The sequence below is a fragment of the Chroicocephalus ridibundus genome, chromosome 4 (assembly GCF_963924245.1).
Source record: "Chroicocephalus ridibundus chromosome 4, bChrRid1.1, whole genome shotgun sequence".
Classification (NCBI taxonomy): domain Eukaryota; kingdom Metazoa; phylum Chordata; class Aves; order Charadriiformes; family Laridae; genus Chroicocephalus; species Chroicocephalus ridibundus.
In genome coordinates, this window is record NC_086287.1 from 55594568 (window position 1) to 55713833 (window position 119266).

General features: G+C 39.4%; 1 protein-coding gene across 8 annotated transcripts; it reads right to left on the minus strand.

Moving 5' to 3' along the window:
• Positions 1-45523: 45523 nt before the first annotated feature.
• DICER1 (dicer 1, ribonuclease III) lies at positions 45524-113506 on the minus strand. 8 transcript variants are annotated; one of them, XM_063332710.1, is made up of 29 exons: positions 113294-113506; positions 94608-94673; positions 93570-93670; positions 85778-85970; positions 84646-84808; positions 84103-84233; positions 83861-83995; positions 82878-83038; positions 81440-81608; positions 78831-79303; positions 74769-74901; positions 73496-73738; positions 73250-73404; positions 71713-71845; positions 71128-71203; positions 69849-69988; positions 67265-67444; positions 66201-66414; positions 65677-65830; positions 63286-63468; positions 62866-62971; positions 62590-62765; positions 61512-62295; positions 60159-60314; positions 55642-56524; positions 53366-53634; positions 50879-51041; positions 50715-50790; positions 45524-50419 (listed from the first exon to the last, which is right to left on the minus strand). In XM_063332710.1, the coding sequence occupies exons 4-29, from the start codon at positions 85919-85921 to the stop codon at positions 50254-50256; spliced, it is 5766 nt and encodes a 1921-aa protein (XP_063188780.1). In that variant the 5' UTR covers positions 85922-85970; positions 93570-93670; positions 94608-94673; positions 113294-113506; the 3' UTR covers positions 45524-50253. The 8 variants fall into 8 exon arrangements, 7 of the variants coding, with proteins under 7 accessions (XP_063188780.1, XP_063188782.1, XP_063188783.1 ...); XM_063332712.1 differs by lacking the exon at positions 113294-113506 and adding an exon at positions 113200-113251; XM_063332713.1 differs by lacking the exon at positions 113294-113506 and adding an exon at positions 113076-113210 and having other exon boundaries at positions 85778-85967.
• Positions 113507-119266: the final 5760 nt, after the last annotated feature.

Here is a 119266-nt window from a genome sequence, read left to right on the forward strand (position 1 = left end):
CCTAACAGCCTGTTTGCAAGAAACCAACCATTCAGGAATAGGAACACATCCTTTGCACGTTCTTCAAAAATTCATTTAACGTGATTCATTGCTTTATTCTTTGCTTGAAGCATGCTTCACTTACATAAATAATATTTTACCTTTCACTTATAAATTCAAACACAAAAGCAGTTGCAGTTCTCCAAATGCTCATATACATAAAATATTACAACATTATCGCTTTCCAAAGGTCAGCTTCTCTTCTTTCCTTTAATTGGGATTCAAGATTTCCAACAATAAGTCATTACAGCAGATGTATAGCTCTTTTATGTTTACTAATTCACATCTCTGCTTTTCCACTTTGCAAAGAGGAAAAAGGAAATGGTTTTAAGTGGGATAAGTACACTTTTTTCTAAACAAAATAAGAAGAGGAAGTTCCAAATATGGAGGAAACAGAAGTAACTGGTGATCTGATTCAGTAAGAATTTATACACAAGGTCTATTATTTTTTGAAAAGTTTATCAGTCATTCCCCATAAAAGCCACATTGGAGTGAAATGGTATCAGCATCTTATGTGTCGTGTCTTAATGTGCCTGGATATGCAAGTCAGAGTTCCTTATTAATAAAGCTCCAGCTGTGAAATGGATCTTCTCACACCTCAAATGACAATATAATATCAATATCTTGACCTTTAAGTCATTCTTTTATGTTCTTGCAGGAGTAGATCTCATTTTGTGACTGATTAAAATGAAGGGTAGGATTTCGTTATGAAAATATAACCTAATTTGCCAGATAATACCTGAACGGAAATAATTCTTGTTTGGAGTGGAAAAGGTCTGTTAAATCAACCAACTTGTCTGAGAGGACAAAGATAAACACAGCGAGTGGTGTTATTTCCTGTAACATGATTTTTCTGCATCTAAATGTAAAAATCTCACCTAATGGGAACTGTGTCCTTTGGGTCCCACAAGAAGAACCTTTCCAAGGAGGCAAGGAGAAAGTTTATAAATGTGTTACTGCGAAAAAGGTCCGTTGTAAAAAAAATAAAATTTGAAAATAGGGAAAAGAGCAAGTGGTCCATGCACAAGGTGATGTCTTATCATTAAGAATTTTTCTTGATGCAGTTCCTTTTTTTCTGATTTCATGTGGATGTGTTCCTGGTATTCCCTCTAACCTGGCTGTGCTACAAAGGAAGGGAACATTTTTGGTTTGGTTACGTACCTGGACCTCAGGGTGTGGGCTGGATCCCTGCTGGTGTTGGAAACTGTCTGTGTGTCCGTGAGCAGATGACTCCATTCCTCCCATGTCTCACTTAGCCATTTGCTGGATACTTGTCTTTCCTGCTACATCTCTGCGCTTCCTTGCATGTGGCACCATCCTGGGGTGATGCTGCTGCCACACGCAGGGACAACAGTGTCTAGAAAGTGGCACCTGGACCTTGTCAGCAGTTGAAGGCACAGCAGCCCTTCAGGGTCCGGCCTCGCAGTCACTGTTGTCCCAAAACTCATGGGATCGTTTGCCCGGTGTGCAGGCCAATAACACACAGAGTTGAGGTATTAGTTCTTCATTAGCAGTTCTGCACAGAAATGGGTGCTAGGGGGTATTTCCACAAAGCTAGCACACACAGCATTGAAACAGTCATTAATTTAGACATTGTAAATTAACATAATTGACATATTCGTTGCTTATCAACTTTCTACTGGTGCTCATAATTCCTTATCTTGAAGCTGACTGGTATAAAATGTCCTCATCTTCAATTAAAGGTAGCGTCTCTTAATTTTACTGTGCAGGCTCAGTGGGTGAGGGTCTTCAAGTGGAGGTGCATATCCTAACTTCTAGAGGAGCGGTTTTCATATTATAATTAGTGACGTTCACCTACAGATGACATTTCATGAGGTATAGCCAAGTTTCTTGGGCAATCTGCCTACTAAAGTTTTTGGTACCTGGTTTTAGATCCATTGGTTCTTTCTGTCCCATGGTCTTTTTAAGAATCATTTACCCAAATGGTTTACTGAGTTACAACTACAGAATTTTAGACATCATCACCAGTACCCTCAAAAACCAAAGCTCCTGCTGATTAGGTGGTTGGGTGCGGTTTCCTAACTTGGATGCCAGCTCTTTGCTTGGGAATGGCTCATCGCCTTCTCAGGCTGGAGCAACGCGACAGCATTTCAGCCCCTGGCTGCCCCTTCCAGCCCCGTATTTTGAGGTTTCCAGCCCTGCTGAGCAGAGGACTCGGCTGCCTGTGAATCCGTATCAAAATCATGGCAGTTTACAGCCCAGCGTAAACCAGCCCCGGCTTCAATTTACATTCCTGCACCAGCCAAAAATGGTGCCAGTTCTGATGCAAGTCAGAGCCCTGAGTCGCCTCCTCATTAATTCCTAGATACAGGTTTTAGGTGCTTTAGTCCATCCTCGTAATTCAGTTCCCCTGGATTCCCAGTCACTTTAACATCTCCTCTTTGAAGTCCTTCCAGTTTATCTAGGTCCTTTTTGGTAATAGGGTGCCCAGCAGTGGATGTAATTTTGTTTCCCTATATATTTTCTAAATCCTAGCTCTTAAAGCATTAGGGGTTTATGTGTGCATATATATTCTATTATGTATTACCGTATATCATATTATATATAATGCGAAGAATTTGCCTTCATATCAGTGATACCAATTTTATTGGGAGAGAAATATTAGCAGGATTTGATTTTGAATCACCAGCTGTTTTTTCTTTAAGGATATTTCTTTCTTATTGGTGTCCTAGTGAACGACTAAAATGTAAACTAAGTTGAGACTTAAAACACTGGGATGATTCATACAAGCATAAATTTATATTGGTCCAAATCTTTCCGAAGTCTCTCCAGAATGGTTTGAGTTTACTGGACAGATTTCAGGCTGCTATCACAAAAGTCCAAAACCGGACTGAACCGGACTGAACCATCTCAAGGCTCAGATATCAACCATCTCAAAGCTGCCAGTGCCATTTCTCCCGTCAAAATCCACTCGCTGCCAAGCTTGGGCAGAGGGCAAACAACAATAATGGTCACAGTACAAGCTACGTTTTCAAATATCTGTGCAAACACTTTTACTCCAAGTCGGAGGCAAACATCAGTGATATTAATAATAGACTTCCAATCTATTTCAGTGGGAATTGTCCCTTATATACACAGAAGTGTATATAACAGTAGATATCCACCTAACTATGATAACCAACAGGAGTTCACCCAGCAGAGGTTTGCGCCCCAGTAAGAAAGCTGTGTCAAGATGTATAATCTAGGTGGAAAGGCTTAAGCAGAGCTATTTCAGAGACTTAAAACAACTCAGGAAAGTTATACATGAGATATGAACCTCCAGTTCAATTCTGAAGTTTACCACAGCCTCCTTGGTGATACTGGGCAATCTGCTCAGTCTGTCCCCAGATTCTCCACCATAATGAAAGTTTTCCTCGCTTCTTCCAAAGGGGAGAGGCATAGGACCTGTCATGGGCCCAGCCCTTGCCCACTGTGACTTTCTTGATTATGGTAATGATAGTAATTGACTTCAGTGTCTTTGTTTCTGGAATTACTTGTTAGAGGGTTTTTTTGTCTGCTTGTGTAGACAGAAAACCTTCCGGGAGCTGCACTGCCTTTTACCAAGTGAGATGACAGCAAAGCTGACACTTGCAGCCCACAGCCAGCTGGAAGGAGAGGGCTCTGCGCCTCCTGAGGTGGGCAAAAACCAGGGGGCAAAACCCTGGCTATTTTGGCTATAGATCTCCCCTGTCCTGTACCTTGTGAAAGAGCCCACCTGAAGGCTGGGAGGCAGAAGCTTTCGCTGATTTTGCACTGGTGTAAATGACAGCAGACAGTAACAGAAAATCACTCTCTGTACCAGGCTGAAAAACAGACAAAACTCCACTCTTCCATTAAACAACCATGACTGTACATGGGGATTCATATAACCTCCCCAGCCTGATAAAGTGCTGCATGGGGTAAGTACGGTTGTTTAGGCTGAAAATCTTTGTCTCTACCAGAGATAACAGACACTGCTAGTAACCTCACGGAGATCAATCGGTGCTGAGCTAGTTATGTTTTTTGAATGTTTTTTGAGGATTTAAGTAACTGCATTAAAAAACGCCTCTTTCCTTTGTAAGCTACGCAGTCACATACTATTGCAACCCACTCTGAAACTATTAAGCTAAAGGCAAGAAATAGGAAAACATGAGGACTTTTGAATAGTGAGAATTTGCACAGGGAATCAAAGAGGTTTCAAGTTCACTTACTGCAGATGTTTCTATAATTGAGACACACTAGAAAAATGCATTAATGCACAAATCAGTCTTGCCTACAGTTATCTGAACCATAAAAAAATGTCCATAGTCAGGATATAATTCCCTATTAAATCCTATAGGATAGTTAAAACCAGAATAACATAGGTTCTTTTTTCCTATTAAACTCTTTAGGACTTTTTCAGTAGGGGAGTCCACAGGGAGCACAAACAAACCTCAAATCTGTTGACCAATTCACCCCATAACTCGCTTTCATACACTCGCCCACAGATATTAAGGACCTGAATTTTAATGAGGCCAGCTGGTGACCTGAAAGATTTTTTCAGGTCCCGATCTCACTCCCATTTAAACCGCTAAGACTTTCTTTGGAACTGGCTCCAGCTCCCTTTACTGCATGTGCCCCGTCAGCCATCCAACCCACATTCCTGCATGCAAGGGCAGGAATTGCACCTACACGTGTGCTGCCGATGCAAAACGCACAACCGTTTCACAGGTAAAGGCGGCGCGAGGAGTTCTGGCTTTTGACTTCTCAAAACCGCAACGCCTGAAGCATGGAGACTATTCAAAGGAAAGAAAACGCTCAGGGCAAACCTGATGCAACCTGGAAATTATAATTGAGTCCTCATATTTTCAAATGTGACATATTCCCCACTTTTATGGTCCCATATATGTAGAGAGAGAACTGGCATGTTCTTCTCCGGAATAAACTGTTAGCTCCCTATCCAAACTCAGCGGGGAGCAGCTGTACCCTGCTGTAACATCCTACAGGGAAGATGCTTTCGCTGGAAGTCTAAAACCCCCGGGAGTCACTCCCACCTGCACATCTATTCGTGCCCCGAGAACCCCCCGGGCACACAGCCTCCTCCTGATAAACTACATTTTAACAAGGATCTCCTAACCCCAAATCCAGAGATTAATTCAGATTATCAGGTGCTGGCTCCCAAACATACCTGCTTGCCCTGCATTGCTCCTCCAAAAGAACAGCAAACTCTATTTTATTTTTATTTTTTTTTCCCCATCGAGACCATGATTGCCGTGATGGATCAAAATAATTACACAAACAAGAAGGAAATTGCATCTCTCCGTAATCTTTATCTCAGCCCAGCGGGAGGCGGATGGCTAAGTATGAATAACAAATTATCTTGCAGTGGATTCCACTAATCAGCCCCAGGGCTGGGCTGGTTTAGCGTGAAGCAATTCTTAGCTTTTTGCAGCGCTAGTTTAGGACTTGGGCAGAGGACCCTACCCCCTAATTAAGAACCTGAAACAAATCGAAAGCAGCTGTGAATAATTAGACAATTTAAGTGCTGTTAAGAAGGAATAGTTTTTGTAGCCATCGTAATAAATCTTATGCTGTCTGAGCCCATACGTTTTACGTGAACTTTTTTCTGCTGGTGGGTTAGTGCATTACTCATAAAAGAAACAGTATCCCTTTTGTTTTGATTGGGCCTGTTTAATAACAAAAGAGCATATCACTATAAGTGGAAGTGTGATGACAAAGAGAATAGCCTTTACTTTCCTTAATTTTCAATAGTTGCGGTTCAGATCCTATGTCAGATTCCTGGCATGTGAGTTTGGTGGAAAAAAAAAAGAATTCTTGATTTGCACTGTAAATAATACCTGAGCCCAAGCTACTTAACATTTTTTAGATTTCTTTGGAAAAATATATGTCAGGAAAATACTTCAGAATTTAACAACCAACCCTTTAGCCCTATGTAGCAGATAAGTTCTTGAAGTATTGACTAAGACTTCAGGAAATCTATTTTTCTCTGAAATTTTCCACCTTTTTTTTAATCTTCCCACTTGTCTGGAACTCAGTTAAAGCGTTTCACAGAAAGTAATTTACAGAAGGAAAGCTTTCATCAGGCACTGCAAAACTATTCAGGGCCTGATTCAGCAACCCATAGCAGGCTTTATTAGAAATTAGTTCTGTGAACACCTAAGTATATATTTAATTTGTATGTTACGTGCGGCTTTTCTGTGGGCAATGCATCTGCCCACACACTTAATGGTAACGCCATTCTTAAGTCCTTGTAGGATCCAGCCTTTTCTTGGATAATGGCATTTCTTGCAAACAGGGTATGGAACGAACCTGATAATTTAGAAGCGTGCTTTGGCTGTATTGCTATCTTAAAATAACCTTCATTCCTCTGTCATTTTGATGGGTTTATATCACATAATTCCAATCTGGACACGGATTCTGAACACCCAGTTTTTAGAGGATTCATGAGATGCTGGGGTTTTTTTCTTCCATTTCCAGAGAAAAGAAAACAGAGCTGGCCGTGGCAGCCCGTGTGTTCGCAGGATTTGCAACCCAGCCAGCAGAAACGCAGCCGTGAGGAAGTACCTGAGGCAAAGTACCTGGTTCTGCACTCCAAGGGTCTAGATGCAAGTATGGAAAAAGGAAACAAAGCGTTGTGCAAAGCCTCAGAAAACGAACCTTACGAAAGTGGTCTCAGTGGGGGTAAGGGCTGCGATCTATCTTTTCTCTAGCTCATTCAGTGGCAGGCAGTCCAGCCCTTGTCGCACACCTTTCTGCTGTAAGTCTGGTGACAGCTCGCACTGTTCCACACCTGCCTGCAGACGAGATCTGTGGCAGTCGCTCCTGTACTGGAAGCTCTCCCCATCCTTGACGATATCTAGCTGAGGCTCTGAGGGCCATTTCTTCAAGTCTGAATTACCCTTTGTACGGCTTATCCCCAAGGTATCTGCTGTGTCTGACCTCATCAGGACGCTGCTGTGTGGTGACTCCTCTTCTTTCCGACTGTTCTTCTGGCCTTACATTGGCATTCAGTTATTCTGCACATGGAATCAGCGGGCCCTCTGGGTATGAGGAGCTGAGCTTTAAATTTCAGATATTATATCACCTAGGAGCTTGAAGACTACATATAGTAATTAAGAGTCAGCTTTGTACTAAAATATATTCCATTATTTGTGGAAAAGCCAGGATGTCACAGAAGCAAGGCGACAGTTCTTTGCTAGGCTCTCTGTGCAGAACCATGGCAAACATTTCCATCACTGACGTTATTTACAACATTCAAATTCCTTTAGAAAAAAGAGAAATAATGTTTTAGGTCCCAATAATACTTTAAAAAATAGTAGCAATTTACGCTATCCCAACTTTTCCAGCCTTCATTTTTCATTCACCTGCTTGCAAGTGCATGTATGAATTTCCTTTTTTGAGAACAAAGGTTGAATGTGTCTTCCCCAGAACAGAAGTGCACTGACAGCAATGAGGGACTTAAGAGATAGCTCCCCCATCGAGCAGGAGCAGAGCAAATGTCAGCAGAGACACACCTACCTATTCATACGTACTACTTCTCTTTCCTCTCTATCAGACTGGTGTCCTCTTTGGAGAACTAGTGTCTAATGAAGATCCCCAAAGGTTTTCTAATTTTGGCCTAGAATACAGCTAGAGGTTACAGTGGCCAAAAGAACAGTTTGACGTTTCAACGGTACATCTTTTGGCAACCACTTTAGGCACAAGTCATCAGTCACATCCACACTTGGGGCTCTCTGTTAACCCTGGAGATGACTTTTTGGTGGGTCAAGGCAAGTCCTCAAGGCCCAATGGGCCAATATAGAGGGAAGCAGATGCAAATCAAAACCAACTCCTTTGGTTCTTGTTGGCCTTGATGGAACTGCAGTAGGGGAAGGAGCAACTTTGGCCACCGTAGGAAACATCTGAGCATCTTTCCACCCCCAGCCACCTCTGGCCCTCAGCTTCTCATTCCATAAAATGGGGCTAATAGTTCCTTACCCTGTACGCAGCTGCAAGGCTTAATCAGCAAAGGTTTATATGGTGCTTTAGGAGCCTTGACTGCAAGTTGCCACAGACTTGCTAACTACATTATTTCAAAATAAAATAAACACATTTTATACAATCGAAAGGAAAAAAAAAATTAAATTCACCACCCCTTCTTCCCCTCCAAACCAGCTTCTCAGGACTTCTCCAGCCATGCATTACACCGTGCTCCATACTCAAGGTTTCACAAATAGACATAGCTGGTTGGCCAATAGTTTTTTGGGGTTTTTTGTATATTTTTTTTTTTTACCCTGGTGTTTATAATTCCAATTGGTGTAAAATTTCCTGATGGTTAACACATCCCGTTACAGACACTTTTGAATGAATGACTCATTCCCAAATAATTGACTAGCTTTGTAATTTGGGAAGTAAAAATCACATTTATGAGTCCCTTGGGGGAGGGCCTATAATGTTGTGCATAAAAAGTAGATAAATCATAAAACCTGGTTTTTTTTTTCTTTTGTAAAAACTTCCATTAGCCTTTGTGTGCACATTAAAGCAATGCCCTCTAAATGTGTGCAGCTGCTTTAAATCACTGGTGCACTTTAAAATCAAGTCTTTTTATATCTTGATGTTAAAATTACATGTTGGTTACTGTAATTCTGTCTTGTTTTTTGTGGGACATCCTTGGATCAGATCTGCTTCTGGAAAGACCTCTCCCTTCGCTCTAAGTTTTCTAATCCCTGTAAGCAGAAGAAGCCTAAGCATTTTGCAGTCAGTGTAAATGGTATTTATCAGGTAAACAAGAGAGACAAGCAAAAAGGACCAGTCAGTGCCGGTGCAATTAGGACCCCATCCTCACTTAGCAAACACATGCATTTTAGATTGAGGTTTCAAATAAATGTGCAATGTGATTCTAATGGGATTTGACAAGGGTATTTGATGGCTGCAAGGCAAATCTATTATTATCTACAAAATATCTAGTTACGAATCTAACCCCGCTCCCCAAAGGTGGTACTGAAAATGGGTAATATTTAAATTCCTGAATGAAATGCCCATGCCACTTGCCTTGCCTTTGCAGGCTAAAAGGCCCGTATACCTTTGTGCTAGCAAGGCCTTTTCCCACATTTTCAGAGTACTGTAAATTAGTTTAGTATGCTTGAAAGAACCTGTAATTGTAACTGCTCTTGTTGACACATCAGCTTGATGCCACACAGAGCACGACTGGGACCATATCCCTTGGTTTTGCAGCTACAGTGCATTTCAAGTGCTTGACAGGTCCAGCGCTAAGATGTTCTGAATTAGATTTGAATTACAACCGCTAAATGCCCTTGTCAAAGCTTGTTATGCCTGAAACTAGCCATATACATTTAACTGACTATTCCTATGGAAGGTATACTGCTTAAACAAAGACATACTCCAAAGTTTCATACAGAATTGTCAAAATATAATTGAGTTAAAAAAACAACTAAAGCATAAGAAGAGCAATCTTTACTGCCTTTTTCCCCCCCTTTTCCTTCTTTGAAATAAATCCAAAGGACAATTTAGTGGAATCTTAGTCTGAAATAAAAAGAGCATATGCAGTTCCCACAGAGACATTGAAATCTATACGAATACCAGATTCATCCATACATTGATCCTAGTGTCAGGAAAGGCCATAGCAAAACTTTAGAATCTTGCCCTGTGAAAAAGGTTCCATATCACATTGCTGGCATTGGCGAGCATCTAGTGCTGCAGGAATACAATGAACTGAAGCTAATACATACATGAGAATCAGGATCAAGCCTCGAATTCTAGAAGACCCCAAATTTGTGCTTCATCAAATAAGGGAAGCATAATATTTATACATATACATGTGTGTACGCATGCATATACCTCTGTGCCCATACGCAATAGATAATGTATCTATGCAATGTTTATACAGTTTAGCCACACATAATAGAAACTTCCTTCTAACTCGCAGATGCATTCATGATCACGTACTGGTTGTACAAGGCCATAATCATACAGTCTTAGGCTAGAAAATAGCAACCAAAGAGCACAAAACAGATTTAGGCAGCATTTGACTCTCAGTCTGTGCCATGGAGATCTCAGTAACTCACTGGGCTGCTCCTGGATAAAGCCTGGGCTGCTGAGACCAGCTGTGCGGTGGCTGGGGTGAGCTGCTGAGGCTGCCCTGGCTGGAAAAGAAAGTGAGGGTGGTAGGCACTGTTATGTGCAAAGAAGCTGGCCCAAAGCTGAAAGCTGAGAGAAAAGAGTGAGGCTGTCCTGCAGACTAGCTAGCTATCTCAAACCCTCTTTGAAGAAGCAAGACAGGTTTGCTTAACCTAAACCCACAAAAGCTCAGGCAGCAAGGAAGAGGAGGAGCAGGCTATCGCATCCGTTCAGGACCAGACAAACATGGGCACACTTGTGTACGTGACATAGCATCATGGGCTTCTCTTCCTCCCAAATTCTCCTGCCTGAATGAAATAAAACATCTTGGGCAAAGAGCAGCTGCTTCACCACAGATTTTCTTGTTGAATTTGAAAGTTAACATCACCCTGGAAGTTTTCAAGACTGGAGGGCAGGTGTACACTCTGTTGAGCTCCCGGGTTTGCGTTCCCTGGCCGAACTAACTGGAGACATAGACCTTGGTGCCCTCGTTTACTGCCTTTCCCTCTCTTACAATGGGAACTGTGAGCACAGGAGATTTTAGAGGGGGGTTGTTGGCATTCCCAACAGGGAGCCAGCACATGGCAGAGGCACGTGTTCAGAAGGATCCCATGTCCTTCTACCTATGGTAGATGTGGATGTAGACTCAACATCAGTCCTTTGTTTCCAAAATAAGGATAAAAGTCGTTCCTCTGCGTGCCTTGGCTTGTAGACTGTAGTTTCTTTGGGGAAGAGGCTATCCCTCCCTGGGAAGTGCACAAACCACCCAGTACAATGACATGCCATTTCTTCCGGGGCCTCTAGAAGGTACTGTAAGACAAACAGAGAATAGTCCTGCCTTGCAGATGGACAAGGGCTAGAGAAAGACCAGGGCAGATGCAGCGGGGCTGTGTTCCCATCTCCAGTGGTGTGGCTGTGCGAGCAGATTGGGAGCGCACAACTAACATTTCTCCCATCTGAAGCTGCCCTGCCCTAGGCATTACCTCAAAAGATGAATTCTCCAACAGTAACAACAACAACAAGATTTCTAACCCCATTCCAAGAGCAAAATGTGGCCTGAACTGGTCAAAACCTGCTGACAGCCTTAAGCACCATGAGAAACCTGTTTCATGATGGCAGTTGGTTATTTTAAAACTGAGCTGAAAGATTAATGGTGAGATTTTCAAAAAATGTAGGCTCCCAATGACAGGAACTGACAATTTGCTCATGCAATTTCCCATCGCTGCATGTGCAATAGAGAGAAACGGGTGGGCAAAATGACACACGGCCATTCTGTGCCTATACTTTTTCTGGAAACCTTAGCCCTAAAAAGGCAATAAGCAACTAAGCAGAGTGTTTAAATGAAAGGCAGAAAGACTTACGCTGAGATACACATTGATATTCTTTGTTAATTTTTTTATTCAATTAAGAGGCACATGCTGATTATTTTTAGCAGTGTCCCCCTGATACAATTCAGATGTAAATCACATTTCTGTAGTCAGCTGCTGCTGTTTAAGCAGAAATATTTTGACACTATAATTACAGGGTTGAAACTATGCTTTACATTAGTGTATAAAACACTCATTAAATTAAAATTCTTCCATGAAATCATGAAAATAAACAGTCTGTCTGAACTAGCATCAACAAATTCACAGGATGCTTCTGCGTTTTCTCAGGGCTGGCCTTCAAGTGACTGTATTACAAGGCCCTTATTTAACCGTGAAGTGTTAAAGGTTCACATTCTTTTGAAGGTCCCATTCTGCTTATTTTTAAAATTATTGCTTTAATTGTTTTTACAACTTGTAAGATTTTAAAGCTATTAAGCCTCAAAGTTGTGGGAAAAATTAAAATGGTGATTATTATAACTTGCATAAGTCTGTGAGACGGCAGTGGCACTGCTTTTTTTTTTTTTCCCAAGGGTGGATTAAATAAAAGGGGTCCATGGCACCATATGTGGCATGTCACATTGGTCTATTATGGCTGAGAAGCAGGATACACGATGTATACACAGTGCCTTGTGGGATGGAAAAGAAACCAAAAGCTCAGGGTGGTAATGGTGTTAGGGGATCCTTCTTGCCTTCTCCTTTGCTCCCCACCATCTTCCTGCCTTTTGTCCCCCTCCCATCCATCACGGACCTGACAGTCCTGCAGATGATGGATCCACTGTCTGTGCCCCGGAGCAGGCAGAAGTTTTTGGCAGAAAGTGCCAGAACAAGAGCATCCCAGCGAGGTCCATCCACATTGCAAGAGAAGGAAAGAGGACACATGTCTTAACCCTGCCCTGCCAACACAGGGATTCATTTATCAGGTCTCTTCTCGCTTAGTCCCCTCCCCAAGGATAAGAAGTTTCTCCTCATCAAATTTTTAGGTGTTCCAAACTGAGGTCACTCTCCATAAAAAGAGTCAGTGTCCTCTGGCTTGACAGTCTCATTAGAGGGACCCACTGATGGGCAATGGCATCATCCCTGGTTCCTCCACCACCCACCAAAGGCTTGAAGAAAGCTTGCTAGGTGGGACCATGGTTGAGACCCCTGAGCCTCAGCCTTCACTCCCTGGGCACAGTCACAAAACTGCGTATGTTGGCACGCTAATCCCTATAAGCCCTGATTTGGGTTTTGCTTGTTTTCTCTTCATCTGTACAGTATCACTGATCTTTTCAATGCATTGAGCGAGCTGCGGCTGTGCTGGGCTTGGGAGTGTTGGGAGTGAACGGCACGGGATCTTCAAGATGCAGATGATGTAATCACAGTGGTCTGAAACATTTTTTTTGCTGCATCTATATTCCATTGAAATCCACAATTATGGTTGACTTTTCTTTGATTGAAGATATTCCAGAAAGATGGACTGCAATGGTAATTGCACCGTTTTATCTTAAGATACGAATCTGAGACTGATCCCTCTGGTCTTATGAAATTACAGTCAACATGTTATTTTCTCCATTTGTGCACGAAACGTATATACAACGGTGGTCGCTGCAATGTATATTTAGTCTTAACTTGTCAGAACCATCAGCTAAAAAATATTCAAACCCTTCAACCATTTTATTAACCAGGATTATGCACAAGAAAGTCTGTTTCAGAGTGTAAGTTTTAGTACACATTGTAATTTAATAGTAAAAAAAAAAAAATTTTAATGCTATAGTTGTCTTCTTTCGGCAGCCACATGGATGATTTTTTGTCCAGCATTACTGGTATTATGGTTATCCCTCCTCTCCCACAGAATGACATTTTTCCACATTGGGTAGCAATAGCCTCCTTTTCAGAGCCTAGGCACTATAGTCCAGTGAATTCAATTAAAGTTTTCCTTGAGGTTAAAAGGAAGAAAAGTATTTTTTCACTGGGAAACATTAATTTTTCATTCTAGCTTCATATTATCATGAAACCTGTGGGGGATGTTCAGTGTGGTTTTGAGATACCCCGCTAATAACTGAGTATAAGTTACCTTTTTATTTTTGTTCCAGATAATTCCACAAATTATTTTTAGTTCTTAAATTAGATAATTGGAAAATAAAATTTTTTACTTAATATGTTTATTCAGATGAATTGTTGTAACTCTTGATCACTAGATTTTCAGGTCCTACAAAGAATCTCATGAGAATTCTTTCAGATTTTTAAGTACCTTATACAGAAAGTTTCATTGTTCAACTAGGAAAGAAAGGCCAGAATAGAGAACCATTTTTTGGCTAATAAAGGCTCCTTCAGAAGAAGGAGAAAGACTTTTTAAAAATGTAAATGTCTTTTCTCTTGAAAATATTTTTGTTTTCCAGTGCAAAAGATATATCTAGTGAGCAATTAGAAATATCCAACATTAAATTTATTGAGCACATTACATGCTACTGCCTCTGGGTTACCACAAGATAAGAGTGCACGTTAACACCTACGTAGTTATAGTTTACTTTCCACTGATATTCTCTGGTATCTGCTCAGCACTCATTTTTCCTGAAAATATCACTTTTAGCAGAGTTGTTCTCTACAGTATTCACAGAAGACAAACACAGCTGAAGTGAACTCAGGACTTGGCTTAATAAAAATATTTTTCTAGAAATTATTTGCTGGGACTATCTCTTATTAAAGGCATTACATATACAAAATGTAATTTAGTGACAAGTAAGTGGTGACACATTAGCGTAAGGGTGAGCGTAAGCTCTGAGGACAGAGCGACTTAGTGATGTACCTAGTGATGGCAACATAAACAGACATTAGTAAACACTTGCAATGACCAATGCCCAAATAAATCAGATTACTCTGCAGTATATCTGTTTATACAAATACCTATTTTGGTGAATTTAAGGCATTCAGATGTGAACCTTACCTTTCAGAGCTGCATGACCTCCCATCCTCGGCAGAGGATTTAACTGCTTAGTCCTACCTCTTTTGGCAGAGGTTCTGGAATATTTTTGAGTAATGGAAGTGGAGGCCATAAACAAGACTGCACAATCCTAATTTTCCACCAGCCTTCCTGTTTTCCTCCTGTGCCCGGAGCAGTTCTGGGGATACTCAGGAAACACAGAGCTACTCATGGTTGAAGGAGACCAGTCACTGACCACCAGAGCTAAAAACCCAGAAACTCGTGTTTCAAGAAAGGCACTTTGGCACCCATCCTGCATTCAGTTTCAGCTACCTCCAAGTACCTTCCCCTTCCTCAGGAACAACTCCATTTCTCCTATTCTATGGTAGGCTGGTCCATTTGTGACCCCTTACTTAACCAGTGATGATGGAGACATATAAATTCCTCAGGTCCAAGATCAACAGCTGACACCACCGTGACTACAGACTTCATCCTCCTTCCCATACTTGCCTCACCTACGGAAGTCTAGGAACTTGCAGCTTCCCTACACCAGGAAGCACCAACATGGTCCAAACCTTTAGGAAATGTTAGAGCTTCCCCTCCCTTCTGCACATTGTTCCCCCTTTCCTTATATTCTCCAGGAACACATTTTCTCTCCCCTACCTTCTCAAACGCAAGAGTTGAAAGAGCAAAATGCGGACTAATTCCCTCTCCTTGTTAACATCCTAAATGACAACTGCTGCTGTGGAGTGGCTCAGGCATCTGGGTCATCACCATCAGCTGGCTCTGCTGCCAGCCAATTCAAGAGACACACAGCTGAAGTAGGCAGGATGAGGAGTTATGACCAATGAGCTGCTCATCCTGTCAGTAAAGCAGCTTTCCATAGAGAATGGAGTTTTACTTTTTTAAAGTTGAGGAAGCTGCAGCCTAAGTCCTCCAGTGGTACAGCCTCCATCCCTGGCTGGAAGGGATTTGTAAGAGGCAGAAATGGAGGTGGCCAAGCAGACAGCCAGTCTTTGGAAAATGTGAACATATCATACCACCACCACCACAGTGACAGAGACTGCTAACGGACAACGAGATCACTGGCTGTCAGTTTTACAAATGGTAGCAGATTTCAATTTAACACTCACGTTTTTCCTGAAAACCATGGGCACTTCTTCAGAGACTCAGGAAATATTTGGGAGTTAAAGAGGGTGACCAGCCCCCTTTCTGTGCCCAGGACCCCTCTTGGACTCGCTCCAGGGTGGCTTGAAGGCCAAATTCCCATGTAAAACCTCTGCCTGAGCAAAGTGCAAGGATCTCCTGCAACACTCAGCGGAGAGCAAAGCTTCAGTCAGAGACGCAGTGTTTTACTGCTTCTCCTCTCACTTGATTACTGACTGTGAGACAGAAATAATCAACTTGAATGTTGGCTAACGTGCTATTAAGTGCCGCTGTGTGCCCAAGGCGTTCAGGCAGTGCTGGGCTAGGCTGGGTAACAGGGAAGGTGCTAGACGGTCACCCTGTCCCAAATGTGGGGCATGAAGCGTCTTGGGCAGCACCTGCAAAGGGGCATCTGGCTGCTCTTCTGCCAGCAAGCATTTGGCAACAGGGTGATAACGGCCATCACCATCTCAACTGACTGTCTGATGATGAGGATGGAGCATTCATCCTCAGACTGACTAAGAAAAAATTAGGTGAAAACATTATTTGGCCTTGCTGGCAGCTAGAGCCCCTTCTCTCCTCCACCTCCCTCCCTCCCTCTCTCACACGTCCCCAGGCACACTTGCAGCCTCTGATCGCTTTATTGCTTCCAGGGGGAGAACGTCACGTCGTCTTTGCACAGATCTCTGTGCCTTCCCTTGCATCTCTCTTTCTTCCCATCCCCAACTCCTGAATATGTTAGTAGTACTAAATAAGCAGCACTTCAAACAGTTTTGAAGCTTCCTCTGGCAAAACCATAAAATCTGTACTGGTAAAATATATATATATTTCTGTCCCAGATTCCCAATCTGTTTCTTTTAAATCCAATAAAATTTATATCATGGGGCTTAAGGGCAGAGGGCTTCATACAATTGAAACTGATTCAGTAAATGCAAAACATAAAAATAAAGTATTGGTATTTGATATTCCTATATTTCAATATTGCTTTGATATTCCACTATGAAACTTAAACTGGGTTGGGGTTTTATGCATTCTTTTTCCCCCCTCTTTGATTTCCCCACTTTTTCTTTTGAATTTCGTCTCTTTAATCACTGGACCATGGATCAGAAATATTTGCAACTTGTTTGTGGAAGGCCAGAGTCTAAAGCAGCAGCTTGCTTAGAGAGTTATTTCACCATCTGTTCTCTCTTTTTCCATTAGATGGCTGGTTTTACATAGAGATTCATTTTATCGAGCTCTCATTTGCTCTGTAGTGCATCATCTTGTTTCATTCGCACACTCACACAAACGCTCACCTATTTCTCTCTTCGCACACCGTACGTATTTGTACAACGACACATTGAGAGCACACATACCTCAGAAGGCAATGTTCTCTACTGACTTTCACTAATACCACGTGTAACTCGTTGGAGTCAGGGTAGGGTTTTTCTAAAATTGTATAATAGATCCAAAGATCTGATGGCTGAAAGGGGCTGTTGTGATCACCTCGTCTGACTTTTGATATAACAAAGGCCATAAAATAACAAAGGCCAAGAAGCAATTCTTGAACCAAAACCATACCTTCTGGTTGAGCTGGAGAAAATTAACAGAGACCTCCAGTTTGGGCAACCCACTACAGCCTTGGAGAATTTGTTACAGCAGTCATGATGTACATCCTCTTTTTGTGAGGAAAACATCACTGTGGCGATAAGTGGTATCCCTCAGGGGTCTGTACTGGGACCAGTACTGTTCAATATCTTTGTCAATGACATAGACAGTGGGATCAAATGCATCCTCAGCGAGTTTGCTGGGGGATGAAGGGATGGAAAGCAGCTCTGCCGAGAAAGACTTGGGGGTATTGGTGGATGAAAAGCTGGACATGAGCTGACAATGTGTGCTCACAGATCAGAAGGCCAACCATATCCTGGGCTGCATCAAAAGAAGCATGGTTTTAAACTAAAAGAGGGAAGATTTAGACTAGATAGAAGGAAGACATTTTTTACACTGAGGGTGATGATGGCCCAGGTTGCCCAGAGAGGTGGGAGATGCCCCATCCCTGGAAACATTCCAGGCCAGGTTGGACGGGGCTCTGAGCAACCTGATCTAGTTGAAGATGTCCCTGCTCATTGCAGGAGTTTTGGACTAGACAGACTTTAAAAGCCCCTTCCAACCCAAACTATTCTATGATTCTATAACTCTAAGATTTGTACTATTCAATGCCAAAAGAGAAAAAATACCAGGAAAATTCTTCATCACTTTTTTTTTCCCCGTTTTCTGACTAATTCTTACTTCAGGATAATCCCCTCACATCCCTGCTCTATTTAATGTTGCGAACTATCCTTGGTGTTACTAAGAACAGCACCTGGACTATGGTTGTCCTCTTCTATGAAGGAGAAAGGATGTGTGTTGCCTTCCTTATCCTACTTGGTGGCTGTCAGAATTGTCAGGGTTTTATCTGATATACAGTTAATCTCAGAAATTCATTTTTCTTATATACACAGACAATGTACAATAGAGGTTTGAAAGGGACAGAATTCATCTGGAGAATCACGAATTCTGAGCCATCCTTTTAACAGACAAATAGCTGACATCTGATTATTGGGAAGATGCTCTGGATAATTCAGCCTGTTCTGTGGTCCCACTGTCATTTTTAAGACATATCATGCCTGTTTCTTAGCACAAATTGCTTAACACATCCACTCATTTTAAGACAGAAAAAAATCAGCTTGACAAGCATTCATTATGCTGAAATCACATATTAAAGAGAGTAACATTTGCAAAAGTACCACAACTATTAAGGGAGAAGAAGAACTTATATGAGGTATAACCTTACTGTGCAGTGGGTAACAGAAGCATTAATAGGAAAAACCTAAGTGGAAACAGTTGACAAAATAAATTAAAGTGCAGCTCTCCCCTGAAAAGTGACTAAAAATGGCATCCTAGGGTCCCATGTTTATTATGTGTTACCGACTCCAGATCAGATTTGCTCAGTATACAAATAAGGGGTGAAATTCAAGCTGGGCTGAATTCAACTGGAGCTTTGCAGATGACTTCAATGGGGCCAGGATTTCATTTTAAGAGGGTGGTTTTTTCCATTTTTGACCAGCCTGTGGAGACTTGACTTGGAGGATCGCAAGGCTCGTTGAAATGTAAAACAGAAAAATGCTAAAAAATTTCAAAATTGCTTCCATTTTGCAGAGTTGAAAATAGGCCAGTTCTTCACTTGTGTGTTTTACAGCTGAAGATTTTGCATACAATGTTTTTAATCAGTGTTCTTATCAAGGATATCACTGACATGTTTATTAGTATTTTTTTTCTGCCAAAAACACAGAATTTGGAAATATGAAAAATCTAAATGATCATGCTGGCATTGATCTTGATAATGCTTGTCAATAAAAATGTCAACAGAAAAAAAGAAGCCGAACCATGACATGTGAAAAAGTGCAGTTTTCTCTAATGAGCTCTTAACGTCTTGAGGAAAAAGGCAACTTTTCAAAGAGAGGAGGAGAGAAAGGAGGAGAGTCCTCCAAATGGGGACTCGCTTTCCCCAGGGCTTTCTGTACCTGGACCAGTTTTATGGGTGCCACCCTGAAGCCCATGAAAGCTGGTGGGTGCCTCTGCTCCGTGTTTTCATCAGAGAATCCAGCTGGGAAGGGTAACCCACGGAGCTTCCCTCCTCCCTTGTGCTGATGGGGCTGGGGAAGGAAGTTTGTTTTGCCGTTTCCCGTGTTGTACTCTTGCTGCGGTTAAAAAGAGACTCCAGACTCCAGAGCTGTCAATCTGGCACTTTTCACTAGCACTTAAAAGCAATTTCAAAATCTATTAAAAAAATTAGATCCCAAACCTGCTGTATGTGAACAGACAACAGCAAGAGCCGTATGAAGGGCTTTGATTGTAGGCAAGGCCGGCTGCGGAGAGTCGGTGCTGTGCGGATATTACATTTTATTTTTGATAGCGCAGGACCTCTCCGTGCTTCTGCCATGTCTAAGCTGTCTGTTTCCATCAGGGAAAGGTCTTATGAGCACAAAACACATGGGCAGCCTTTCGGCCCTGTTTCAAATTTCTGCAACACAATAAATCCGTTTGTTTTTATTTCTCCTTTCTGTAAACATTTCTCCATCTAACATAGTAACTGCTGTTTATACAGCGCAGTAAAAACACAGGTCAGAGCACAATAAGATTATAGTCTTACTTCAATATGTCCAATCCATAATAAAATAAAACCTTACAAAATATCCAGAGGAACAGTTTGGGGTTCTCTTCATATTAATGTATGTCGTATGGGAGGGTTGTATTGGGGCATAATATTTTCCACAGCTGTCAGGACTTATTTAAAAGGCAATATCCTTTTTCTGGGATTTTATTTAGGTTCTGTTTATACCATGTGTAGGATTGTTAATCCCATGATGTATGACTCAGTGGTGTATGATTACTTGAAGGTAATATGTACAAAATGAGCTAAATATTTTGGGATACATCCTTGGGATCTGACATGCTGGGCTCACAACAGAGGAGGGCGGGGGGTGCGATAAGGAGGGAAGAGAAAGGTGGTTAACTGCAAACGGCTTTTGTGTCCTGTGCTTGGCCCAAAGGGAACTTGCATCCATCCTGCTCTAGTGCCTTCCCCGTTCCCTGTGGCCCCCATGATCCCTTCTGCAGGGAGGCACGGGTCGGAGGCTCCGATGCATTGGTCTTGAATCCTTTTTGACAGCTCTCCGCTTTATGCCTCCCTGTGCTGGGGCATTTATCCCCCTGTCCTGGCTCTGCTCTGTTCACTGTGGCACATCTGAAGAGGCAGAAATCCCCCAAAGACCAGCTACATCAGCTTTCATGGGTGATTGCATCACGAAGGACAGAAGTGGGCTGATACGATGCTCTGATGTGAAATAAGAAACATATAGTATGTCTTCAGGTTTAAACGACGTGAAACACGGGTTCATTTCACAGACAGCACGAATGTACTGAGATGTGCTTTCTATCAGCTGTGAGTCCTTTGACATGGAAAACAGAGGCATAACTAAAACCACCAAGCTAAATTTGTCCCAAGTGTAGCTTCATTGGCCTTATATCAGGAATGTCTTTGGCCCAGTGACTCTACAGGTATTTATTTTTGCCATTTAGACGGGTTCTTTCCAAGTGAATGGAAATGAAAGGAAGCCATTAAAAGGACATAAAATAGCCGTAGTATTAGGTTGTTAATTTTCTCTTAGTTATTCAATACGTTTGGTAACCAGCTCGTTTGGTTCGAGAATTTGCAGAGCACAACTTCTGTGCTCCCAAACTCTGGGTGCTCCTGGAAATATGTAGAGATAAAACTTGTTAAGGTGCCAGCAGGCCAAGGTTTTGTAAGTATTTAAATGCATGAAGAAGCAGACAGACTCCTAAGGGGGTGTTTTTAAAGTGCCCATACGCCTGACTCCCCCCAGTCATGGGAGTGCGAGTGAGGAGGGAAGAACTCAAGCGCCTGAGTAAGGTGCCAGGCCAGGAAGATTTAACAGCTGAGATCTGGCTAAGTATTTTGCCATTTTTATCCCTAATATAGCCAGCTTTTGAAGGGTATAAAGCAGGGCAAGTCTTTCTTGAAGCACAGGACCTGAAAAGGACTTCTCAGTTGCTGGGTGCATCAGCAGGAGGAGTTAATGTGAAACCCTGAAATCTCTGAGACCTTGGCTCATCCCGGGCCTGCAGTTACCTTGAGTGATGGTTTTGAGCCCCAGACACACCTCGGTTCTTACACAGGTTGCAATCGCATGAAACCACTAGGAACGACACGCGCTGCTGTACGATGTTCAAGGTCTGCTACGAACAAGCACGTGGTGAGAGATGCCCCACCAACACAAGGCTGCCCCGGGGGCAGGCAGGCAGCTGCAGACCTGGCCTACTTTGCCACAGCAAATTAGGAGGAGAGGAGAAGGCCCCCATGGCAGGGAGGACTTAAAATACATGAAATTTAGGCATCCACCCAGAAAGATACCTTGCATGGGGCTGGAGGGTTTGTTGCACAGAGCAAGGGAGGGGGAGCGGGACAGAGCGCAGAGGAGAACTCGTGAACCTTGTGAAATACAGGAGAGTCACCTTCGTGGGAAGGCATGGGACCAGGATGCTCAGCTGCATTACCTCAGCATGAAGAAGTTGGGAAGAATATGGTCCGTTTCAGAGAAAAGAGATGGTATTGAAGCACCTTCATCATTTGAAGCCAGATTCCGAGATATTTACGTATCCCTAGATAGAGATATGAAACCTGACTAGAGGGGAAGACTGGAGGACATTCAACGTAGCACAGCTGCAGTAGGCTGTATTTGTACGCTCCCCAGATGAAAGCTTATGTTCAAACTTTGCTCTGATCTACATCAGTTAACTCTGTTCAAGCCCAAAGCAGCCATACGGGCAGCCTTGGCACTGTAGTTGGGTGCAGGAACTGTATGAAGTGGGGAGATGAATAAGAGAGTGGGTAGGGTGGTGAAAGCATTTGCTAGGCTGAACTTCAGTGGTACAGTCAGCCATTTTACCGTGACATTACTGCATAGACTGACAGGCAGTTCTTCACCACCAACGCAAGCCTTGGTTACAGTTGAGCATTGACCACTCTGATGGAAAACAGTTCTTAATGAGGTGAATTGGATAACTGCAATTTTCCCGAAAACTGTCAGTGTGAAACATACTCAGCAGGGAAAAGGCTCTTAGGGTGGTAGAGCTTTTCTCACGTAGGATGTTTAACACCGCAGGATGCTACATGGGATGTTGCTGAAGAGTCTGTAGGTGAGAACCCAACCAGCGTTGCACTGGCCACTGGCAACCCAGGGGGCATCCACTGTCTGCTGACACAGGCTCTCTTCTCACTTTACTCCCAGATGCTAGCTTGCACTAAAAGAAATAAACAAAACGTGAAACTGTGTGCAACATTACTTTCCCCGTGTCAAAGTATTTGCTGGAAAACCACAGGGAGGCAATGTGATTCCAGAGAGGGGGCAACAGGCGGTGGGCTGCATCTTCCCCATGCAAGAACAGCAGTGCAGCCCTGCAAAATCAGGACAGTTATTTAAAAACAACCTGTATGATTAATTTACTTAAAAACGCAGGGCAACTGCTGCCTGTTCTCCTGCTCTTCGATCCTGAATAGTCAGCTTGCTTCCGTTTTTTAAGCTTTCTGTGTCACCATGACATCTAAAAGTTTACATTTCTTCATTCAGAGGAGAAGGATTATTGTTTGTTTAGGTTTGCTTTTTATTTTTTTTTCCTACTGACAAAGTGGGGCATTATGCAATACACTGGATATCATGATACTGGGTAGTTTTTGGCATAGTGTCTCCATTAATGTACAGCCACAGTTAGAAAAAAATAGAGAAATCTTATGTACACCTCATAATCTGACAGACCTATCCCATTTATCATTTCTATGGGCCAAATCCTGAAGATATTTATTAGCTACGGGTGAGATCCTTGTTTATTTTTCAGTGCAGATAAAAGACCTTGTCACAGAGCAGGACCTTCTGCTGGATGCTGTACAAGCCTTCCTTTTAATTTAGGGGAAAGAACATTTACACAGTGTTCTCCAGGCAAACACCAGCTCACTCTGCACAGAGCAGGCTGAAGGCAATGGGTTCATGTTAGTACAATGTTGTATCTATGATAATCTACTTTTCTAATAATTAATAGAGCTGCACTAACCATAACTTCTGGTCAAGACAGGCTGTAGCAGAGAAAGCTTGTATTTGTTCAGAGCAAGGTTAAATTATTTCAGAAAATGGGCAGACCAGGCTCACGCGTAGACAATCTCTATAAGTGGCGTGCAGAAGCTGTTAGTTTAAGTAGGCAAAGGATGCAGGATTTTGTGCTGCAATTTAATATTCTTTACACATAAAAGAGGCTGAAGACCTTCTGAAGCCATAAAAGTCGCTGGTGAAATCCATAGAAATCAATAGATTTGTCTAGTCTTTCTGTAAGCACTATTTGATGATGAAGGGAAGGCCAGAGTAGTATCTAGAGTTTCTAACTCTTGTGGGTTTTACCTTGAGGCCTTACAGCTCTTTGGAAGTTCCACCACCACCCAGAACCCATGGTTTTTACAAAAAAAAAAAAAAACACTTCTCCATGTCACATATTCCCCTTCCCACTTTTCTCTGGAGCTGATTGACCTCTGAAGAGGCACTTGCCTAGAGAGCTGGTAGGTAGAGGCTGACACTATGACCACATTTGAGGCCCAGTCAGAAGACATAGTTTTCGATTTTCTGCATTGTGCATCACAAAAAAGAAAATTAAACTCCCATGTTTGCATTTTTGAGGCAAAGAGGTTCCATAGCAAGCCCGGCATGCAAGGGCAGGAGCTTTCCTCTAATTCTCATTATTTGTGACAAGCTCTGGTTGCATGTAAATAACTCCTATACATCATAACGCTATTATCCAGTAGTGTCTTTTTCTTGCCTTTCTATATCATTGTCAAGTTTATTTACATGGCCCCTTGCTCTTCAGTTAACACCCTTCCAGACATACTATTTTCCTGCTCTATAATTATCAAGCCATTGTAAAGCTAAATTGGCAGACACTATATTGTAATTCTGGCACTTTTAGCCTAATTGGGGATAACCACATCAAGAGAAGACAGTCAGTGACAAATGAGCATTTTTTTTCCCTGAAAGATAATAGGTAGCTGCTTCAATCACTTTTTTGACAGCTCAACATTTCGGTATCTTTTTGAATGTATATTTCTACAAGGAGAAAGCTATTACCAATATACCACACAAGCGTCTCCTGTCCATAAATCTATTTTTTTGTTATGGGAGAGCTTTACAAGTCAAGACAGTGTGGGCAGCTTTCTGCATTAATTTCAGTAGGCACGTCCAGCAGGACCTGCAGCCTCTCCACCTGGTGAAGCAGGACCAAGCTCTGCTAGACCACCTGTGGGGTGCTAAAGGGGTCACAAAAGGGCTTAATGGACAAACCAGAAAAAACCCAGACTTCCTCTGGGCTCAGGAGAAACGTACGATAGAAGCAATGTAAAAGTCCAGGGCTGCTGTCCCTGGGATGAAAGGGTTTTTTTTACACTTTGAAAAAATATTTCATCTCATTCATGACATATGGGCCTTGGAAGTCATACAAGCCTTGTGAGATATTAAATATGTAATGCCTTGTGGTGACAAATGTACATTGCCGAGTGAAGGGTAACAGGGGCCATGTCCCCTGCTAGATCTGCCCAGGCACACGTGTGGTGTCCCAGGGGAGAGGCTGTCACCACACAGCCTGCCCACACCACGCCGCCCCGCCGGGCATTTGGCCTTCCTGCTCTGAGTCTTTCTTATTAATACCCTTAGCCAAAGACAAAAGCTTTGGTGAGAAGCAGCTTATTTTGTACAATTTTGGTGGTGTTGATGTGAGCACAGCACTCATTGCTGGGAGGTGCCAGTGCAAACATCTACCCTGACCTACCTAGCAGTCAAGACACCACAGGTTCCCATGGGCTGTCAGAAGAGACTTCAGATCCTCCAGAAACTGCCCGTGACACCACAAGGGTCACTGGCACACGAGGGACCTCCTGCCCCTCACAAGTCTCCCTCCTCACCTCAGGCCAGCTTCAAAACCCCTTTGGTCTGTGGGAAGATACTCCAGGAACCCAAAGCACTCTCCATGAGCCACCCATTTCGTGTTGGCATCTGGGGCAGCAGAAGAATAAAAGGACTCAAATGTTTCATAGGCTTTTAATCCAAGCATTTCAATCTACACATGTGTACCTCTCTTAAATGTGTTGCTTACTCCGCCTCCAAATTTCTGCATAATCCATCCATCCATTACACCCTATACCAAATGTTTTGCCTTGTCATCTCCTTGTAAATAGAGGGTGTCAAATACATGGCCAGCTCATTGGACACAGCTAGGGAAATAGTTTAATCTTCCCGATGGAGTAATTAAAGAAATCATCCCAACTAGCCGGTCAACTCTAGCCACACACCTAATCAGCCCGGCTGGAAGCAGGAGGCTTGCGGTACACATGCACTGGAAGGGAAAAGACATGCAGGACGTGTGGTCATACATGGAGAATTCATGTTTTTGGCAGCTGTGTTCCCAAGGATCCAACTGTGGGACTCAGTCTGAGAAAAGTGGCCCTAAGTACTGGAAAGACATTAAAAAGCCTGTGATGGGCTCTCCTGGTAACTGCTTCAGGAAAGGCAAATCCTTGAGTTCAGCTGAGACTGTGTACATTTTGCCCCCCATTGATAAAATTGCTGACGTGTTTTGGGCAGTAACCCTCCAGCTGCAGTCACGAGCAAGGAGCCTTGCCCACACAAAAGAGAAGGAAGTTATCCATGAAAGCAAGAACTACTTTTTTGCAAGTATTTGTCTAGCACTGTTCAAAAAGTACCATACTGCATCGTATCCTACCTCATGCCTGTTACAAGCTCTGAGCAGAAAGGATCTAATAACCAAGAGACTGGAAATTCCTCTTTTCCTCATTTTCTTGAAGAAGTTTCTCTTTGCCCTACTTAGTTTTGTGCTGCAAGTTAAAAAAAACTGTTCCCCAAAACAAAATAGTCTGTTGTGACAATACCCTAACTCAATAACGAGTCTGGAATTTAATTAAAATCTCTTATTTCAGTCTTTCTATGTGCAAGCTAGCAACCTTTGAACTTTTCATGAACTAACTAGCTTTTTTTGAGGAGCCTGCCAGTTTAGTAGAGGAAAGAATGGAGATCAGTAAACCTCACAACTGCAACAGCATCACAGTTCTTGCCGCTGACTTCAATTCTTTAAGGGGAGACAAGAAAAGGAACTTGACCAACAGTGAGAGACAACATTAATTTTTGCTGTGTCCCTTGATGGCAATGCAAGAATTGTTTCTTTTCTTGCTTTTTTTTTTTTTTAGTCCTTAATGGACTTCCCTATTTTTCTTCGTCATCCCAATAGGGAATAATATTTTTCTTTCCTTTCTGTTTTATTTCCATTTGCCTCACAAAAGGACCCCTTCTTAGAAGAGGAAACCACAACAAAACTGTTTGTCCTAATGTGCTTCGAGCAGGGTTCCACCTTTATAGATGAGACTTAGCTGTTTTGTGCCTTAATTAAGCCAAAGTGCAAAGTCCCACCATACCTAGCAGAAACCTTTGGCTTGGAAGCGTGACCAGACCCATCAAGGGAAACAAGGAATTCAGTGGAATGCAGTAGTCAGTGCACTAATTAGTGTCCAACAGCTGCATCAGAAGTTTGAAAACGGTAATATTGAGCTTGCAGCTGAAAGGACATGAGATGTTCTTTCCTTCATGCTCAGCCACGTGTACCTGTCCCTCGCTGTGTTCACAGCAGGACTGGAAGGGGGTGAGGTCAACTGGATGAGGGAGTTGATCTGGCTGACAATGAACCCTAAGGGAAAGGGCAGGAAAATCCAATACAAGCAGTATGTCTCTGGGATGAGGAGGAGGGGGAGGCTGGTTGTAAAACTACACCCAGGTATATGGAAAATAACATTTAAAACATCTGATCTACGATTATTTAATACTGTGCATCAGCAGCAGAATATCCTGTTAGCAGAGAATAAATTCACTCCAGAGTTCTCCTGTCTCAGCTTACTAGAAAATTTGTGTTTTCAAGTTCCCAAACTCAAACACAAACATGTTTCTTCGAAGAGTGAAGTCTGCTTGGAATTCATAATACGTGTTCTTGTATTCTGGGTTCTGATATTTATTTTAACTTTCTGGAGCACCAGAAGAAAAAGGTTCATTTATCAAACGGTTTGGTGCATTTCAGCGGGAGAAAGCTGCTTCCACAGGGGTGTCTGTCTGCTGCTGTTCGGAGGAGAAGGGCAGCAGGTCTCAAAACCCAGGGAGTTTTGTGTTTATGCTAGAGGTCTCAATTGGGTCAGTGTACCTCGTTTGCCGAAACAGGCTGCCATGAGATTTCCAAGCTGACGTTACTAAAATGCCGTAGCAGAAAGAAAAATTACCTGTCTTGTGAACTGAAACGAGGCTTTTGATAACTGCAGAGCTAGAATACATCCTATTCATCAGTGACATTCAGATGGGCCACTGCGTAAAACACATGTCAGCCTCACTGATCAGACGTCTGCCAGAGAAAGGCAAGCAAACCTCATAGGAGAAGACATTCTTCAATCAGCAGAGCTCACAACACTCCCCGTGGAAGCCGCTCCATTACAAACAGCTCTGTTTCCTCTGCTGAAGGTGCGGTGGAAACATCTCATTTCTATTTAGCTGATCAGACAACCATTTCTTTGCAAACTGGAGTGTGGTATAAAACAGTCAGAATGAGGTCTTTAAGATGTTATACGTTTTCTTGGACAGTTTTTAATTTTAGACCTCTGAGTCTTGTTACTGTCCAGCCAGAGCTTGCTAGCACTTTGGGAGTGCCAGTTTCCTTAGTGTTTGAAGTGACAGCTACATGAACTGTGACATTTTAAAAGCATGATGTCTGCTAGGCATGTCTCAAAAGTTGCATGTGTTTGTTAAGCCCATAAATCTGCATGTTCGCTTGTTGCATTACAGTTTTAAATTCAGATTCCAGCTTTCGCTTCTTTTTTGCCAAAAAATTTGTATATGTCAGTGTTTAATATTTCACTGAAAATTTATTGTAACTGGAAGAACTCATGTAGTGTAACACTCTCAGACAGAAGGGGTGTCTACACTGCAACCCGGAGGTGTGACTGCAACTGGAGCAGACAGCAGAGAGAGCTTTCATCTGGCCTGCTGGGTACTGATAACAGTGCAGCCATGGCAGCAGAGGGCTGACTAACCCATCAAGAGCTGTGCACCTCGCCGTGGTCTCCATGCGCTCTGAGGCTGCTAGTTTCAAGCTAGACTGAAGGGCTTTCGTGAGCTGTAGTCCCCTTGGGTTTCTGACATGGATAGACAAATGGACAAGGAGACCAGATTAAGAAAGAATACTTTTCGAAGAAAATATGTTAATGGCGATTATGGCTGTCAGATGAATGAGTCTGGAGTTTCAAGAAAAGGTCAGAAACCAAGAGCTTTTACCCTCTTTTACCCAGACCTAGGGTCTTCAAGGATAAGGGCAAGTTTCTCTTGCAGGTTAGTAAATGGCTGAAATAAAAGGTATTTAAAATCCATGAGAAAGCGAACAGAAGAAATGTGCCCCAAGAACTGTGAGAACCAAAACAGATGCAACCTCTTGGCCAAGAATTTTCCAAGGCATAGACTGGCATAATACAGAAAACATATACAGACAATATCACAGTATAACACCTGGTTCTTTCCCTGAGCATCCACAAGCCAGTATCAGAGAGACAGGGCTGTAGGCACGATACGCTTCTGGTCTGACCCAATATGGACATAGTTTCATTCCTGTGAAAAAGCTAGAAGAACCATTTTTCACTTCCCCAGTGGAGAGAAAATACCCACAAGGGGTTGTCTCAAGGAGTTGTTCCTGGAGCCGTGCTCCTTAAGCAGGCTCAAAAACTATTCAGGAAAGAGAACTGCATCTCATTGCAGTTTGTCCTCTGAAAGTATCAGCTTTGGGATTCACAGTGGTCTAAAGAGCAAATATTATCTTAGAGTAAGGAGAACACAACCACAGTGCTCGCTGCCCTGCTGTGTAAATGCACGGTGCCACCACATCATGAATCCCTGATGCTGTTTTGGCTGCCTGGTCTCTAGCAGGATGCAGCAGAACTGCAAAAGGGAAAGGGAACAAGCATATTGGAGAAAAGTCCATCAAGAGCAGTAAAAGACAAGGATGTATTGAACTTTCATACATGGAAGCAGTCAGTGGAAAAGGTACTTTGATTGAAAAGAAATGGCTATGTGCGTTGGGAGTGGAGAGGATAAGGAGGTACGGAAGAGGTGTGTAAAATCACAGATGCTACAGAGAAAGTAGATAGATAGCAAAAGCTTAGATCTGTTGCAAGGACAAAGAGAAAAAGAAGTCAAACCTATTGCTTGGGGGGCAGGGTGCAAAAAAGAGATCAATATTTCCAAACCCCAGTCTCTCTTGCTGAACCCATCTGGGAAGAGGCGCTTCAGCTCTTCTTTGGAAGAGGGGAGTAAGGGAGCACCCAGAGGCTCTGAGATGTCCAGGATCTGCTGGGAGGCAGAAGGTATGAGATGCCCCTGGGGCCATAACAACTTGTGTGAATGACTGTTCACTCTTGGCCAACCCATGGGAGCTGAGGAGGTGAGCCAAACAGGCTCAGAGCAACCAAAGGAGGCACCTTCTCACCCAAGGTGTAATTACAACATTGGATGTCACTGCCACAGCATGCAGTGGAGGCTGAAATATGCAGATGGTTCAAGGAGGAGTTAAAAATGTCAGTGGCTATTAAGGCCTGTGGTGGGGACACAGCCTCATGCTCCAGGAGTCCACAAGCCATAAAGTGCCACAATCAGATGGTCTACCAGGAAGGATAACTCTACGCTTACTCCATTGCTTACATTCTTTCCTCAGACACCTATAGACCACTGCAAAGGTATATCTTGGGCTGGGTGGCCTTTCAGTCTGACTGGTTCTAACAGTTTTATGTCACACCCTTATGTAGTTCACTCCCTAAACAGACTGGCTTCCTCCGTATGTATTTTTTTCATTTCTAAAGAACAACTTGCCAGTGAGATGAAGTGACAATGAATCACTCAAATAATGGCGATCTACAAGAGTGACAGATCTGGGATCAAATAAGATATATTTTTTAAATCAGTTGAACAAGCAATTATTTCCCAAAGCACAGTAGGAACCAGGGTGAGCCCAGCTCCATTAGCTCTAGAGCACAACATCTGCAATACTGAATATTTAATAGGAAACATGTTTGCCAGAGCGGATCAGACCAGTGCTCTACTGTCTTCATCAGTAGCTATTCCCAGAGGCTTCACAGGAAGGCGCAAGACATCCCATAATAGACCACTAGGAAATATTTTATCCATAAGAAATCCATCTCCTTAACTCATTTTGGTTAATGATGTCCTCCTTCCTTTGAAGGCTGATACCTTTTCCACTTTGGACCTCTTATTATGCATATAAATTCCTAACCCTGCAGAGCGGTTGGCCTCAGTAATACTTCCTGGCAGAAAGTTCCACAGGTTAATTATGTGTTAATTATTTCCCAAGTTCCCTTTAAAAAACCTGCATCCAAGTCAAAGAAAATCCTCACCTCCCTTTGGTTTCAGTGGACTCAGGGGCTCTGAGACCTTGGCAGTTGGGGGTGGCATTGACAAGGTGGTAAGGAATCCAGCTATGCGTGTAGTTTGCGTTAAATGGAGCATACTCCAGCTGCCCCCATTTCTGATAGAGATCTGAGAGCTGCGGAGATTTAAGGCTCCCTGCAGTGATCCATCATGACTTGAGACGCAAGCAGAGCTGTGTTCTGGGATGTGCAGCTCCCTGTGGAGCGTTTTTCCACACCAACAAAGCAGCCATTGTGTGTGCACGTATGTGTGTCCGTGTGTGTGCTCGCGTAGGGGATGGGGAAGGAGGTGAGCGGGAGCGAGCCACAGCACGCAGACTGATATCTTCCAGAAGTATTAAGTAAACTTCTTCTATCTCACCACCGAAGTGAATTGCTAAACGCTTGCGGTCTCTGACACGAACACACTGAGATGGCGCTTTGATCCATGCCTCTGCGCGGGCTCAGTTTCACACCACACTTCATCTGACCCAGCCGCAGGCTGCTCCCAGCAGCCGTGGCCCGGCTCTCCCTCTCCCGCCCATCCTCATCCATTTCCAACACTTTCTTTGTGCCGGGACCACGCGGCCGCACGCAGACACATTGGCTCGTCGAGTAACCCGAGCACCACGTCAGGAGCTGCTCCTGGTGACGTTCCCATGGTTGGTGTGACAGGAGACACCGCTTGGAAGCACATGGGCAGTGGTCTCCAGCGGCTGACAACCAAGGGAAGCAGAGACTGGTGTCAGCCCATCCTTCCCCAGCCGTCAGCAGCCCTGCCTTCTCCCTCGTGTTGATGCTCCTGAAGTTATGCAGTAGGTCAGAGGAGGGACCTGATCCAACTGAAAGCTAACCACGAAACAGAAAATCATGCACAGATATGCTGCGATGGGGATAGTTCCTTTGCCCAGTTCAGTGTCAGCCTGCAAACACCGCTGCTGGTGCTGGGGAAGAGGCAGGAGCACAGCACTAGGAGGGCAGGAAGGCTGGATGTCAAGCTACACAGGGACTTGCAGGGACTAAAAAAACATCATTTTTTTCACCTTTTAGTCCTCACCTTTGTGACTCTAAACATGCTCCCAACGCAGCCAGCCGTGGGTTTGCCCAGCAGGCTGCGCACAGATGCCAGCAAGGCTGAGCGGTCCCCAGCACACACTGCCTTCATCCCGCCTGTGCTCCCCGGAGCAGGGGTAGGATGCCAAGGGGAAGGTGAGATCCAGCAGGAGACCAGGTAATGGGAGCCTTTTAATGAAGGTGGAAACAAACAGCACAGGTGGGTTCAGGGACATGAAATCAGAAGAGGACAAGGTGATGTAGAAGCAGATTGGTCTTCCAGGGCACACAAGCTTTGTCACAAGAGCTCTGAAATGTCATGTGTTGGCTGCGTCCCTCCCCCTGGGGACGGGAGCTGCTAGGACATGGTGGGATGTGACAGTTTATAGACTGGAGCCTCTCACCCAGGTCTGAGAGAGCAGACAGACGCAATGTTCCTGCTAGACAGGATGGACATTTTTTTGCAGACCAGACCACCAAAGCTATTAGCCATGCTTAATGTCACCAGTGTTTCAGTCTTATCTTAATGGATAGGAGGGCCCTATTTTTAGAATCAGTCAAGAATCTAAGATCAGCTCAAACGACAGTTTCCTCCAGCATTCAGATTATGTTGCTCTGACTCTGAGGAAAGAGAATAAACCCAGAGATTACGATTTCAAAATGGGAACAAATGAACAGGGATATTTTAGGATATAATTTTCACAGGCCATGGAGTGCTTGATGGATGTGACTGAACATGCGCTAGCATCAGAACTTCTGGCTCCTGACCCAGTAGCCATTTCCTTCTGTATTTCCAGATGCAGGAACTTTTTTTCCATAGTTTTAGTGCTTGATTAAGGAGGGCAGCACAAGGACAAAGACAGCTGGCTGTGCACCTACTAGAGCTCTCCTAGGGAAAGAAGCAAGGACAAATTTACCCGTTCCAGCCCCAAGGACAAAGGGACAAATGTGAAAACCTGGCCTTCATTCTTTCCCTCTGCAAATGTTGGGGGTTTTTAGCAAGCTAAAAATTATGGCACCTAAATACTTGGGGGAGAAGAGTCATTAAGAACATTATAAGCACTTCTGCTACACCTTGGCATTAGTAGTGACTGCATTGTTTTCTTTAGAAGCTTCTGAGTGGCGGAAAAGTGGATATAAAAAAGAAGAAATAGTCAGAAATTGTACAATATTCAAGCAGACTGTAATAATGTTAAATACCATTTTAAAGCCCCTAAACTACTTTAAAAACAACAGAAAAGGGGCTGATTTACAACCTGCTTCACAGCTGAAGGGTGGAGTCCAGTAGGAGTATTTGCCTTTGGATATGCTGGTAAAATAACAAACCTATATTAATCCAGCCTTGAACGTAACTGCCAACATTTTGAATGTATCTGTCTGTTAACAGTATAGCGAAGCAGTCAAAACAGACTTTGTTTTAAAAAGGAATAAAAAGATGAAGGCACCACTAAGACAGAAGTCAGTTATTCATTATAATGCTTTTTGCAGCAGTGCTCTGCGTCAGAAGCTGTGGAGCTGGTTGTTTTCTTTGCTTTGTTGTCAGATGGCTTGACGTGCGAGTCATATATGAGCAAGTCATAGACACACACATATATAGCGTGTGTATAGAGAGAGACATATATAGACACTAAAGATTGAATTAGTAAACTTTTTTACCTGGGGAAGAAGGCTGAGGTATAGATACAAGTTCCAATGCACAAAAAAAATCATATTTTGGTCTCGGTTCACGGGCACACTGGTAGAATAAGGTCACCCACCAGGTACCTTCTTTTGACCAGCACACCCCAAAGTCATTAGCTAATGAGTGTTGAGCAGGAAAGCAACTGCTTTCAAAGTCATGCAACTGAATAAGCATGTTTGGATTGATATACTACATGGTGGGGCACAGCCATCACTGGCCAGCAAAAGGGGGAAGAGTTACCTAATACCAGCAGCTCCCGTGTTACACTGCCCCGTAGGAAGACCTGAACTGGAAAAGCAATGCGGCCGTGAGCGACAGGACGGCTCAGCGACGTCTCTTGGTGAAACTCAGCTGATCGGATCACGGTGCTAACAGGCTTGCTCCAAATTGCTAACAGCTTGGCGATTATTCACACCACACAGACTATTACAGGGACTGAGCTGAGATGTCTCTTATGGAAACCATTACGGAGCAAACCGTTGGGCCCTATCTTCTCTGTGTAAATGAACAGAGCCCAACTGAGCCAACAGAGGTTCCCCCTTTTTACAAGAGCAAAGAATGTGGCCCCCCGGCTTTGAACCCTCCAAACGTGCCAAAACTGTCACCTTCGAGGGCCGAGTGATCAAGGTTTGCTCTTTGCATCCAAAACGATTATTTCGGCAAGTCCTTGAACACAGGTAAAGTAAAATAAAGTAATTGAAACATTCCAACCCACACTTAAAAGAAAATTAAATAATAAAAAAGACAGACTAACAGCAAGAGAAAGGATTGTGCTTGATTCTTGGTGCCAAAGTCTTCCTCAGTGAGAAGTTTAACTTCTGCCTTTTTGGCAAGTAGCTGCAGACAGCGCAGCAGAGACTTAGGCCTGCACCAACACTGATTTCTGGCAGCTCACTCAAGCGATGGGGTAGGAGGAAAACACCTTTCTGTGGTACACTGGGATCTTGTAGAGCCACCTTCCTTATTGCCCCCACCATTGCTAGTCATTTGTGAGTAAATAACAGCATCCAAAGATGTCAGTAATAGCTTTTCACTGTGCAGGTTACCCTACAAACGCGAGTGAAGAAACCTTCCCTGCACGACAGAACTTAAACACATAAAAGCAGAAGTCTAAGGGCATAAGCACATGCGACTATAAAATAAAAACATGTTTTATAACAAACAGCTGACCTACACACCTGTTCCAAAAAGGAGTTGTTGGACATCCCTCATTGTCCATGGCAGAATAGGTACATTTTGGGTTGAAGACGATCACCGTGCTTGTGCTCTGCTTGGTAGTACAGACGGGCAGCCCCTGGCCTCAGCACCATTCTCCAGTTAGCTTTCTGCTGGTACATCCGTGTTAAATTCAGGATGACACTGACTCCCCAGCTAGCTAGCTCAGTCAGCTCCAAAATGACAGCTCTCATTTTAATGAGCTTATAATTATGTGGTAACTCATCCGTGACTTGGGCTCCTGGGTGTTCTCCTCATGTAAAGCAAAAAACGTGCTGGTGAGCTCCTGAGAAGACTGAAGCCAATGGGACTCTCACCATCAGCATCGAGGGATCAGGATTTCAATCCATGCTCTACCTCAGTCGATGTCCCTGGCTGGGCAAATCGCTTAATGAACCATTAAACAATTTATTGCTTTGGGGAGAGTTACTTATTTCCCTCTGTGTTTGTTTTCCCCTCTGACAGGGATAACATACGGAGCTTTATAAATCATAATTAGCAAGCTTTGAAGGCACTTTGAGATCTTGAGATAACAGCGCACTTACAGGTGCACAGTGTATTTATTCTTAACACTTCAGGCCAGTGGTTCCTGACCTGGGGGCTGCTAAGCCATAGCTTACAGAGATGGGTTGCACGTCTGATGGAAGTACAAATGTCAAATTAGTGCTCACGAGTAGAAACCGTGACACGAACCCAGAAGTGGTATTGGGAGCGAGGTCACGAACCTGGTAGTGAAACCAGAAGACAGATCCATCAGCTTTGCAAGTTCCAGAACGGCTTAAAAAAAAGCGCACTTTGTACTGATAAATGTGTTTCTACTCAAGGCTAAAATGCAAAGTCTCACAGACCTGCTTTTCTGTTGAGCTCTCCCTCAAGAACAACAACAAAAAGTTCCACCTATGCCAGTGATCTACTCAATTAGATTTTACTTCAATATGTGTTAAGAGATTGGAACAAGATTTTAAACAAATGTTTACCCCGAAAAAAAGCCTTAACAGATGCAAACCTATATTCGCCATGGGTATACATAATCTGAATAATAACAATAGTAATAATAATGAAAAACCTCTGGGACATACTGTGAACGTCAGATTGGCCACAAACTTTACTGCATGGAAAACCTCCCGGCAGGTGGTTGTAATCCTGCTAGAAAGGATCAGGGCCGGATCAGCAGTGCCTCAGGGAGTTAGGTGCCCATCTCTTATTGGATTTGCACGCACAGAACCGTTGCTTCTTGAGTTACTTCATTAAAAAGTTGAAATTTTGGGTCACGATGCCATGTCTAATCGAAGCGCTTGGCTTGCAGTCAGTTTATTTTCTGGGTTTATCAATGGCAAATGACCACTGCCCTTGATTTTTACAAAGCTTACTGGTTTCTTCCTGGGCATTGCACCCTCTCTTCATCCTGAAAAGGAGGTTTAATTTTTTCAGGATCATTATGTATGGAAAATGTTTTTCATAGGGCAGCAAAAAAAATTAAAATAAACCCCCTCACCACCCCCCAAGGGTTTTAATTTGTCAAAAATAATTTATGCCCGCGTAAGATCCATTCCTTAAAATAAATACTGAAACCTCGGAGAAAACCCTTGCGCAGGGTTTGCAAAGGAAAGAAAAAAAGCGCGGCGTAAAGGGGAGCGGTGGTTTCGCTGCAGCCCCAGCCCCAGCCCCGCCGGTCTCCTCGGCGAGCAGCGCAGCAGACCGGGGTTTTTACTGGCCTCTGTTGTGTCTGTTGAACTGTTGCTCCGTCTTTAGCGAAATCTCAAGCAACAGAAATCCTCTATTAAAACCACCTGCGCGGCTTTGTCAGCCGAGCTCCGTGCTGTCAAATAACTTAGCTTCTTAAGCCAATACAAGTCATTAAGAAGAAGGTGAATTAGAGATTTAGACGTCGCCGATAGTAACTATCTCTGATCAATTGATATCTTCCTCTGATAAAGCGGCGCTCCTCGGCCGACCCCCTCCCCTGCCTCATCCGCGCAGGCCCCGACCACTGGATCTAATTACGGGTGAGGAACACCAGGCCCTCGTCAGCGCTGAAAGGCCATCAGTAGGCCTATCCATTAATAACTCTCCTGTGCGCTGTACATTGTAATTGTCAGACTGCAATTTACAGTAATCCTCCAATGCAAAAACTTAAATAGCTGCAGCTGATTTGAAATTCATACAACCAGTTGAAAGAGAGAAAAACAAGATGCACGGGTTAAAAGGCCAAATTGTGCAAGTGTGTGCGCTGAGTGACAGACATTTTAGTACTAGCCTGGGACCATATTTTAAAAGGTCACTGAAAACTTTTGGCTTGGGCCCTCTGACAAACAATGAACTTTCCATATATTTATTTGCCATCTCTTTGTTTTTACAGCAAGCAGAATAAATGAGTTAAATGACGTTGTGCGGGTCTGCACATTGTCAGCACAGGTTATAAGTCATTATTAAACTCCATCAAATCAGACCAAACCCGGTCTAGGCAATGAGACTAAAAGTTATTTGCATTCCTTCTGTCATAAAAAATCATATCCCCTTACCCAAGACTTTCGTTTCTTTATTAAATGCAGCCACAAGAGTATTTCAGGTCTGGCAATGTGAGCTCAGGAAAACCTACTCTGTATAACTCAGTGTAACAGCTTAGAACCGATTCCACTAAAATGTCCCAGTTGAGTGTATCTGGGCACTCAATCAAGACACACATATTACTTTTAAATAAGATTAGCCTTTATATTTTGCTGCTTAAGTTAAAACTTTTCATGTCATTCTCTCATTTTATGTAAACTCCAACATAATTCTGTTTTAGAGAATACTTGAAACAAATTAAAACCCTCAACTCGAACGTGTCTAGCAAAACTTGCCTAATGGCATAGCAAGCTGTTTGGTGACACTAAAACACTTTTAAATAAGATGAATTTTCCCTGCGTTGCCCTGGCTTTGTAATTACTGCTGCTGAACAGCATACGCCTTTGGTTACAATGGCAAAAGCAGCGGCTTGCGCTCTGAAACTTATTTGACAAATAACTTACAAGTGACCTGCAACATCTGGTTAAAAAATCGTCCTTCGGTATCTGCCTCCAGTCGAGTTCGGCATTAATTATGAAATGCAAACATATCATCTGGGGCCAAAGGCAGCTTTTACACATACACAAGGCCCGGCGCAGGGAGGGGGCCAGGCTGCCAACGCCTCCCTTACGCCACTCCAGTGGAAACCAAATCTTTAAGTAAAATCCATCCCAGCTACCAGCTTGTAACGCCGCGCCTGTGAGATCCAGCTACACTCAACCGTGGGCCTGATCCCGGTGGTGCTGAGCTCCTGGGCACTCAGTGAGGCATGAGCCATGATGGGATGGGGCTTGGAGAGGCTGGAGGTGATGCTCAGCCCCTCCGGCCACCCTGGACGCCAGCTGGAGCAGTGGGAGCGCAGCAACTCTGAACCCCAGCCCTGAGCGTCACTCCTCTGGAAGGTGCCACCAACGACTACGGAGGTGCCTAAGTCACGGCAAACCCCACAGAGCTGCAAACACCTATGTGAAGAGCAAAGGGCACCACACCCCAAAGAACACCAGCAATAAGCTTTAATAAAACTAACGACAGCCCAGTTTACACTCACAAAATCCTACCGTGATGGAGAAGATGTGTTCTTCAGTCGCTGACTTTTAAAACCTCTACCCAGCCCTACCTCTAGGTAGTTTACTGCTGCGCTGTTCGGTGTAACGTCAGCTCAGGCTGGGATTCAGCTCGTAGTACAAAAGCAGATGGAAGAGTGAAATAGAGCACTTCTCCTTTCTTCACAGAAAGGAAACGATTTTTTTCAAGGTCTTATAAGTCTTTTTTATGTGGAAGTCAGTAAAAAGTAAAAATAAGAAATTCTGACCCTATGTAATCCTGAAATTACATTATTTTAGATCTGATTTAAAAACTATCTGGCAAGGTTTGATTCAAGTAACATGTGCAGTACAGATATCCCTTCATATCAATAAATATTAATAGCATAACTATTGAATATAAACTTTTAGAGAACAATTTCACTATTGCAATCAAAACAAACTGCTTCTAGCTGATATGGAAGCGCATGTAAAATACAGTTGGACAATACCGAAACTATTAATTTCTGCAGCTTTAAAAGATATTTGCTTGTAAGAGATCAAAGACAGATCTAAAAGCTTACTTTTGCGGTACTCTTTTCTTACTCTTACTTACTCTTTTCTCTGTGCTGCTTTTTTCATTTACCTTCTCATACGTGAACTTAATCAGCAACCAAGCTCAGCCATCAAGTGATAACGTTTCTGCAGCTAATTGTGGCATACTGGAGTCTAGAGAGGAATATTATTAAACTGTCCTATAATTCACATTTCGTGTGAAAAATTGGGACTTGAAAAACACCTGCCCAAACAATTCATAAACACACTGCACAGCAAATACCTATGGTAATTCACTGGATTTACAACCGTCGTATTATATTAAACATACAGTATCGAAATTTATCACCCATTACACAGATTCCTGTTTTAATAATATCTTGTACTTGTACAATAGCACCTTCCCTCCCCAAGGGTCCCGAAGCACTTTAAAAAAACGTACATACAGGAATTGCTTCATTCGCTGTGGAAATGCAGCTGCCTCCAGGGTGGAGCGGGGGTGAGGACGGGGGGTAATTGTGCACTGGGGTTATAAACACCGACAGTCGAGGGAGATGGTTGGGGACGGGGGAGGGGGAGAAAATTATACCAAAGTCCCAGGGGCACAATCTAAAAGGCATAACCCCAGTTGGAGGTGAGGGGGGTGTGGAGGCAGCCATGAGCTGACGTGAGCTGATTCGGGGTGTCCTTGTGGTAACTGTCACCAGTGACCAGTCCCAACCACAGGGCCAAGCTGCAGCCTTTGGCTCCAGCCTCAGGTCAGGGGATGAGCCCCAACCACGGGATGAGCCACCCCACGGCCCATCGAGCCAAAGGCTGGGAGGCTCCATCTCCAGTATCGTCATGCTGTATTGATCAGATTCCCCAAAGATAACCCCAGCTGCGGCTCCAGAAAACCATGAGACAATGGGAGCCCACTGACCAGAGACCTCTGTGGTGGGCAACTGGGTGAATTTGTCCAAAACCAGTGCAACATTAGAGAAAAATCAGGCAGATGCGTGGATTTATGGCTAGGCCATTGACCCAGTTAGAACTTGGCCGTCAGAGACTGCTGTTACCTACACCACCAAAAAATGTTTGCGTTTCTCAGTTGACTGCAATTGCAGCTTCATCTACTTCTTCATACTTGCCATAATTGCCAAAGTAGTCTCCTGTGGCTCCACGTCAGCCCCAAATGTCTCCAGCCTGGTCTCACTCAGGACCTTCTCAGAACCTTTTTGATCACAGTGAGAAATCAACTTCTGAACATCAGGCTAGATTTGGAAGTGTTCAAGGCCAGACTGGATGGGGCTTTGAGCAGCCTGGTCTAGTGGGAAGTGTCCCTGCCCATGTCAGGGGGGTTGGAACTGGATGATCTTTAAGGTCCCTTCCAACCCAAACCATTCTATGATTCAGCTTGACAAGAATATCAGTCAAAAGCTTAAAACTGTCCATTGGAAATCACCACCGATGGGCTTACTCCTGCCTATCAGACTTCAACCAGACAACTGAAACCCTAAGCTATGGTTGCTTCTTTATAGTTTGAGACGTGTTATCTTGGTGAAGGCTCAGGGCAGAGATGCCTTTTCAAAAAAAACAGAAGACTATGCCAATGTAGGGGATGAGAAAACGAGAGCGATCACAACAAAGTGAAAAACAGCAGGGGATTTTAAGCCGAGTGAAGCCAGAAGGCCACAGCCACAGTCTTATCTCGAACAGCAAAACCAGTTTCCCACCTATCAAACTCAACCCTACCGTGCCTGCTACCGAAGCTGTCCTTTAGTCTTGGCACAGGGGACGGACCACGTCTCTTCTCACCACAAGCCTGCTTTGGATACAAGGCAGAGCTTTCACTATTTCCGTTAAGACATGGAGTCCTCACAGCGGTGAAAGGCAAAGCATCACAAGCTCTAAACTGTTGCAGGAGAAGCCAAGATGGCCCCTGGACCACAGGGTCTCGTTTCGGACATCAGAGGACTAAGTTCAGGGATACTCGAGGCTTGAAGTTTATTGGAAGTGGCAAAAACTGGTAAGTGACTTCTGCAGTACCTGGGGGACAAGCTCAACCTCTGCTTCTTGTAAGGCTCTACTTCAGCTGGCCACTTCTTCTCAGTATCTCGCACATGTCCCACTGTCACTTTAAAAGCTGATGCTGGAATAAGCGAGCTTTGGCTCTGCTCGTTTCCACCATTGCCCAGCCCTCCTCTGCTGTGCTCACCCCTTTCTGGGGAGTTGATTTAAGAGCTGAGGTCACAGAATGACAGAATCACAGAATGGTTGGGGTTGGAAGGGACCTTTGGAGATCATCTAGTCCAACTCCCCTGCCAGAGCAGGGTCACTCGGAGCTGGCTGGACAGGAACGCACCCAGGCGGGTTTTGAATATCTCCAAAGAAGGAGACTCCAGACCCTCTCTGGGCAGCCTGTTCCAGTGCTCTGGCACCCTGAAAAATTGTTACCCTCAGAAGAGTTGCCCAGGCCTGTTCCCTTTCCTCTCTATATCTGAGGTGTCTCTGAATCTTGGCATTTCTTTCAAATTATTTCCAGCCTACAGCTTTCACTCCGGTGTTTCTGCAGGTCCCCCATCACTCCTTGCCTCAGTCACTGCAGTTTCTGGGACTTTCTGACACACATCAACACACCATATCCTCTACAAAAGGCAGCTGCTATATGTCTAGCATAGATTATATGCTCAATTTTAGTATAGTTCTTGCAGCCTATGTGCCATAGGCTCTGTTGTGATTTATTTAGCTGCTGCATTAAGTAACCCTTCACCTTAGCTAAGCTGCCAATAAGCCAACATAATTTCCCAAGAAATCTTCCACCGGGGTTTCTGTACAGTTATTTCACATTAATTAGTGGCTTGCAACCAAACATTAAGGCAAATAAGGAGCACCCCTGAAATGCACAAAGATGTGTGCTTGATTCAGCTCTGCAAGGTGGGTCAGGAAGGTCTGAACTTGCTTGTACCTGGGGGGGACACTGGTACTTTTTGGGCATTCAGCCCTCCACGGCAGGCAGCACGCGGTGCTCAGTGAAGGAACCCTTCGAGCTGGTGGATTCCACAGAAAAGGCAACTTTTTAAAGCCCAGCAAAGGCATTTGGTCCAGGAAAAAACAGTTACTATGTCTTCCACAGATCCCTTCCCATCTCCACCACCAGCAACTTCAACCCTGTTGTTGAGGCAGAATCCTGGGAATTTTTGCCCTTATTTTACGCAACTTTTTTTGCTGGCAGGGCCTGGCCCAGCAGCCCAGGTGCCAGCCAGGGAGCCCGGCTGCCTGTGCCATGCTTGTTTGTGTAATGACATCTCTGCTGCCTGGAGCACATGCACTATGTAAAGCTGGGAGGAAGGTGATGAGTGTTGCTGGCAGGGACATAATGCCCCGCTATTTCAGCCTGAATCACCCTGAAAGCAATAATTTCTGAACTTAAAATTGGCGCTGCAAAATACTATGAATTGCTACGGATGTGTGAGCATAGGGCAGACCTCGGCTATCAAGATACTGGGGCATGACTGAGTGCAGGGAGGGTTTTGTTCTGACAGCAGGGTCTTGCCTAAATTCGGGTGACTGGAGAGTGGATACACGAAAGAAAAATGGCTGGCACAGAGGGCTGTGGTATAGGAACATGGACGCAGATGTCTGTGCTTAATGATTTCTGTGTTCAGAAGCTTTTGCTAACGCTGGTAGGTGTGAAATAGGCAGCTCCTGCCATAACGCTGCTCCTATGCCTTACTCGGGTTCTCGTTTATAAAACAAAGTCAAAAAGCTTACCCTAAAATTGATGCCACAGTGCCACTCAAGTACTTCTGTGAAAAACACTGTCTTAAAGAAATATAGAGTTGGGGACTGGCCCGGTGATGCCGCAGTCCCCTCCCGCAGCTCAGTGCTTCGGGGTCAGGTGAGTGAAGTCTGCAAACTTGGAACAGCCACAACAGTTCATCCTCACTCCCCTGCTTCAGGCCAAGTGGCAGCAAAGAAAAGCGGCTCATCCTCACCTCAGCAAGAGATGAGTGACCCCAGAGTAACCAGTGACTTCATGGCCACGCTACAGCTGGAGGAAATCTCTTGTCCTTGCCTCATCCCTGTCCCAGAATGAACATTTCCAGCTTCAAGCCAGAGTGTGGGATCCATCTCATCAGCTGAGTACCAGCCCTGCCTGGGGAGGAAGGGACTTACCTCTCTCTCCTTCAACCTACCTCAAGTTGAAAGGGTGATCCAAGGGCAGGAAAACTGACCGGTGCCCTGTGGCTTCACTGACCGCAGAAGAAATGGGTGGAAGTTAGCCCAGATGTCTGCAGAACGCATGCCTGAAATCAGCTGAAGCACCCTAGATGTTAACAAAAGTTCTGAGGGTGATGGCCCTCATTCCTCCCCTCTAAATCTTGCAAGAAAATGGAGAAAGCAGTTGGATATTCACCGCAATAGTTGGGCCACCTCAAAAGTAGGTAGCCAGCGAACATGCCACCCTTTTTACTTAAAAGCCTAAAAAATAGAAGCAAGAGAGAAGAGGCTGCCTTTACATATTGCTGAATTTCTCAACTTCTACTCGATGTCTGGAATTTACACTTATTACATCTGAAGGACCTTTGTGTTAAGTTCAAATGCACACAAATTACAGAGCCCAAGTGGATGTCTTCCCAGTGACTTCAGCGGCAGCTGGGCAGGAACCCAAAACTACAGGAAATTTTCAAGTTAACAGAAGAAAATTACTTCAATTTAAGAGTTAGCATGAGGCTTCCCATAAAATATATATCTAAAAAGTAATGTTAAAAAAAAAAAAAGAAAAGAGTGTAAGCCAGGTAAGCGGAGGTGGTTAAGCTGCAGAGTAAATGATACTGTTTTCATAACATATGGAAGGTCCTTGGTTATTTTACTCACCAAAATGCAAGTACTGTTCATGCTCTACAATAAGGAAGGACATGATCACAGCTATGAGGAAAATAAAAACCCACTTGCATGTCAGTAATGCCCGTGTCCACTGACATGGAGATTTCCTCCAAGGGCCAGACCCCGCACCTGGACTCCGGCAGCGCTAAGGGAAGCCCAGCCAAGCACCAAATCTGCTCCTCTGCGTTTCTGGGCGTGGAGTTACGATTAGCTTTCTTACGGCCTCTTTTCAGGGCGAGCATATTCAAAAACTTATTCACCTCGGTTTTCACTCAAATTCCTTTTTCTGTATGGTTTTACTTAAGAGTAACATCTAACCAAGTGTGCGCCTTAGCTGTATTAACACAATTGTGAAACACATTTATTCTTACAATAAAGAGATGAGAAACCAGTACCTGTAAACTCTTCTTCAGATAGGCATCGAGGCAATCTCTTTTCAGCTCCTACAGAGCGGCCACCAAGGTTTGTCAGGAGGACAAGCGGTAACTCTCCTGAAAACTTGCGTCTTGATGTCACAGCTTCATTAAAATTAATTATTCCTCTTTTTAAGTCAAACCTGATGTTCCTTCAGGGGGCAGGAAAAACCCAGTCGTTGCTGCATTCTGAGCAGCTTAAAGTTCAAAAAATAAAAGGGTCTTTATTTTATGTTATGCAGTTCCAACACAACTGCTAATAAGCTGTACTTAAAATCTACAGTAAGTAGGTGATGCTCCCATACTGGCAAAAAAATGCTGTCACCCGCCTTTGAAGCAGAACCTTTATTGATTTTACCCTTGGACTTCCTGGAGAACTGCGGATACTTCACGTGACTACCCAACTACCCAGCAAGGGATGGACCACCTCCTTTGAGACTCAAGTTTGGATGGGCACTCCTCATCTCATCTCTCCACCATGAGCAGGAAGATGACAGCATCTTCAACTATTTTTTTGTTTTAATTATTTTCAGGCCTATTTTCCAGTTGAAAATTTGAGGGAAGGGAATTTTCCAATTTGACCCACATGGTAGAACTTGGGTGGTGGGGGCTGCGTTGTCATCCCCTACTGCAGCTTAATAGCCTGTACATCGGAGTTTAAAGGACCTACCTACCAGTGCCATCAGCGTCAGGGTGGAACCTAGGGGGGGAAGAAAAGAGCTGGAAAGCCACAGAAGATCCACAAGGTTCTTCAGGATTCTCGGCTGAGAATTGCTGGGTTCATTACAGCTGAGACAAGGAATAAACTGACACCGCTGAAAGACTCGGGTGATTCGTTCCTCCTCCACATCCCAGAAAAAGGCACCACTGTGCCCATCGGCTGTTCAGCGGGCTTTTCTCTATAACCCAGGACAAAATGTGGAGTAGAAATTGCCCATTGCAGATGCCAAGAAACCCACTGCTGCTTTGGGAAAGGAATTTTCAAAAAGGAAGGCTCCTCATCTTTGACTGGCAGGTCTGTCTGGTCTCTGTAAAACATAGACATGACACTGGTGTGCCCGTCACAACACTCTACAAAGCTTTCAATATTCAGGATAAGTCAAACCCTAACAGAAAACAAATGGAAAAAAATAATTAGTTTTTAATGTTGAGACTATCAGTTAATATTAACATATTCTTCTTAAAACATGTGCCAAATTGTGCGAACTGTGCTACTGAACCCTTGAGCTCAGGGGCCTCCCAGCTCCAAGCGAAATTCTGCAGGTATAATGGTCAACACAGAGATCAAATTGTAGCACGTACACCATCATTTTTAACCTGAGTGTCCCCTAAGAGTCTTCACATAGCTATGGAGACAGTTCATTCATCAGAGGAAGGAGACAAGCAGACTTGTCTTTAAACGAGGTCAAGAAATAAGGTTTTCCCAACTTTTTCTTTTTATTTAGATGGAGACTGCAAAGTAATTTTTTTGGTAAACTCTAGAAGATTTACGGGAAGATTAAGAGGAACTAAAAACAAAAGGAAAAAGACAATACAAGGTGAACAGACCATAACTTTATTGGAGATATACTCAGCTACAATTATTACAAAAAACTATTAAAGGTAATTGTGATCCATAAGGTGCAGATTGCAAACTTCTGCAGCATGATTACAGTATGAATGAATTACATTTTATGTCCCTTGAAGACAGCTGCAGCATGTGATGGTAAATATTTTATTGTCCATCAAATTATATTTGTTATTCATTCTACTTGATTTTAACCATCTTTTCAGTCAAACTATTTACAATAAAAATGCCTGCAATTTCCAATTCTTGTTCACAAACATTTTTCTCTCCAACTTGCTGCTGCAGTAAATTCTGAGTGCATCTACAAAGCGATTAAAGTAGTCTGTGGTTGCCATTCAAATAAAAGAGGGAAAAAACCCAAGGACTTTATTGGATAAAATTTATTTTTAAGAAATGCAGTTAGCTTTGACAGAAGTTAATTTTAACTGCTAGTGGAGTATACTACAATGACCTCTAGATATTTGCGAACGTAATTCAGATTGAGTTACAGCTGATATTTAGATTACATTTCATGGTCATGAACGGTAGTGTTTTAAGTTTTAAACCTCATAAGGAAAGTAAAGAAACTAACTTCTTGAAAATCAGAGCAAGCGGAAAAGGATCAACGTCAGCAATTAAGTACCAAAAAAATCAAAATCCTTCTCGCTTCTTTAATGTAATAAATACAGAGATTGCCATATGAGAATGCTTTTGTAGGGACCCCCACCCAAAACACCCAACCCCCAGAATACTGTCAGGCAGAGGCAAGTGTGTTTTCACAGCAGACCACGATGCCATTTGTCATTTTCGGATCCCATGTGCTGCTGTGACTGGGACACAGAGATTTCACTTTCTATACAGATAAATGCATGTAGCATAGTTACATCATATGCAGCAACATAAAACCCACATTTTCCAGTTCATGGTTCTGTATTTCCTTACAAGGAGGAAACCCCAAACTCTTCAACATACATATAAGCACAAGATCTTCAGGTATGTAAAAAACAATGCAGTTCCATTCATGAAAATGATCCTACATCAATTTGCATTAGGCTGAGGATCTGGCACCTCACCCTGGGCCGCCACTATATTCCTCCCCAGCAGGGAAATCGGTTCTCGTCCAAGTTCTGTTCTCTGCAGTCACAACATACTATTGTATAATGAGACTTAAAAATAGTAGGCTTTTTTTTTTTTTTTTTAATCTGTATGGGCTTTAGCAGCATCCAGGCTGAACAAACACTTCAGAAGTCGCTACCGGGCACTCAATATTCAGACTGAGCAGAGATTTAGCTGAGGCTGACCAAATTACTATGGGCTGTCTTCTTGCAAAAACTACATTATCGGCATAATACGTCGGTTTGTTCAGAGATAATTACTGGAGTGTCAGAGGTCATTCTAATTTTAATTACTTCACATAACAGTAAAATGATGTAGTAGAAAAACAATAGCTTTAAAATACAATCAAGAGTTGTTACACATCTTCGTTGTATTTTTCCACATACAGTAAAAATGCCACAGACGTTACAAATGACCTATTTAAGTTGTGCAAGTAAATGACACATTGCAGGCATTATAATTATCTTTTTCAAATTCAGTAAATCAGAACAGCAGCAAGGCCAAACCACATTTTTCCTCTCTGATAAGCATTTTTTTTCCTTGAAATGAGGTAAAGCATGGTACCAAGTGCAATGCTTATTTGTGCTACATGAACAGAACAGCGCAAAAAAAAAAGCCATAAAAATAAAAACGCAGCATAGTTAGGAGGACTGTTTAAAGTACAGTATAACAGGACTTAGATAAAAAAAAAAACACAAACAAACAAGGTTCATGCCAACTAACCCCCACACTATTGATGATGAGCCTGTGTGGTTGCTTTTGAAGATGGGTTGCAACAGTCCGCTTACACTTGTGCTTATAGCATGTCAAGTGATTTCTATCCCAACCTTCAAATGATCAGATTTAGGTCTTTAATAGCATACACTGTCCAATATCAAAATCATATCAACTGCAGGGTAAAACACACAGATGTATAACATGGAAACTAATATGAATTTTCTATGTCAAAGGATAAAAAAAAAAACCACCTATTTCAATGAGGTCACACTGGAAAAAAATTACGGCATTTAAAACGCATTTAAAAACGCATCAGCAGCAGAAACTACTTTATAGTCAGCCACTACACATTTCAGATTTCCAATTCATAGGCTTTATCTAGTAACAAAGTGATCATTAAACTATTCTGAAACACAGAGCAAGTTCAGTTCATTTTCTTCACATCAAAACACTCTGTAGCACTTTTACTGCTAACAATTACTTGAAACCCCTGAGAATCTATAACCTTGTAACAATCAGTGAGAAGTTTTAGGCGTCCAAAGACTAACTTAAATTTTTGTTTTTCGTAATGCAGTTAAAACTACTTAAGACTTTCTAGATGGTCTGATTTTATCTGCTGATTGATGTCTGGCCAGAAACAGAATTGTTAACATTAGTAATCATGAATTTTCACTAAGAAACTTCACTCCTACCACAAAGAGCTATAACTTAAATCAGTGATGTTTTTATTATTTTTTTTAAACAGCTAACTCAAACCAATTTACCTTTGAAAATTTAGAAAGCATGTTTTTACTGTTCCATCTCATATACATTTGTTTTATACGCATCAAGACTTGCAGGTCTTATACTTCCCCGTCATATTTTCGTGACTGAAGTACCAAGCAAATGCTAGAGTTTTTTATAAGCTAGTATTTTAATTCTCGGTCTGACTACTCTAAGAATGCTGCTTTCAAATACAAGAATGGTCCGTTTTGCAGAATGAAAAATGACTGAGATAGAAAATACACGAACTTTTGAAAACTGTATTTCAGAAAAGCTTAATGTCTACCTCTTGTCACTAAGGCATTCATTTTTTTTTTCTGTTAAGAAAGCAAGAGCTGACAGTTTTTGTTTTGTTTTAGTGTGCATCTGTGAGGAAAGGAAAGGGTTTAAAAGCAGGAAATACAGTATTTATTTGTAATTTAATACATAAGACACAGCATCAAGTTCAAACTATTGTGCTGGAAAACGTTAAAACACCTTGCTCTGCTTTCTCAAACTTCAAGCATAATTAACAGGGCAAAATTGCAGCAAACCTCTACTGATATTGGTGGGAATACGAGACCCACAGCTTTTTTTAAAAGGTAAATTAAGAGGTATTATAGTTACAGTGCAAAAAATTAAAATTTCAAGCATAATATATAAACATAGCACCAAAACAGAAAAAAAACCAATGCATGCAAAAAAAAAAAAGAAGGAAAAGAAAAGAAAAAAAAGAACTGAGGTATTTAAGTGAAGAGTGCCTACAAAAATCTAATTAAAGAAGTATAGGCAAAGCCTAAAAAATAAAAGTATGATTTCCCCCCACCCCCAAGTAGACCAAAACACCAATGAGCTAGTTTCTCTAAATTAAGGACCTAAATCACAGATGTATCAAAAGTACGGCAGTTATATCTCAAACATCAACTTTCATGTTATTTAACAGCACAGCTTTGGTAGGTGAAATATGCATGCAACTCTGAAAAGTACAGTAAGAAATTTACGTGGAAATATCTCTAAGTGTAAAGGTGCTCTGTTTGTTAAATACGTAACCAATTGACTATAAAATCTGCAGCATATTTTAGGTGTGATATGTCTAAGGTTATTTTGTTAGAGTGACAGTTCGCACTGTGCAATTATTCATTACTGTTTCCAGTATTGGAACTATCTAGCTTGCAGGTTTGTGTAAAATTGGAATTTTAGCCAAAGACCATAATTTGTTTATGGTATAAAAAAAACTGTAGACTAACCACCTCCTCAGAATTGTTAAAAATAACCTAATTACATATATATGAATACAATTTCTATTATAATCCTGTAATAAGTCACAGCTATAGTAATGAGTTGTACTGTAAATATAGAGCTGTATCATTGTAAAATGCATAACAAAATGAAGGGAATGTAAAACAGTTTGTTCCAAAAAAGATCAGAAATTAAAGACTATTAATGAGGGTTTATTTATTTTTAAGGCAAGAACCTTTTTTATGCAAGACTGTGTGGCATAAGGAAAATTGAAGTTTCATTCTACCAGTATGCCAGCCATTTCAATTAAAATCTGTCCCTACCAATAAGTGCAATAATGATTGGGAATGCCATCTTAATGTAAAAAGATGACATGGAGAGAAACAAAAAAGAAAAAGAAAAATTAAAAAAAAAAAGGAGAATACTGGCACACTTATTCTTTCTTATACCCAATCATCCAGTACAGTTTATCAACTGCTTTATGACTGGCACTAGTGCACAGATTGAAGAATTTCAAGATTACTATATATAAATCTAGCAACTGCATTAGGCGTAAGCTCCCTGGCCCTCTAACACTAAGCAAAGCTGTACTGACAATAAAAGTAAACCAAAAAGACCTGACAACAATTATTCTGAACACTTGCTAAATGTCATCATTAAAGCACTCTTGTGATTAAACAAAGCAGAAGTGAGGAAAGAAGACAAGATTGTGTTTGCGCAAAAAACTATAACTACAATTAGTTCCAAAATTTTATACATGTTAAATGTTTTGTTATCTATTCTGTTATCAAACAAACTTTAAATTCTGTCTTCCAATTTGTTCCTCTCAACATCAACATTTTTAAAAATTTGCTTTATTTGTATGCATTTATTTTCCCCCGTTTTATTTATTTTTAAGAGGAGTCTCAGCTGTTTGGGACCTGAGGTTGATTTGCTTTGAGGCTTCGTAGTGCTCTTCTTGCAGCTGCAGATTTGGCAATCCTGTAGCTTCTGCCAACACCTTTAAACTTTCCCTTTCCTACAACTTCCACTGTTACTCTGACCTTTCCATCGTAAGTTCTTTCTGCAGGACTGCAAAAATATACACAACGATTACTTACTGCCTAGGCAAGTTAATGTGAAATAAGAGACCTACGTTCTCTTTTCTACAGAAGTTCAAGCAGTACAGTTAAACAGAAATCATTACTTTTCTCAGAAAGTTATGCAAGGGAAAAAAAGTAAATCAGTAACCACAATGATCATGCTTAGCTGCTCAGTGCAAAAGAAATTAAAAATAATTTGTGACATTTAAAAATCCTCAGTAGTTTATGAAGCACAGCTTAAAACCATTTTATGTCAGTGTGTACCAAAGGAAGCGTATTCTTACCTAAATTTGGCTGTCTCTGGCTCCATCTCCAGCAGCTCTCGCACTGGGGAACGGGGCACATTAGCAGAAAATTTTTCTATTAAAAAATAAAAAAATAAAAAATTAGCTTTGTTCTCTTCGTAGATGATGGCACTTATTATTTTTTTTCCGAAAACTGACAATACCTATTAATGGCCTCATCATTGGATAGTACACTTGCCAAACCATTTCCAAAGACATTCCACTATCCATATAAATGGCACCAGCAAGGGACTCAAATATATCCCCCATGGCCTTTGGTACTTCAATGTCTTCCTCTTTTTCTTCATCTTCTTCAGATCTTCTGAGCTGTTTGCAATTAAAAAAAGCCGAGGGGGGTGGGGGGAGGGAGAGAAAAGGGGAGGAGAAAAGAGAGAAACAATTGTTTCTTTTAAAACAAAACAAAGATCTTCTGAAACGTAAACTCTCTTACATCCTATCCTGAGCTGCTTCCTTAAAGTATCTTATTGACAACTTTCCACAGTGAATTTTTTCTTTTATTCCCCAATGAAACCAAGTTGCTGGATATATCATTTTTCAAATGTGAAAAAAAAAAATCCCAAACACCATTGCATACAGAGACCTTATATGCTTTGTGAATTCCTCCTGTAATAATTCTGTAGGATTTCACCATGGGTCTGTTTTTTTCCAATAAGAAACAGACTTGGCTCTATCAGTTCATACTAGAAAGCTACTCGTAACAAAGGAAGAGTTCATATATGAAACATCTAGAAGGAGACTGTAAAAATCTGTTAATCCAACCTCTGGATTAAAATCGGCTGTACCTTTCCTTACCTCATTTACCCCAGAAGACAAGCATGAACAAATCTTACTAATTAATAACCGATAAACAGCAACATCAGACAGCTAACAGGCACACTTGGGTATTTTTTAAATGTAGCAGGCAGCGTTTTCTTCTATGCTACTAATTCAAGACAATAGTCTATTCTCATTATTAAAATTAAACTTTCAGTATATGTCTCAAAGGTCTTGAGTTAATCTAGTCCTTTACTAAAACCACCTCAAATACATACAATATACATTCATCTAAATCCAAACAAAGTAACCTGAAAATAAAGTTTCTGACCATTATTCTCCCCTGCCTAAAGCGAGGTAAGTTTCCATCGGTCTTTTCCCCCAGCAGCTTCCCTCTCATTCTGTTTGGCCCTTACTTGGGGTTTTATACCCGAATCAGTCCTCTTAAAAGTCACCATAATACTTCATGAACTAATCCCACCCAATATTTCTACCTAAAATAAATCAAACAAGAAGTCAGACCTGATGTGTACACACTCCAAACGGGAATTCTGATGTAAAAAAAAAAATTTGACTGTTTTGAATAGCATATTTCACACCAAGTGCAAACTGAAGCACTTTTGAGTTATACTAAAATAACAGAAGGAGAGAGAAACCAAGAACTCTAAGGCAAGGGACAACAGATGTTTCAGGAGTGAGATTTGAAAAAAAGAAAAGCAGATGACGTGGAGACACACATGGAAACCAGTCTGGCTGGCATGAACTGCAGAAACAAAGACTCTTGCATTAACTCTGATGAAATAAGAGTTTCAGTAATTCAGTGCCAGACCAAGATAGGGAGCAGGCGTAGGGAGAGCGAAACAAGGATTTTATTTGAAACAGCTATCACACAATTCGGTTGCAACTTTATGGAAGCTTCTAGGCAAACTTTATGCACACTAGCAAAAACTGAACAAAGCTAAAAATCACTACTATGAGCTCTTAAAATAAGTTTTTAACATTTTCACTCATATTGTGAAGAAAACAAGATAGAGTTTGATCCTCTGATCTAAAATAATTTATATTATCTAAATTTCAGTGACAAATTTCTTAAGTCAATGTTTTTTTTGAACCTTCCCCTAAACCACACACATTTCATTCTGCAATGGAGTGCAAGGGCTGTAAACACATATATGTAACTGAACTATTTTGATTCCCAAGCTTTTCAATTGTTTATCAGAAAAAAAGAGATTGCTAAAGACAAAAATAACACGTTCAGTTACTGCTGGAGTATTCTCAGACAGAATATTTTCTAAGAGATCGGTTACAGTTTTTCAGAAGACAAACTATTAGGGGTATCTATTGGATAACACTTTTAAAGGAAAGATAATGAGAAAGTCTGTCTCTTCCAGGACCCTGATTAGAATTTGACTCACAAGGCCCTTGCTCACGTACATTTTCTGAGCAGTTTATCTAAATGAGTTAGTTGTAGCCCGTTCTCCAGCAATAGATGTTCATTATTGTTAGCTTTCCCACATAGCACAGATGTGATCTGTGTTTGCAGGACTTCAGTTAAGCTATTTTTCAAGTAGCTTATTTGAAAGATGCATATAATATTTCCCTGGCGAGCAGATATAAAGCCTTTAGGAGCATGTCAAACACACTCGAGTACAGTGCAATGACACCTGCTCCAGCAGAAAACATCAGAAGAAAACCAGTGGAAATCTCTGTCAGTATGCTACATTAAATAATCCCAGCATTGTGCCAAGGTAGTACTGATCATGATGTTGCATGGATATCCTATCCCGCATCAGTGTCATGTGAATTGCATCACGCTAAGACATCCAGTGACATGCTTCAGATCAGAAACCGAACACATTTCTTCTACTTCCACTAACCTCAGAATCCATTCCTTGCATTTCATTCTTTTCCATTTGAAACTGCACAAAGTCATCAATAACATGAAACAGTTCAGGAGAGACAGCTTTGAAGTACTTATGGTAGTCATACTTTACAGCTAATGATGCAAAAATGGTATTATTGACTAGAGCAGATCGTAGGTCAGTAAGAACTCCTGGAGAGTGTTGCCGTGGGTCTTCATAAAGGTGCTTGGTTATGAGGTAGTCCAAAATTGCATCTCCCAGGAATTCTAAGCGCTGGTAACAATCTTAAAGCATTGGAAATAAAAGAACGTACAACACCACAATTAAGTTTAACACACACATTCTTTCCAGGCCTTTCTGGATAAGAGGTTTGGTACCCTGCCATGTAAATTCCACAAACTAACCAATGCTCAGAGAAGACAATCTGTTTTTTAAAAACAGGTGTTTTTGCATTTTAACAGATTGTTATTAAATTATTTTAAAAAATCAGGAAAAATCAGAAGTTATATCTAATAATAAAGCCACTTTTGAACCAGATGTTAATTTGTCAGGCTAGCAAAACTCCTGTGTTTGTAGTCAATTAATGCTTTTTCTCAACATCTTCGCATTGTACTGAGAAATATCAAAAAAAGTAAAATCATGAGATTCCACGAGCAGGGTGATCTGAAAACAGTAACCTCCAAAATTAAACCTCCAAAAAATTAATAAAGAAATCAATGTATTAAAACCAGGGCAAACATATAATCTGAGATTTTTTTAATCTCATTTGCCACACATTTAGATTTCTGAAAAAGCATTGAACAAAGATTCCCATTCAGAATGGGTATTCTGAACTGGAAACTAAAATTGCCAAGCCTTTGCTGTTTGGAAAACTGACAGGGGATGCGGGAATGGAGAACTATGGAGGTCTGTTTTTAGAATATAAACAAAAGCAAAAAACCCTCTTGAAAGCTATTAGGGAGAGGTGGGTAGAGAAGGAAGGAAGACAAAATTACTACAAAAGTAACAGAGAGTGAAATGGCTAGAACTAAGTTGCTTTTATAGCAGCGACACCTCAGATGCTGCCAGATCTCAACTGCCAGCTACTCCTTAAGAGAAAAAGTTACAGGTAACAGCAATTCACAGTTGTCTTACTTGGCAAATAGAAACAGAATCAAAAAGTTTCTGCTACCAACAACGTAATTTCATCTAGACACTATGCCCTGAGGTTTCCATTTGTTAGTATAGAGATAGAAATGAATCATCTACCTTCTATATGTTTTGTCAAATATTTGTAAAAAGTAAATATCTATGTGGGTAGTGTTACCCAGAATGAAAAACCAAGGAGCGTTTCAGTATTTTGTCAGAACTGTTTCTCAATGTACTAATATTTCAAAATGACTTATTTCTTTAATTAAAGCAAAGCTTTCTTACTCCTTGGAATAAGGAACCAATTCACTATGGGGAAAAATTCAGACTGCTGACTGCACAGGAATTTGCCATTCACTTTAAATAGGGTTGGAATTTTACCATGGTTTGTTTCTAATCGCATATTATCATAGGAAAATATTTAAGTTTTAGAATGAACAAATACTAAAATAATTAGTATAAGCAAAAATAATTCAAGAAGATTACAGAAATACAAATTTGTACTGCTGTAAAATCTTTATGTAAAACAGAAACATTAAGCAGTTAACCTGAAATTAATATTTAGTCTGATTTAGTCAACTGCTTCAAACTTTGACTTTAAATATTTACTCAATAAAATGCCTAGACTTAAATTAAGCCTTCCAATTCACAACTTCAAATGGAAGTCTCTGTATTTTGCTATCCTATAGACTATTCAGCTAATAAAAGTTGTATAGTCTACTTCTAATCTTCAGAAGTACAGTCAAAGAGTAACATTCTTGAGATTGAGACAAATTTGCTAAATTTAGTTGCAAAACACGATCACTACTTCTAAAACTACACTGTAATTTTCCAGAGTTCTACAAGAACTTATTTCAGCTAAATAAGGATCTAACGTCAGTCATATACAACTAGTGATACAGCATCACAAGATGAAAAACGCTGCTCTTGCCCAAAACCTGGTTAGGCTTCAGTAAATCTTGTATCTGTATCAAGTCAAAATATGAATAATCAAATCACCGAGATACAGCTTCAACAAGTATCTCCCTCTAAATAAGGCGCAAGATATTACGTTCTAAGATTTTGTATTCAGAGACTATTGACTTCCTAAAGTAACGTGATGTCTAAAAAAAAAGACTACTATGCTTCTCTTGCATTTACAATACACCTTTAAGACAACTTACCAGTAATGGTATTATAATGGTACGAGGCATGAGTAAATGCCTGAAGAAGATAAGCCTTGTTCTTAAAACTGTAGTTTATTTTCTTCTCAAAGTTTTCAAAACCAGAAATAAGGTGATTTAGGGTTTTCTCAGCATCTGGGTGATCAAACATACACCTCGGTGGAATCTTCAAACAGCCATACTCCAGGTCTTTATACAGAGAAGGCTCTGAATTAGCTACAGAAGCAGAAACAGAGTTTGGTGAAAGATTTTTCTGCTCACTGTTACAATTCTCTGTGGTAGCACACAAAGTGCCTTCCCAATCAGTCTTTTTAATTACAGGGAGCACCTTCAGCCCCAATGAACACAGGAAAAGCTGAGCAGCTCTTTCACCACAGCTTGTCAGATAGCAGCCCAAGAGGGCTTCCACACAGTCTGCAATGCTTTTGTCAGCAATACACTGCTCCGTATGCAAGTCATATGAGATAGACTGTTTTCCTGCATCAACGCCACAGTTTTCTTCTGACGGATTCCAGAAGCCCACTACAAAATCATCCTCTTCCACAGCCTTGCTAGGATCCAGATAGCACATAGCATCCCACGAGCTATAGTCAAAATCATCAAAATCCGATGAAAACTGCACGTTACCCAGGGATGACTTTTTGGGTGCTTTCCATTCATAGTTTGAATCAGTGGTTGAAAAGTGTGAAAGAGAAATTTTCTTCACAAAAGCCCCTGATCCCATTAACATATTATCAATGAATTTGATATGCTCCTGATCGTACTCCAGAAAATCATCTTCAAAGTCTGTTTCTTCCTTGGGTAACCTCCACATTAGGTCTTCATCCTCTTCATCATCATCATAATCATCCAGTTTACCATTAGCCAACAAGTTCTCCTTTGTCTATAAAAAAAAAACCACAAAAAATATGATAGTGAAGCGGGAAAGGAGAAACTTTTATTCCAGAACTGTCAGAAGAGTGAAATTTGTGTCTGCTAGTAATAACACTGATTTTTAATTGATGTTCCTAATTACATTGTCTGATCAGATGCACAATACAACCTCAGTTAACACTAGCATTCTAAGACTAGAATAATTGTTTTGGAATACAAAACCTTTATTACTAACCTATAATATCATACATTCTACATATAACACATGCTATGTTTCTTAGGAACTCATGCTTATACTTGAATGTGATGCACATACAATTAATTTTAAAACCACTAAACATTATATACTTGCACACCAAAATAAACAAAAGAAAGAATTCTAAAGTAACAAATTTAGAGAAGTACAAGAAACACTTTTGTATGTATCCTTTTCTCTAGCTGCTAAGTAAGGCTATTACAAATGTTTAATCAATGTAATTTTGAAGATTCTTTCTACACCCTTCTATGGCAAATAGTAAGGCATTTGCAGGGTTTACTCTAGTTACAATCACGATAGTCTCAGTTTTGGGACACACAAATGGAAAATACATTCAATGAAACAACTGTAAGAACTTCTTTACCCTAGTCCTTCAATAGTCATCACTTTAAGGAGCAAAATACATTTGTCTGTGCTCTCAAACACAGCTGCAAATTAAATCAGTCTACTTGGCAAACTAGAAGAAAATAAGTTTAGCGAATCAGCGTAGGTGATTGGAAAAGCATAAAAAAATGGCACGCTTCTGTAATATAAGTTCTTGTTGGTTGGTTGCTTTTAAACTGAATAATAACAAATACATTAAGTCATGAAGTAGGATAACAACTCAATGCAAAGGCAACTAGTATTAATCCTATCCTTTAAAAAAGTACATATTTGTTTAAAGTTTTTGGTTTTTCAGGCTATACTTATAGCTTTAACTAATTAAAAGAGAAGTTGAAGTTGTCACCAATTTTCTAATACTTACATACATACTTTCTAATACTTACATACATACCCACAACAGTAAAACTAATGATGTCTCATGTCTTTTCCCTGCTCACATTGAGCAAATTGGTACAGACTGATGTAAATTACAAACTGAACACAGATATGCCCAAACTATACAATGCTGTACAATTTGCCATGGCCCCAATCCAGGAAAGCACTTAAACATATTAGCTAAATGCACAAGTAGTCTTCCTAAGATCAAAAAGACTATTCACAGGCTCAACCCAGCATCACTGATGTCGGTGGGAATTCTGCCACTGAATTTGATAGGAGCAAGATCAGATTCAAAGTGCTTTTCTGGATCGGGTCCTGAAAGCCAACACCATTTTGAATCAAGTGAAACAGCCTATATCTGCCCTCAATCTACGTATGTCATATTGTAGGTCTTGGTCACTTAAATCTTGCAAATCTGTGAACCAGATGCTACCACTGGGGACCTCTCCCTTTGGGCCCAAGGCACCACTCTCTAGGGGTGCGGATGGGTGACAGCTGTAAGGTGCACCGGGCAGCACCTGAAACCATCTAAGGATCAAACAGATCACTACGTTCCTCATCAGGATGGAGTGGGCTTAGTTGGGTTTAGTGATGAGCAGGAAAAAAAAAAAAGAAGCGGCTACAGAAATTAATAGTTTAGACATTTTGCCAAAAGAATTTCTGCTGCTGTAATTACCCATCTCACATATACACAGCAGGGATTTCTCTATCTTTAATTGATCAGAAAGAGCAAAATTTGAGTTGAAACAGGTTTTTTTTTTGGATACTAGTAGCAATATAGTGCTCAAAATAAGACAAGTTTAGCCAGTCTCAACTAGAGCTAGCACTGATTTTTTCTTGTTACACACCACCTGTGGTATCTGTCACTGAAATAAAGATACATTCTCTGAATGAGACATGTCTATATGGATGATTCAAAACAGATTTCAAAACTGTTTTCAGAAAGATTTAACAAATGACAGATTTCATTTTTACTACAATTTCATTCACAAGTTTCTTAAAATTAATTTTAATAAGGACAGCTACGTGAACTACTTTTACATTGTTTGCACATCGTTTCGTGTATAAAAAATAATAATAAAATTCTAAGTTATGAGAAAGAAAAGTAGGTAAAGGAGCCAGGAAGCAATTTTGGTAGTTGATTTTTTTCATTGTTAGACAGCATTTCAAGAATAAATCAACAATGAACCCAGAAGAAAGAACCTTTTCTTAAAGAATAACTGATTGATTTTGAATGTTATGGCCATTTACAAGCTTAAGATAAATACATGTAAGTGCTTTTTTTTTTTTATGCTTTTTGGAAATCAGCTATTTGATCAAATGAACAAAAGACCACCTTTCCCCTTAATAAAGCTTGATAACACACACACAAAAATCAACATTTGACTAGGATGTTTTAGAAATAACTTGTCGTAATGATAGGAGATTTCTAGCCCTAGTCATAGACCATCAGCCCATGGATGGAGAATGAAATTTATACAAGAAAGCAAAACGTCCACTTGGCACAAAGCCCACTTCTTGCATCACTGCCTGCATTTTGGTCTGAAATTGTGTGTTTTACTCACAAATAACCAGTGACTAACAAAGTGGAAGAGGCCACTGAAGAGTTATGGAGAACTGAAAGCTTTTTAAAAGCAATGATTAGCTCCTGTCCCAAATGTGCTATTTTATTTTTAGAAAGGTATAGCAGTAAGTGTCTTTGAAATGAAGTCTTGGCACAATACAGAACCACAATAATCAGGTTGTTTTATTCTGCAATAAACAATTTATTTGCACAGCACATTTACCTAACAGTCCTCTCATGTGCCCTCTGGTGGTTCTATAATCCCGAGTGTGGCCTTCAGAATTGTGAAGAAGAAAAAAAATCCTTCCACCCTCTTCCCCCAACCTCCAAACAAGTCTCAAACATTTAAAGGTTACGTTACTGACTGCTGTGATCAGTGATATTTCTTATACATGTGGTTCTACTCTCGACATATGAGTTTAGTCAGAAAATAATTCGAAATATTCCTCATTAAGATTTGTCATTCTGAAGCTTTTGGTGATAGACAGGGAGGGCGTCTAAGCCAGCACGTTATTTTGGATGAGAAGTAGCTCTCAGTCATGCCCATGATGTAGCTAACAGCAGCGAACATTGAACATTTTCTCAAGCCAGTTCTAATCTTCACTCTGCCTCAGCACTATGAAAAACACCAATAACTCCTTTTCATGTATTCTACAGAGGTGGACTTATTATTTATTAAAAAGCAGACCATCTTCTGCCTATACATATTACAGCAAAACCAGTAATGATAATTCCATTTAAAATTTCCAAGAGAAATTTCAGAAAAAACTCCTGAGAGCATGCTAACTACCAGTAAAAATGCTTTTCTTCTCTGCTTTTCCATTAATGTATACGCTCATTACTGGATGATATTCAGTAAATTTCCTTACTTCAGGTTCTGTTCAGGATCAGTTTTCCTCTCATTTTCCATAAGTTATAATGAAGTTTTAGAAAGGAAACAAAGACACAGATTTACTTTTTTTTTGCTGAAAACATACCACTCTGGGAGGTGGGAGGAGATAGGGGTGAGAGAATACAGACACATGAATAATTATTCCTCAGTACATGTAAATAAAGTCTTACCATTTCATCTTTCTCCCACTTATCAGTGTTACTCTTGTCCTGGTTTACTACGTAACCAGGAGGAAGCCAATTGACCGGGGGATCAAAAATCGACACCACCATTCGACTAGGCAGTCCTTTCTTTTTTCCAAGGCGATACAAGTTACAGTTGCTGACCTTCAAGAAAAACACTCTGATAAACCTCTGGACATACATTTACACAAAAAATAGGTTAAAATGCAAAAGGAACAAAACAATTTTACATGTCAAGCCAGATCTTGTACCATTATGTATTCTCTCTAGTTCTCAAAAGGGAGTTCAGCTTTCTTAGTACAGTACAACCAACTCACAGCAAGGTACAGATTTATTTTTTTAAGGCCAAGCATATTGTGACAATTTCAGTTAAAGAAATCAGATAGACTAAATTCTCTTTGCAAAATAAAATTATTGCTACTTTTAAAATAATAGCAAATACAACCTGTACAAGTGTCATTAATTACCAGTATTAGTAATCAACATTCAGATTAGATTTGGAATGACAAATGCTATTATGGGTACATTGACCTAAAGCTTGGCAGTAGAATGTGTTAAGACAGTTCCGTATAACAAATCTTATAAAGTCATAATCCAGATGTTACTTTGATAGCCTGTAAAATTCTTTTAAATATTTCAAAGGGAAGGGAAAAAAGCACTCTCACATATACAAACATAATTCCTTTTCCTTTTTAACTATCAACTTCTGACTTTCATTTCTAATTTTACATACACTTTCCATGTTTCAAGAATTAAAATTTGAACCTGATATATATAACCTGAATATTCAATCACTTCCTTTATTTTAACTGTGCAATTCATTTAGCCCTCATTATATTCCAAGATTAAACTACTCAATCAATTCTCAGAGTGATGCATTTTATTAGAGGTAGACAATCAAATCCTTAGCATTTAATTGAAGTTACCACATTGTGTGTGGGGAAAAAAAAACCAAATCAAACCAAACTTTCACATGATTGATTATTCCAGAATTTAAAAGCAGCAGCAGCAGAACTGAAGACTCTGCTCAACACTGTTTACGTTTACTTTAAAATACTTTCAAAATAATTTTCATTTCTGTTCAGTCCTGTCCTTTCGTAGGCTAGTAATCAGCTGGTTTAGATTTCAAAATGAACTGCAGATAACAGTTTCAATCAATCACAGTTACGGCAGCATTAATCCTGTATTTTTATTCCTAATATGCATGCTACCCAATGTATAATCAGTAAAGCTGCTGAATTAAATCAACCTGTTGCCATTCAATCCTCTAGTGAAATTTTTACATATATGGCTTGTTACAGCATGGCTTTTACATAATATCATTGGATTGTTACTACTTACTTTTTTGCTTCTCATATACGACAGCCGTCCCTCATGAGCATCAGGGTAAGTGCAAAACAAGTATGTAGTGATGGCATGCTTTAAAAATGAATCACCAAGCATTTCTAGCCGCTCCAGGTTAAATCCATCACTAGCATTTGAAAGCGTCAAAGCTTGAAGAATGAGACCAGGATTAGGACCGAGAGTTTTTGAGGAGTACCCACTGGAAGGGTTCTTTTCAGAATCTGCTCTGTCTTTTGAAAGATTAATAGCTTTTGAAGTACTGGTGGTCACTGCCATTTTGGGGCATCCATCTGAGGTAGATCTGTTAGCATTTCCATCAAGGTATTTATTACTCAGTAGAGTACATTCATTGCTGGGCTTGGGCTGGTTCTCACTGCTGTATAAATTCTGAATGGGATATGAGGTAGTTGGTTGTACAGGTATTTCCTGCCTGCAGTAATTCAGCTGATTTCCTTGGCAAAAGTCTCTGTTAACTAAATCACAATTGCCATTGGCAAGGTTTTTATTATAAGAAACGCCATTAATTGCTGCAAGTTCTGCCGAGACATCAATTTGGAGTTTACTGGGTGACTCATTGAGCAATGTTCTGTAACTCACAGACATTTGGTCATGGTTTTCTGCAGAAGAGGTTCTGTTAGCACCTTGATGTGCAGCATTTTCAGGGACTACAATTGTGCTGTGCTTACAGTAATTTTCATTCTCTACTAAAGAGGAGTTAGGAACAGAGATGAAGGACTTGCTGTCAATAGACTTTTTCCATCCGAAGTCCAAGTTAGGGTATCTGTAAAGATACATGCTGATTTTGTTAACAAAAAAATATTATCATAAGACAAGAAAACTATATGAACATACAGGCTTAAAAAAAGCTACGTTTTTCTAAAAAGAACAGTGACCGCAGCATCTAACTTCACCATTCACAATCAAGTCTTTTTAAACTATGCTTCACTGAAAATTGACATGAGTTAAACAAACGGCATCAGTTTTAAATTCATGCAGTAATGGTTAAGTTTTCACCTTGTTTTCCAATGAAGTTAGACATCATACTGAAAAATACATGCTAAAAAAAAATACATGCCTGAAATCTGCAGGAAGTGATTTAACCCCTACACCAGCATCAGTGGCTGTTTGAGCTCTTAGTTCCTCTGCTGTCAAAAGGCAGTGCAGGCGATAAAGTATGCTGGGCAGGCAAACTGCTTTCCTCCACAATGATGCTGGAATAGGATGTATAGCACAGAGCTCTGGAACCAGTATCTGGGGAGAGGAGGGGGGAAGGAAAGAATTTTACCTGTCAAGGTAGTCATCAGGTCACTGTTAAGAGAGAGGCAACTTGAATGAGATACTTCTATTTTACCTGCTTATTCTGCAAACTTTCCCACTTTGCTTTCCTCTTCTCAGCACTGCTTAGTGGAAGTGCTTTCCCCTTCTGATTCAAATGGCGAGGAGTCAAAAGATTAAGTCTAAAAACCATGTGAAAATACTTTAATGTAAATACATAATTAATGAATAGAACTTACTAGCCTAAACTTCCTAAAGTGATGACTTATTCTTAGTATTCAACCTTAATGCATTGTGAAGTGACAGCACAGTCACCTCTGAAAAAAAAGAAAAAAAAAAAGGACTCAAGTTACAGTTGTTGCAACATAAGTACCAATCAAGAAAAACAATCTAATTATTTTGGAAACTACCAGCCCTCATCTTCATCACATTAAAAAAAGAAAAGGCACTTTATTGTCAAACTACAAACATCAGACACAAATATGACTGTTGTTACCTTGAAGATGTGTGGTCCACATCCAGCAGTGGCTGGTTGAGATTGGTCAGGTCAAGATTATACTTTGTTTTATAATATTCAGCAAAAGTTTCATATTCAGGGGAAGGGAATTTACTGAGTGGAGTAAGATCAGTGTATACATCAGCTACATAGAATCGGTGAGGCTGATCAAAATTTCGATACCTAAAAAAAAAAAGAGAAGTATTTTGGCATATATTATAGCCTTAGGGTAAAGCTTATGCTAAGTTTTTTATGTTCTAATGTGGTCATGTGATAAACTGTTAAATAGCTCGCTTGAGGTTTTTGTTTGGTGTGTTTTTTGTTGTAGAAACCATTTGTTTAGCTAACTGAAATGCTAAATGAGAAGTGTGCTATGAGATAATAAGAATGAAGTCAATCTATAATCTACAGAAACATTTAAATTGAATGCAGAATTTATGTCTTCAACATCTAATACAAAAACAAGCTCTGGACAACTATCTCCAAGAGTAATGCTGGAAATGATAATTTCTTAATTCCAAACACCTAACAAGCTTTATAATTTGGCTTTTTAACGCCTTGTCTCCTATGTGCAATGATCAGTACAAATGGAGTTCTCCTGCATACAAAGATTGTACTACTTCACATCTAAACAGGCATTTAATCAAGTCATCCTCCAGAATTAAAATACAAAACCCCAAATACCTAGTACGGTAAATTCACAAGCCTTCCAAGGACAATGCAGTTCTTGTAATACAGGCAGAATGCCAGAAAAATGAAGCCAGAATGCTGCAACACCTTTATTGTGGCTAGTGATGCTCATTAGGTGCTATGGTGATAAACATGCACAGGAAAATAATGATAATACAAAAATAATGAAATCAACATTCAATATTTAGATTTGCATATTAGCTTATTTTGTACTTTGATCTGCATATCTCATTTTAAGCTCCTGTCAAATATCTAAATAGACATCTCTAAATAAAATTAACACAGTATTAATGAGTCTTTTTAGCTTTCTTCCAAAGAGAAAAAAAAAAAAAAAAAATGAAGAAAACCATACTCCCAGGCTCTGTGAACTTCTTCATTGAAGAACATGTTGGTTAAAGGAGCTTTCAATAAATCCTTTTTTCTTTTCTTATTCACAATCATGCCTATTCTGAAGAATTCAATCAGAACTGTACCAACACACAGTCACTGTATTATGCTTCCCCTGAGGAGCTTACAGCCAAGCAGGATAAAGAAGAACAAGCACATATTTCCACCATTTTTATGTTGACTGAAAACCAGAAGTACTTCAAATTCTGAGATTTCTTAATGTATGAAACAAGGTCAAAGAATTTTTGGCTTCTCCCAAGCCTGAACATTATCAGATGGTAAGTAATAATTCTCATAAAAGAGAGGTACTCAGCCACCTAATCCAGCCCCACCCTCAAATAAATGAAAAAAATGAGAGGGAAGGGGGGAGAATAATACTGGTTTAGTCATTGAAGTCCAGGAGCTGTGCTAATTCACACCACCTATGAGCTACTTCTATGGCGTTAACTCCGATCTCATGTAGTAATGTTCATACACAGTGATGGTCCACCACCACTTTTTTTTTTTTTTTTTTTTTTTTTTAAACACACTAGCATTTTTACCACAGTAGTTATCAGCACAGGCAGGAAGACATTTAAAGAAAAAAAAAAAAGCCTAGCATAGATGAGGTTTATCTTACATATATATTCTGCAATTATCATTGTTTACTGTATAGCAGGTACAAGCACAAGCCAGTCAATTTGCTTTATTCACATCATCCCAAATATGATATAGGGGAAAAATTAAGTCTCCACAAAACCTACCAATTCTGGAAAACCTCTGAATATCCAGTTCATACAATGATGTAAATTTCTCCTCTAAATACCACTAAATAGAAAGATTCTTTTAACTGTTTTTTGTTGGGTTTTTTTTGTTGTTGGTTTGTTGGTTTTTTTTAACTTGTTAATCTTTTCCATCTACCATTAGCGTACCTTCCTTTAGCAGGAATAATTCCTTTGATGTGAATAAGCAGTAATTAGGGAACAAGACACCCACTCAATGTTCCAAATTAAAATTGGTTTCAGTAGGCCAGATCTTGATGAAGTTGCAACATTTTATCAAAATACTACATAAGTTTTGTGGTGAACTCTACTACTCCTAATAAAAAGGTAATGAGACTTGGCAGGCCTAAGCACTTAACTCCTATGATATAAGATTAACCATTGACTAAAAAATATCTTTAAATTATTTGAGACGCTGAGACCACTGGATACCTTCAGACTAACAGCATACATTTCCTATAAGCAGTTCTGTTGCAGATACTAACATCCCCTCATTACAAGTATTTGTATAAATACAATAGGTACCTACTTAAGGTATGCCTATAGCACTCACCGTGGAATGATAACCGCATCCTGGTAATCTTCTAACTTGAAAATAAACGGCATTTCTTTTGTATACTGTGTACTGGGAATGCCTGTACGCGCCTCAGATTTCTCAATGTCTTCCATAAACTTAAAGTCAATGTCCAAAGTGCTGGAGTCATCAACTTAAAAAGGAAAATGCATAACTCAGTTATTCAGGAGAGAGTTTTCCAGGCTGAACTTTTCTGGGAAGTTATAAATTACAAAGTTTTTTTATTATTCTATACACACATTTGATTATTTCCACAAAGTTTAAAAGCAGACATAAATACGATTTTAGACCCTTCTAGAAACCTAATACAAATCAACTCACACCACCAAGTTAAAACTAATTTGGAATTGTGAAGAAGTGATAAAAATGTAATGCCAAATTTTCATACTACCACATATGGTATTATTTCTACAGCTAACACCAGAAATTAACATAAACATTAACAAACATGTTGCCAAAGGAATTCAAAGTGAATATTTAAAAAACAAGAACTCTATTCTTACCAACATTAAGAGGTAGAACACAATAGGCTGAATCAGCTTCTGTGGGTTTGAACTCTAGTGCAGGTTTCTCAAGACGAAGAATATGTGAAAAAATGTACTGGTGGAGTCGCGTTATCAGCTCAAGCATTTGCAGAGACAGAGTAAAACCAGACTTCTTAAGCTCAATAGATATTGTAACTTCTCCAGAGCGAGTATACACAGGAAAGTGAGGAATCTAAATAACAAAAAAGAAAAAACAAAAGAAATCAAGAGAGAAAATTCAGACTAGAATTCCTCTACAGAGTACTGGTTGTTTAGTTCAGATGCTGAGGTAGCGCTTGCCTGACCCCACAGCAAACTGGATCAGAATTTTGACCTTTGACGACCTTCAATTATAGGTGAGATTTTGAAGGCATAAAGAATGTTGGTTTGTGGTTGTTGTTTTTTTAATAGTTATTCTGGTGTTTTACAGTTCTTTTTATATAAGATCAAGTAAAAATGGAAGTCTTTTCCATTATGGAGGAAGAAATGTGAAACCCAGCAATATTCCTGAAATGTTTTCTTCTGCAGACAATAGAAAACATAATTTGATGAAAAGTCTTCCTCAGCTGAGTCTCATCCACAGAAAAAGTCTTTCTATTAAAAAAATATTCCTATGCAAGAGGTACCAATTTCAATTAAGATGGCCTACTTTTTCTGCTGCTGCAGACTAGGAATGCTGAGATGACTTGTCACTACAGCTTTCACATAGATAAGGTAGTGCTGCAGGCCATCTCTGGAGCTGATACACCACTCCTATCATACCTCATACAATAAAGGAGAAACATTTTCCATTTGCCACTGCAAAACAATAAAAAGCAAAGTTGTATACAGTTTATCAAAAATAGAACAGATTGTTCCACCACTAAAGAAAGAAAATGAAGTGGTGGCTGGGCTGGAAGAATATTATTGCTTATTTTCTGTAGGTTACCTGATACAAGCAGCATTTACAATCATTTCCAACTCTTCAGTCTAAGGGTAGGGAATAAGTGGAAAATGACAGGTTGTAAGGCATGTAGAATAAGGAAAGGAGCTAGATTCATTACCTGAGGTATAGGTTTGGCTGTCAATATGCCAAAACATCTTGTTGTATCCTCGGGAGGATATAGCTTTCGTCTCCTGAAGTTGAGCTCATCAGGCAGAGGAGTCGTTAATACCATTCCTATTACATACAAGTAACAGGGCTGATCAGGTTTGGGATAACTATCCCTCAAACACTCTGGAATCTAAAAATAAAAGATATAAAACATGAACATGATAAAAATCAGCAAAATTCACCTAAAGACTATTCTTTGAAGAAGCCTTTACATGTTTACTTAGAAAGTATCGCTAAAAATTAAGAATAAAAAAAATAATAATCTGAACTTAAGAAATTTTTTCTTTCTTAAGCAAAACCATTTGGTCAGCAGCCTGGCCTGGTCACCGGGAGATCTGTCCAAACACTTGCACCAAGGGAGCACGATACTCCCAGATCTTCCTATTGTCCAAGAGGCAACTTCCATTACATCCTTAAAACTTCCTCCATAACCACCTTGTGTTAGAAATGCAAGTCTAACTGTAAAACACAGACAACCCTTCACCACTAAATACAACTTCAGTTTTGATGCCAATTTCCATATTTAGTCAGTAACTCTGGAGCACACTTTACAGCCAAGGTTTTTGGACCTTAACACTAGAAACATTAAAAAAAAAAAGGAAAGAGAAAGATAAACGGGCACCCACAGAAAAAAAAACACATCCCAGTAATTCAATTTTCATATAAGCTTGGCCAAACTTACGGCTTAACACAGATTCTTTTCCCCAGCAGAACTGCTTAAGTATCAAAAATGGGGGTTTTTTTTATACATTTGGGACAAACACGCAAACAAAATTTGATACACCGCCCCTCTACCCAGGCACTACACTATATGAGTTTTCTAATAACAATTTTATCTTGCAGATGTGAATACTCACAAGAGCCACAAGCACTTTTAACTGCTGCTCATATTTGCCATAGACCTTAAGAAACTGATTTATGTTTGTTAGGAGTTCATTACTTTGTAGGTCTCAAAAATGATCCCCCTGTTTATCTAAAACTAAACTGCAATACATGTAGTCCTGGATTTTAGAAGTTATACAGTAGAAAAAAAAAACTATGGCCTTGGCTTAATGGAAAATTACTCATAAGTTTAATAACTCTATTAAGCCCAAGAGAATCTTGCAGACCTTAAACATTTGCCAAAGCTTCTTTTCCAGATGTGAAAAGTTGGGACAAAAGCAAGGGAAAGTATTCTTGGATTCTGTATTAAAAAAAATAACCAAGAAAGAATGATGCATCACTTGACAAATCAACTCCTCTGAATGAGAGATATCATAATTGTGCATTTTATGAGTCACTCCTATTCCAAAAATCACTAGTGAGGTAAGAGAACCGAGAAAGGCACTTATAACAAGAACATTGTGCAAAGATTCAAGCTGTTTGTGAAGTACTGCAAGAAGGTTTTCTCATCTGTCGTTCCCTCTGTAATATACCCTGTGATGCCACAGTATCCTTTCCTAAGCTTTCCTAATAACCAATTATTTAAACTACTAATAAAACTGGGGCATGTGGAAGATGCCAAGAATGGAATTACTTAAGGGCCATCACCATAACTGAGGCTGCACGTGAATGTACAACACAGCACCGTAGCCTACTACTGTGAGTGTACGTGCTGACTTTCCTACGTGAGACCAAAGGCTACCGGTTTCTTCATGAAACGCAAAGATTATCAGAAGCTACTACACAATCTATTCTGGATGAGTTACCTGTCCTATTCAAAGGACCTTAGATAGAACCTGAAACAACTGCAGGGGTCTGGAGAAGGGTGTTGCAAAACACTCTGACAAAACTTCTTTTCCCCATTTTCTCTTTCCTTTAAAGTATCAGACACTCCTCCAACAAAAAAATATCTAAGAAGTCCAATTCTACAAACTGATGTGGCTGAAACCTGTTGTAACAGATCTACGGACAAGTTACTTAATCATGCAGAGCTACGGTAACTATCTTACATGACCCCTTTAGCAAGTACAGTATTTAGAACTATTTTAAAAGCAAAATCTATTAAAAAGTATACTTATTTGATATTTTAAATCTAAAATTAAGAAATTCTGTGTTCGACCAGCAAAATCACCAAACTAAACCAAGCATCTTTAAAAACAAATAAATAAATAAATTCTGTGTTTAGCACCTGGCAGGTAACTTTGACCCCCTGGGCATCTCCTTCAGTCTTCAAGGAATCGTCTAGAAAGCCAGTCATTCTTCCTCTGCTCTAGTATATTTACCAGAGAACTTAAAAGTTTTTACAGATTCCCAGTGCAGGACAATTTTTCCTCCCAGTTATTTCTATACTAGGCAACTACAGCCAACAAGCTTCATAGAAAGCGTACATTCTTTGAACTACAGGCATGCTTCCAAAGCATATGGTTGCATAAGCTCATTCAGGTAATAGTGCAAGTTTCCATACTGTTAGAACTGCAAAATATTTCCATTATAAATGAAAGATTTGTTGTAAGAGATTCTTATCAGAAAAGATTAAGAGTTGTCAGTTTTGTCTTTTTATCAGTACATAAAGCATTTGACCGGAGATGTGTACAGCAGTCAGCGATACTAACAGCTTTAGGATAGCACTGTCTTCGTTTTGTAGAGCCCGGCCTTCCTGGAACATTGGTTTCTTCTTCATCATGTAAATCAAGCTCCTCCTCATATTTAACCGTTTCTTTACCAACTGGCATCAAATGATCATCCAGTTCACCTGAATATTATGAAAGAGTACAAAGGAACAGCATTAGGAACAATCAAATCTCGGTTCCTTCACATACTACGCAGCAGATGTGACTGACTGCTCATGAAAACACGTCACCTAAGTTTTTAAAATATACTTACTACTGCATAGCTCCAAAAGTGTAACTTTGGGGAAAGTGTGACAAGATCTGAATTTCTGGCAAGAATACTTATAGTAAACATCTCTAAAATTTTCATTTAAAAAAAATCAAATTTATAATGAAAATATCAAAGAAAAAGAAACCTTTTTGCCCATAAATACCAATCAGTGACTGAAACACTAATTTAAAAAAATCACTCCCATGGAGTTATGCCAAGAAAGAGGGAACAGTTGTATTTCTGTATCCTTCTAAGAAGGGAATTATTACTCAACAGTAAGTGTGCACCCTCAACACTGAGTTGAGCCATCATGGTGTTATTCTTGGATATATTTATTGGTATGAATTCAGCGATCAAAAGGTTTAACTCGGACCAAAAAAAAAAAATACAAATCCCAGACCTACAAATCTGTTTGCTTAAAAGATACATAAATACTCCTGTACTTCATCAAAGCACCCATAACATGGAATTCGTTTTAAAACATTCCCCAATAAAGAATATGCTCCATTCTACTTACTAGAGACAACAGAGCTGAAATAATCCTGCAATGTCCTATTTTTGGAACATGACTTATGATACAGTAGAGAATAAAATAAATTTAGGGCTGTGCATTTTATATTTTAATTTGTTAAAATTCACTTCAAAAAACAAGTTATTTCTTGGCTGCAGGATGTAATCCCCGACCTATAATAAAAACCTTGTAGAGAACAAGACTCTTTTCCCCTTTATTAAGTATATTCGATGTTAGAATCCATGTGTCTTGTATTAATATTGCATTTGCTATTTAAGACAAAATATGTTAAATAACAAGATTCCCCTGGAAAATTTAGCTTACAAGATGTACGCTAAGTTAGTAAGTTTGTGATCATATCACAAAACAAAGCAAGAGAAAGGAAGTTATTGTAATGGCTGTAGCAGAAATGCATGTGTATGCATAACATCTGTACCACATTCAATTTGTCCATTTTAAAACATTCTTTACCAAAGAGGTGTTGCTTTCCCAGTTCTTACCAATTTTGTGCAGTTTTTCACAGCAAATAAGAGCTACAACTCTCTCAGCCAGTCTTGCACAACTCATTGGAGGACCCTATAAACATTTAAATACTTCATATAAACTTGAGTTGATTAGCACATTACTTATTATACATGTTACAAACAGTTAGTTTAATTTAACACAAACAGTAGGTAAGCAAAACTCAGCAAAATACTACATTGACGACATTGTGAAGATATTCAGACTTATGTTGTTTTTCCACAGAAGCTAAAATTACGAGTTTTTGAACTCAACTAACTATTGATCAAAACCAATAAAGGACTTTTTCCTACAACTGATATAAGTGTGTGAAAAACCAAGGCACTGGAAAGAACATCTAAATATTTTTGCCTTTGGAATGAACAGTAACTGCTGGAAAACAGATTAGAACAGATATAAATAGGGATCTAAATACAGTTACAGAGCAGAATACAGGAGAAGAAAAATCATGTAATTTTCGTTACAACAATGAAAGAAACTAATTCTAGAAGAGGCACACACACACACACATCTATGCCAACATGTTCACTTATTTCTATGCTTTTCCTTCCCCAAATACCTACAACAATTGAAGCTCGAAGAGGTGAGTTGATTGGCAGGTAGAGAGTAGAGTAAAACGTATGATCAGGTAGTTCTCGGGTTTTACACTTGGGAGCTAGGTGTGTAAATGGATCACTTGGTAATCTAGCGCAGTACCTAAGTTGACAAAACATTTTACAAATCATCAAAACCTGCAAATTGAAACCTAAAGACATTTCAATGGAATCTTGCCTTACTGGTGTAAACGCTACAGAAGAGGGTTTCAGGCCATACTGAGCACTGCAAGGGTACACTGCTAACTGATGTTCAACTAACTGCTGAGCAGGAGACCTCCAAGTCCTTCACTACAAACCTGGTCTCTAGAAAGGTGGTTCCAAGGTTGCAATGATGCACAGAACTATTCAACCCCCCAGGTACCAGAGTTTGCATTTGTCTTTGTTTAATCTCTTAAATTTAGTGTTGTCCTATTCCTCCTATTTGTCATGGTTCCCCTCTGAATGGGCCGCCTTACCTCCACTGCACTCATTTCCCCCTCTCCCACCTTGGTGTCAAATGCAAACGTGCTGATGTTAAATGGTACTGGACTTCTTAATGGCTCATGAGGAATGCCATGTGTAAGCAGCTGCCTTTGAATCATCGACCATTACACCCCTTGAATCTGACTGGTTTGCCAGGTTTTGTTTACCAGGCAGTCTACTGAAATGCTCTGCATCTCATGAATTTGGCTGCTAAGGTAATACGGCAATCGCACTGAAATCTTTGCTGAAGTAAATGACATTCACTGCTTTTCTCCTGTTTCATAGAGGCAAGTAAGCATTTCATCACACAGGAGACAAGGTTGGTCAGGCAAAAAACTGCCCTCGATATAACTCCTGCTGACTGCTGCCCACCACTTTTTCCTTTACATGCCTGCAAACAGCTTCCGTGAGGATTTGGCACATAGTATTCCATATGACTAAGGTAAAATTGACCAGTCTGTAGCTCCCTTGATCTTCTTCCTTGCCTTTTTTCAAGTGTCCTGTCACTGAGGACCTCCTCTAATTGCCATGGCCTTAGAAAGATGATATTGGCTTGGAAGCGTATCATCCTGCCTTGTGGACTTGTATTATGTTCGGCTTGCTCATTATGTTTTTGGTTTTTTTTCTTTAAACATGACAATAAATGGCTATTACAAATGTGAATATTAGACCTAGAAGATTTTACTAGTTTTCAGAAGACACTTTTTTCTTTTAAAGCTAGCTTGCCAAGAGCAAAAAAAAAAAAGAAAAATTTAATCCTTTTATCCATTTTGAAAAGGACTGTTTTCAGGGCAGCTTATAATGAAATAGGAATCAGTATCACTAAATTTATTACCTGAGCTAGAACCTCTGTAGGATAAAAAGACAAAAACCAAACTATCCCCTTCATACTGCTGTGACCACTTTCTTTAGGAGGGGAAGATCCTAAAAGAGTCCTAAGAGGAAATGCATACAATGCCCCAGCCTATGCTTCCATGTTGCGAGGCAGACTAAGAAACTTTTTATTTAAAGACAAGAAGTAAAAACCGAATATGCCTCTTACCTATTTATGTGTCCAATAGCAGTGTTAATAGTAACTCTTGGACTGTTCTCATCTGGCCTCAACACATAGGGTGGAAATACATCATCATCATCAACAACAGGTTCAGTTTCAGTATCATTGGTATCGACAGATTTTGAGCATTTGTTTCTCAGGATCTTAACATTTCAAGAACAGAGCACAATGAGAGATTTTTCCTTTAAAATACTACAATAAAATTTTAAAACAGGCACATTCCATTCCTCATACCTTCTCAATTGCTTTGTACGTCTTAAGATCTTCTTCAAAACTTTTGATTTTGTCTGTATCTGCTAACATGATGTAATTGGAAATTGGTGCTCTAGCTCTTCCTTTTGACTGCACGTAGGAACGGTATTCTGTGGGCAAATCAAAACGCACCACCAAGTTGCATTTTGGTATGTCAACACCCTCTTCTACAATACTAGTAGCAATAAGTAGGTTGGTCTCATGTGCACGAAATTTTCTAAGAACCTGCAAAAGTAATGAAGACAAATTTGAGAGATTAGTCTGAGACCTGATTCCATCACCAGATTCATCAAAAGCCAATAAAAACAAGGAAAGCAGATCAGACATTCCAAAAACTTGCCTAAATATGCAGATATAAAGTTATTACAAAGTCTTTTTACAAACACAGGAAGACTATTTATCAGAACAGGCAGCTTTCTAGGAATCAGATGTGGTCTGTGGAATTACACATGTCTAAGAAGCTACTACAGCCACTAGGAATGGAGAGGATCCCACATATTTCTTTACAATTTTTCAGCTACAGTATTAAAAAACGCTGCCTTCAGGACAGCATCTTTTCCAACTATTTCTGAGGTTGAAACAACCAAGGGGCAAGCGAAGGGAAGCATGTTCTAGAGCTGGTACTTTTGGTATTTATACTATTTACTCAAAAGGGAAGGTTTGGGGGCAAGGGAGGAAGTCAGTCAGAAGAACAACCCAGCTGGGAGGTGAGGGGGAAGAATAAAAGCATTTGCTTTCAAAATATTTCGCATGCTTTAAGTGAGGTCAAAATCACAGGGTTTTATATTTATAACATTTAATGATTTACCAAATTCACATCTAGCAAAGATAAATATTAAAACAGGCTTAACCATTTAAAGTGTCAGGAACCTGGATTTTCTTTACAGTATTACAGTACTACTACTAATGCAATGCAGAAAAATTAGATGGTTGATGATCTGACTAGATACAAACATGGATTTTTATGTGAAGTTTTAATTTCTGTTTGTAAAATGTGACATAGCAATATCTCTAAACACGGTGGGGGGGGTGTTGGTTTTGTTTTGTTGGTTTTGATTTTGTTTTTTTTAATGAAGAACATCTGTATCTCCAATAAGTATGCATATTTGTTAAACCAAAGGTATTCCCTGAACTTCTGATTGTACATAGACTCTGCCTGTTGGCTCATTTTGTTTTTAAAGACACACATACACAGAAAAGAAACCAAAAGAGTTCTGAAAGTACTGCTAGTTTAAGTTATTTTTCTTGAAGTTACCTCTTCCTGTTTTCTGAATTCTACTTCCATCTGCTTGTTACGAGGCTGGTTCTTGCCAATGCCATGTCCAGTTATAAAATTGCTGCTGATGTAAGCGAGTTCTGGATCCTGCTTGCCAGCTTCTTTTATCAACCTAAAAATATTACATGCGCCTTTAGCAGTCACACGACTCAGAAAATGGAAGACAATCTTTTGTTTGCAAGACTTACATTAAAAGAAGAAATAGAAGCATGACAAGTAAGCCATGCTAACACATAAACTGACCTTAGTTTTCTCTAAAAACACGAGTGCTAGTGAAAACCTCTGTAAGGATAATAAAAGACTGACTGCATACATACAGCATGAGCGTGCATGCATCACATGCATTTCAGATGTAGCACGGTAAAACCAGATATTTTTTAACCAATCTATTACTCTAAGGCTCCCTGTTGTTAAGATCCTACTCACAACCGGTTTAGTTAATCTCATTTTCTGTAAATGATGACTGATTTCAGCAGAGAGACCTCTAACTGCTCCCTCAAAGTATGTTTCCCCAATATAAGGTATTAATTTTTAGGTTAAAACATAGATTGTTATTCTCCTTAATATTAAAATACATACTCTTTCAGGTATACTAATGACAAAATGTTGACCTTCTTTTCTAAAGAGCGATACTCAGCTTACCCAGTGAGATGTTTACTACTTTTGAAATTGATCCAAGTGTATCTACAATTGGAGAATTTAATCCAATTCTTGAACAGGAACACTGAACAGGGAGGTGAGGATCATCCATGCTCTCAATTTATTCCCCTATGTCCACAGAAAAGGCTGGTCTCTGCACTGTTTTGATTTCACGGACAAGGTAGAAGATTGCTCGTATAAACAATGCACTGAATCTAGAACTAGGCGTTTATGGATTTAAAAGCATAATTACACTGTGCAATCAAAATAATTATGCTGTAGCATCCTTAGTTGATCTGCTTTCAGCACAGACAGAACCTGGGATTTCTCAACTATAACAGGTTTTCGGGCAGCAAAGCCAATAAAAATCAAGGGATGATATACAAAAAAGTCACACCCCTTGCACACTTACTACAGCCATCCCAGTACCACTTTGCTCATAGCACATCCATCATGGCCGTTACCAGGTGGCTCCTCATATCCAAAAGATAGCCTGCCTCTGTGTACCTCCAACAGTAATTCCAACCTTTCCCAATTACATCTCTAGTAGTTCTGCCTCACATATAAGACGACAGGGGCTCTGCCAGTCCCCAGCTACATGCCGACGCCCTGACCAGCAATCTGCTGCCAAACCAGATGGAAAATGGCAAAACTCTCCCTGGCCTTTCTACCCTTGGAAAACTATTGAAGTCTCTCCCCTTTACCCGGTTTCTGTTTTAAACAAGATTTATGGAAACATAAACCACCTTGAAGACATCCTTCCTTTGCAATCTGTTAAAACTGAAATGGACAGGGAATATAGACAAAAGAATGGAAAAGTGGCAAATAGCTTGCTATCCTTACGGAAACAGTCTAGAAAGATCCTCCCGTACTAAAAATGCATGCGATTTGTTAGTTCAAGGCTAAACAGGTTCACATTTCTGGATGCAGTCTAGGCTCTTTAGACAGACATGCTAAGAAAGCATGGGTTAATAACTGGACAAACTCCCAAATTATTTTTTTTTTTTACATTTCTTTTTCCACATAGCATTTCTGTCAAGTCATACAGCTTCAGTTTGAATACCTACTACGCATCTCCAACATTCTTACTGTATCTCATTTATTATAGAAGTTGACAATCAAAGCCATCTGAATAAACATTTCACTGTGCACATCTTCCACAAGTTCTTGAGAAATACTCAAGACTTCATCCTTGCAATTAAAAAGCATTATAAGTGGTAGATAACAGGTGTTGTTTTTCAAACAGATACAAACACTTCTGCTTTCAGACCCCTCTCTAAGGGAGTTGAGAGGCACCGTAATGGAAGTGGAAGGAAACTGGGCTTTAGAAAACATTTTCTCTTCTGCAAAGTAGCTTATAAGCACCAGAACTCAACTGTATACACCAAATAAAACAGTAACTGAGCCACTTCATCTGTTGTGTGTAATAATAATCAAAGAATAAGTTGAGGTTTGTTTTCTTTTTGTTTTTTTTTTTCTTTTTTTTTTGTTGTTGTTTTTTTCTAATTTGTACTATTTACAGTATGTACAGTGGCTGCTGCTAAAGATCTCTAAAGAAAGAGATTAGCTCTAATCACCGCCTCCGAGAAAATGCCTTTTCTTCCCATTTCTTCTAGAAAGTACAACACATGCCATGAATTTTGCCCTTCCCCAGTCATCGTGGACTTCATAAAATGGGATTCTAGTCTATAAATACCACCATAATAAATATATCTTAAGAAACATTATACTTCTGCTTAAAGTTAGTTCTGTATAACGATCCATAATGGATTACTGTAAGCTTAAGTGGTTTTGATATAGTAATTCAAACACTCATTAATTCCTTATGCAGGAGACATTTTTTCCACCTGTATATACAGCATAAATATAGGTCTAATCAGCAGAGGCCCTTCAACCAAGTCCACTCAGTTGAAGTGAGGTTCTCCACTGAAGGCTTTCGGTCTTAATTTCAGGAGCCCAGGTCTGCTGATCATCCAGGTATTTTGAGATCAGGTGTGTTACATGAGGTAAAGGAGCACATTGAGAGTCTGCTAGCTAGCTTTCAGAAGCAGATAAAAAGTTACATATAGTTTTATTTTCTGCTGCCAATAACCTGTATCAAGGTGCCTAAAGCTTAAAGATGGCAGAATTTCGTCACCTATTTGATCTAGACATCATATTCTGTCAGGCTCAACAGCAGTTAGGATATAGAATAGTGCATAAAATCAGCCTACAGGAATGCACAGTGGAAAGAGTATAATTCACATTCATAACTTAGAGAAGAAAAAAAAAAAATCACAATTCTGTTCACTCCCTGTAGGATAATGAAATACTCATTTCAGCTCAGCAAAAATTTATCAGAATCTGTTAGTGTTATTTCTTCAGGAGTTATTAACAGAACATGTTCATTTCACTGAATGGCTTAGTTTGTCTCATAGTGTGTATTTATGTAAACGTATTTAAAATTGCAGAAAAGGCAAAGAAAAAAGAAGTTCACAAAAAACACACAGGCAAGTCTGCAGATCAAAGAATATATTATGCACTCAAACTATTGACTCCAGCAAAAAGGTAACAACAGAAGGGACAGATTCAGAGGTAACCAGAATGCAATAAACAAATTGCACAGGACATTTAGCACGCTATCAAAAAAACCTACCAAAAACCCCCAAAATCATTACCAGTGAATAAATCAGATGCCATTCACAGTTTGCAGCAAATAGTATCCAACAATTAAGTGTTATGTATAACTAACATGGATCACATTCAGGAACAAGAACCGATAAGGAACTAGAGTACTGCAAAGTATATCTTGGCAAATATTCCAGGGCTCGTGTTTTTCTTGGTGGAGACTGTAAGAAAGTGCTTAGTGTTTAACTGAACAGGCGTTTTATAAACACCAACTCTTAAAGTAGTACTGGTAAACCTTAAGAGATTTTTGTGCAAAGGCAAATTTGATTTTCTGTAGACTTGGGTCATATAATAATGTGATTTAGTAATGTAATGGTAAAATTTCCAGAAGTATTGCACTCAGTAGGTTAGAGAAGTTTCCAGCATCCATTGCAAATAAAAATTTAAAGACTGATTAAGACAAATCAGTATATGGCTATCTTACAGGTTAAGTACAGTATTTCACATTTTGCCTTCTCAATAAATCAAATTACAAACTCAGGTCTCAAACAAGCCTTTGAGTATAATTCCCAGACACATGCTCTCCCAATCCACCCCACAGCCTGAATTATAATTTTTTTTTGTTACTCTTTATGCAGATCCAGTATGATCTCCAACTTTAAAATAGAATTCTGAAAAATACAAGACAATCCCCTATATATTCACAATATTAACATCCACATGCTGGCAGCTGAGTTTGCCTTTTTTCTTTTTTTTTTTTTTAAAGGAAGTTTTTTTTAAAATAAAAAGCTTTACCTATTTAGAACAACTGCTGTGTATCTTCTTTCCACAAAAATAATTCCACATAAAATATTAGTAAAGGGAGATGGGAAATTAGTCTCTGGCTTCTCTTTCTCCTCAATTTCTTCATCCTCATCATCATCTTCAGAATCACTCCAAGATACGTAATTATCCTGATTCCTATTGTTATACCATTCAACACTTTCAAACTGCTGCCGTTCATATGGTTTATATTTGCGCAAGATTTCAAGCAGCTTTATTACTTTTGGGGTAACAAATTTCAGGTCAAGTGAGGCAGGCGAGAAGTGCTCTTCACAGAGTGCATGTATTTTCCTTAGGAAAGTGTCTGTAAACAATAAAAATTTCCTGTGCAGCTCCTCTTGTTCGTGTTTGATATACTTCTGTAGCTCTCTCACCATCATCCCAGCTACCTTATCTGCACACCAGGGTCCCAGAACAACCAACACAGCTCGACAGTCTGACAATATCTACAACAAATGAATTCAAATATCAGTTCAAAGAGTACATTCATGAACTATTCATTTAAGACTGGGATCTTGTTTCTCATATAGCACAATCTTTGTAAGGATTATGACAACTGTTCAATTATAAAAATATTTAGAAGTCTGCTTTTGTTACTTAGATGACCTTGGGAACTTTGGTGTTTCTAGTGGAGCAAGTTCCTCCCTCTCCCCTAAATTATTACAACTAAACTTTGAAATTTGTACATTTCTGAATCTCAAAAAAACACCCCAAGTTTAAAGAATATTTTTACCATTTTGTAGAATTATAATTTGAAATTTACTTTAAGATAATTATGCTAAAAAGGAGAATATTTCTTGAGGAAGCTAGATGAACAAAGCAGAAATTATTACCCTTTATATTTAACATAGATATAATAAAAATAAATGCTTTACTAGGCATTTTTACTTTATTTGTTACTGATACTTGCCAGGGTTTCAAAAGCATCTAACCAGAAAGTTGCACAGTGGCCTCAGGGTAATCTTAGCAAGTCTAGTCTCTCCAAGGAAAAAAATTAGAGGTTTGTATGTGCAGGTGGAATAGGAAAAACAGAGAGAACTATACCGTACTCAGCGTACAGCACAGGCACTTGAGTACCATCAACACCTTATCTGATGGCAAGTTGTTTCCTCCTGAAGAGTCAAGTGGTCAAAAAATAAAGTAGGAATCCAGGAATAGGGTACATTGGTCATACTATTAAAAAGGCTCATGATTTGGATGTACTATTACAACATAAGAACTACGACAGAACTATAACAACAGCAAGGATGACACAGGTTTCAGATGCTGCTTTAATTTTTCTTCTTTCTTCCCTTCTGAGAGGTAGTAAAGAAGAGGTTATCATCTTCTTTACACTATCCTCCCTGAAGTTTGTTAGCTGTAAGTCTTAATTAAGGGCAAAATTTATCTAAGCCAATTGTAACTGCACACTGAGCCTTGATGCTCTCCAGTGCCAAGATAAAAGGCACCTCAGGCTGAAAACTGGTTTCTTTTTCTTAATATGGGTGCCTCCATCTTCTTGGAGCGCTACTGGATCAGAAAAAAAAGCACTGAGGGTGACGTGCATTAGAAGCATAGCACTTAATTCACTCTTCTGGACTAAGCAAATCCTGGGGATTGCCCCCAGCTGCCATCATTCCTTAAATATTTTAGCATATTACATTTCAAGTTTAGCACAGAAGTAACCAGGACTTCCTTTTCCCATGCAACTGTAATAGGCTGCCTTATGTATCATCCTTCCCTTTGGCCCAAATGATCTTTTTCTGGACAGCATCAGAGTACTGAATTTCTAAGAATGTTAAAGAAAAGTGGAATACTTTGGGCTGAAGAAATACATTCTCCAGCTTCCTCATGGACTATTCTAGAGAGATGTGACTCATTACTGACTTCTTGTTAAACAGACTTACACACCTGAACAGCTGCACCTGAGGAGGCAATTCCAAACCAAAGCCCAAGAGGGAAAAAAAGCTGCCTGGACCCCAGACCCCACGTGTGACAGGTCCCTGCTCAATGCACCATGCCTTCTGGACTCTGCCATCTTGCATAACAGCATAGGGGCAAACACATAGAAAGGTAGGGGCAAGCTTGAGACTCAAATTCCATTCCAGCAAGGTGTGAGTGGCACCAGTCCAATATTGTTCAAAGATAAACTGTAGATCTCCGGCTGGCATTTTTGCCTGAATTCTTGCTTTATCATCTTTTATATATAGCTGGGGACAGTTTTTCCAGATAATTCCCGCAGCATTACTTCCTCTTCTGTACTGAATTATTTAAAAGTCATGGGAGATCACGAGGATGTCAAATTCTTGGTTTCAGAAACAAGGAGCCACAACATCAGGGTGCAGAATTATTTTACTGCCTTAAGCAAATTTGAGTACAAGATTCTCTAACCATATGACGTTCTGATCAGTGGTTGGCATTCGAGCCCTGCTCATTTGAGAAAAGACTTGCACTGTTAGTGAATACAAAAATCAGAAGTATTTTTGCTCAGATACTCTAAGCTGGTTGGGTTAGAAAGTTTCAGTAAAGTAACATATATGACAAAGAAGAAAAGTAGTAAGACTTCTATTCCCCAGGTTTTTCCCATAGCTTAATGTCCTTACCTGCTTAGAAATTAACGTAGAATCTCTTTCTTTTGAATGTACAGATATGTTGCAGTCATTTAGAAAAGTAAGTGCCTCATCCAATTCCTTCAATAATCTTCCATACAACCCACTTTTGTCAGTATATGGTCCACAGTCTACAACAATCTCACACGGCTGAGAAGTATATCTTAATTGAGGGCAAAGATCAAGTTAAACACAGCTTCTGAAAGTCAGAGCTATTTCAGCCTGTTAAGGTTATACAGCAAATAACAGCAGCAACATGAAGTGTATTCAAGTACACCATGAATTAATAATCTAAGATACTTTGCTTTCTAATACACTCCCTAAAAAGGAAGTTAATATCACTATCTTCATGTGCAATATTAGAAAATTTAAGGCAAAGCAAATTGAATTTACTTGACCACCATCTTCATTTTGTGTTTCCAAAGTGTACTCTTTTGATAGGCCAAACAAATACAATCCACACAATGTAAATCTAGGTCTATATATACACTTACACAAGTAAAGTAACTATTGTTCTTGAATGGCAGAGCTATGAGCGAAAAATTCTTAAAAGCAAATGCTTCACGCACATTCAGAAAAATGCACTTAAACATACCCAACAAAACACCTGTTCTAGAACATGAAATAACTATCTTTGACTTGGTTTGAAACTCAGTTCATACAACACAGTACAGACGGTGCAAGAAAACATGCTACATATGAATCATTTCACATTAATTCTCCTCTAAAACAAATCACCACATTATCACCACCTTTATTTTAACCAACTTTTACAGGATTCTACACTATATAAGAAGAGAGGAACACACACACTTGCACTGCTATTTAAATAGTTTTTACTACTTCCTCTCATTTCCCTCTGTCTTTCATAAGCCTCTAAATCCAGGCTACTCATTTGAGGCAAAAACACCCCAAAAACCACCATGCAACTTCTCTGTCATTAAGAGCATCTTGTACTGTGCATGTTGCAACATTTTTCTAAATTAAATAGCAACATTATGGCATACACTGAACATGAACCAGTTACTCTCCAAACATAAAGACAGTGCATTGTACAACTTCAGAAATGTGTTGCTGAATGTGAATTTTCTAGATTGGTGGTGCGTTAGTTTGTTCGTGATTTTTTTGTTTGTCTGGGGTTTTTTAGTTGCTTTGTTGTTTGTGGTTTTTTGTTTTGTTTTTAACAACTACAGAAAATGCTTGAACATCAAGGCAAATCAGCCTTTGTACTTAACTTTAAGGAAAGATGTATTTCAACACTGGTTATGCAAAAACAATTTAACATTCCCTCCCCACTCCAAATAGAAGTAGTGACATCACTTACACACAAACTTTCCTAAAATTTAAAAGAGGAAATATTTCTACTGGTTTATTCCTCTACCCAAAATGAAAACGCAGACATCAATTTAATAACCATAATTGTACAACATACCTGTCTAAAACCACCAAATCAGTTGCGGTTTCAGCATTGCTCTTTAAAATTTTCTCCAGTTTCTGGATCTTCTCCTCTAACTCAGCAGGATCACATTTCCCATTTAAAATGGAAGCTGTCAATCCCAAGATTCGAGGACACGATGGATAATCCTCACAGATCTGTGAAGTGAAAGAGAATGAAATACCTTAGGACAGTTATCCTGCAGATCTACCATCGAGCTAGCAGACTGGAAACTTAGATGCTTAGTTGGAAACTAGTGTTTCAATAGCAGGTGTTGTAAAAGGAACCAAACACAGAATGAATATTTTCTATTCTATTGACTGGAAGTTACACTAGAAATTGAATAACATTTACCAGTAATCATCTTTAAAAGTAAATATTTACAATGTGAGGAAAATACAAATAAACAAACAGTTAGCATGCACAGAATATCTTTGTCACAGTTACAACACACATATCATAACACTTCCACACCACGAAAAAATTAAAGACACATGCTCTGGTTATGAAGAAAGATTTGGAAAGACATCTATTGTACAGGTTTCTTATATTGCATAAGACAAATACCACACGGAGCCAAGAATATCCGGAAAGAGCCCTACAAATATCTTTAGAAATCAGTATTTTAAAAATAATAAAAACTGATCAGTACACCCCATTCCCAAACTCAAATATCTTCTCAATGAATTTACAAAATTCACCTAATTCCATAAGTTTAGCTTCTTTTCTCTGTTAATGCCAGAGTTTTCTTTAATCCCCACTGTAAAATACAGCAAATACAATACTTTTCTATCTCATAATATCACCAAAGTCTTAATTCATTACAGCAATTTCACAGTCCCAGAATATTCTACAATATGGTTCCACTGATATTTTTCCTTGGTAGCAAAAGCTGCCTTAAATGGCTCCCACTTTTCCAGCCCTCCCACCCCACTCCCCCTCCTCAACCAAGTATTTCCATTCATGCAATGGAAACCCACCTTCATAATTTCACAGTATGGGTGATCCTGGATTGCAAGATGGCACTCATCAAACACCAGAAGATTAATATTTGACAGGGATAAATACTCATTTCTTAAAACAGTCAAAGCAACGTGACATGTCATAACCAGAACCTAGATTGAAAGAAAAAAGTATCAGTATAAGAAAAGTGCAAATTTCTGATCAAGCTTAACTTACTGTAGGCTCTGCTTATATTTATAGTTTATACTTAATACATTACCTGATGCTTTGAGAATTCCTGACTCCACTTCTCTTTTGTCCATGATTCAGTCATCTCTAAACTTGAATACTCTCCCACTTTAAGATCTGAATGTGTCCTGACAGCTGACACTTGTTGAGCAACTTGATTTGCTTAAGAAAAAGATATTTAAAAAAAAATCTCAATCACATAAAGGCCTTTTCATACATTAAGTTTCGAGATGTGTGTCATATTACCTAGCACCATGTTTCATAACATAGCTTAGACTAATGTTAAACCAGGTGCACACAGCAACTGCCTCCATTTAAAACCACAGCAAGAAAACAAATTGGTAACTAAATTGCACTTCAGATTCATTATCTTATTTTTAAACCAGGAAACAGAAGACATTATAGAGATAAACAGGTTGTATTACAAGGATTATAAGCAAAAGATGAAAGGTATCACATTCTTTAATCAATTAAGAATCCTTACTGTGCTGTGCTTTCACACAACCTCTATTAGGGAATATTCCATGGAAATATTAGCAGCGTATTTAGGAACTTAGCATACTTTTCCCCTTACCTGAGTTGACCAAGAACACAGTTCTTTTTCCATTTTTGTTGAAATCTCCCCTGATCTGATAGGACAGCTCTTTAGTGAGTAGTACTGCAATAAAAGTCTTCCCTGAGCCAGTGTTTAAGCAGACTATTGTATTATGATCCAAAGCTGCTTCAAGCAGTTCAACCTAGGTTTAAAAAAATAATAACGTCCTTACTTGCAACAATGCAGTGAGAAAGCTGATAAAAAAAAAAAATAACACAACCGGGAAATGAACTACAGAGAAGTCAGTAGTATCTCTTAAGATCTTTACAGTGCCATAGAACTAACACGTCTCTTTCATAACAATGTATTGTCACAGTCTTTCAAAAAAGTATTAATACACACTATATTTATTCTCGCTTCTAAATCTAAAATCTTTTAGTATCACAATTTGCTGCTACTTTAAGTTGCTTTCTAACAATATCTTTTTAATAGATGATTCTGTTGCTAGATACCTTATGTGAAGAAAGAAGTTAAAGTTTTAAATTTAACCCTATACATCACTTCAGCCAAATATAATAATATATTAGCTCAAGGCAGTCTGAGATTTTCAGCAATATTAACCAAAATGCCAGCTTTCAGGCACCTCTGCAGTGCAAAACCACCTGAAATTCTATAACACAGAAATAGCTTTCTGTAACAAAATGAAAATCAGAGTGCCCTGATGGGGTTTCTGAAATACTGAGCTGCTTTGACCAGTATGTGAACTAAATACGTGAGCAAAATATCAAGATTTACCATGTAGAAGACAGAAGGTCAGAGGGGGATGGAGACATGATTGTATGCATACAAGACAGATGCACAGTATCCTGTTTACTGTATTTTGTATTAACAGCATTTTTGCAGAGAGCAGCAAGAGAATACTCAGCTTAAAGGTTGTTTGGCTCATTAGAGCAAACTGAGAAGGAGGCGTGGGGAATATTACCAATGGAGAACACAGTCAAGCTAAAGAAAAAAGAAACACAATTAACAGGTGGAGCTGAGAGAGAGACATGCCCAGACTGTGTGCAACAACATCGCACATTCTCCAGCTGCTCTGGTTCTTTTTCTACTAAGTTAATGGATTTAATTGTAGTTTTTTCTGACATTACTCTATTAGTAGTGTCACTAGTACCTGATATTTTCTTGGCGTGTAAATGTTATCATGAATTGCTTCTTGTTGCCATGGTAGTCCAAAAAATGGACCCATTGGGGAGGAAGCAGGGGTCATGAGCTGCAGTCCCGCCATGCTGAGGGATTGCAAAGCAGGGCTTTTCATTCATTCATCCAGTGTTTCTCTCATTGCATTTTTGTTCCAGCACAGCCTACTATGAGAAGAAAGAGAAACAGTATTAGATACAGACACAACATAAAGCAAGAAAAGGAAATTTATTCTAAGAAAAGGACATTACTTGATTTTACTTCCAGTAAGTGCTAAATCTCATACCATTTTCAGCAGAAAATGTTAATTTTAAGTTTATAGATGTCTGTTTACTAAAGTACCAAAGAAATTTGAAAGGAGATGTACTTTATGGGGCAAAGTAAATTCTAGGCATTTGGATTTATACATATACATTTTGGAATAAAGTTCAATTTATGTTCTGACAGAATCCTATTTCAAATATCTTTAAGAACAATTTTTTTTTTTTAAAAGCTGGTTTAGCTTTACTTCAAGAAAGAAAAAGATTGATTTTCTAGAGCACAGGTATAAGTAAATATCATATTTCCCATTTTTCTTTCCAACCAGAAAGTCCTTGCGACCAGTTAAAACATTACACACACACGCAACAGGAACTTTATTCTAATCATCAGGAAACGAACAGGAACTACAAAAGAACCTCAGTATTTTCAAATCAACAGATTCTGATAAGGTTATCTGTTCAAGGAACTGGCAGAAGTACTATAAATAATTGTTGATGACTCTAACAAGGACTAATGGAGAAAGGGACCCTCATCAGGTTAACCACCAATTTCCAGAAAGATATTCTAATCGATAAACAAACAAACCATTCACAACTTGATGCCAATTATGCTGTGGAAAACACTTTCCTACTAAGGCTACGAAGTCCTCATCACTGGGGGCTTTTAAAAGTGTTTGCTATCTGTTAGGAATGGTCAAGGTTAAAAAAAAAAAAAAAATCAATTCCACCTTGCCCAGGGAAACTGTCCTGACAATATAGAAAAATATTGCTGAAGTATAATACAAACATATTGCATCAAATCTAAGACATTTTGAGTACTTCCCCCCCCCCCAAATCAGATACTGTTTCTGAATAGGGTATGAATTTTCAAAGTTTAGGTTTCCTCAAAATTCCTGGATGCTCTATATTCATTTCAGCATCAGTCTCAAAATGAGAAACGCATAAAATTGACAACACTTTCAAATTTAAGCATTCATTAGATATACATTAGATATAATTATCATTCTATTGCACAGAAATATCCTTGCTTTTCTATATAATAGGAAAGTTGGTTAAAGTTTGCAAATACGCAGTAGGGAAGAAAAAACTGAGAAAAGTATTATATGGTATCTAATAGAAAATATTACTCACGAATGATTATGAGAAATAACTGCTTTAGGAAATTACAAAAAAAACCCAAGATAAAGTTTTATTTTATTTAACCTAGTCTTCAACTAATAAAACATTGCAGCTCTTTGTTCTATATTCACATTTTTAAGTTAAATATTATAATTTGGGGCATGTCTAAACACTGATTTATATTCTAACTTAACTCTAGTTTTCCACCTCAGGTATATCTTATAAAGAGAAAGGAATACATTGAATTACATGACCACTCCTCTTGCAGATTCATGCAAAAGTAATGCCACTTCACAGAAAACAGTCAAAGATAAAGCTTTTTCTCAGTTTTTTCTAAAGGGATAGAGACAGTCCCGAAGAAAAGTGTAGTTAAGTTGAAGTAACATTGTTCTGTTCCATTATAAAGAATTATTTCTCTTTTGAAAATAAGCATTCAGTAGTAAACACTACTTTGTGAAAAACGGTAGACGTAACTTCCTAATCTTTAGCTCAGCAACCAATGTACCTCCCCCTCCATTAAAAATAGTTATTTCTTTACTAAGAGAACTGTGTTGGTATTGCTGGAATCTTGCCTGATATTTTAATTTGAGCTTCACAGAAACTGTCGGGGAAGAAGACTCCAGAAGAAAAGATATATTCAAATATGTGGGTTTTTTAAAAAAAAAAAAAAAAGAAATGAATGTAAATTATCACAGGACATACTAAAAATGCTTTTGGCATTTTAGCTGATTTTCTTCAGTTGCTTTTGAATGTATCTTTAAACTCACGCAAATCTTCTCATTTACTTTTTCAATCCTGTAACCTAAGCAACTGTTTCAGCCTGAGTCTTTCAGATTATCTAAACAGATAAAATGGATCAATGTGGTATCACTTTATTTAGCTGCAAATAGAAACCAATATAGTCTACACACATCATAAAAATCAGTAATACATCGTTATTCATTTCAGTTATAGTACAGCAAGACTCCTGTAGATTTTTACATTGTTTTTATACGTTTCAAACAATGCATACAAGCACACACAGGTTCTGTTCTAACAATTCAACTCGTAACTTCATAGAGCGTTCAAATCTGGTACAACTGAAAGATGTTTTGGTTCAATCTTTCTTTGGAACTACTGGCTTCATGGCTGTTCCTTCACCGGGACTCCACAGCTCTGGGTCACAGGAGACAACCAGCAGGACAGACGTGTATGTGCTACACAGCAAAGATAATCACCCTAGACACTCTGATCTACTGAGCATTTGCACATCAAATGTACCGACGCTAATCAGTATGTGACTAATTAAATTAAATCAGTCACGTGGCAAGGACAGTAGCATGATACACAATTTTCCCCACCCACTGGTAGAAAGCATCTGGAAACTCTGGGCACTGCTAACATTAGTGAAGCTTTTGTATGAACAGACAGCTCGCATGTATAAGAGCAGGGGAGAAGGAATTTATATTCTAATGAGTATCATGCTAAGTGGTAACACATACAAAAGTCCTTTGAAGAACACAAGTCTTTATCATGACTACAATATTTTATTTTTTTTTAAATGGTCTCAGGTATGTTTCTCTACTTACACATAGCAACTCATATGGAAGCACAGTTAGTCTTTGCTTTGTTTAAAATGAGTCATGGTCACAGCCACCTTAACTGCTCAAGGCTAGAAGGGACCAGGAAAAAAACCCAAACCTTTTGCATAATAAAAGCTAAAGCCATTCATTCTTGCATCTAAGTCCAGCCACTTCAATTTTATAAATCATTTTAGATCAGCAGTGCTTCCTCTTCATTTGCTATTCCACCTATTTTGTGTTTCTTTTCCAAATCCTAAGTGCAACTTTGGGAAAATAAAAAAATAGCTGTATCACATCACCAGGAGGGAATTAAGGAAAGAAAACCAGCCTCATTTGAGAAGACTGCTAATAAAAAAAAAAGAACACAGAATCTAATATTCACAAATAAGCATATCTCCTTTGCTACACATTTTGTGACAGTGATACTACGTTACCTACCCCACTGCAAGAAGCAAGGGCATTTATACTCACCTGTAGTTCCAGCTTGAGCTGGAGGAACTATGAAACAATGTACACTCTAAACTACAATTTTATTTCCCATGTATCTTCACAAAAGACCTGCCCTCAAGTACAATCATCTCATGAAGATCAAAAAGCATTCTCAAAAAAACCCTTGAAGTGCAAAAGGAAGTACACACACAAATTTTAACTTGAAACGCACAAGCAAAACATTGCCTGCCACTGTTACCCATACCGTTATCATCTTACAATTTGACCAAAAAAGAATTTGCCTGTGATAAACTGCACAATTAATTAGCGAAATAAGAGAGTTAAGCTCATACAAGGCAGAATATACTTGAAATAGCTTAAATTCCCTCCCACTGTATGCTAACTCAGGTAAAAAGAAAGAGTTCTCCTCCCTAAACCATCAATGCTACTTCCTGCTGTGCTAAAATTTCCTAGCCCTGGCCTTCATTTGTGTTATTTGTATTGGAAGTATATAAGATCTGACAAGATCAATGTCAACGTTATTACGGGAGTAAGCCAGAATAATGAAGTAATTGTATCATTCCAAGTCTCTATTTCAATACCAAGGGAAAATATCAAGTTCTTCCATAAAAGAAAAGCAGTACAAGACCATCTAGAAATAAAAAGGGAAAAAACACATCTACTTGAAGAACAGGTTTTAAATTGAAAACATTTGAGATCTAAGTACATGTGTTCAGAATTTGTGGGCAGAATTCAACTGAACCTAGCTAACTGAACCTAGCTAAGAGAAGCAGAAAAACCCAAACTAGTCTTGCTCAGCCACTGTGAGTAACAAAGATGTTCCATCTTTATCCACTGCGTTATTTTGAAAACTGACAGAATAAGAAAAAACCTGCAGAAGATGAATTTGGAGGCAGAAACACAGGAAACAAGCAGCACAGTGCCCAAGCTTATCTGTTCTACTAAAATAATACTGAAAGTTCCAGTTTTATGGGCATCAATCTTGATAGATTTAAGGGCAAAATCCATAACTCGATGTCCTTACTTTAACGCACATTTATGTGAACAGACAGTGAACTGCAGAGCTAAAACTAACCCCTTGTTCTACCATTTAAAGAACTTTATGCCAGAAGGGCACAAGGTTGGGAATGAACAGTCAGCAACATTTAATAGCAGTTTCTTCCAGACTACAGTAATTTGGGAGCTGTGCTGTAGGATTTTCACTCATGGGACTATATCCAAGTTGAAGCAGTCCCTTGGTACACAAAAAAATTTCAAGGCAACACTAAGGAATACAAGCCAAACCAAACAGGGCACTCACCTGGAATAAGTCATCCCAGATCTAGTCCTTCTCCAAGGACTGTTTAAAACATTTATGGAATGACACTCTGAAGTAAACGAAACAGAGACTAGAGTCCTGGGGATGCATGTTTCAAATTTTTACCACCATTTGCATGCATAATATGTATTATATTCATACCAAGCTAATGCAAAACTACAAATCTCTCCTATTAACAACAAAAATTTATTACTGCCATACACAATGTATTTCGTGTGCTTTCTTCACTAACATTGATTTGTAAATTTGTACCCAATATAATCCTCGTAATACAAAAAAATATTTCTAATGCTGTAGGTTTTCATCTTTGTCCAAGAAATGTCTGATTTATTCTCTAAAAACATGCTTAGCATCAGCAAAAAAAAGTTAGCCTCAAGGGGTGGAAAAAAACAGATTCACTTATTCTTAAGTAAACAAACCACAATCTATGCAAAAAAATATGAATAGAATCTTGCTGCTTGAATATTCTCTTACACAAACACCTAAAGAGTCTGAATATCACATGCTTCATAGTAAGTTTTATGTCCGAATGCTACATGAAACATTGATTTGCTGAAGGATCTAACACAGAAAATTCTTACTTGGGTAATGGAGAAACAAGGAAAGATAAAACTGTAAAATATTACAAATGTAAAATACAGAGTAGAAAGTGAATACAAATGTTAATTTAGAAAGCGTAAAATATTCACTGAGGATATTCTATACCAACTACTGCCGAAGTCTGCAGTAAAGTGACTTCTACTTACACTATAAGCATTCAGTGGCAAGAACAGTTTTTGTCCAAGTGAAGGTCAACATACATTTGCCAGACAATTTACTACATTGTCTGGCTTCTAAACCTGCTTTTAAAAGTATACTTTTTAAAAGGATTTTACTTTTTCTGTGATAGTCCAAAAGCATTATTATAAAAGTATATTTTGTGAATATTCCTCCTGTAACTTCATTTCTTTTAGAGAACTTAAAAAAAACCCAAAATCCAAAGCAAACACACCTAGTTTTTATTTGGAAAAAAAAAATAAATCCCAGAACTCAACAGCTCAGAAACAAGTGTAAAAGTTCCATTTTCATGGGAAAAGATTGGCCCCCCCCTTCATTTAGCAACTGCTCTCTAGGATACTTTGAAAATTAAGCATTGAGATTTCTGCTCAAAACTCATAATTCAAAGCTTCTAAACGACAACATTCAGCCCAGAAGGTCTAAGGCAAGGCAATAATGTCAAGCAATACTATTCAATAAGATGAATCAGAAATCTCTCTTTTATATTATGCTATATTTAAGATACAACACAGCTGCACAAGACACTCCCTATCTGTTATCCTTCAAAGACCTTCACCACATACACTGCCTAACAGAAGTCTTTATATTTGGTCTTACAATATTCTTAAAGGGGAAAAAAAAACCACTCCAAACCCGTATTTCATATCTGTTGCGTTTTAAGAAGGGCAAACAGAATGCAAAAATGTAAGCATGTAAACAAAGTTCAAATGTAAGCATTTCTTTAAGAACCAGCTTCTCTGGTTTCCCACGCACAATCATCAATATTTATTGTGAATGTACACCTTCAAGTAGAAGGATGTTTTGGTTCTCTTTCTCTGATACAGAACCAGTCTTAACAGCACAAGCAGAACGCTGGTCTCTAATAGCACACCAAGACATATCAAAGCAGGTTTGTGTGCTTTGGCTGCTTTCTGTTGTTCTGAAAAGTTTCAATAAAGAGCTTATTAAATGAAGATTACGTTTAGGCTCTACATTTGAATGAGCTGCTTCTGAAGCATTTCTACAAGCAATACAGTATAGTTAACAGCTGGAATTCCTGGCAGACTCCTCCCAACCGTCTGTATATAGGAGAGAAATGGAGTACAACATGACACTTAGCAGACTCTGAAAAACACACAACCCCTTAAGTCCCTCACCTAGTGTTCAGGCACCAGATTGACCAAACCTGGATTTGAGGCAAAAGCCTAATAAACACTTTCTGTTGCAATTATTCTAGCTCTACCAACAGAGCCAGCAAGACACAAATCACATGAACAAATGCTGTACGTTGTAAAGGATTATACCACTATATATCAGCTTAACATGCAAACTGATGGGCTGTAGGACATTTACCAGGACAGAAATAAAATGTGAAAACAAAAATCAGTTTTCTAGTGTATCTACAGTGCCACCAGTAAATGAGGCATCCAGAATGAAAGTTTCAAAAGGGGACATTTCTCCTTTAACAAATACCGACATGCAGCCAGATTCTGGAACAAACTGTTTCATTTTTTAAAACTATGTGTATAAGGTCCTGTGGAACAGTCCTAACTATGCAGTTGCTTAATCAGCAGCACAGAACTGGTGCTATGCAGATTTCTCTTCTTTTACCTCCTTAACACAGAGGACAAAAGATAAACCCTTAAGTGTACAGCACCTAAGATGCAAGGCAAAGTGAAGATCACTGAAACTTAATACATTTCTGTCTTCACTATGTTCAAACTACATATCAATTTTTCTTCTACATAGCTTTCATTGGATAGCCTCTTTTCCTGTTTTTTGCTGAACTCATAACTCAAACTGAAGCATATTACTGAAATTAAGGCCTTAACAATTTACCTGCCATTTACTTCCCTCACCATTTACTTTGTATTTCTTACCTGGAATAACACAAATTCAATTCTAATTCCAACCCTTTGTATCTCCCCTCTTCCCACTTTTTTTTTAAATTGATTATATTTCACCAACAAAACACATTTGAGTATAAAACCCACAAGAAATATTTAAACACACACACCCTTTTGAAAAACTGAATACTTTTCTAATCATCTTCTAATAACTTCATAAGAAATATCAAAGCATGCGTTTCATGACAAAGACCTTTTTTATCTCCGCCATTGCTGTATCTAACAATCTATGGATAAAGTAGCTACATTATTCTTTTTAAAGAAATTCACAGTAAATTCCTGTAACTTCCTGCACCGAACTTACTTTACTCTATGCTTTAAATATAAAATAGGAGAATACAGTAAACTGATACATAAAAACCTGCTTCTCCCATACTACAAAGCATGGCCTTACCGTTTTAATTTCCGCAGTCTCTGTGTTTATGCTTCCCGAACTGCATTTTGACATCATGATATCAGCTTGTAGATTAATCACATAATTTGCAAGCTTCGGTTCTTAAAAACAACAACAACACCACCTATGAACTATAAAAATGGTTTGAAAAGAGAACTACAATAGCAGAGTTAAATGTGGCAATTCAGTTGCTTATGAACATTTAAATGTGTCTACCCTACAGTATAACTTGCTGACAGAAAATGGACTATTTAAGTCCACCCTGAACATGAATTATCTTAGTTTAGTATTAGAAACAAAAAATTAAGAGAGTGATTTAAAAGCTAATTATTGGTAGTTCAAATGTACAAGTAAAGAGTACTTCCCTAATCCTATTTAACAGGTTACTATGATTAAAGTTAATAACTGGTTCATAAGAGAAATACAGTAGTATTATTTTACTATTACAATTTGACTATGATCTGTATAATTGCACTGCTTTTTCCATGCCCATGTATTTTCGTTTCACCCGAGTTAAACGTTTAAAAAAAAAAAGACAATCTAAACTTAAACTTCTTTAAAGTATTACAATTTGAAACCACAAATAATAACAGTATATTCATGAAAAGCAACAAACATTTCTTCTTAAGTACATTAACATATATGGTTTTTATAAAAGTAAGAGTATTTTGCAATTAGGATGGTGATTTGCATAAAAATACATTTAGCTATACAAGTAAAATTAGAAGACTGTAATCCATGACAAAGAATTTCAGAGATATATTAGCCATTCTATAAAACTACAAAACAAAAATACTGTATTTTTGTTTGGATCTACAACTTTTTCAAAGCTCTAAAATAAAAAATTTACACAATATATTCAGATAAAGTATGAGTCTTTCCAGACCTAAAAAGATAGATTCTGAAGTCAATTTTTTAAAAATCAATACTGAAAACTTAAATGCAAAATGGATCTTGATGAAAATTTCTACTCCAATCAGTTTCATAAAGTTAACAAGAAGGACACTTCCAAGATTACTTCAGTATGTTCATTTTTACCTCAAATGCTGATGCTGAGCTTTTCCAGAGTCTCCAAGCCTGTAATTTTGTTTCACCCTAGGTAACCTAAAAGGCAATATAAAAAGAGAGCATTTTAACATGAACTGCCATAAAAATCAATTGTGCCATGTGGTAGTCTGCTTTCTTGCATTTTAATATTTAGCTCTGTAGCAACAGCACATGGTCCTTCAAAATCTAATTATCATATGTCCTTTTTTGGCTAGGGATACAGACACTCAGTGTCTGAAAGATCAGCCTTAGAGTGCTCAGGAGATATTTGCATATTTTGTTTTATCTGCTAAAGTAATTGCTAGCTGAGTCCAACTAGATTTACAGTTTTCCTCCCCTGTGCTCCCTCCACGCATGCTTCACCTAATACAGTAATGAAATCTTGAAGAAACTTATCATTCAACACATTTAAAAAAAAAAAGAAATCTTAGAGAATGCATGTGTTTTGAGAAAACAGAATAAACAGTTGTTTTATTTTACAGCAAGAGCATGTAGGGAGTTCAGCACAGAAAATCTGATGAGTACTACATTCATGTACAAAGTAGAACTACAAGAATTTTATTCCTAGGGCTACTTTCTAAATTTGTGTTTGCACCATACACACATCCTTTTTTTTTTTTTCCTGCACAAAATACAGCAAATTCCTGCTAGGATGCAGCAACTAGAACTTAAATTTATCATAACACGTCCCTGTTATGCCTAGGTTATTCATTTATTCACTGCCTCTAAAACATGAACCAGAATACGTGTTCCATTGAACCAGAAGGTAATCTAACAACAAAAAACTATCACATCTCTGGCAAAAATACAGAAATATACTCCACTTAATATTTGCAAGTAAAGCAGAAAGGAACAAGAGAGCATTTAGTTACCCCACCAAATAACAAACATGAACAGAAAGAGAGATTCAATTCTGTCAGTAAAGCTAATGCCATAAATGGCTTCACATAGCAAATTCGCTTTATTCCCTAATCATAGATGGTAAACAAAAAGCATGCCGATCAGCAGGTAGGATCTGGGAGAACCAAAAAGAAGTATATAATTCTCCAACAACCCAAACAATTTCCTTTGGCACTTCAAAGCTGTAAAATGGAAGAATTGCAGCTTTAATCGATTGGCAGACATGAATTACAGTAGGCCCTTTTAATGCTGAAGCCAACATAAAACCAGACAGGCCACATTCCTGAGATGCAGTCAAGTTCTAGTACAAACCAGCCAGCATATAGCACATTAGCATCTAAATGGTGCTGGTGCACCCAGGCAGACAAAGGCCTGGTGCTGTAGATGGCTAGTCCTTCCCCTCTGCAAGCCAAAGGCACCTGCAGCTTGCCAGTGATCCCACACCAGGGACACAGCTAGGGCTACCAGCCCCAGTAACGAACCAACCCCTCCAGCATTTAACAACTGTAACACTTGTCCAGTCTGGTAAGATTTTTTTTTCTTTAAGTCACATTAAATAAATAAATAAATCTTGTTTTACTCTACAATGACTGGGGATCTTGTTAAAAGAACGCAAAAGAGACAAAAAGGAAAAATTAATGACATTGACTTTGCAAAAAATTAGACTGCTAGAATGTCTTCTATTGAAGAGTAACATCACCAATTTTAATTTTTTTTTAAATTAACTGCTCAATATTCACATATTTCATCTAAAAGTAGGAGGTGGGAGTTCCAAGATAACTAGCCATTTGGAGGGCCTACCTAGACAGACAACAAAAGCACCAAATACTTGAAGAAGAAAGCAACATGAAAACAAAAAGACACCAAAACCAATCAGTTCCTATAAAGAAATCGAGAGAAGCATCCAAGCAGTGACACACCAGTCACTTCTGCAAATCTCCAGTGCTCCAGCAATTTGCGAGCAACCACTAGTTACTTCCGCAAATCTCAGCCAAGATCCTCAAGCATCTCAGCTACTTGCTACTTAAAACATTTGCTAATAAAAAAAAAACCAAACAAGTACCCAAATATATCAAAGAGCATACAGAAGAATGTATCAACAGGTTTTATTTTTTATTTCCTGGTTTTGTAATTCAGTATTTTGAAAATAATCATATTAGTGTGATAGATGTGTCAGAAAAAGGACTGAAGTTTTGTAAGTTAAAGACCTACTGACACACTACAGACAACATGCTGAATCTGAAACACAAACTATCACTGCTCTTGCTCAACATCTTCTACAGTTTGAAATTAAACAGCTATTCCCTCCATCTCAATAATGATGTTAATATTTAATTAAACCATTATTCAAAAACTGTTAACAACTTGAAAATGAAGTTCCTATCTTGCAAGATCTACACAATTGGACTCTTAAGCTCATAACAGAACTATAATGAAGTGAATTATCTTCATGCAAACACAAATGAATTCCAGTGGTAATCAAAGTCCTGCAGCATCAGCAGGGGTAAAGCAAAAACTGCCATTAGGACTGGGAGAAAAAGGTGCGTCTGGGCTGGCAACCCTTCTCTCTGCTGTTACAGCTGGTCACAGATGCTGGGAGAAGGGGAAGGGGTGACTATAAAACAAGACTCATCCTTCGCTTCCATGTGGTTTTTCAGCAATGTTACATTTCAAATATTTTTCTTTGGTTTATTATGGTACAAACAACAAAGTTAGTCAGAAACCACAATACAAACTCCCTACTGCCTCAGATTAGCTCCAAACCAAAACATTCTTAACATCCAAGGAAGTCAGGAAAAAAAATTACACTTAGGACACATCTCTCCAAATAAAAAATCTGAGCTGTATGAACATTCCGAAACACACTTAATAGATTTAACAGCAATTAGAATTAAATTATTCCACACAATGCTTAATTCAAATTTTTTCAAGCTGCTGCTTGAAAACTAACCCACAAAAAAACCACATCACAGCTAAGTTTATAGATCCATATTTATGTAGGTAACTATACTATTATTATATCAATATCACAAGAAGGGATTACTGACCATGTCTGTGAATTTATCTATTTGGTCCTTTACTTGGGTACTAATTTACTTCCTGGTGATTATTTAGTTTATTTAAGGGTTATGTTCAAAGCCATTGAGGCACCTAGTCTTTGGACATGAAGGCAATTAAGCAGACATTAGGGCAGGGTTTTCTCTCTTCCCCAGTCTGGGGGCAAGCTGTGAGACAACTACAGTTCCAAGGCACCAATTATTCTTGCTTATGATAAATAAAAGCAGCAGCTGCCCCCTGAATATAACCCCATGTGGGGATTTCAATCCCATTATCTGCATAAACATAAATCCTTTCTCTTCGTTCTCTTCATGTGGCAGAAAGTCAAGCTCCCCAAAACGTGGACACTCAACAGTTTTGTTATCTCTGTGCCAGAACATCCAAAATTACTAGGAGTCCTGCATTACAAAAGGCTTTCTCTGAAGTCATTAATTGTCTGATGGAAGACCTGCAGATATTTGGGTTCTAAGTCACCCTCTAGAAATTCCACCAAGTCTAAAGTGAGAGTTGAAATCTCCTATGGTTGGTCAAAATAACAATTTATGTATCACCCAAGAATTAGCGTAGAAATAATTGGCTTATTTTCAAAAAAGAATGTATTTATTATTAACAGTGCATCCAACTAACTCATCCTAATGCGACCTTAAAATACAGGAGTATTAGGTACTGGTTACTCCAATTACATTTTGGGCTTTGTAGTTTTCAATCTGTCTTCCTAAAAAAGCAAGACTTCTCACCAGTTACATTGCATGCCTGCACATGTTCTTTGCCTGCAAAGTATTTGCAGGCACACTACTAGACTTTTCTTTTATGTGAAGCTGGGATGAAGTCAATATTACGTTCATGAAAATACATACTATAAACAGACTATTTTTGCTCCCAAACTCAGAAGACATTCAAAGCTGCTCAGATGCCGCAGAATCCAATCTCCAGAGGAATAACACCAGAGAAAAAAAAAAACCACACCACACCAAACCCAAAACATAATTAATTGATTCTTTGATTTTATTGAAGAAAAAAAATGAATCATTGGTAAGACATTTCCATAGCACCATCAATTTTTTCTCAGAATATGTAAGAATGTCTAAAGGCGTAGATGAAAATGCTCCGTGTAATGCAGTGTTACAAGGACCCCCACACAAGATGCGAAGAACAGAATCTCCCATGTTATGACTGCAGAAAAGAATACACGTGCCTGACTGTAAAGTGATCTGAATTAATTCCAAAATGGAAAAGGTCATTAGAAAAGGAAATTCTTAGTATCTTAACCTACATATCTGTCTACCCAACTTACTGTGTAGAGCAGCCAGAAGAGGCTTTTATGTTGAGTTATTTCTTGTTTTAAGAGATAAGAATCAAGCAGGCCAGCGTCAATTATTTGTGTGATGATAATCTCGAATCAGCACATGCACTGCATTCTGCAGCATTACTGGACCAATAATATAAAAATTTGCGCACCATGAAGCACTTTAGATAGATTCCAGGTATTTTGAATGTTCTATTTATAAAAATTTAAATAAACTTTAACTTAACAGTAGTAATTAATGCTTCCTTATTTGAGTCAAACTAACAAGAACTGCAATCTTTTAAGACAGAGGCTTTTATATCCTACTGAAGTGTTAGGCTTCGGCATAGAAGTAGGTACTTAGATAATGCACACCTTGTTGAATACAATGAATATCGCATTAAAAAGCTGCAGCATTTTATAGATATTTCTATCATTTTATACTTATTTCTGTCCATGTAAATACATGCATTTAGAATAGAGTATTACCATTTCTTTACAGTTAAACAAATATAAGACTTTGGCAGGTCATGTCAATTAACAATTTTTATTTATTTTAATGTATCAATCTTTACTTTTCAATATTGTCCAATAAAGCACATAGATTTGCATGGGGGTTTAAAAGGGGCGAGAAGCCGTAAATATTATATTTTAACAGTATAAAGCTAGAAGCTTCATGTAGTATTTTCATATCACAGGCTACCTGTAGCACTGTTGACCTTCAAGAACAACTGACACGATACTGAAACTGACTGAGATATGTGCAAGAATTTACTTGGCAAAAAGGTAGCAATGGGAGTGCTGAAGTTCTTATCTGAGGTAAAGTGGCAAAAAATAACAGATAACAGTGTGACGAGACGTGCTTGTTCTGTGTATTTTCAGTCCTGAACTATTGGTAAGAAAAACTGGGACAGTTTGCAAAGATTTGAGGACTTCATCTTGCACTGTATAACTCCAAGTTTTCATTGAAAAAAAAACCTTTAATGGATGCCTTGAATGGAAATCTTAGGTTTAAGAGTAAATATTGAATCATGATTGACTCTGAAAAATAAAAATATTCAAGATCCACAAAATACAACTGGAAAACTTTTCTCTCCACAGTATGTGGGATCACAGGTGTCTAAACACTGATTGAGAAACTTTAAATTTTAAAGTTTTTTTTTTCTTCCTTTGAAAGCTTTTCACATTCTGATCAACTATGAAAGATAGCACAAGGTCAAACAGATAAACAGCCTACCATGTCAGAGTTTTGAAGTAACCTGTTATTGGAGCTGAGGGTCCCTTATCTCCAATGCTGATGCAACGAAGCACAGTAACACTTCCAATGCTCAGACACAAATCAGAAGACAGACCCATTCCTGAGTCAGCCATCTGTCCAGAGCGGCAGAATGAATCCAAGATGAAAAATAATAATTGGACGTAAAATAGGTATCCTTGAGAGATTTCTCTGAATGTACATTAATAGGTACCTTTGCCTAACGCCAAGTCTACATTACAGTTAAGAATCTTTTCAGTCCAGTGCAGCATTAGTCAAGTTTTTCACATTAAGTCTGCACATTACATATATAGTAATGGATACTAATACTGTGTGGCAAAAAAAAAGGGTTCAAGTTGTTCCCCCTTGTTGAATGATAAAAAAAAAACTTCGAAAAACTGAAATAAGCTGTTGTGCTACAGCCATCATTAAGAAAAAAAAAAAAGGAAGGGGAGGTGGAGACAAGTTAATTTTTTACCCTTCATTTCTCATAATGGAGTAAAAGCTATTTCTGTATATAAGGAAAAGCAATCCCAGCTACACAAATGAAAGAATGGTTTCAGACATCAAAACACTTATGATCTACTGAATACTGCATCACTCAATGATTAGAGGCAGGTTAGAAGGAAAGATAACGGAATATTGCTAAACAATTCCACTTCTTTGAAATTATTATCTAAAACCACTCAGGGCTGAGAAATAATGTTTTAAAGGAGTTAAATCCCTGTAAATGGTGCAGTTCAGGGTTTCTGACATTAGTTTGGGTTCTGGAAGCAATATAAATAAATTAATATAGTTCTGCACCTGCCAATTAACTCTTCTGCTGAGCACAACTCAGAATTAATATATTCCTATGGTTCTTTCAATTCCAGACAGTATTTGAATGACTAGCACAATATTGCACTGGAAAGACAGACATACCCTCCAGGACCCCGGTTCACAGCCCTCAGTCAAAGGAATTCCTCTACTTCCTTAATACTAAAATATAGTCCTATAATTCAATCAGCTATGAACTGCATTTTCAGGACAGAACACAAACACACTAGTTTCAGTAGAGTCTCTTTTCTAAAAATATCACTGTAGATTTTTGCTTTACCTGAATTACCAGCTCCACAGCACTGGTTGTCAAATAATAGTAGCACCAAAAACAGAAAATAGGAAGCAAAAGAAAGAATTCTGTCCTGTTCTTACTGTATCAGTTGTAGTTTGCACATAAGTTTTCAAACCACCTATCATTATGCCTACTATTATCTAATTACCAGAAGTATAACAGCAGACATTTTACAGGTTGCTTGGTTGCAGCAACATTAAGCAGCCAATATCAAGCAACCATCAGCAAAAACTCTGAGGTGTTTTACTATTTTATTAGTTCTGAGTTTTCAGAAAAAATGGAGCCAAATTCCGTGGGGTCTACCTGACAGCTGTGTCAGCAGAGCCTGGACTATCTCCCCTTTCTGCTGGTGTCCTAAGCTTCTACTCTGGATACATTAAGACCTACAAAAAAAAAAAAGTGACAGCCTAGCAGGTACGTTCACTGTAGAAATCCTGGTGATTGACAAGAAAAGCCTGGGAGATGACAGGAGAATCAGATAAGCAGTACAACACATCTCCATCATTCTGAATTTGAGGGTGAAAAAAAAAAAACCCCAACAGATTCACACATGATCTTTTGCAGTTATCACTATATCATTCTTCCAATCTGGGTTAACTTGAGAAAATCTAGTGTTCAATATTTTATGACTCTTTCTAAGGCAGGCACGTTGTGGAAACATTCCTGGACACCTTTTTGTTGGGCAGTGCTGCAAACACTTCAATACTTTCACTTAGCAAAGAGTACTGGATTAGGAGTACTTTCTTGTCCTCATCTATCCCCACAGTACCCTGCAATGACCAATTCCAGCAGGTCAAACTGACTGACTATGTAGTTCTCCAGAGGTCAATCAAATCCAGACTCTCCAAAGGCATCCATGGAGCAGCACAGAGGGGCATGGACAGCAGAGCAGCTGTAATGAATCCATAACCTTTTAATAGGATCAGAAGAAATACTGCCAGCATTTAAATGACAAAGAACTCAATCTAGTTATGAGGGAATAAAAGGAAAGGAGCAAGTTTCTACAAGCAAACCAGAAAAACATGAACCCAATTAAAGTATTGGAAAAATAGAGATACTTCTGCTTAAAAAAAACAAAAAAACAAAAAAAAACAAAACAAAAAAACCCCACCCAAACAACAAAAACCCACCTCACTAAGTCTTAAGGTACCAAATAATTCGTTTTAAAAGCAGGGGAATAATCAAGCATTTTAAGGTAAATTACTCCACCATAACATCCCAACACAGAAAGTCTGATTAAACTGAAGGCATTAACACCCCTTAACTTAATCTTGATTTATATCGGGAAACCTTACATATAAAGTTTCTTACAGAACTAACCTTTCTATCAGTTAGAAACTTACTTTGTTTTTGTAGTTCTTTAGAAACAGTGCTTCCATATTCTATTATTTACCTTGATTTGCAACTATCACATACAGGCATCTGATTAATTAGGAGGGTAGTGTCACAGCCATTATTAACATTCAAGTAATTACATCATTTAGCTTATTAATTGGTATATTCCATTATGTAGAACAATTTCCCCCCTCCACCTATTATGCATATTACAGCATATTTGGAAAGAATTTACAACTCAATGCAAATGTATCTTGAAGTTATGATAGTAAATAAGACTTTGTCTTATGCAAAATAAATATTTAAATACAACTGGCTTTCAATTTAATTGACTAATCATTTGCTTTTATCAGCTATAGTTAATGAGCTGACTTATTTGAGCAGGCATAAACGATGCACTAGGATGCCTAAAGAGGCAGATAATTGATTGGTATGACTTTCTGAACGATTTAAGCAGATTACATGCCTAACTTTCAAAGGAGATTTGAAAGATTTACCACTTCTTCCCCAGCGTTGCTTTCTCAACCCTGAACAAGAGGAAATCTCTAACTTCTCTTTAGTTAACAGATTAATTACAACACCTTTCTTGCACAACAAAAATCAAAAGTAGTATTATGTGGAAAAATGCAATTAGCTTTCACCATTTTAAAGACTGAATAGACAGATACTTAGGAGAAAGCAGGATACAACTCCAACATTCACAAACCTTCCTTTTGTCCATAACTACATATAATTAATTAAAAAATAGCCATTTTCATAATTTACAATTCAAGCTACTTCAGCATCTTTCAAACACATACTAAACCTAACTGGTGGAAAAAAACAAAACAAAACAAAAAAATCCCAGGCTGTAAGTCTAAGCCTTTAAGACTGGCAATATAAAAAGTTTTGAAATGAAATTTTAAAGGTGTATTGCTTTTAAAAGTTTGACTTTGTTGCACAGACAAGAGCTTACAGAAACTGAGACTAATTAACTAAGGCAATGAAGTTCATTCAAAAAGTAAAAATGCATTAAGCCCTTACGGACAAGCTGTCACTGAGAAGAGTGACCTTACTATGCCTCTTCTAGTAGGATTAAACAAGAGCATATGCGAAGGTTTAGCATAGCATAATTTCACCAGATTGGTATTTCATTTTAGCTCTCTCAAATATGCTCATAAAAATCTGTGTCTGGTTGTACAGTCAAGCTCTTCTAAAACAATCACAGAAAAAACATCATCTCTGGTGTAGACAAAATACAGGAAAGTCACTTAGTGTTTTACCGCTTTTTCTTTTGTTTTCACACAGCAGCGAGACAAAATGCTGTATGATAAAGGCTCCCAGATGACAGCTTATTATGCATTTAATATGGCACTGCTACACATACAAGAGCATAACTCTTCACTCTTCAACCTACACGCAGTCTCCAACCCTCTCTTATGCCAGCACAACTGTTTCCAGGTAATCTGTGACCACATCTAGAGACGGATCATAACAGAATAAAGAAACCACACAGAATAGAGCTGTTTCTTAGATTAATTAGTCTCCTTAATCCACTTTACCATACAACTTCAGAAATGCTTGCACCAATAAATCTTAATAAATACCGCTAGCAGGGGATACATAGGTATTTTCTTTCTAGGCAGAAATGCCATCTAAAATGCACGTCAAACTACAGCCTGAGATACAGCCTATGCACCTCAGATGCCTAACAGGAAAAAGGATTTACTGTTTTGAATAGTAACTCCATGATCATATATCCCCTAATTAGAATGCAAACTTGTAAAGAATATGAATATTTAATATTAAAAACTTTACTGCTTTTGTCTTTTTAATAATTAACGCTCTAAGACAGTGTCATAACATCAATTGCAAATACTCCTGCACTAAGTATTGGCTACTATTTCATATGAAAACTATACATACAGTGCCTAATATTCTTATAAGTATGCCTGTAAATGGAAACTTGTAAATACTGCTTATCCCATAAATCCAAAGGGATACAGAAGTATAGCCCACATTTTAAATGCTAACACTGGATGGCACATTGTTTACATTTTAGATATTCTTACCCAAAGGTATAATGTATCTTAACTGTACTATCACCATTCAATTACATGTTTTAACAAAAAACACAGTCAATTTCCACCATAAAACTGAGTTTAGCATTTTGGGGAAAAAAAAACCAAAAACAATCCCCAGTCTGGAAAATTTGTATAGCCTAATCCCACCCTGAGTTCTACTCTGAAAGCAAATTTATGGGGTGGGGAGAAACAGAACCTTACTCAAGTTGGGGAAAAAAGAAAAATCTGAAAGTTTTCCTGATTTGCAAAGGTGACTTTCCTCCCTCAACTAGTCCAACTTGTTACTTTTGAACTTCCCACACAGTTATTTAAAAAGACTTCTGTTGTGGATAATGTGTGGTCCTAAAGCCCTGATTTCAAATTAAGGATTACAGATCTCTTCCATGTTGGTCATAAACAAACTAGGGAGTTGTTTGGTTGGTTTTGTTTCTGTATGTAGGGTTTTTTGGGTTGGTTTCTGGGGGTTGTTTTTGTTGGTGGCGGGTTGGGTTTGTTTTTTTTTTTTTTTTTAATCAGGATAATGATTTACCTTTCCCTCACTGAAGCCTAACCACTCTGCTTTCAAAAGCTTCTACACCTAATCAAAGTATGCCTGAGAACTTGAATATGCAATTACCAAAAAAACCCCCACCCTATCACTTTCAGAAGAATAGAAAACTGGATATAAGAAGACATTAATTTTTTAGGTTTTTATTTTAGGGCTTTGATTTGATTATATTACTATCTTGGAGTACACAGTCACTGCATTTGAGGAAAACTGGAAAAGATGTCTTAAAATGGTAAGCAGTTTCTTGCACAACTCCCTAATTATGGAGTCATGACTACAAACTACCACAAGATAAAAATGAGAGGTTTTAAACTAGGCATAACTTCAGATCTGAATTTCCCAAGCTAATAGCTAGAGCCTAAGTGTTCCATCTTGATTACTGCAATTTCTGATTGTTGTTACCATTGTTTAAAAGCTGTTAAAGCCTCAGAATATTACTAAAGAAATGTAGTTAAATCTAATGGAATTTTTATTCCATTTTCATAACACAACATGAGCTTCCTCCCCTGCTTTAGTCCATATCCTGGATTCACCACAGATGATTTTCATATAAAACCACAAGATTATTGTAATAATGCACCTGTTTATAACAGCAGCTATTAACAATAAGTGAGAATGTGGACGGTTGAGAAAAATATGAAACAGTTATTTTAATTGATAGGTGAGAAGAGAAATCAATATTCATAGAGTAAGGAAGACAATCAGGTGGAAAGCAGTATTTTGGGATTAGATTTCACGAGACTGTGGATCCAATCCCATGGCAACCTAGTGCTACACGAAGCAACCCCACTCTCACTGCTCCTTCCCTTCTCCAAACGGCTTCTGACACTCGCACGACTGTTGGAGAAAAACAGGTCAGCACACTAACCAAGTGCTTTTTTTTCTTGACCTAGGCAAGTTTTCTGCAGGTTCAGCAAGCTGAATTAAGTAGTTGATGGAGATCAGATGAGTATTAGAGCTGGCATGAGGAGACAGTTGTCATCCACTCTGACAGTCTACATTACAGAAAACAAGCAAATTGGATTCAACAGGTTTTTGACTGTCACTCAAAACCAGACACCAGCTTCTCTACTGCCAACTGTTGATGAACTGTGTTACGCTAGTGACAATAAACCTAAAAATTCCAGAAACAAAACTTCTTGCTGTCTAGTCCAAAAACTTAATTGAATGCAGCAAAAGGAAACACCTAGTGGCAGCAGGCAGCAATAATAGGATGAACCAATAAAAGACTTTAACAATTGCTAATAGTTGGCAGTCAATGTATACATTAGTAGCATTATTGGCATGCTACTAAAAATGCTTGCCAGAAAACAGCACCTGCTTCATCATTATGCCAGTCACTACACACCCTAAAATCATCCAGTAATTCCTTGTAGATCCTCATCCACTGAGATAATAACCGGTCACTAGACAGTTTTAACACACCATTAATTTTGTCACTGAAAATCACCTTCTATTCAGTTTAGGTAACATAGTCTTGAGAAGGCCATTTTCGAGACAATTCAGTATTAATCAAAGCAGGTTTCACTTCTCAACTTCTACATAGCAGAGCATTACCTATGCAAAGATTACCATAGGGAAAATTACTCATCTCCTGGAAGTTGATCGTGTGTCTTTCAAAGACCCAGGGAGCTCATAAATGTTTTTCGCATTCTCCCAATCCTTTTTCAATTAAATACTTTAAGGTAAAAATGCAGGCCTACGTTGCCCATTACCTTCATAAAACCTACACCTCCTTCTCCTCCTCCAGAGCTCTCTCAGCTGTCACAGCTCAAACTCTTTCCTCTCAAATCCCAGGACACAAATTCCTTAGTACATGATATAGTCACACTTCTTCAGAGGAAGATTTCACTAAATCGTAGTTTTTCTAATTACACAGTAAACAAATCAACTGATCTATTCAGCATATAAACCTATGGCCTTGAATAGCCGGGTATATACTTCTTAGTTTTTTTATCTATAATCTTTGAAAGTATACAAACAAAACAGCTTTTTCATGCCCTATAAGTTACAGTTTGCTATGTTTCTTCAGTGTCAATATAAGTCAACTCAGGAGGCTGATATTGACAGAGTTTAATATTCTTTGGAAACAATGAAAAAAGCAAAAACTTCCCACCACCACCACTCTTTTTTTTTTTTTAAGAAGTAAAAAACCATAAGGTGGTGCATGGGATTTTGTTTAATTTGCATAAGCTAACAGAAAATGCAGACCTTGCTTAAAGTAACTGTAGAAATAGTGAGAAAGAGAGAATGATAACCCCAGGGCTCTTAGTAACACGTTTCTGTCACTTTCCTCTTACACTCTCTACCATTCATGTTGACTCACTACACTGGTAGAAACTAATCAATTCCTAGGGTGAAATTTCCTCTTATTTTGCCTCACAGAAACAGGAAAGCAAGGTAGCAAGAAGACTAAATGAAGAACACACACATCTTCCTGGGGACTACTCACAGAACATACAGCAGAAGGAGTGTACTTTTTCATGCCCATTATCCACTTCCAATAGTCATTAGGTTTCTAAGGTCTTGGAGATCATTGAGACAGCACCATGTCAGACAGCAACAGTAACTAAAAGTGACCTTCAGTAACTTGGAGGGGGGGGGAGGGGGCATGTCTTTTTTTTCCCTAAAGTTTTTTTCACAGACCTTGTATCACTTCTTTATAACATTACATAGTAAATTGACAATATAGGCATTTACCTTTAGTGAAAAGATAGCAAAAGGTTGTGGGTCACTGAAAAAATGAGAGGCCAAAACTCTTTGTGGTATTGTAAGCACTTTCTTTCATTTTATGTCCTCTTCCAAAAAGGAAAGCCTACCAGCCTTTGACCATGAAGACAGCAAGGCAAACAGGTTTGTCTGATCAGAAATACAAAGCTTAAGTGCCGAACTAAAAGTCTTAATTTGAGACTGATCCCAGGCACTAATACCCCGATTAAAGACGATCAAATACATAATCAATGAACATTGTGGCTTTATGAAGTTATAATTAATAATTCAGCTTAAATAACGCTAACTGTCTTAATGTATAGAGGCAGAATGTAAACATCTAAAAACTGTCTTTGATTTAAGCACTTGAAATTTAAACTCAAAGGAGCGGGTGAAAACAGAGATACAGAATTAACTTGCTAAAACTCAAAAGAGTCCGTGAGAGAAGTTTGGTCACCTGAATCCTAGACAATGTCTTAACCACTAGATCATCTCTAGACATTTTTACTACCAACTAGGAAGCAACTTCACTTTTAGGTAGGTAAGCCTTGCTCATTTCTTTCTGAACAAGAAAATATACAGCCAAAGTCATCATACAGAGCCAGTAAGACTTGCAAAGAAAGCTGTAAGAAACTTGATCTAATCAGAAACAAAGCAGACTTTGCAAACAAAAGAGAAGTGTGAATTGCAAAGTTAGCCAGCCCAGACATGCTTGCGTAGCCAAACCATCTCAATGGAGTCAAATAAATTAACTTTAAAAAGCAAGCTGTATTTGCCTCACTTCCTAAGGAAAGTAAATTTATCAGTAAGTGGGCAGGTCTAAAACTCCAAACCCGTTTTCAGAAATAAAAGATTTTTAAAAATTTCCTAAATTCTTACATTTTCAAGGAGACCAACTGATTTATTTATTTATTATCACTACCCAGCTACTACTCAGCATCTCTGCTGAGGAAAAGGCTGCTACATGGCTTGACAATTTATCAGGAATCAGATTCCAAAAGACAAGACAGGCACTGGAAACCAGGTTTTAATAATTAATATTAAGGAGTTTGGGGTGGGATTTTTTTTGTGTACAAATGAAAAAACACAAGGATATTGATGAGCAATTTAAAAGAAAAAAACATCCCAGTGCCAGCTAAAATAGTACCAGCCTGACCACCTCTGTTTCCAGCAACCACTCCTTCAAGTCAGCAGTCCCTCTGCTGCATCTCAGGTATAAATTCACACTTATTTGGTGAACCCAAAGGAACTGATCCTTTATGAAGAGTAACAGAAGATGTGAAACACAGGCAGAAACTGATCATGCCAGCTTACATAGCATAAATACTGAGCCACAGACACAAAGAGGAAAAAAGCAGAGTAAAACAAGTTTCTCCTACAACACTATCATGTATGAGCAAGGATTAAGAGAATAGACTTTGGGTTCTTTTCCCTTGGGAAGAAGGGACCCAAAAGTAACACGTGTCAACCAAAACAAGGAGCACAGATTCAAGAGTGTGTCGCACTTAAGTAAAAGCCATGACAAGAGGTACTAAAGTCTCTTGGATTCAGGAGTATTTATGCAAGAAGCTGGAGAATATTGCTCTTCCTTCTTTTCCTGCCAGAGAAGGACATTTCAACACCTCCAGCTGCGCAACATGCAAGTAAATTCTCTGCTTTGTGACTCCAAAAGCTGCGGGAATTTGAAGGTGACAAATGTCACAGAAAATTTACTTAACTAATGCAGTCTGCAATACAGAGCACGAATAACAAGGGAATTTGAGATACACTGCTCAACATTCAAACTTGAAAAATTATGACATTATTAGGTAAGGCATGCCAGAACTACCAAAATCAAGAGTTCACCTAATATAATATCATGGCATATGTTAAAGCAGGCACTGCCCTGTCCTGTAGATCGTGTTTTAGAATGGTTATTTTAATGACATTCCTGCATCCGTCTGTTCCCCCCAAACAATCAACACAGTTTGAACACCAAACCATCAAATCCCAACCAAAGACTGCAGTAACTTCAGCCAAAAAAATGAACTTTTAGTTTTCACTATGTATCATGTTTCTTCTTTTCTCTTTTATCACGATACATATGGAAGTCATGAAAGGCTGATGGATGAGGAAAGATGTCTGGATGGTGTAAAGAAAAATCATGCTTTCTCCTCTATTCCAATCATTCTTAGCCTTCAGGCTAGTGTTCTAAAAGCATGTTGCACAAAATTATATAGAGGTTCCTGTTCTCTACAATACTATAATTCTACTTTCTTAAAAGGGAGACACTTCCTGGGAAAAAAAAATAATTAAAAAAAAAAATCAAACTTCTCTGCTATTGGTCTGAAGAAATTACTGTTGAACATATGAAGGTGATGGGATGCAGATGGTCAGTGGTTACAGAGCTAGGCATCAGGACAGGAAGGAAGCGGAGCACAGGAACCATCTCACTGTTCTGCCAACAATCTATCAAGCTCAGTATACTCCCTAGTTTGTACCAACTACATGAAAGAAACAACTGGATTTCCTCACAGAGAATTACGGAATGATGGAACAACCCATCTCAAAGAATGTTTTGACGTTCTACCTGCTGCCTGATAGACTAGATTATGCCCTGAAATAAAACTCCTGTTTGTAGGCTTAGCGCTTACTGTAATACTCATCATCCCTAAATCATACAGTCTTTTTCAAAATCTTCCTCAACTCTTGCTCTCACTCATATTCCACAGTTTATCCAAAGAAAAATCAGAGTATTTCAACTCCAAGTTTACCATATCCATTTTACTAAATGGCTCCTTGCTCTTCGAAGAAGAATACGCAAGGTTTTGTATTTGTTTTTGCCAGTAATCTGCATTCAGTTACGGATCAATGCCCATTTAGTCAGTTCATACTGTAAGTGCACATGGGTGAAGTCGTGATACTCAGACTCTCATCAGCTGTACTAAAGCAACTTTGTGCAGTCCATAACTTTTCTGAAAAATGGGAAGAGTACTTTACAAATTTTTGAAATGGGAAATGAGAAACACTTATGGAGGACACAAAAATCATGACAACAGGGTTTTTTTGAACTGCAGGTTCTGCTTTTTCTTCTTCTTGTAGGCAATACAACACCAAGGTATTTCTCAAAAAAAAGTGCGACTTCTATAAAAGCATTAGCATAATATTATGTCAGACAAAACAGTTTTCTAGATTGTTGGCTTCCCTCTACCAGTAACCAATGCGGGACATCTACGAAGGAGTGTGATAACAGGGCAAGCAAGAATACCTTCCACTGACCAGTCACCTCGACTTTTGCCAAGTCTGAAAAGATACTCCTGTGTTTGATAGTCTCTGATGATTTGCCCTACAGATTAATTGTTTTAACTTCCTTGTAAACTTTTAGCATTCCCAATATGCTGTTGCACCAGGTATTTTAGTTACACATGGTGTAAAGAGCATCTCATTTGTTTTGAATCTGTAGAACACAGACATCTTTCAAAGACAGGGGAAGCAAACAGAAAACCAAACGAGCTCCCTGACTGCTTCCTTCATGGCTCTAGATTTCATAATGTGTCTTATCCCTCCACTGGTATCTCTTTCCCTGACTGAAAAGCTCCAGTCAATTTTCAGTCTACCTGTCTCTTAGCCTAATACAACCTCTTTGAGGTAGAAGAGAGATGAAGGGAAAATACCCAAACTGCATTTAGTATTAAACATATGGCCCCAGAAAGGATTTATACCATGGCATACTGATGCCATTTTCTTCTCAATTAATTGTTCATTATTCACCTTTGACTGTCAAGTACTGAGCTGCCACTTTCGCAGAACTGTATCACCAAGATGCTTTCATGAACAGCAATAGCTAATTCAGAGTTTAGCACTTCTGAATAAATACATATTTATTTTTTAATCCTATGGATTAATAAATAATAAAGTAACAATCCAATGATTACAGATGTAAGAGCACCTCCACCTGAAAACTTCTAGTAGCATCTCCAAAGCTTTTAAACAGACTACAGCTTATCTTGTAGACACGGACAATGGGAAATACTCTCTTAAGAGAGAGATTTAGAAGAATTGTTATGCAATAATAGAAATCAATTTCAGTTTGTGTCTGTATCAACTTAAAACAAACACCACCATACAACTTACTAAACATACACCTGCAGTTTGCACTTCAATAGAGCATCCAAAATAGCTTATAAAAAGTAAAAGCATAAAACTTCATACAACATAGTGTAAACTGAACGCCTGCAAAGTTAATTCTATTCGGATTTAACATTTTGCCTTGTTTCTCTAAAAGTGGTATTTACCTCCCAGCCCACACACTTTCACCACTGGAGCCCACATAACTCGAAGTTCAAAATCTTAACATCAAAAATACTTGTAACTGATCATCTTAAGTGCCAAACATCCTTCAGATTTTTAGTAGTTGAAGTTAACAGAACCACTAAGAGATTCACTTTTTTGAAGCCATAACTTCTAATTAATGATAACAGACCAAAAATAGCCTTCCCTCCCCCCTCAGATATCAGTATCACAATCCATTTTCTACGCATTCGGGTGCTTGTTGTGGTTTTTTTTATTACTTAACACAGCAACAAACCCCAGTGCAAAAAATAATTGCTTTTTTAACCTTTTGTTTTTTAACTCCAGACCACGCGGCACAAGGGCTGCCTCAATCAGGCTGCCCGCTACGTTCTCCTCACTCCATGCGCTTGCCTTCACTTAACAACTGCCGAGAGGACGGCAGGGAAGGGAAAGGAAGAGCGAAGAGTTTCTGAAGCCGCCTTTAACGTGAGCGCTTCGGAGTGGAAACTCTCTGACCGCCCCTCACGACACAGCAGGCGGGCTCCAGAGACCCCTCGTCCCGGGCGGCAGGGCCAGGCCCTCCGGTCGCCCACCCCGCCAGGCCTCCAGCGCGGCGGCCCGGAGGAGGGGGGAGACGGACAGAGACAAAGCCGAGAGGGTCCGGAGCGCGGCCCCCGCCCCGCCGCCACCCCACACGCCGAGCCCGGGCCCTGCCGGCGGCCCCGGGACCGGCGGGGCCACCGTGGGGCCGGAGGCGGGGCAGACCTAACCGGGCCCCATCGGCGGGAGGGAGCTACCGCCGCCATCCCGCCCCGCTCGGCGGCGGCGGGGCCGGAGTTCAGGCCGGGGCTCCCACAGCCGCGCTCGGCCGCCATGCAGGCTCCCGGGGCGAGGGGCAGGCGCGCCCGGGCCGCCATCTCCTACCTGCTCGGACGGGACCCAGCCTGGCGCTTTCCCCCCACTACCGGCCGCGTCTCATTGTGCCGCCGCCGCCATTTCCCCGCCGCCGCCGCCTCGCTCCCCCCAACTGTCAGGTTCCTCCATTCACCTGGGCCCGGGACAGCCTCCTCCTCCCCCTCCCTTCCCACTGCGCTGCCGGCCCTACGCAAACGGAGCACCGCCCCCACCCCTCCCGCCCATACCAACGGGGGCCACCCAACGCCCGCAGCGCAGGCCCGCTCCGAGAATTCCACTCTGCGTAGCTCACGGGCTCCACGTTCCCACGCTATGAAAGGAGGCAAGCGATTGGCGGCGAGAGCCGGGTAAAAGGTGAAAGGTTCACCAGGCAGCCAATGCGGGAGCGGGACACAGCCGCCGCCGGAGAGACGCCGGGTGGTCCAGGGGCTCACGTGTGTGTGCGCGCTCCCCTCCCCCCGCCAGAGGGCTGCGAGCCTCGCAGCCCGCGCACGCGCTTGGGAGGGCCTCGCGCGCGCGGGAGGCGGCTGCGCTGAGGCGAGGGCGGCAGCCGCCATTTTGGGGGTGTGTGTGTGCGGAGCTGACCAGGCCGCCTCCGGGGCCCCGCTCTTCCCTCTGAGGCAGGAGCGATCACCGAGGGGTGGATCAGAAGGGTTAGGGCTCTGTTGTCAAACGGCCCTGGGAAAACGGCAGAAGGGAGTGCTGGGTGACTTTGGCCAGTGTCTGGGTAGAGTGACACTGAGCTCTCTCATCTCTGTGTAGCGAAATTGCATGCTTCCACACAGGCAGGTGGTCCTTTCCATCAGGAGTGTCCTTCCTGCCAAAGGCAAAGTGCTGCTTTTCCACGAGGGAGCTGGCGCCCACAGCCCTTGCTGGTGCTAGGCCCAGAAGGTGGAAGAAGAAAGGACCACTGGAGGTGGTTGGGTTTATGTGTGCTCCCTAAGCAGCATCTCCTTTTGCTGTTGCTTAACACTGGTCTCAATCCAGTTACTTGTCAACACTGACATGCTTGAGTGACATTACTACCTACTACTAAATCTTTTTAAGTGTCCTGAAATTTCTAGGGTAACACTTTTCCACCATCAAAACCCTTCAGCCACAGATGAAGAACTGAGGGGAAATGGTGGTGCTGAAACAGGAACACTGTTTCTCTTGTGCTTCTCATGCTGCAATTTTCCATGTTTTATTTCCATGACAATTGACAAAAATGTACAAGCTGTGCCCCTGGAAAACTGTGGAGAAACTTTTAAGAAGACAATGAAAAAGCTTTGAGCAAATTTATCTACCTAAACTGGGCTGTAGTACAACAAGAACACCATGCAATGCCTGGTGTAGGAGAAGGTTCAGTTTTAAGCGTGAAGAGCTTGTCAGTAGGGTAGGACATGGGAGTGAAGTGTATCAGTTTATGAGATAGCATGTTTGGAGCTACCTTAAAGTTTATTTTCATTCCAGTCTCAGTTAATTTTCATTCCCTAGTTCCTACCACCCACGTCATCGCTTGCTAACACCGTTCTCTTTGTTACTGGTGAGAAGACTGAGCCCTCCTCAGACACGTAGTGAATAAACAAACCTCTAGGCTGATTACTGCATGACTTAGATCCATAGCCACAGCCTGGACCAACTAGATTCTTAGGGCAAGTGGTGAAAATGGATAACTCTTGTAAATTCAAATTTGGAGTTTGAAAGTCTCTTGGCCTGGCGTAAATCCTGATGGATCGTTGGAGAGCTGAAGGCAATAAACACATCCCGCTGGGGTCTGGTCATATCCCTAAATAAATGACAGTTTTATGGAACCAGAGAGGAAAGGTCCTGCAGAGTATCTAGGTCTAGCTGAACTAGATACAGTTACAATATCATTAGTTACAAACTGGTGGAGCACAAAAATGCTGCTTCACGCCTGGGGAGCTGTGGCTGGAAGTGACCATGAAAACTCTGTGTCTGGCTCAAATCTCCCTGTTCCTCAATACCTTGTGCTCGTCTTTTGCAATGTCATTGAATGTTTGTCAGTGTCAATGTTCAGCTGTTAAAATTATCCCTGTTGCTCTCCATGGAGTTAATAGCTCATCCTTTTTACCTTGATGCTCTTCTCAGAGTTTCATTTATACTATGGAGAAATGAAGTTTCTGACCAACAGGAAAGGGTTTAGTTCTGTGTTGGTTTTGGTTTTTTGGTTTGTTGGTTTCGGTTTGTTTTTTGTTTTTAGTTTTTTTTGTTTCGTTTTGTTTTGTTTTTTCTGAGCATGGAAAAAAGAACTGGGCCAAAAGATGGACATAAGTGGTGAAGATCTTTACTGTTAGGGACCACAGTTTGCTTTGGTGTCATTCTAACTGCTAAATGCATAATTCAGTTGTGAACCTGAACTCTTCCTCCCTGTCCTTCACTCACACCCACGTCCAAAAGCTCTATTACTTTTCAGTAGTTTTCTTACTTTTGGTGCAAGAAAAAAAGAAAAAGACTGTACGTTACCATAATTTATTATTGTGATGGGAAACACACACTTAAAGCTCAGAAGAACAGGCCTACTGCCTATAGTGCTAATGAGTGGTCAGATCTACGGATTGATTGCTCACACAAATCACACCAAAAATGTAGAGATATAGCCACATGTGGGCAATGTGGTCACTCCTGTGGAAGGAAATCTTTAAATAACGTAAATATACGTTGCTGATCCCATTCTGCCTGCTCCTGATGCCTCCTTTCCTCAGTGGATGCATCTGGTTGTGTGCTCAGTTTCGCTGATCCTGTTTGCCCTGTTGCAAAACCTTGCAAGATGTGTCAGATGCGCAGGTACAGCACCAGTTACTCCTGTGTTAGGCCAGGTGACTTGAGTTAGGCATCTGCTAAGATCACACAAGGACTGGAGATCGTCCTTGTTGCCTAATAAAGAAGGCGGCAATGACCATAAATGCAATACAAAGCCACTTCTGGCCAGAGACTGCCCTTTTAAGTTGTGCTGGAGGCAGTGTGTATGCAACGGAAGATCTGTCATTGGGGGTCCAGCCTCCCTCATTCCATCTGCACTCTGTCAGGGATTTACCATCTTCCTTAATATAACTGTGCCTACAAAATCAGTATGAGAAGATAAAGCTAACTGGAGCACTCTAAGGTTCATTTAAACCAACCTTAGTAAAATTATTTCAGATTAGAAGTGATATAGAGGCCTGGGGTATTATCAAATTAAGTGTTTTCTTGACTCAAACCTCTGTTGCTGCTTAGAGAAAGTCTTCCGTAATGCCCATGTTGTTAAATATCACATTATTAGGTATTTTTATAGCATTGAAGGGGCATCCTTCTGTTTTTTATGGATGGAAGAATAATTATATCCTGTGACAAAAGCTTAGGAAGAGGAGCAGCTGTTCAGTCTTATCCAGTGGGAGCTGTCAGAACATATGGGTCTATTTTTCCAATTGTAGCTGAAGTACCGAAGGAAATTGGCATTCTTGATTATTTCTAACGTAAAATAGAGCAGAAAGAAACCTTCCTTAATCCTCTGCAGGCCATGATTAAATAATGAATTTTATCCAATTCAAGTAGGTTCAAAGAGAAGGCAAGAAGAATACTTAAAACACAAAACAAAACACACGAATGCCAGGAGAATTCTGGAAGTTATTTTCATATAAAGAAAAGGGTGTCTTTCTTCACAGCTACTTCCTCCTTGAGCCTGCCTGCTGACAGGCGTTTTTGATTTAAACGCATAGTTAGGATAAAATTTGTGCTATTCCTTATTATTCTATCACCACTGTCCTCTCTTCTTTGTAAGAAATTAATATTTTGTGTCGTATGCTTGCATAATGACAGCTAAGCTTCAGAGTTTAAGCCTAAATAAAAAATTGACTTTTATGTTGATTTCACAAATTTCTTACAAAGATTTTTAAAGAAAAGTAAGATGAAGTCATCAACGTGATTCACAACTCTCAAAAATTCCACATATTTCAAACTTCTTGGCATTCAATGTTTGGTAAAAACCACACAACCAACCATTAACCCAAAGCAAACAGGCTGTTGGACGAAAAGAACAAACTAGCCCAACTACTTAAAATCCAGAACAGAATATGTAATAATGTACGAAATTACAGCTTTCCCCATGTCTTTAGTACTGGAAATAATGATCTTTTACTCTCTGGGGTAACTGTTGTAAGACAACAAGAAAACAGAGGCATTCATCTCCCTTCCCCTTTTTAAAAAATTGTATCAGTAAGGGATGGGGGGGGTTGTTTCTGTTTTGTTCCTGTTGGGTGAGAGTAAGAAAAAATTGTGTTTGCGTTAGAAAAGTGAAAAATTGCAATTTAAAAAAAAAATCAAATCACTGTGTCACAAGTAATTGTCTTTGTTCATGCTATAGAAGTGTCTAATCAGCCCAGCAGAAGCCAGGCTTTGTGCTTTTGGGCTCTACGCCTGTCTCATCAGGTTCTAAAATGGACTCGGAGGAGATTCCTTCCCATGAGACAATGGTGACCTCTGTTGTTCCCTCCTGTTGATACCAGCCATGATGCTATTTTGTCATTGCGTCACACACTATTTCAATAATGCACTTTGAAACAAGCTGGCGGTTATCGAGAAAATATGGGCTGAAGTGTTGCATTCAAGTTTCTGACCGAGAAAGGATGTGTCTTTTCTGCACCTCACTTGAGAAAATGTAGCCTGAGACTTTGCTCTTAAATGGCCTCTAGTCTGGCTACCAGGTTTTTCAGTTCATGGCTGTGAATCACTGCAAGAAAGAGCAGTTGCAAATATTTTAAACTATGGTGCTAATAATAACATCTGCAATGTATTATGAGAAAAAGCTGCAGGTATGATTACAGAGAAGGAAGTTGGAAGAGAGAGGGAAAGAGAGAGGGAAAGAGAGAGGGAAAGAGAGAGGGAAAGAGAGAGGGAAAGAGAGAGGGAAAGAGAGAGGGAAAGAGAGAGGGAAAGAGAGAGGGAAAGAGAGAGAGGAAGAAAGAAAAAGAAAGAAAGGAAGAAAGGAAGAAAAGAAAGAAAGAAGGGAAGAAAGAAGGGAAGAAAGAAGGGAAGAAAGAAGGGAAGAAAGAAGGGAAGAAAGAAGGGAAGAAAGAAGGGAAGAAAGAAGGGAAGAAAGAAGGGAAGAAAGAAGGGAAGAAAGAAAGAAAGGAAGAGAGAAAGAACCTATTTTGAACGTAGTCTATTCCTAAAACTGCAGCTGAGATTTTAAAAAGGTGTTAGGCTGCACAATCATTTTGTTCCCTCCTAAGATGCTATTTAAAAAAAAAATTATTTCAGTCACTCAGACTTCGTAACTTTAGATAAGGATGCCTTCCCTAGTGCAAGAGAAACTTCAATATTTTTAACTGCTTTTAGTGTCTTTTTTTTGACCTCTCTAAACTGCTGGTTTACCTTTCCAAATGAGTATAAAAAATGGAATATCAACTCATTCACTCTTCCTATGCAGGGACTCAGCATTGATGACACCTGCCCCCCCCCAAAAGTTGCTGCTCCTGATTGCGGAAAGCCATCTCTTTGCAGAAGCATAACTGGGAATCTCTTCTCATCTGTCACTGACTTAAGCAAGTCATGTAATTTCTGCATTTCACAAGCAGCTGCAATGACACAGTACAAAAGATTTATCACGTAATAATTAACAAAATTTCCTAATGTCCTTGAAGTATACACTTTTTTGTGCTCCTTTTTGCCTGAGAACTGAAAAATATCATGCATAGTGTATAAACATACTTAGCTGCTGTATTTATGCTGGTTCTCACTAACATACAGCAAATATGTATCGGCAAAGTGATAAATCGGTTCCCCAGGATACAGATCGTCCATAAAAAAGTAATGCAAAAATAATCAATTCAAAGTATTTACAGCAGATGGAGCTATACATTTTGCTTTGATCATATGTTGCATGATATTCCCAGGTAAAGTGTACAGTTTGGCAAGGACAGAGTCGCCAGTGGGACCGTCTAACCAAGGAATGGAGTTAGTCACTAGAGGCATTTCAGAAATGATTGCAATTAACTCTCCCGGAAATAATCCTTGTAACATCAATAGAAACAGCAACTCAAGAAAAGATTATTGCTGCGTATTGGTGTCTTAATAGAAATCACAGCTCAACCTAAGGTTTTATTACATCTGTCAAGCAGTTTGAAGGTACTCCTGCCCCTGATGGCTTCTCTTTACCAATCAGGTCAAATATGCACTGAAGCAAGAGCAAAGGTTTCAATATACAGTAGCAACCGGAATAA

Excerpts from the sequence above, each read along its gene's own strand:
- DICER1 (XM_063332710.1), bottom strand. The coding sequence starts at position 85,921 with ATGAAAAGCCCTGCTTTGCAATCCCTCAGCATGGCGGGACTGCAGCTC. Across the intron at positions 69,989-71,127 it reads TGAAAAACTGCACAAAATTG|GTGAACTGGATGATCATTTG; the intron begins GTAAGAACTGGG and ends CATAATATTCAG. Across the intron at positions 62,766-62,865 it reads AAAGTTTGCAGAATAAGCAG|ATACTGGTTCCAGAGCTCTG; the intron begins GTAAAATAGAAG and ends TCCTCTCCCCAG.